The sequence below is a fragment of the Apus apus genome, chromosome 15 (assembly GCF_020740795.1).
Source record: "Apus apus isolate bApuApu2 chromosome 15, bApuApu2.pri.cur, whole genome shotgun sequence".
NCBI classification, from domain to species: domain Eukaryota; kingdom Metazoa; phylum Chordata; class Aves; order Apodiformes; family Apodidae; genus Apus; species Apus apus.
In genome coordinates, this window is record NC_067296.1 from 583,612 (window position 1) to 711,619 (window position 128,008).

Sequence of the window (128,008 nt, forward strand, 5' to 3'; positions counted from 1 at the left end):
GGGGTCTACATGAGGGTGCAGAGAAGAGGCAGTAGTGCCTGCAGGCTCTGCAAAGCTCCCTGCTAGCTGCAGACCTGCCAGAACATCCCTTTGACTTCCAGCAAAAAGCAGCCAGTCCCTGGCCTAAACTCATGAAGAAAGGAGCAAGTATGTTCTGGGATGAAACTGGCAATTTCTTGTGGTCCATCTTGGGCTTCCAGTGAATGCACATTATTTTGGTGTTAAAGGGAAAACCAGGGTGGGTGCAAAGCTGTGCTAACGGGTGTTGAGAGGTGGCTGGGTGATGGGTGTCCTGTGGCTGGGCAGCATCAGCTGTCAGACCCCAGGGACAGCTGAGTGTGCAGCATGATGGAGATTTGTTACCTGTGGCTTTGGTCCAGCAAGGGAATGTTGCTGATGTCACTTGTCTTTAACAGTCCTTGGGATGTCCTTAGAGTGAAAGGTGCCTGTTGGGGTTGGGAGCAGAGCACTGAAGAGCCTCTGTCCCATCCATGGAGGTGTCATCACCTCTGCACCTCCCCTGCTTGATGTCCAGGTTTGCAAAGGCTGTGCTCACTGTTGCTGGGATTCAGCTGCCCACAGGTGACAGAGCTGACTGGGTTTGGCTTGTCAGAAGCACAGGAGTAGTAGAGGCTGGCTTGGTTTGGGGCAAGCAGGGCCTCAAAAACCCAAGAAGGGCATTAGTAGAGCTTTATCTTCAAGCACTGTTAAGTCACAGGTATATCTGACAACTGGGGATAGTGTTTGCTGAGACCTTTTGGGACAGCAGCGTCCCTGCCCACGCTCCCTAGGGTGTTTCATTTCAACTATTTCTGTTAACGCTCTGCCAGGCAAATGGCTGGAGGAGGATGCAGTATGCACAAAGCTCCTGGCCTTGGAGGAGGTGCTTTGGTGGGGAGGGGACCACCTCCAGCTGCCGGGGATGAGCAGACTGGAGAGATGTCTGACAACGGGGCAGGCTGGGACTGGCTTGCAAAAGCCACACTATCCTCCCACGGGTGTTTAGGTAAATAACTGGCTGTGCCCATCATGTGCTCAGGCTGCTGGAGAGCACCAGTCACTGCCACGGCAAAGGGGGTTTCACATCTCCCTGCGCTGAGGAGCTTGTGGAGTGAGCTCTGGGAACGGCAGGGGCATGAGCCGGCTCGCTGCAGGGTCGGAAGGCAGGACACGTACCTCTCAGCTGATTTCCCCAGAGCCAAACAGCCCAGCACCCCTCATGCTCTGTCTCCCGAAACACCAGATGTGCAGCCAGATCAGGGCAGGGGGTGGATTTTCAGACCTGGCAGCCGCCCGGGCCGGCCGGGGCGGGTGTCCCAGGGGAGCCCCGGGGAGCCCCGCACGGGGCCGGGCTGGCTGCGGGCACAGCTCGGGGCAGGGCACGGGATCCTGCCGCTGGTGATGGGCCAAGTGGTGGCAGAACCCCCGGGGGGGCTGGCGTGAGCAGGAGATGACACAGAGCACGTGTCCCTTGAGAAACTCCTGCAGCCTCTGGAGACAGGGCCAGGGAACCGCCGCTGCAGCCGCCGGGGCTCGGCAGCCTCTGAGGGGCCCGGGCCGACCCGCCCCGGGGCAGGGCCGGGGGCAGCTCAGCCCCGCAGCTCCCGCCGGGGCTCAGGGCTCCGCTTCCAGCGCCGGGGGCGAAGGGTGCGGGGCCGGGGCCGCCCAACGCCGCGGCTGCCCCGCCCGGCCCGGCCCGGCCCCGCCGCGGGGAGGAGCCGCCGGCCCGGCCCGGCCCGGCCCTTCCGGCGGCGATGGCGGTGCCGGTGCCGGTGCCGGTGCCGGCCGGGCCCGGGGCAGGGGCAGGGACAGGCCGGCCGCGGGCCCTGGCCGCCCGCTCGCCCGTGGACTACATGAGCATCACCAGCTTCCCGCGGCTGCCCGAGGAGGAGGCGGGCGGCCCCCGCGCCCGGAAGGAGGAGGACGCGTTCCTGGGCGAGCAGGACACGGGTGAGGGGCGGTAGCCGAGCCCCCCGCGGCCCCGCATGCCCCCTCGGGCTCCCCGGTGCCCCCCGGGGGCTCCTCAGCGGCTCCTCCCCGGTTCCTCCCGCCCGCTCGGCCGAGCCCGGAGCCGGCAGGACCCGGCGGCCCCTCCCGCGGGTGCGGCGGGAATAAAGTCAGGGGGTCCCTGGATCCGTGGGAAAACCCTTTGCCTGCTGTTCATCGCTTCCTTCGCCAGGGCCGAGGCCAACGCCTTTTCTCGGCCGGGTCGTGCCTCTCCAGGCAGCCCTGCCCTCGGCGCTGCCCCCGGGGCCCGCGTCCCGCCGGGCCCGGCCCCTCGCCCTTCTCGCCCTTCTCGCCCTTCTCGCCCTTCTCGCCCTTCTCGCCCTTCTCGCCCTTCTCGCCCTTCTCGCCCCGCACCCTCCTGTGCTTGAGGGCGAAGCTGCCGCGGGCGGGTCCGGGGGAGGCAGGAGCGGGTGCGGGGCGCCCGGGGCTGCGGTCTCGGCCCCCGGGGGCCGCAGGTTGGGGCTGCAGGGGCTGCTGCTCTCGGGCCGCCGGGAAACGGGCTCGTCTGACGCTGCTTGGGTGTTGCAAAAGGCATCTGTGCTTCTCAGTGCCGTGTGACCTGCCAGGGTGGCAGAGAGGGAGCCCAGACCGTAGGTTTCTACCGCCCAGAGGATGTCGTTAAACGGAGGAAGCCCCTTTGTGGGGTCAGCGCTGGGGACAGACCCCCAGGGGACTGGAGGGTCCCACATCGCAGCAGCTGCCAGAGCCCGCGAGCATCTCCAGTCCCTGCTGTCCCCTCCAGAGCTGAGGTGGCCCTGGCTCCCCAAAGCGCTGGTTCCCTTGGGAAGCAAGGTCTCCTTCACAGCCCCCAGAAGGGTTTGGTGGCTTCTCTTTCCAGCATGGATGTTGGTGATGGGACAGGCAGCTGTGTGTTGGCCTCGCAGGCTGCTCGTCGTGCTCGGTGCTCCTGACTGACCCCGTTCCCAAACCACAGCCCTGCTGTCCCCACACAGCACAGGGGTGACAGAGACTAAGTGACTTTTCCAGGGCTGTGTGGGACATTGTTACCGAGAACGAAGGGACTCCTGCGTGGTGGGAGAGGCCACCCTGGAAGTCTGTGGCCTGTCCTCTGCTGTGGTTGCTCCCTGGATGTTCATGTTCCCTTGTGCTGGGCTGGCCTGTCACCAGTGCTGCAGGAGCAGCACGGAGGGACAGTGTCCTGGAGGGCTCAGGCAGAGGGTCCCAGCTCACTCCTTGCTGTTTCTCCACTGCTGGGGCTGGTGCCCTGCTGTGGGGTGCCCAGGGCTGTTTCCCTCCCCCGTGGCATCCCCTGCCTGCCCTACAGCCCCCAGCCAGTCCTCTGCCCACACGCTGCAGGCCCAGCTCACTGCCGTGGGGGGCTCAGAGGTGCAGGCTGGGGAACCAGAGCCTGTCCCAGTCGTGCTCCTAAATCACGGAGGGGATGAAGCTCACCCTAAGGGGATTCCCTGCTTGGAGGGGGGTTTAGTCCTGGTTGCAGCATTGCTGAAATCACCATATGAGGAAGGGCTGAGAGAGCTGGGCTGGTCAGCCCAGAGAAAAAGAGACTTGGGGGGGGTTCTCATCAATGCTTGTAAATATCACAAGGGTGGGTGTCAGGAGGATGGGACCAGACTCTTTTCAGCAGTGTCCAGTGACAGGACAAGGGGCAGTGGGCACAAACTGGAACACAAACTTCTTCCCTGTGAGGGTAACGGAGCCCTGGGACAGGCTGCCCAGACAGGCTGTGGAGTCCCCATCTCCAGAGACACTGGAAGCCCACCTGGACATGATCCTGTGGGATCTGCTGTAGGTGATCCTGCCCAAGAGGGGGGTTGGACTAGATGATCTGCAGAGGTCTCTTCCAAAGCCAAACACTCTGTGATTCTGTGTGATTCTGTACATTAGAACTCCCCATCTGACCCCAGGAGAGCTGAAGCTGCAGCCAGGAGGGCATTAAGTCACATCAGGGATAGGGCTGGCAGTCCCCAGGGAGGTGCTGCCTGCCAGGGCAGAAGGAGAGGCCCAGCCCCGCAGACGTGGGGTTTCCTTCTCCTTTGTCCCTTACCCCAAACCTGGGAAACATCCCCTGAGTGGAGGGAAAAGCTTCTCATCTTTTTCACTCAGTGCTCCTCTTCTTCCCATCGTAGATGCATGGGGCACTGCAGCCCCCCCCCCGAATTAATCCAGGAAACCTGGCTGATGCCCTGAGCCTCTTGGTCCTGTTCAGTGGTCTGCAGGGACAAGCATGTCCCCATGGCTGCCCCAGCAGCTCTGGATGCCCAGCAGTGTCACCTCAGGGCACGCTCTGCCACACAGGCAGCAACTGGTGCAGGCAGAGATCCGAGGCATCTTTCAGAGCAAGAAAAACTTCTTCATCCTGCTGAGCATTGTTTGCTGTCTGGTGGATGCCTGGCAAAGCCCTGCTCCGTTGTCTTGCCATCTCAGAGCTGGGTGTCTGGTGAGCAGCTCGAGTTCACAGGGCCCTTCATCAGCTGGAGGAAGCAAGAAAGGAAAGCTGAGCAGGTGGATGCCCAGAGGCCCAGTTTTCAGGTTTGCTCCTCTCTGCCCCTGCTTTGCCATGCTTCTGTAGAGGAATTTCCTGTGCCCAGGCCACACATTTTGCTTTGCTTCTATCTTGCTGAGGTGCTGTAGTGCAAGCATAGCTCCAAAGAAAGCTGCTGGATTGAAAAAAAATAATATTTTTATTTTAATATCTATTTAATATAATTTTATCTTAATATCTATTGTGTCCGGTTCTGGGCTCCCAGTTCAAGAAGGACAGGGATCTACTTGAGAGAGTCCAAGGGAGGCTGCAAGGATGATGAAGGGACTGGAACACCTGCCTGATGAGGAAAGGCTGAGAGACCTGGGGCTGTTCAGTCTAGAGAGGAGAAGACTGAGGGGGGATCTAATGAATGTCTATCAATACATGAGGGCATCAAGAAGGCAGGGACAAGCTCTTGTCACTTGTGCCCTGTGAAAGGACGAGGGGCAGTGGATTCAAACTGGAGCCCAGGAAGTTCCACCTCAACATGAGGAAGAACTTCTGTACTGTGAGGGTGACAGAGCCCTGGGACAGGCTGCCCAGAGAGGCTGTGGAGTCTCCTTCTCTGGAGACTTTCCAGACCTGTCTGGATGCCTTTCTGAGTGACCTGCCCTAGTTTTGGTCCTGCTCTGGCAGGGGGGTTGGACTCGATGATCTTCACAGGTCCCTTCCAACACCCAACATTCTGTGATTCTGTGATCTTCACATCCTCTTCTTCAGTCCTGCTGCATCTCAGAGACCTGTTTGCTAGTCAGTGCTGAGTTAAGGACCCATCCAAACAGAGCAGTAGTGGGGCCTGTCACTGAAGACTGATTAATGTACTGAAATGGAGAAAAATCCAAGGGGTTTCAGCCCCTCTTAATCTCCAGGGAAGTCAGTCTGGAAAAACTAAAGCTAAAGGAAGGGATCAGTAAAATGACCTAAAACAGCATCAGAGCTAGAAAGTCCCTTGAGAGCTGGGATCAATGGGGAAGGGAAGGGTCAGGGTATAATGTTCATGCTGGGTAAACACTGCAACAAGAGCCCCATGTTGCTCAATAACTAACACCTGTTTTCTCCCTGCTGCCCACAAAGACCCAGACTCCTTCCTGAAGTCTGCGCGTCTCCAGCGCCTGCCCTCGTCCTCCTCAGAGATGGGCAGCCAGGACGTGTCCCCTCTCCGGGAGACCAGCAAGGACCCTTTCTCTGGGGACTGCAGCTGCTGGCAGGATGGGCTGACTGTCATCATCACTGCCTGCCTCACCTTCGCCATGGGTGTCACGGTGGCCTTGATCATGCAGATCTATTTTGGGGACCCTCAGGTAAGACAAAAGTGACTTTGCAGTTGGGTTTTGGCTCTGGAAATGGGAGGCACTCCTTAACTTTCCTCTTGGCTAGCAGTTTAGTGGGGTACGTGCTGGTGTCAGCAAGACCCTGGGTGCTGAGTCTGGATGAGATTCCACCCCAGATTGCACCAAAAGCATCTTCCTGAGGCTGGGGGCTGTGCTCTCAGCGCCAGCCCCACAGCCAGGGCATGGGGGGCTGTGCCCAGCAGCTTTGGGGGTGCTGCCAGGGGTCCTTGGGCAGCCCTGCTGCTATGCCTCCAGCTGTGATTTGAGCCAGATGTGAATGTTTTCAGAAAGCAATCCTTAGTTAAGCAGTAGGTGTCTTTCATATATCTCCGCTTGGAGAGACTTTTATGCCCAGGCTCATCTCTGGAAGGATCAAGGTCCTCCAGGACCAAGCAGGGGAATAGCTGAAAACAGAGCTGAACCTCCTGCTCACCTGTCCCATGGACCAGTGCCAGATTGCAGAGCAAAAGCAGCATGGCCATGGGCTCAGACCTTCCTGCAGAACATCTGCCAGGGACTGCAGCCCAAGAAGGGCTGAGGGCAGCCAGCAGTCCCCATCGTCTTCTCCACGTGCCTCCTGGTTTGAGCCAGCTTGAAAACAATGTTATTGATTTTTTTTTTTCCCTTCAGTAAGCTTTGCCCAGAAGGGTGGTGGTACCTTCGAGTGGATGTGGAACAGATTTGCTTTTCATGCAATGAGTTGCTGCCTCACTGGCACGTAAAAGCACCAGGCGGAGTGGTGTGTCCCCAGGCTGCAGGGGGCGGTGCTGCAGGGGTGCGGTGCTGCAGGGGGCTGTGCTGCAGGGGGGCTGTGCTGCAGGGGGGCGGTGCTGCAGGGTGCGGTGCTGCAGGGGGCTGTGCTGCAGGGGGGCGGTGCTGCAGGGGGCGGTGCTGCAGGGTGCGGTGCTGCAGGGGTGCGGTGCTGCAGGGGGGCGGTGCTGCAGGGTGCGGTGCTGCAGGGGGCTGTGCTGCAGGATGCGGTGCTGCAGAGGGCGGTGCTGCAGGATGCGGTGCTGCAGGGGGCGGTGCTGCAGGGGGCGGTGCCGCAGGGGTGCGGTGCTGCAGGGTGCGGTGCTGCAGGGTGCGGTGCTGCAGGGGGCTGTGCTGCAGGGGGGCTGTTCTGCAGGGTGCGGTGCTGCAGGACGCGGTGCTGCAGGGGGGCTGTGCTGCAGGGGGGCTGTGCTGCAGGGGGGCTGTGCTGCAGGGGGGCTGTGCTGCAGGGTGCGGTGCTGCAGGGGGCGGTGCTGCAGGGGGGCTGTGCTGCAGGGGTGCGGTGCTGCAGGGGGCTGTGCTGCAGGGGGGCGGTGCTGCAGGATGCGGTGCTGCAGGGGGCGGTGCTGCAGGGTGCGGTGCTGCAGGGGGCGGTGCTGCAGGGGGGCTGTGCTGCAGGGGGGCTGTGCTGCAGGGGTGCGGTGCTGCAGGGGGGCGGTGCTGCAGGGTGCGGTGTTGCAGGGGGGCGGTGCTGCAGGGTGCGGTGCTGCAGGGGGCTGTGCTGCAGGATGCGGTGCTGCAGGGATGCGGTGCTGCAGGGGGCGGTGCTGCAGGGGGCGGTGCTGCAGGGGGCTGTGCTGCAGAGGGGCGGTGCTGCAGGGGGCGGTGCTGCAGGGTGCGGTGCTGCAGGGGGCTGTGCTGCAGGATGCGGTGCTGCAGGGGGGCTGTGCTGCAGGGGGCGGTGCCGCAGGGGTGCGGTGCTGCAGGGTGCGGTGCTGCAGGGGGGCGGTGCTGCAGGGTGCGGTGCTGCAGGGGGGCTGTTCTGCAGGGTGCGGTGCTGCAGGGTGCGGTGCTGCAGGGGGGCGGTGCTGCAGGGTGCGGTGCTGCAGAGTGCGGTGCCGCAGGGGGGCTGTGCCACGCAGCCCCCTTGGTGGCCCTGCTGGACGGGCCAGTCCTGCGCACCAGCCTGACATGGCCCTTTGCGCTTCCCCAGGCCACTCCGGCTCATGCTGCGGTGCTGCAGTTTGTACCACAGGCTCAAACCGAACCTCCTAAAGCCCCCTGTGACTGCAGGAGCACGGGAGGGGCCCGAGCCGCGGTGCTGCGGGGAAGCTGCGTTCCTGGCAGCGCTTCCCAGCGCCCGCGGTGCCAGCGTGTGTCACCCCCTGCTCTTCAGGATGAGTCCCACCCTGCTCGGGGGGTGTGGACGACAGGGCGAGACGTGGCTCGCCGAGCCCGGCGTGTGCCGCGGGAAGCCGGCCGAGCTGCTGGGCAGGGCTGCGGGGCGGCCGCGGGGAGCGGGGCGGGCTCGGGGACGTTCTCCTCGCAGCCCAAGATGCCGCTCAGGCTCGGGCAGGGTGCTGGCCTCAGGCTGCGGGGGCCTCAGGGCTGGGGAGGCTGTGCCGGGGCCGGTTCCACAGGTCCGAGCGCTGTCCCCGCAGGTCTCGCCGCGGGGCGCGGTGGTGACGGAGGCTCCGCGCTGCGCCGCGCTGGGCCGGGCCGTGCTGGGCGCGCCGGGCTCCTCGGTGGACGCGGCCATCGCCTCGGCCCTCTGCGCGGGAGTCGTCAACCCCCACAGCTCGGGGATCGGCGGGTGAGTGCTGCCCGCTCGCCCGGGGCTGGCATCGGCCCCCGGCCCCCTGCGGGGCTGCCCCTGGCCCGACCCCCGCTGGGCCGCGACTGCCCGGGGACGGGGACCCCTCCCCGGGGACCCGCAGGGAGAAGCTGGGCCTGCCGTCGTGGCTGCTGCGGAAGGAGTGTTCTGCAGAGAGGGATGAGGTGCCCACAGGCTGCCTAGCCCCTCTGCCAGGGGCTTGCAGCGCCCCAGCCCCAAGTGCTTTCAGAGACCGAGAGCCTCCCTCCCTCCCTCCCCTCGCTGTGCTCCTGTGTGCCTGCTGAGCCCGGCCTGGCTCTGGGCCGGGCGCCGAGGTGCTGGGGGGTGCCCTCCTCCCAGCCCTCCTCCCCACATCCAGCGAGCCTGGTGCTCTTGGCTCGGCAGGAGGTCTCAGGAGCGTTGCATAAAATGCTGCCACCTGATAGCTTCTCCAGGCTGCCCCACCGGTTCCCGCTGTAAGCAAAACCCTTCTTTGGTTGCAAAACTGCTTGGATTAAAAATAAAATCCCAGACAGTCCCAGCACAGCAGTGGAACAGAGCCAGCGGCCCCTGGCCAGGCTGGCAGGAACAGCCCAGCCTTGCCTCAGGCTCAGCACATCGAGCTGCTCCCTGGGGAAGGGCAGCAGCGTTCCCTGTCACTGCTGGGGACCCTGGCACAGCGGGACTGGCCCCAGCCCCAGTGGCATCTGAACTCCTCGTTTTGGCTTGAAGGCAGCATCTGCTGCAGGGCCAGCCTGTGTGTGCCCTGACCCCCGTCTCGCTGCAGGGGTGGGGTGATGCTGGTCCACGACATCCGCAAGAACAGGAGCTGGGTGATCGACTTCCGTGAGGTGGCTCCCCTGGGCATCCCCCTGGAGGTGGATCTGCAGAACGACAGCAGGGTGAGGACCAGTGTCGCGCGGCTGACCCTTCCAGGGCTGCAGCTGGCTGATGTCTCCAGCTCTCCTCTCCCTGCCGCTCTTGGGCCAAGGGGGAGGTGGCAGGGGAAGCAACAGGAGGCCTGTCCCACCATGGGAGATCCCTGGCCCTACAGACATGGAGAGTCCAGGGAAAAGGCTTCTTTGGCAATGCCAAAATGCCTGGAAACTGCAGGTCTTGGGGAGTAAGGAGGCATGGCCCTCTGGCAGTGGGGAGCCAGGAGAACAAGAGTGCTAGGAAGGAGCACAAACCTGTGTCCTTCTGCTGAGTTATTTCTCCTGACAAAACTGGTTTGAGACCAGGATTTAATTTGCCTCTTTACTTCCAAAAACTTTTACTCCCAAAAACTTTTACTCCCTGAGTGTGTCACTACAGACCCTCTTCCCCTCCCCTAAAGATAGGCAGACACTTTCCATGTCAACATGAGTTGTATCTCCTTGATTCACTGTCAGGGACCATGTCCTCATGGGAAGGAGACTATTGTTCCATTTCACCCTTCCTATTCTACAGCCAGGTCTGCTCGTGGGGGTGCCAGGCATGATTCAAGGAATGCACCAGGCACACCAGCTGTACGGCAGGTAAGACATGAGGCTGGCACGGGCTGGCTGGTCTTGTCCTGCACAGACTGTGCCCTGTGACCCTGCATCCTCAGACCTTCTTCTCAGCCACCAGTCAGAACCATTAGCTAAGGGTGCTGGGAGGCTTGTGTTGGAAAGTCATTGGTGCTTCATTGAGCAAAATGAATAATTCAGCTCAGTCAAGTTTTCTGCAAAGCAAAATTTTGGCCAATGAGACAGACAATAACTGTTCCCTTAGCAATAGGCACATAACTTTTCATGCAGGTCTGTGCACTTTCATCCTGTCCTTAGCTGGACCCTGAGAAGTGTGGCTGTCCTTGATGCCCTGTTGGGACAGCAAGGGAGGGATCTGAATGACTGGTTTAGGACTGGGGCCTGTCTTGAGATTTTGCTCCAGAGATGGCCCTTTCCCTGTCCTTGCACTGGCTTCCCTCTCTGGTGCACATCGTGGAGCTCTGAGATGATCCTGCTAAAAAGAAACAACCCACTGGAAGCTCTGTGCTCCTTTTGGCCACCTCTGGCCCTGGCTTGGTCTTTTGGGAGCCCCCTGCCCGCGGAGGCGAGCCCAGTGCTTGCTCCCCAGCTCCCTGCCCTGCTGAGCTCCTCAGGCACGTTTCTGCTTGTCCTTTCTCCTTTGACAGGCTCCCCTGGTCCAAGCTGCTGGGCCTTGCAGCTGGTGTTGCCCAGGAGGGGTTTAATGTCACACATGATTTGGGTGAGTGCTCGTTGGGAAGCCAGGGGTGGCTGCTCCGCTCAGAGGAGCACGCGGGCCATGGTGCTGGGTGCAAGGCAGCTGGGGATGGAGATGGTTATTCCTGGGAAGTTAGGGCTCTTTGGGCCTGGAGATGGATGGTGTTGGGAGCTGAGTAAGGTGTGAGCTGCCACAAGGGGACAGTGTGATGGCAGCAAAACTAGAGCCCTTTCCCAGGGCAAGGTCAGAGCAGCCCAAGCTGGGCAGCTGCCAGGGCCAGACAGGGCTGGACGTTGGGCTTCCTTTGGGTGTCCTCCCAGCTCTAATGGGTGCAGGATCCAGCCTCCTGCTAGTTTTCAAGTAGGGCAAGAGGCCACAGCAGGTCTCCAGCACCCCCACCAGGTGTTCAGTGGCTCCAGGCCCCCTCTGTGTTCCAGCACATGGAATCACAGAATGCGTTGGGTTGGAAGGGGCCTCCTTTAAAGGTCATCTAGTCCAATCTCCCTCCAGTGAGCAGGGACCTCTTTAACTACCAAGTTGCTCAAATCCCCATCAAGCCTGACCTTGAATTTTACCTGGGATGGGGCCTCCATCCCCTCTCTTGGCAACTTGGGCCAGTGTTTCACCACCCTCGTAGTACTGAACTTCTTCCTAATGTCTAATCTAAATCTACCCTGCTCTAGTTTAAGACCATTTGCCCTCATCCTATCACTGCAGACCCTTGTAAACAGTCCAGTCCCTCCCCAGCTTTCCTGGAGCCCCTTCAGGCACTGGAAGGTGCTCTAAGGTCTCCCTGGAGCCTTCTCTTCTCGAGGCTGAACACCCCAACTCTCCCAGCCTGTCTCCAGAGCAGAGCTGCTCCAGCCCTTGGATCATCTTCATGGTCTCCTCTGGACCCTGTCCAACAGCTCCATGTCCTTCTTGTGTTGAGGGCTCCAGAGCTGGACACAGTGCTCCAGGTGGGGTCTCATGAGAGCAGAGCAGAGGTCTGCATGTCCTTCCCCTTCTCTTCCACAGCCAAAGCCATAAGTGAACTGAAGGACCTGAAGTACTCGGACAGATTTCAGGAGATCTTCCTGCCAGGTGGCCAGCCCCTGCTGCCTGGCATGTTCATCAGGCGCCCGGACCTCGCGGCCCTCCTGGAGCTGGTGGGGGCAGAAGGGACATCAGCTTTCTACAGTGGCAACTTGACCCAGGAGATGATCTCTGAGGTGAGACACCCCATGTCTTCCGCAGCACAACCTGGGCTGGGGCTGCCACCTGCCATGTCACCTGTTTCAGGAGACAGCCTGGAGATAAGCCACAGCCAGGTGTCAGCACAATGATGGGGACAACTGCATGGAGCCTCCTTTCCTATCCCTGTCCCTGCCACTGCAGTGGCTTGAGTGACACAAGGTCACTTCCACAGCCTGCAGAAGTGTAACCTCCATTTCCTCTATAACCAGGACAGGCTGGTTTTTCAAAGGCAAAAGTGTCTCAATTTCAAGCCCCCGTTGGGTGGCAGCCCCTTTTTCCCCATGAAGAAAAGTGCCCCACTGCCATGGAGCAAGTGTTGTTAAATGGGACTGTAAGATACAGACTCCAAGGTGGTTTAAAAATAAAACTCTGAGCTTTGTGAGCAGATGATCAGCCAGGGTTGGTCCCACTGAGGGTTACCCCAGTTTAGGTCCTGTTGTTAGAGGTGCTCTGGAAAAATTTGGTGGCACCATTTTTCCCTACCAGCGTGGTTCAAGTGATGCACCTCCAGCATGTCAGCAGTGATCTGGAACGGGCTGATTCAGCTCAAGCCTTAGACAATTGTGAACTCTGTGTTTGGAAACCTTCTCCTATGGTTCACCTGGACCACAGCAGAGGTGGAGAACGAGGAGCAGGACAAGCCCCAAGCTTGTGGTGCATCTGCACAGCTAAACCCTGCTGCATCACCCTGTTCCCCTGACTTGAGGGCTGCTGCAAGGAAGCACAAGCTCTCTGTGGAGGTCCAGGGTTGCAAAACCAAAGACCCTGGCAAGTTTTGGGGTCAAATGTGCAATTCCAGCTGTGGTTGCAGAGCAGAGCAAAGTGCTGACTTCCCACACTGCTTCTTTTTCCAGCAAAGAGAAGGCACTGATGTGGTGAAACCAAGTAAAGCTCCAAAACATCCAGCCCCTTTGTTTCCATCCCACAGCAGGAAGGCACAGGAGCAAGAACAAAGTGCTCTCTGGGGAATCTGAGGGTGTTAGCAGCATGGGGCTGACCAGGCCTTCTCCCCTTCCTGTGCTGTTGAGCTCTTCCTGCCCCACTTCCCACTGCTTCTCCCAGGCTTTCTGCTGAGCCAGGGAGCCAGCTCTGGGCATGGGCACCTGCCTGCTCATCCCAGCTCCTGGGTTCAACCTGACTTGGTCCTGGGGGCTGCTCTGGGAAGGGAGCAGGGATCCCAAGCAGGGGCTCCATCTTCATTTGCAGCTTTGGGCTGGTTAGACATGCTGCCCTCCACAACATGTCCTGCATTTTAGCTTTCCTTCTCCAGTGATTCATCCATTTCAGCCAGAGAAGGAGTTTTCTTGCCAAGTTGGCTGGCTGGTTTAGAAACCAGAGCAGTTACTTGTTCTTGCCCGTTTTTGGATGGAAATCCAGAGGACTCATAGCAGCAACACACCCAAGGAGGACCTCTCACCAGGTTGTTGTGTAGCTTCTCCTGGGTGGAAACAAGGAGTTGGCCCATGAGCACAGGAGCACCCGTGTGCTGACTGACACTACCTACTTCAGGGGATTTTAAGGCCAGCAGAATGCAGTCATGATGGTCCTACCTGATCTCCATCATGACTCAATCACAGAAGACCTGCAGTAGAGGGAATTATCTTTACTGTGTCAGTGAAAATCACCAAGCCCAGTAAATTGTACCCCTGGGAGAGCATTAAAGAAAAGAGAATGACCAAGGGTTCAGCAGACCCACTATCACCTAAAATAATTTAAAATAGGGTGGGAATAGGTCTGGTGGAGATCCCTAGTGATGGTGACCTGCTACACCCAGGTTCCTTCTGTTCTGGTTCCAGATATGTCTTTTATCCTGGCAGCATTCAAAGGCTTCATACCCTTCAACATACTCATCCTTGGCAGGCAGGGCAGAGGAGGCTGTGAGGCAGTGCCAGTCCTCACGGGGAGGCAGAACGTCCTCAGAGAACCCATGGGGTGGGTGAGCTTTGGGAGGTGAGCTGCAGAGCCTTCCAGGGGTGCTGAGTGGTGAGCCAGGCCACCGAGGCCACGAAAGCACAGATCTTCAGGGCTTGGTGAGGAACCTGGCAGTCGTTTGGGAATCTCAATGGCATTTGTTTGACACTGTGGCTTGTGTGTGTTCATCTGGGCCAGTGTGAGGCACACAGGCAGCCTTGGCCCAGCCCCCTCAGCCCGTGCTGCTTTGCTGTCCTCTGTAGGTCCACAGCTATGGGGGAGTCTTGGTGGAGGAAGACTTCAGCAATTACAGTGCCACGGTGGAGGATCCTGTCCACACAGTCTATCAAGGTGAGACCTGACCATTCAACTCCAGTTAAAAGGTTGCTTCACCTGCCAAGAGGTGGCCACAGGATTCAACAAGTGTTGAAGTCAAAGCTGCACTGAAGCACCTGCAGAAAAGCCCCCCAGGGAGTTTCCTGCTCTTGCCTCCTGGGACTGATGTGTTGTAGGCAGCTCAGGAAGCTCTCAGCAATCAGGGCCTGGATTTTCCCTGAGGCTGACTGAGGTGTTTGGATACAAGTGTGCAAGTGTAAAGGTGCAACATGATCACGTGCTGATGCCATCTCTAGGCAGAAGCTGGTCCATAGGCTAGTGCCTACGTCTGAAGACAGTTCCCCAAGTTGATCTACAAGGGTGAAAAACTTCCTTGGATGCAAAAAGTTGCTAAAATCTCATTCTTTTCCAGAAATCCCTGTGCTTACTCTCCTTCTAGCTGTAATGTTGCAAGTCCATTTTGTCTCTTTTCTTCTGTCCTGCATTCCAGAAACCAACCAGCCAACCAAAAACAACTGAATTTCAGATGTAAAAAACCATCTCACTGTGGGTGTCCTGCACCCCTCAGAAAGAAACAGAAAGACACAACATGAATGTTTTGGGAAATCCTTTTCAAATCATGTTGCTTTCCATTATGTCCCCTCAAAGCTGGAAAGGCTGTCCTGTCCTCAAGGACAAGCTTATGGAAAAGCATTGTAACTGGGCAGTATCTGGCAAAAAGCAGCTTCATTTCTCTCTTCTTCCCTCCACAGGTCATCTTGTGTTCAGTCCCCCACCTCCACATGCAGGTCCTGCTCTGATCACAGCCCTGAACATCCTCGAGGGCTTTAACATCTCAAGTCAAGTGTCCAGGGGGAATGTCTTGCACTGGATGGCAGAGGTAAGAGGAGGTTCAACATTTGGCTGAATTTCTGGTGCTGCCAGCAAATATTTTATTGATTCCTTGGTTGGATGAAGGTGTTTGTGGGTAATTCCTGGAGGAGAATGAGCAAATAGACTGCTAAGGTGTAAATGAGAGCTGTGCTGCTGCCTCAGGTAGGTGCAGATGCTGGAGCCTCCTGCTCAGCTGAGCTCTTTCTTGCTTAGGCAGAGCTTTTGCAGAAGAACAGACTGTGGCTTTTGTCCATTTCTTGTGTGCAGTCATCTCTGCAGAATGACCCACAGCAGCTGAGGGTGGTTCTATCTATTTTCTCCACCTCTTGTGCTCAAGAGGCCCTGGGGTGGTTCCAGAGCACTGGAGGGTCAGCCCTGGGATGCTGCAGACAGAAACCTACATGTGGCAACGACAAGGGAAACAGACCCAGGACATTATATATGTTTTTAAAACCTAAAGCCAACCTCATGATCCCAGTGGTCCAGATCATGGTTTGTTCAGTGTTTAGGGCTGTCAGCCCTACAAAACATTGCAGCTTCCTAGGAAGCCAACCAAGCCAGGGCTCAGTTCCCTGCCCTCTAAGTAGAGCTGTCCTCTTAGATGTTTGACAGACCCACAGCTGGGTTTTACCAGCTGGGAATTTTAAGCAGGTATGTAACCACCTCTTGTACCAGACAGGACAGTGGGTACTTGGCAGTTGCAAAAATGCACCAGCTGGAAGTGCTACACTCTGCAGATGGCTGAGCACGTGGCTGAGCTTCAGTGGAAGGGCAGCACCTGATGGTCCAGCCCTGGGACAGCCCTGGCCAGGATGCCTGAACCTGTGCCTGCAGGGTGGGCACTCCTTGTTTCAGTGGAGCTCTTCCCTGGCCACCAAGCCTCTTGCACATCCTCTCTATGCCATGGTGGTCAGGTGAGTGTTTCATGGATTAACTTCTCCAGAAGTTAATAATGTTCTATGCTGTACATCAGAAGAAATGATGCACTTCAAGAGGAGTTGTTGATTGATGGAACATACCAGAACAGAAGTCACATCCAGCTGTCTGCCTGCAGGGTAATGTACTGTCTTCAACTTTGAATGAACATGGCAAGACCTACAAGCTGGAAGTCCAGTGGGTTTCTGCTAGGCATGAGTTGGCTTGATGGAAGAGCACATTTTCCCCCTTGTGATTATCCTCTGGCTGAGCACTGTAAAACCAGGGCTGGATAAACCAGATCTTTTGAAATTGCATCTTATTTTCCCATTTTTTCACGGGCTGGCTCAGGCAGGGTTTTGCACGTAGGAGAAACCAGATCCCTTCCTCTTTTTAAACCATAATTCCCTCAAGTGAGCTGGAACTAACACTTTCTGTTCAGACACTTTAGATGACTTAGAGTGGGAGCGTGGGGAGCAGCTGATGAGTATCATAGACTCAGACTCGTAGGGGTTGGAAGGGACCTCTGATGATCATCAAGTCCAACCCTCCTGCTGCAGCAGGAACACCCAGGGCAGGTCACACAGGAATGTGTCCAGATGGGTCTTGAAAGTCTCCAGAGAAGGAGCCTCCACCACCTCTCTGGGCAGCCTGTCCCAGGGCTCTGTCACCCTCACAGGAAAAGTTTCTCCTCGTGTTGAGGTGAAACTCCCTGTGTTGTCACTTGGTGCCATTTTCCCTTGTCCTATCACAGGCATCTCTGAGCAGAGACTGGACTGTTCTTGACACCCACCCATCTGATACTTGTAGACATTAATCAGGTCCCCCCTCAGTCTTCTCAAGACTGAACAGCCCCAGGTCTCTCAGCCTTTTCTCATCAGGCAGGTGTTCCAGTCCCTTCACCGTCCTTGTAGCCTCCCTTGGACTCTCTCCAGTAGATCCCTGGCCCTCTTGAACTGGGGAGCCCAGAACTGGACACAACACTCCAAGTGAGGTCTCACCAGGGCCGAGTAGAGGGGCAGGAGAACCTCCCTTGACCTGCTGGACACACTGTTCTTAATACATCCCAAGATACTATTGGCTCTCTTGGCCACAAGGGCACATTGCTGTCCCATGGATCACTTGTCCATCAAGACCCCAAGATCCTTCTCCATGGGGCTTTTTTTCTAGCAGGTCAACCTCTAATCTATACTGGTGGGTGGTGCATTTTCTCCCCAGGTGCAGGAGGACTCTGCACTTGCTCTTGTTGAACCTCATGAGGTTCATCTTTGCCCAGCTCTCCAGCCTGTCCAGATCTCACTGAATGGCTGCTCAGCCTTCAGGTGCATCAGCCAGTCCTCCCAGCTTGGTGTCATCAGCAAACTTGCTGAGGACACACTCCATCCTCTAATCCAGGTCATTGATGAAGATGTTGAATAAGACTGGGCCTAGTACTGCCCCCTGGGGAACACCACTAGTCACAGGTCTCCAACTGGACTCTGAGTAGTTCAGCTCCTCTCTCCTCTGCTGTGTCCATGGAGCTGCCATCCAGAGACAACCGCAAGCCCAGGACCCACTGTCCCCCTGGGCTTCAGTGTGAGCTCTGTTGTTGTGGTGACCCCTCAGGGGTGGAAATAGAAAGTTAGAGGCATCCTGGTGACCCTATCTGCCCACTGGCAGTGCAGCTGAAGCACTGAGCTGGGTTGAGCAGCTGGTCCAGGCACCTTCCACCTCCTACCAACACTGCTGGATATGCTCAGCTCTCCCAGCACAGTTTGCCAGGTCAAACTGGTGTCCTTTGGTGCCCATACCCACGTGTACCAGCCCTTTGCACTGAGGTATTCCCAGGACCAGGCTTTTAGACATTTTTCTTCATGGGCTTGAGCCCAGGAGACCAGATACCTCTTGCTGTTTGGAGGATCAGAAGTTGTGTTTCCAAAGCCACATAAATGTATTTCTCTCTTTCTTCCTTTCTCTCTCTGTGTTCAATTTAGACATTAAGAATAGCCCTGACTCTAGCTAGCCACCTGGGAGACCCATCTGATGATGTGTCCATCACTCATGCTGCAGAAGACATGGTGAGGTAGGTCTGAGCCGGACAGGGACGGTGGCAGTTGCAAGGTGTGTGGTTTGGGCATCATTCCTGGATTTGCTCTTTTCAGTGCACAGGGGCACCTGAGGTTTTTCTGCTCTGTCTCACTGAGTCTGTGCTTGAGTGTCCTCCTAGGGCTCACTTTTCCACAAGGATCACAGCTGATACCACGAGGCTCTGGGGCTGGGATGTGGAATGTGCTCACACAGAGTTTTTCCTGGAGCCAGCTTGATCTTGAGGGTTCCTCCCACTTTCTCACCCCTCTAAATATTTCTTCTCAGCAGGATTTCTTCTCAGGCCATCCACGTGGTCATGACCACACATGCAAGTTTCTGGCTCTCCCTTCCCCATCATGGGGCTCAGTGCCTTTGCAGGACGACCAGACATGGGAGAGGACAGGCCTGGGGCTTCAGCCCAGCCTCCCACCTCAGGGCCAGCTTTAGCCACAGTTGGTGGCCAGAGCTGGACCTGACTTGCCCTCCTCCTGGAGGACGTGGCATTCAGCTGTGTGGTGCCACTCCTTGTCCATCAGGGTGAACTTACCTGACAGCCTGGGAGGGCCATGGCACTGGCTCTCTGTGCAGGCTGGGCCATTGGTCTCCTTCCATGGGGTGGAGCAGAGGAGCTGCCCATCCTCAGTGCCAGTCCCTCAGGGAGACACCGCCAGTAGCCATGGAGATGTATCCCAAGGAGAGACCAAGAGGTGTGTGGCTTCCTGGGCTTATGGCTTTCTGTCCTCTTTCTCCCCCTCATGGCTGCAGTAAAGCAGAAGCTAATGTCCTGCGCCAGCTGATTAATGACTCCCAGTCCTTCTCCGACCTCCACATGCCTCACTTCTCTCTTGAGAGTGAACCTGCTGCCAGCCAGGTCCTTGTCATGGGACCTGATGACTTCATTGTTGCCGTTGTGAGGTAAAGGATTTACTTCTTCCCTCCACAATGTACTCAGAGGGTGGGAGCAGGGAGAAGAAACCAGGTTCAGGAGGACAGGCTGGGACCAGACCTGGAGCAGCCCCACTGCCCTGTCCCAGTTAGTCCTACGACCAGAGGAATGGGGAAGACAGGGTGGAGATGTGTGAGCTGGTGCTGCTCTGCCCTGTGCAGCCCTGCAGCCCTCAGAGTGACACGTGCCTGGATTGGCCTGAATCTGCTCCCTGGAGAAGAGGTGGTGGCCAAATCTAAGGACTGGTGAGGGCATGGAGACAGATCCACCACCTAGAGGGGAATCGTTAGACACAGGGAGGGACTGAGCTGCTGTCACCCACATGGTTCCTGCCCCTAAGGACATGGAGGCTTTCACTTCTCACATCCAGCCAGCCCTAAAGAACTACCAAAAAGTCTCTGTCCAGCCAAGATGGGACAGGAAATTGGAGCCCTGAAGCCTCCAGGCACACAACCAGTCTCTGGGAGGAATTTTATGCTACTTCTTTTTGTTTCTTTTCAGTTCTCTGAATCGTCCCTTTGGCAGTGGAATAATAACACCCTCTGGAGTCCTCCTGAACAGCCAGATGTTGGACTTCTCCTGGCAAAATAAAACAATGAACAACTCCATTCCCAGGCTGGTAATTTGAGCTGTACCATTTTTTTCAATTTTATTCTCCTCTCCATAGCAGGGAGGCTATTTAATATCTTCTTAATAACTGAGAGACAACAGGCTGTAGGAAGCTCCTGTCTTTTCACTATGAGCTGCAGAAACAGTAAAAAGAGGCTTCACATGGGTCAGTTATCATTATAATACAGTTCTATCAAATCATAGAATCATTAAGGTTGGAAAAGACTTTTAAGATCATCAAGTCCAACCGTCTGCCCTACAACCCCCAACCACTAAACCATCTCCTGAAACACCATCTCTGCCTGTTTTTTTAGTACCTCCAGGGCTGGACATCTACCCTACCTATTCTTTCTGCAGTCCAGATGCACATTAAAGCAACTGTCATTTGCTGTGGACCTGAATTAAGGATGGTCTTTCTGAATTGCTGCTCTGCAGGTTTAAAAGTAACAGATAGTGGAAGAAAAATCTTCAGGCCTTGGAAAGAAATGATTACAGACCAGTACTGATGGGTTCCAGTGCTGCCTTGTTGTTTCTTCTTCTTGTAAAACCATCCCACTTCACTGCGTTGGTGCTTTAGGAGTGGGTGAATGACTCCATGTACCTTTTGGGAAAGAGAACCAGGGTGTGAGATGGGATGGATCCTGTTAATGGCAGAGACCATTAGCACAGCAGGGAGGATGTCAGCCTTGCAAAACTGCACCAGTGCCATTGCTGGCTGAAGCATAAAGAGAAAGAAATTCATAGAATCATGGAATCTCAGACTGGTTTGGATTGGAAGGGACCTTAAAACTCATTTTGGGTTTGCCCTGTCATGGGCAGGGACACCTCCCACCAGCCCAGGCTGCTCCAAGCCCCATCCAACCTGCCCTTCAACACTGCCAGGGATGGGGCAGCCACAGCGTTTCTGCCCAACCTGGGCCAGGGTCTCACCACCCTCACAGTGAAGAATTCCCTCCTAATGTCTCACCTAAATCTCCCCTCTTCCTGTTTTAAGCCATTCCCCCTTGTCCCCTCACTACATGCCCCTGTGAAAAGTTCCTCCCCAGCTTTCTCTCTGTTCACCTGCATAGTCTGAGCAGCAGCAAAGCTTCAGTTGCCTTGTTGAAATTCTTTGGCCTGTCTTTTCTTCAACTGCAGCAAAATCTCCTTCGGCCTCAGAAGCGGCCACTGTCGTTCCTGCTGCCCACCATCGTGCGCCCTTCCCAGGGCATGTGTGGGACATACCTGTGTCTGGGAGCCAACAATGGGGACAGAGCCCTGAGCAGCCTCGTGCAGGTCAGTCTGTCCCCCACAGGGCAGCCCTTGGGCTCAGTGCTGAGCAGTGTCCCCTCCTGCACCTCAGGCTTTCCAGTCCAAACATCCCAGGCTGCATTGAAACTGGTGGCCACTAGTTCCACACATTTGGTTTTTCACATCTCCAGGAGCTGCCAGTTTACTTCTCTTGCACCTTTCCTGGTGGCACCACTTATGATTGTAGAGGAAAAGCATCTTGGCAAAATCTGTAATGGTTTTGTGTCACCCTAATACCTGTTCAAAGCTTAAGGATCATTAGGGGGGGAAAAAAGGACCATTTTGTATTCAGAGAATTGAAGGAGACTGGCAGCCCTGTGGCCCTCTTTCCTAGGAAAAGCTCTATTCCCAACTGAATTCTCCCTGCTCACCACTGACTATAAATTGGGCAGCTCCTCCTAATTTATGATTTGTAATGAGAGGAATTACTTGCTTACAGCTTGATTGCCTGCACAACAGCAGCTACAAAGAAAGGCACAACTCAAGTCTGCTCCCATTTTCCTTACCTTTTGGAAGGCAAATACAGAGCAAAACTAAAGGCAGCCATTGCTTCCTAAATGCTTTGTTTGGAGAAGTCATGTGCTGAGCTTTTGGCTGTGGCAAACAGGTGTTTAGAGATTACCTCATATTCTGGACACACAACTCTCCTAATTTAGCAGGAACTACATGAAAAAAAGCCCATGCAGTCCTGAAAAGGTGCTGCTCACCATTAGTAAACAGGCTGTATTTCAAGGGTCTCTTTGGATTGCAAAACCCTGCCTTAGTTCATGCAGTTTGGTAAATGGTTCAAAATCTGCTTTGGCTGCTGCTTCTGTAGATGTTAGAGGATGTTGGATCCATGTTGGATCCATGACCAGGATGTTAGGGAAGTTGGCTTCTCTTGTTCTCATTCCTTTTTTTGTTATCAGGGCTCTTTTCTTCTCTTGCAGGTTTTGGTAAATGTTTTAACATTCAACAAGAACCTGAGTGAAAGTTTGTCCCTTGGTCGACTTCACCCACAGCTTCAGTCCCACACCTTGCAGGTTGACAGTGAGTATGGACACTGGGCTGGTGCTGCCCACAGTGTAGCCTGGTGAGAAAAGGAGCAGGATCTTTTTGGCAGGCTGCTGTCAAAGTCCAACAGCCCAGTGCAGTCTCACCGTGTTCTAGGGTGGCCAGTGGGTGCAGAGGGTTTTGGGGAAGACAAAAAGTGGCAACTTTGCTTCTTCAAAGCTTGGAGCCCTTGCTGAGCCTTGGCCTCTCCCCCTTGCCTTGAAAATGCTCCCTGACCCCTCCAACACCACTGTCCAGACTCTTTCAGGTGCTTCTCCCCAACCCTCTCTCTACCCAACTCACCTCCTGGCAGCAGCCTTGTCCTGTCCTTAAAACCTTTTGGCAATCTGAGGATTCCCAAAACCTGGGTATCCTCAGAACCTTTGAGGTTACTCATATAAACATGTTTGCAACCACAGCTTCACCAAGACAAAAGCTGGCAGAACTTCCTACACTTTTCTTATCTCTGCCATAAAATATGTTACTTCATTTTCCAGTCTGTGTCCCTTAACTCCACCAGCTGTGGAGAAGACAAGGCTCATGGCACAGCTTGTAGCTTGACAGAGCTGGAAATGCAGCATCAGTGCTGATGCTCTGGTCTGCAGACTGCACTGCCAGCTCTTCTTGTTGCAAGTCTTGGTCTGTTTGGTATTTCTCACAAAGCCTCATACCTTCACTAAGTGACCAAAAGTGAAATTGGGTTCTCATTTCACACTAAAGAGCCACATTTTCCAGGTCTTCTCATTTCAGAGTAAAACCTAAAAGTGTGTGGCAGGTGTGATCCACAGGCATGAACTAGAGTGTTATAAAAACAAATGCAAAACTTCAGAAGGTCCTAATTGTGTATTTGGACATTTGGCATCAACAAGATCTATGCAACAGATCTGCAATGTGTGTATCTCAGACACTGGGGGGTTCTGTGTGCCTGCTTGGTTCATCCAGCTGCATCCCCAGCTTCATGTCCTCAGGCACTTCTATTCATACAGAAATTACAAAGCCCCTCATCAACAAAATAAAAGCAGAAGAGCAAGTAACCTAAGGCAGATGGCTGGAAGATGGAGACATATGTGAAGGGGACATTGGAAGCTTTATCACAGAGCTTGTCATCTGGCAGCTTGTTTTACTGTCAGTTTTGACCTGCCTTGCATCTTGTTTTGACTAATAACTCTTAATGCTATTAATTGTAACTGAGCTCTTCAGAGTAGGGACTGCCTGGTGTTCTGTAAGCAGAATAACCACAAAAGCTGCCAACAACGGGGTTTTCCCTTGTCCTACATCTCTAAAAGGTCTCCAAAGCCCCTCATTTGCTTGGCTGCTGGGAGCTGGAAGTGGGCTGCTCGGAGCAGGGAGTGCTGCTCCTCAACCCTTGGCTCACCCGGGCTGGGACACCTTTGGAAGGGGCTACAGGCCATTCCCTTCTCACTGGAGATCCCAACAGGGTTAGGGCAGAGCTTTCTATCAAGGGCAACTGGTTTCAGTTACAAACTCCTCTTTTAAAACCCCTACAGGTGAGTTCCCTGAAGAAGATGTTGAATTTCTTGTAGCCAGGGGCCATCGAGTGGATAGAGTCAAGGTGGTCTCCTTAGTGCACGGGGCCAGGAGAACCAATAGCTTCATCATTGGCCTGAAGGACCCCAGGAGCACAGATGCTGCAGGAGCCACGATACTGTAGCACCTCCCAGCTGTCATGGTCACTGAAGAAGACTTCGGGCAAGTGGACCCCAGTGATGTGCATGTTCTGAACGTCCCTCCCCCATCCCCAGGGCTGGAGCCCTGCTGAGCAGACTTGCTGCATTCCCCACCCTGGACCACACCAGAGGGCTCAGCAGCACCAACATGCAGCTCTTTAGTTATTTTTCTTTTCTTTTAAAATGATTTTAATTACGAGCAGCCCCGTCCTCATGACAGGACTGCAAGGAGCAAACTTCCCTTTTCTTTTTGCAGAGTCCTGCTGATAATTTCAGTCTTTTCAAAAAGCCAAATTCTAGCCAGCATTTCATTTTAGTGAAAAGGAAGAAACAGGTGATGATGATACTGTCATCTTCTCTCCATGTCTTCCCCAAGTTCAGTCAATGCATCTGGTGTAGGCCAGTAATTCATACTAGGTGCCTGTAGCTGGAATATCAGGGAGTCCTTTCATGCCCCAGAGCCTCCTGTTCCTTTTCTCACATTGCTGCATACCTTGAATTTTGGGAGTAAATCTTTGGAATCAAATGGCTGTGCAGTCTCACGGACAGTCTGGTTTTGTAACCAGAGCAGCGGTCTTCAACTTCTAACAGCTTGTGGACCCTCAAGTCATTTTCTTACCCAGGTTCAGCCTCCTCTATGGTGAATTTAAACTTCGTGGTAATGAGCTTCATTTTCTTAGATACTTTTTTGGAGATGATACAGTGATACTCCACAGACTTGTAAAAATCTACAGCCCGTGGACTGAAAACCACCTGTGGAGCATTTAGGTAGGTTCAGGGCATTCCTTTCACTGCCTTATCCCAGTCTGCTCTGAAAGCCTGAACCAGCTAATCCCACACAAAGGCTTGGGATTTTCTGCTTACTAAATTCATGCCTAATATTCATACTAAATTCAGCTCCACATTTTGGTACTGGTGGATCTATTGGAAAAGCTGAAAAGAATGAGAGGAGAAGGGACGAAGAACCTCCCCAGTCTACTGAGATAATTCTCTGTCCACAGCACATAGTGCAAAATATGAGAATACTTCTGCATTTCTTAGCTGAAATAGAGTGAAGAAATAACCCCACATCTGAGAGCTGCCCCTCTTTGTTCAACCCACATTTGAACATTTCCTTCTCTTTTCACTAGCCCGTCAGACAACTGGCTCTTAAAAATTCTGGAATTTGGTAATATTCTGCTGTCTAAAACTTGGTTGTTTCTTTCAGGGTGCCAATTATGGTCACCGTACATATTATATATGTCTGCCTGCTTATAGCTGTCTTGGTCTTTCATTTGCTGATGACACTGGTCACCCCCAACCTCCCACCTGAGGGACCCATGACACCCACTGGTGGTAACGCACCCATTGCTGCCTGACACGGAGACCCTGCGGGTTGTCTGGGGTGGTCAGGGCACTATGGCAGCTAATTGGACTAATTGTTCTGCCACCTGCCAGCTGAGGACCCCGAAGCATCTTACATGAAGCCTTGCATGTGGTGCTGAGGAACGACAGAGATAGTTTTGTGCTCCACCAGAGTGCAGGCAGCCATGAGAAGAGCACAGCAGCTCCCAGGAACATCAACAGTATTTTCTGTTGCAAATGCATCAGGGGCCTCAGCTAAGAGACAGGGGAAGGACAACACTGTCTTTGAGAAGTTGTCTTCTGTGCCACCACCCTGCCCATAGGGCAAGAAGAGACTTTCTTCACTGTAGGGATGTCAGATCTATTTATTTCTTTTTCTGTCATCAGCACTTGAGTTGGTCACTGCCCAAAGCTGGAGGGTTCATAAAACTTCAGGTGTGGTGGAGCAGGTTTTGTGGGGAGGGAAGGAGGCAGTTTTGTGTGTTGAATCTCACTGTAAGAAGCTTGGGGGGTTCTGGTAGGGTGCAGCAGGGGTCAGTTCCTCAGGCACGGAGCTTTGTGGAGCAGCACAGCTGCAGTCAGTGGTCACGGCACCATCCAGTCAGTGCTTTGCATGGAATATCACAAAACACTTGAAAGACAAAATTCCTCCTTATTGACTGAATTCACCAACTCACTTTTGATGCTGGAAACTGTGTATTCATGTGGGAGTTAAAGACTCTGGTCTTGATTCAGAGGGGAACTGAAATGCCCCAAGGAGCAGTATCACAGCACTTGCTCAGAATCTTGATCTAAAGCACGTTCCAGTTGCTCTGCTGGACCACAGCCTGTGCTGGGAAAAAGAGAAAACTTAAAATGGAAGATGGGATTTAGGCCCCTCAGACATGGCCAAGAGAAGGAAAGATATTTTCAGTTATTTCCCATTTTCTGTGTTTTAAATGGCATCAGTGTAGCACAGATGCATTTGAAATGGAAACTAATCTTCTGATTGGCCCAGTGTCTCTGATCCTTTGAGTCCATCTGTTGTGATGAGATCTGATTAATGTAATGTGAGGTACCAAGAAACACCTAATGTTACCTTCTGTGCAAGGTGAGACAGACATTGTGAAATAAAGGGCCATAATCTGGAGATGTGTGTGTGCAGAGAAACTGCATCGGTTTCAGCTCAGCTACTGCTAATGTCTCACAGCTCTGATGCAGAATTTGTCTTGAAACCTTGATATGAACGAGTCGGTGAGAAGCTCAGAACACAAGGTACAAAGTGGCTGAGAAAAGCAATGAAGAAATTTCTTAAAGGAGTGAAATAAAACCAAACAAAAGAAAGGAAACAAAGAGTTACTATTGTCATCTGGAACGGGATCAGCCTGTCTCTGCCCGTGTTTATGTTGCTTCCTGTCAATGTCTCCTGGCTTTTCCATCGGGAGGAGCCGCAGCCAGGCTGTGCCTCTGAGCGTGAGCTGAGTTTGTCAGTGCTTTGCACAAAGCCTGGAGGCTGTTGCTGAGCAGAGCTCACCAGCAGAGCTTCTCCAGCACCTGCTGTGCCCGCGGTGCCCCCAGCCCTGGGTGCAGGCTGAGGCAGCTGCAGGCCCTGGGGGACACGGCTGCTCCAGCCCCTTGGCTGCACCGTCCTGTTCCCATCAGTCCGGACACCAGGAGGGGCCAGATGTGGGGCTTTTGGGTGGTTAAGCCCCAGGTGCAGGATGGGCTGGGGGTTCCCCCTGCCCTCTGCCACAGAGCAGCCCTGGGCCCCCCAGGGGCTGTCCCCCAGCCAGCAGCTCCAGCAGCTCCAGCAGCTCCAGCAGCTCCAGCATGTCCTGCTCCCTGCCTGGGGCAGCTGAGGCAGAGCAGCCACCCCAGGGCAGCAGGTGCAGGTTCCCAGTCCCCAGGGATGCTGGCCTGTGTCCCCAGGGGTGTGCTCTGAGGGGTCCCTCAGCTGGGGCAGCCAGTCCCAAAGCACCCATTCAACACCAGCAAGTCAGCTCCTGCTGGGGGGCATGGACCCACCGAGGGGCTGCTGGGTCCCTCCTGGCCAGACCATCTCACAGCCTCCTTCCACTGCTGCCCACACTCAGGCTTCCACGGACTGATCCTGGACACTGGCTCGTTGGAGAGAAAGGGAATTGGGCCTTCATTTGGTTTCATCTCCCTGAGATGAAATCTGCATCTCTATCATGAACACATAAAAAGCACTGAGGGTTTGTAAGGTTTTGCAAAGAATCAGGAGGAGCCCCATGCATCACCCAGCTATTTTCATCACAGCAGTTTTGGAAAGATCTTCCATATTTCAGTGATGGATGTCTGCATGCCATCCCTGGCAGTGCTCAAGGGCAGGTTGGATGGGGCTTGGAGCAGCCTGGGCTGGTGGGAGGTGTCCCTGCCCATGCAGGGGGGCTGGATCTAGAAGATCTTTGAGGTCCCTTCCAACCCAAACCTTCCTATGGTTCTATTCTATGATACTGGAGATCAGGCTGGAGGAGGAGGAAGTTAAATGCAGCTGGGATGAGAAGGGTTTCCTGAGGACAGAGGAAAGCATGAGGACAAGTGAGGAAGGTACTCCTTGGGTGCCAGAGTCTCTCAGCTCCCTCCTGATTCCAGCCTGCCTCAGAAGAGGAGAGCAGAGAGGCAAGGCAGGGGAATGTCCACCCTGATGCAAAGAGGAACTCGGGCCGAGACAGTGGGATGTAACAAACCTTCTTCATTCCCACCCCTGTGGGGGTGGGTGTGACAGACACCCCAGCCCCTCTTCTGACACCTCCAGGGGTCTCTGGGGCTTAGGAAGGGCTTTTCACTTCACCACAGCACACCAGAGAGGTGCTGGGCATCGTCCCCTGTCCCAGACACTGGGGAAAAAGGCCTGGGGAGAACAGCCCCTCAGCAAAGGGTTTGCTGCCACTTCTCTGCCTGCCAGGAGCAGAGCTGCAAACAAAGGAACCAACCTGCCCTGCTGGCAGCTTCCCACAGCCCAGCAGCATTTCCCTGACGCTCAGCAGTCTGGTTTGCTTGGTTTTGTGAAGTGCACGTACACGATCATTTTTTAACAAGAGGGGGTTTTTTGTGTGTGTGTTGCCAGCCGCAGGGACAGATGGGATGTGGGAGTATTGTATTTAAAAGGTTTTGCAAAAAAACCCCCAAGTTTTCCTCTTTTTATGCCATTTGTCCTGCAGGAATGGGCAGAGAGGCCGTGCTGGGGCTGGGGGGGCTGCCTCCTGCTGTGCAGCCCCAGCAGAACCTGCTCCCCTTCCCATCACTCACCCCCCTGACTCCTGCAGGCCCAAAACCTTCATTTCACCCACAAAGGGCTTTTGATTATTCTACCAGCCTGACACAGGAACTGCCACGTGTTTCTTTTCTTCCCCAGGGCCAGGTTACAACTTTCTGCTCACAGCAATGACTGGCAGACAGACAGTTCTGCAGGGCCTTTTTAATACGGTTTTCTCATAAATAAGGTTTGTAGGATAAGATTTAATATTCTTATAATAAAGGAGGGGCAAACAGGAGGGCTCTGTCCCACTCTGCTGTAACCCCCACTGTTGAGGGGTCTTTTCACAAAGCAAGTGTCACCCATGGGGCCACTGCGTCTCTTCATTAACCAAATAAACAGACTTTTAATTAAAAGTTGGCATTAACTGAACCCATGTCAGGTCATGCTCTGGCTTCTTTCCCATCTCCCCAGTGGAAAGATGGAAGGAAATTCACTGCGATGAAAAGTTCCTCGGAATTAAAAGCCTCCAAAGTAAAATTCCTCTGAATTAAAAACTTTATTTGGACAGGCTGGAGAGCTGGGCAAAGAGGAGCCTCGTGAGGTTCGACAAGAGCTAATGCAGAGTCCTGCACCTGGGAGGAACAACAAAATGCACCAGGACAGGCCAGGAGGTGATCTGCTAGAGAGCAGCTCCATGGAGAAGGACCTTGGAGTCCTGGTAGGCAACAAGTTCTCCATGGGACAACAATGTGCCCTTGTGGCCAAGAAGGCCAATGGTATCTTGGGGTGCATTAGGAGGAGTGTCTCCAGCAGGTCAAGGGAGGTTCTCCTGCCCCTCTACTCGGCCCTGGTGAGACCTCACCTGGAGTGTTGTGTCCTGTTCTGGGCTCTCCAGTTCAAGAGGCACAGGGATCTACTGGAGAGAGTCCAAGGGAGGCTACAAGAATGGTGAAGGGACTGGAACACCTGCCTGATGAGGAAAGGCTGAGAGACCTGGGGCTGTTCAGTCTAGAGAGGAGAAGGCTGAGGGGGGATCTTAATGTCTATAAATACATGAGGTCATCAAGAAGGCAGGACAAGCTCTTGTCACTTGTGCCCTGTGATAAGATGAGGAGCAGTGGATTCAAACTGGAGCCCAGGAGAGTCAAACTGAACATGAGGAAGAACTTCTTTGCTGTGAGGGTGACAGAGCCCTGGGACAGGCTGCCCAGAGAGGCTGTGGAGTCTCCTTCTCTGGAGACTTTCCAGACCTGTCTGGATGCCTTTCTGAGGGATCTGCCCTGGGTGGGTTTTTTTGTGGTTTTGGTTTTTTTGGTTTGGTTTTGGTTTTGTCTCTTCCAACCCCTACTATACAGTGATTCTGTGATTCTGTTTCCCAGTAACTTCCTATAAAGTCCTTCATTATTCTTTTATTCCTAACCTTGACAGAGGACAGACTTTTATGTGCCCAGGTGGCCAAGAAGGCCACCACCACCCTGGCCTGCAGCAGGAACGGTGTGACCAGCAGCACCAGGGAGGTGATCCTGCCCCTCTCTTTGCTCAGCCTTGGTGAGGCTACACCTCGAGCACTGGGGGCAGGTTTGGGCACCACAGGATAGGAAGGACATGGAGGTGTTGGAGAAGGGGCAGAGAAAGGCAACCAGGCTGATGAGGGGTCTGGAAAACAGGCCTGATGAGGAGAGGCTGAGGGAGCTGGGGCTGTTCAGCCTGGAGAAGAGGAGGCTGAGGGGAGACCTCATTGCTCTGTACAACTACTTGAGAGGAGGTTGTGGTGAGGTGGGTGTTGGGCTCTTCTCCCTGGTCACCAGCAACAGGACAAGAGGAGATGGGGTCAAGCTGCACCAGGGGAGGTCCAGGCTGGAGTGTTGAGGCCTTGGAACAGGCTGCCCAGGGAGGTGGGGGAGGCACCATCCCTGGAGGTGTTCAGAGCAGGGGTGGATGTGGCGTTTTGGGAGATGGTTTAGCTGTGGGGGTTGCAGGGTGGATGGTTGGACCTGATGATCTCCAGGGTCTCTCCCGCCCCGCAGGACCCGCGATGCGGGGACTCCCGCAGGGGCCCCGCCCCCGCGTCACGTGCGCGGCGGGAGGGGCGGAGTCGCGCGCAGGCTCCGCCCCTCGGCCCCGGCGGCCCCGCCCCCCTGCGCGCTCTGGCGGCGCGGGCGCGGCGGCGTCACGGGGGCGTCACGGCGGCGTCACGGCGGCGTCACGGCGGGCACCAGCGGCGGCAGCGCCAGGTGAGGGCGGGGCGGGCCCGCCGCGGGGCCTCTCCGGGGCCGCGGGGACCCGGCAGCGGGGCGGAAGCGGCGGCCCGGCGGTGTCAGGGCCGGCGGCGGCCCGGGCCCGGAGCCAGGCCGGGCCCTCGGCGCGGTGCGGCGGGCGCGGGCCGCGGGCGGACGGCGCGGCGGGAAGGGGCAGCGGGGCCTGGCGGGGCGCGGGCGGGCCTGGGCCGGGCTGCCCGGGGTGCCGGGGGCTGCCGGGCCCCCCGGGACTCCGCGGCAGGAGCCTGTCAGCGTCCTGCGGGGCCCGCGGCCTGGAGCCCCCGCGGCCTGCAGCCTGCCGGGCCGGGCCGGGCCGGGCCGGGCCAGCCGGGCGGGACTGGCCGCTCGAGCGGCCCCATTTGTCCCGGCAGCCGTTCGCCACCACCCGCTGAACCCGGAGCTCGGCCCGGTGCTGCCGCCCGGGGCTGAGGGGTGGTCGCCGGGTTGCGCAGCGCCCAGGGCAGCGTTTTATGTCCCGGGGGAGGAAAGCGTTCGTGGCCCGGCGTGGGGAGCAGCCCGATGCTGTTAGTCCCCGAAACCTCTGTTCGCCTTGGGACCTTGTTGCTGATTTTTGTTTCTCAGCCCTGACCTCATGCGGGCGTTGACGTCTTTGTAAGATGTCAGCCGGGATGCGTTGACGTTTCTGTGAACCCAAGCTTTTGTTTGAACCCCTGGGTAACTCTCGGAAATAGTCAGAGAAAGGCTGCTCAACTTATTCCTTCTGATTTCTGCGTTTCTCTAAAAATCCTTTGCATTCAGAACGGCTCCGAAATCCCGGGGTTTTCCTTCAGAGTCCTTTGGGGAATGGGAAGCAGAGAGCTGTTCTGTCACTCGCCTCAGTGTTGGTTCTGAAGGCGGGTCCCAGATTGTGGCTTTAGGAGCTTTGTCTCTTCATAAACCTTCAGCTTCAGGACACGCATGTTTGTGCTCAGGGCTGTAACTGGAAACTGCAGTAAAACCTTTCTCATTTGAATTTCATTAGAGGAAAGATGGTGGCTCTTGTTGGCATTTGTCGTTAGTGTGCATTGTAGTCTTTTCTGGCTGGTTCTTTAGCTCGAGCATCTTTCAGTATTTCCCATATGAGAAACCAACCACAGAGAACAAATTTGACATTTTTAGAAAAGGTCGTCAAGTGTAATAACCACAACTTTGGGGTTTAGCAGCTCTTTTCCAGCTCTAGCAAGCATTCCCAGCTTTTCTATGCTGCTTGTGGAGAGAGAAACAAAGGTCTCAGGCACATGTCCAAAATGTCCAGGTCCACCAGCCCCTGGACTAAACACACTACCTACAGCAAGGGATCAAGGTGTTTGCTGGAAATCCACATGCTCTACAAATACTCACTGAGCCATGTGGCTTCCTTGAAAAGTTAGCTGGCTTCACCAGGAAATCTTTCCCAGCAATGCTCTATCCTGACACTCCTGTGAGATAAAATCAGAATGGGGGAAGCTGCACGTGGACCTGATCTTCCACTGAGAAAAGACATTTCTTTGTATTTGAAAGCTACAGCAGGGTTATCTGTTAGGCTTTGGATCTTGGCTGGCACATCTCCCAGCAGTGCTCTCCAGCCCAGAAGCCTGTTCTTCTGTAGGACTTTCAAGGAGGAGTTGCTTATTACAGACTTCCAACTGATGCAGTAATTGTACACTGTTCTAGTAAAAAAAGAGCTGCTTCCTTAAAATAAAAAACAACGGTATGTGTAGAAAGCTGAGAAATCCATGTGCCCTCTCCCCCCCCCCAGTGCATCTATGAACTCAGTGTTTTAATTTTTCAATGGTTAAATATTTGCAAATATGGGGTATGGAGGTAAATTCTGCTGAACAGTCTTTGTTCTGTTTAGGTAGAATACTGTCAAAGACTGTGCTTTTGGAGTAGATGTTTAGTGTTTCAAACTGATAACTAAAATGTTAAATAGATTTGATTTTCTAATACCCTATTTATTGCTTTTGGTTGGCAGCTGGAGTCACAGTCGAGTTAAACAGACACTCTAAATGTAATAATCTGCAGTGGTAACGGGTTTGCTGCTGAAGATAGCAAAGGGTTAATGTGGCTGTAAGTCTGATTTGCAGTAGTGACATAAATCACTAGTGTGCCTGTGAAGGGCAGAAGGTGTGCTGGTGTTACCTGTTTCAAAAGCAAGTGGTTTCTGTTGAGAAATACAAATCCTGTGGCATAGAGAGGATGGGAGTGAGCAGAGCAAAGGTCGTGTGTAGACCACTCAACAGCAAGACTTGGCCATGACAAAGTGTCTTGTATTGCAGAAACTGTCTTCAAGCATAAACTTGTTCCATGATGCTGGGCTAGAGCAGAAGTAGTGGGAGAATATGTAGGGTTGGAGAAGTTAAAGGGCAGAAGTGGAAGGAGAAATCATCTGAGATGACACAGACTTGAGGCAGGGAGGACGCATCATCAAGCTCCAGATGAGATACTTCCTATCTAAGAGACAGTTGACCAGTTCATCCCTGGCTCTCCTGAGGCCACAGTGATTTTGTGGTTTGTCTTGACATGGTTATGAACCCAGCTGTCCCCTCCAGAGCAGATCACTGATGTCCCATGGCAGACAGCTCAGTGTTTCAGCCACGTAGTCAATGTGCTCCTTAGTTTGGATGCGTTGGCAGCTGGAGGTTTGGCTCAAGGTGATGTATGAAATTCAGCTTGTCTGTCCTTCTAACTGATTAGAAGGAAGGAAAAAAGTCTTTTCAGTGATGCTGCTGGCATTGAAAATTCATCTGGACTTTGGATTACATAGGAGGAATAGCCTGGGATTTTTCTCCATTTGGCACTGGGGGTAATTTTCCACCCAGTGTGTTGTCTGCCATGAGTTGATGCTATTAACAGCATCCTGCCTGCTCTCTGAATAGCCCATCAAAAATGGCTATTGCTGTCATTAAAAGTAGAAACAAGAAGTGAATTCTGTCATGTATATGTTGCAGTCTGGGGGCTGTGTCACAGGAAATAACCCTTCCCTGCATATTCAGGGAAAAAGAGAGGCGAGCAACGTGTGTGGCAGCATGGCTGGTTTGGGAGCTGGGCATGGCACTGCACAGCTTGTGGGAACTATCATCTCTTTGGAACTTCCTTCCCCAGCTTGAATGAGTAGTCTTGAATCAGTGCCCTGCACAAGGCTTTGAATGGGATTTGTGTCAGGTGGGAGAAGTACAGGAGATGAATGATGCCTTGTCCAAATTTATTTGTCATCATGAAAGCTGATCATCCGGGATGGGAAGTTGCTTGGACTGTGTTATGTACGTGGGAGCCTGAGCATTTGGTTTTCAGTGTGTGAAAGGAAGTGATCTAGTTCTTCCCACCAAAAAATGCATATTATTAAATTTTCCAAATCCTGTGTATATAATTCTAATGTTAGAATTTTTACTCTTTTAAAACCCAAATGACCTGCCAAGGCTGTGAAGCTGGGACGAGGCTGCGCGTGTCACCGTGGTTTCTGGGCTGTGCTCAAAGAAACTGAGTGAGCTGCTGTGCTCTGCTCTGCACACACCTGCACAGGCACATTCTCACGAGCCTCCCTCCTTGCTGGATGACAGAAGGGAAACATGAGGCATTATTTCTGCCTTGCTTCCTGATAAATATGAAGTTTTGGCGTCTTTTTTTGCCAGCAGCGAGTGGAGAGACAAGAGAGATGAGATCCAGGGCTGAGAGTGGCAGTGTTGATGGGTCTCTTTCACAGAGAAGTTGAGGAGTTGGCTTCTTCAGTCTTGGGACTGGGACTGTAGGAGCTAGACCTCCCAAGGCAAAAACATTACCAGTTGGTTTTGTATTATTATTATTATTATTATTATTATTATTATTATTATTATTATTATTATTATTATTATTATTATTATTATTATTATTATTGCACACATAAGAATAATACTGAGTAAGAAATAGAGCCTTATCTTTTGGTTGCCATGTGAGAAGCTGTTCCTTCTAAGTGCTTTTTTGAGTGCTCTTCCCATCCCTGCAAGGAGGCATTGCTGTCTAGTTCTGTTGCATTCTGATCTTACCAGAAGGTACAAAGTTGACCAGTGATTATGTGGTTCTTAAGAGAAATAGTGACAGTAAATGACATCTTTGAAGCTGATTCTTCCAAAAGTCCAGAGCAGCACAAAATAAGCTGCAGGTTTTTATACAATCAGGAAACTCTCAGAACAGTCTTGATTTTAACAAAACCTATACCTACTTGTGTCATATTCACATCTATTGATATTTTTTGGTCAAGGAAGAGTGTCTCATTATTGAGTGCCTCATACTGAAGGAATTGCTTCTAAGCTGTTTGTTTTAAAATAAATATTTTCTTCATACTTGATAACATTTCAGAATTTAACAAGCTCTAGTGACATTTCCTAGAGCTTTATTACATGTAAGAAGGAAGAATGTTGTAATAAACAAGAGGTGCAGTTCTCAGTCAAACCTTAGTTCAGGACTGGTAATCGCAACAGCACCTTGACTGGTTATTTATGTATGAAGCTCAGTGAGAATTTGATGATAAAGGAGTACCTGTGGGGCATGTCAGCCCAGAAAGGTTCGGTAGCAGTTAAGTTAAAATTTAAATAAAAAGCATGCCACAATACAAACTATTAAGAGATTCCTACTTGGAAAGGAGTTTCTTCATAGCCTTTGGAAGGCGAGATAAAATACAGTTTCTCATCAAGTTACATCTGTTTTTTAACAGCATCTCATTTGACTTGTTTGCTGATTGCATTGATGGATCTTTGGGGAGAGTTGCATAGGGCAGAGCTCTGTCATGGCATTAATGTGTCACTAGCTATGGTGTATTTCTTCCAATTGGAGATGTCCTTAACATGTGAAATTAATAATTCAGCTACATTCAAGAAAATTGTGGATTCTGAGTTAATTGTGGCTTAGGGAGAAGGCTGGAAACCTCCTTGTGTAGGTATCTCAGCTATGAAAAGTGGGAATTTCTATATGGCTACCCTAGCTGCCGTTAAAACTCATTCTGGAGTGATCATCTTGCTTTTTAAAGCAACCCTGATGATCTTGACAGTCAAGTTTTGTTGAAATAAACATTAATGGCTCAGTTGAGACGTGTCTGTTGCAGCTTGGTGTGAGTTGTGAGGTTTCAATAAACTTGATGAAACTTTACCAAACCAGTGTTCCACTAACCCTGCTATCAGCATGCATCAGGATAAGGCCACAGGTGTTATAACAAGCTGTAATTTTCTCCTGTCAGAAACCCTTGGTCTGGGAGTGCAGCAGAACAGTGGGAGCAGTGGGAGTGGATGAGGTCCTGCTTCCCATTGGCTGACTTGTTTTCTTGACATTTGGGGAAGCACAAGCTCTGAACAACCCATTTGCTGTAGCTGGAATGCTTCACAGGGCTGTTCTTACTGATTCCTTGCCTCCAGTCTCTAGGTATTTCCGAAGTATCTGTCAGGTAAAGCTGGAGTTAATGAGGCAATGTCGATGAGTTATTTTCCTTACCCAAATTTGGTACCAAGGGAATGGTGACAGCAGCAGTGAATTGTTCCTCCTTCTATAGCCCAGACTGACCATCCTCAGTTTCTTACAGGGGCTTGCTAGGGCAGCCCAACTTTCTCAGTCCTCTCTTCCCTTCAGCAGCTGAGTGTGTGCAGACCATCTCATACCTTGCCCTCTGGTGAGGGAAGGTCACCCTTCCCCTCAGAAGGGAGAACTGGAGGAACAAAAAGCCCCTTGGTTCCTTGCACCCAGGAGTTCAGATGGTTTTCCCTCCAGTTCAGCACCTTCAGTCCTGTTGTGCTAAGGCAGGGGCAGTCTGCATGGGGCTGACTTCTGTCGGCTTTGAGGCCTTCATGAAAGCAGCTTTTCCTGGGAAAGTCGGGACTGTCCTTTCACATGAACTCTTAGCAGGACTTTGGAGATAACCACTTGGTTTGCTGTGTGACTCAATTTTAGGCTGCCTAAAATAATCCATGGAACAACCTTTATAAAAAGGGTGAAAAAATAGAACTGCTGCAGGATCTGCTGTAGAACGTGGAAGGCTTTTTTAGTTTTGGCTTACACTTAATAAATTATATTAAGGTTTGGAATTGCAGATTTTGGTTTTGCTTGTTGGCTTAATGTCCAGTTATGTGATTTAGGCAGATTTGCATCTAGCTGGATAGAGCAAAGTTACTGCTTATGTTTTAGCCACTCAGGTCTTCTACTTCATACTATACTGCTTCTTGAATACTAATTTAGAAATGCAGGAAGATACCAGAGGTTGAAAAGTGTTAGGTGACTGCTGAAACTGCTACAAAGGCTTTAATGAGAATGGCTGCATTTAATGTAATACTCTTTCCTTACCTTGGAGCTGCTGGGCTGGCAGGAGTGCAAAGGCTGTGACCAAGCACTCAGGCTTGAAAACTGATTTTACTTCCTCATCTGGATAGAAGACAGCAAATTTCTGCTCTGTTTTTCCGAGTCTTCTTCCCTCTTCTGCTTCCCCAGTTTGTTTGTGGGTAGTCCCCTTCACCACTGGTGAGCAGGCTGGCATGTAAGCAGAAAATTTGCTTGAAAACTAGCACTGGGCTGGTAATATACATATTCTTGATTTGACGGGCAGTGTTTTGTTTTCACTGAAGCCATTAGCTTTGCTGCAGCATTTTCATTACCCTAAGAGGTTTGAGTGCAACTTGATGAGACCATGAACAGGAGCAGGTTCTGGGAACGAATTCACCTGGCTTTGTTGGCCACCTGCAATAAAAACATCCATCTGAGGTGGTTTTGTGGGTTTGTGATGTGTTCCTGGAATGTACTTAACCTGAGCCAGTTTAGGTGCCCCGTTAGGAGGAGCTGAAGTGCATCCTACTTGTGCCAATTTCATTTTCTGAAGAATAATTTAATATAGAAGAGTTTATCTTAAGACTTAAATAAAGAGATTTTTCTAGATAAAACTTGCCCTGTTCAGAAGAGTAAAATGTTAGTTCCAGCCAAAGGGATTCAGACCCAAACAAATTCAGATTTTTTGTCTAATTAAATGTTGATTTCTCTAGATCCTCATTTTTTGCTGTTAATATTTTAGTAAGACATGTTTTTTACATGACTATGGAGGGAGTTGGATTTGGTACAAAACTGAGAATTAAAAATCAAGGTATTTGCTTTGTTATAGTGAGTATTTTGATTATTTTGCATCATTGACTGATGAAACATGATGGTTTTCTTTCAGGATTACACTTTTGGAAGTTGCTGTTTAACCATGTTTGCCAGTCGGGAATTACCTGAAGATCTGCTGCATGCCACAAAATACTGAAGTTGTGGAATTCGTTTTGGTAGGTAAAATAAGTATATGATTCATCTGAATACATATTCTTACCCTAACTTTTCAATTGATAGCTCCTTGCCTCTGATGTTTGTGTGTTTGAAAGTCTGAGGTGTCTCCAGAGCTGAATTTTCAGTGTGCCATAGATGGTTGTGGCATTTGCCATCAGGTTTGTAGCTGTTCTCAGACCTTCCCTCCCAAAGAGGACAGTTGACATGTTTTTTGGTGTTACCCCTCTTTATTGCCAAAGTTTAGAGTTCCAAATTACTGGAGCTACCCCAGGCAAAGTTGTTCCAGAGGAAATTTTACTGCATGTTTTAGTTTACTTTTAGGAATTCTTCTGTATTATAACAGTGATTCTTAGCCGTATTTAATCTCTTTGTGTCAGGAAGACACTAGTCTAGAACCTATTTTAAGGTGTGTTTTGTATATTTTTGCCAAAACCAGTTATGTCATTTTAATCTTTGGGTCGTAGAACAGCTGTGTGTATATAGATTTATTCATTGGTCCAATTTAACAAGCTCCAAGATTACTCTGCTAGGCAACAAAGAGCCTGAAACAGTTGTAGGAGCATAATACACTGTTAACATATTTGCAATAAAAAAAATGTTGTGATCAAAGTGGTTCTGGGTTTTCCAGGTGGTATATTTTAGAAGTATACCTGAGTGGGTGCATGTATGTATCTGTTATGTATTAAAAGCAAAGTGTCTTGTCAACAGTATTCTGGCAATGCTGAACCTCCTCCATCCTCATCCTGAAAAACTTTACACACTTTGTCACTGGCACATAAAGGAAAAAAGGAAAGATTCAAGTCTATTATTCGAGACATGCTTTAAAAAATATTTTTCTTTTTTTTTCCTATCAAGTTACTTGAAAACCATTTTTCAATGAGGGCAGAAGCAAGGACGGTTCTGTAGGCTTTGGAAATTATGTTGCTACTGCTCTCAAAGACTTTTTCTCCTCACTCTCAGCTCTGGATTACCCAAGGGACTTGATTGTAGTCTCAGTTCTGGACTGATTTTTCTTTCTCTTCCCTGTTGAAGCTTTAAGTAATGGTCAGTGTGAAGAGGACCCTGCTCAGTGCTAACTTCTGCCATCTGCTAATGAAGGACATCAGTCCATCCTTCTGCCCTCACCCTTTCCAATCCTTTTTGTAATTCGGAAGAGTACTTTCTCAGGCATAGAGCAGGATTTTAGTACTTTTTATTTAGTTGTGCTCCCTGCATATTTGTTTTGAGAGGGTGCATGCTGTGGTGTGACATCAGTAGTGGAAGTGTTTATTTTGAGCAGCCTGTATTGTGTAACCAGCTGGTGAATGAATAGACTGTGTGGCAGGAAACCTCAGAGGAGTTACTGGATAAAGCCTTGGTCTGGTTTACTGGCTTTGTGTAGGGCAATGGTTAGAAAAAAGCAACATGAGATTTCAAGTTCTGTTTAAGAAACAAATTTTCATAACCTTAAGTTTGGATCAGTTGAGTGGATCTTAGGATGAGGATACCAAGAGGCCAGGTTTTTCCTTTCCATTCTTTGTTGGTTGTTTTATGCCCAGAGATCAGCACATCCATCTGGAGGTGCTAGCACCCTGAGCTTGCTGCTTCCCAGGGCTCAGCTGCTTCCCAGCTGATGACAGCTGGCTATTTCAGGTTTTGCTTTAAACCCATTTCTCACTGGGAATGGACAGGATTTTCCACTTATTGCCCAGTCACACAGGGTTTGTTGTGCAGGTTCCTTGTGCCATCAGGTGGTCAGTGAGGGACAGGACATGGCATGACAACCTGTCTTTTGATTCCCTTGGTGTGTGGTGGGATCCAGCTGTCCACCAGCCCCTGTCTAGGCTGAGACATTGCTGCATCCTATGTGAATTCTTCCTCCAGGTGGTCTCCATCTTGCACATTCTAATTGCTCAATTGTTTTCACAGAATTACAGAATCACAGAATTGCTGGAGCTGGAAGGGACCTCTAGAGATCATCTAGTCCAAGTCTCCCACTGAAGTAGGATAACCTAGAGCATTTTACACAGGACTGTATCCAGGCAGGTGTTGAATGTCTCCAGTGATGGAGACTCCACAGCCTCCCTGGGCAGCCTGTTCCAGTGCTCCCTGTGGCTACAGAAGTTTATAAAAATTGCCAGGGTTCTCAGTGTAGGTCTTATTTTGCCTATACTTTCCCAGCTGCCTTTCTTCTGAAATAGCTGTTGTTCTAGCTCTATATATATATATTTAAAGAAAGCCTCAGCCATTAGATTGTAGTTTGCCAGCCTGGAAAAAGAATGTCCATGAACTGTCAATTCTTTATACTGAGTAATTGATTAATTGGCACAATGTTAATCTCTAAATCAGCAGCAATAAATTATATATTTTTAAATCTTGACCTGAAAGTATTAAAACACTTTTAATTGCCCCTGTTGCTGCTGTAAAATGCCTGATTAAACTGCATTCATATCATAATCTTTGTTGCTCCTAAAATGTCCAATTGACAGTCACATCAGTGACTCAGTGCCAAGACAGGAAAGGCATCTTGCTTTTTGCTTTCTCTCAGGATTGCCTGGCATGGGAAAACCTGATGTTTTACCCTGGCAGTACTGGACAGTGGCTTTGAATTTTAATAGCTGTTGCAATGCTATTTATTGTCTGTGTTGAGTCCCAATGTGCTCGCTGTGATACAAACCCAAGACAGAACAATTCTAAGCCCAAAAATTGAAGAAGAACAAGGATAGGTAGGAGAGCACAAACCAATGATGAAACATCACAACAGACACCAGTTCCAGAGCATCAGAACTACTGGCAAGTTTTCATCAGGAGTCAAAGTGAATAGGAGTTGCAAGGAGTGGAGATGTTTAATTTTATTTTATACTTTATCTAACTATTTTCTAGCAATTCAACATTGCAAAGACCCTGGAAGTCAGCTTTACCTTGAACCTTGCACACTTTCCTAGGGAAAGGGATATAGCCCAAATCCCACCATTAAGGTGAAACATAAATCCTGGAGGCCATGGGCAGCTGGGATTAATGAAGAACAGCCTAGTGGTCCCAGGATTAGGATGGCCATGTCCAGGTTTCCTTTGTCTTCTTTTCTCCAGGCTGAACACAGCTCAGGCTGACTGGTGAACCCAATGGTCTTTTACTATCATCATATACAAAGAGGATTTGTAAAATTATACTTTAACTTTGTGAAAAACAGTTTCCTGACAAAGAAGCACAGCAGACCATCAGCCCTGTCTTCTTTGAAGTCAGGGGAACTGGGGATGTTTTCTGCAGACAAAATACAGCTCACCTTTCTTGCTGAGAAATTTGAGTGGCAGCTTCATGTTGTAAAAAACTTTAAAAAATGAAGTAAAAATAATAGAAAACCCAAATCCTGCTGGATTAAGCTGAGGCCCAACTTCGAAGCTTCTGCGAACTAAGTCAGGATAAAAACTCAGCTAACAAAGTCACAATGCTTTCCATCCCAGACCCTTGGATTCTGTTCTGTTTTTCTCCATATGCTGAGTGTACCTGGCAGCTACAGCCTTCAGCAGCCTGGGGCAGACTGTGTGTCCTTCAGTTTGGACACTCCAGTCTTCATGGGCTGTTCCCTGCTACCCCCTTCCCCCATACAATCCTTCAGGTGCCTTTTCATTATTAGTTTATCTGCATACTTATCCCTGCCTATCTTCCTTCAGTTACATAATTTCAATAACTGGACTACACTCAATAAGGCCAACTTCATAAACAGGCATATCGCTTTCCATGCTGCTGTGGCCAGTCCCAGACAGGTTCTTGGGGAGGTGGTGGCCATGTGGTAGCACTGGACTTGCTCTGAGTTTCCAAAAACAGTTGTGTAATTGGATATGTTAAATTGGAAACTCAGGACCAAGAGAGTGTGGGGCAGGAAGGAGGCTGTGTGTGCGTTTTGAAGGGAGGATGATATTCAGAGACCGTTTTGTGCTGCCAGGAGAGCATGAATGCTCAAGTCCATGAAACGTGCAGTGGTTATGCAGATCATGCTCCTCAGGGATGCTCTGTAGCCTGCTAGGAGTTCACCTCCTTTACAGGAGTTGTTGAACTTCCAGAGTTTTTTACCTGGCTGTGTTTAGGCCAAAGGCTTTTCCTGCTCATGTGCAGGAGTGTGGAGTGAATGTACATGGTGATTATGACCATGTCCTGGCTCATGATTTATGGGAGCCAACCCCGTAACCAGGAGATCAGAGTTTGTGAGTCTGATGGATGCAGCTGGGATTCATTTGGTTTGAGATGGCCAGAGTGCTGTGCTCTGTCTGAAGAGGAAGATTTTGCAAATAATTGCTTGCTTCTGTCATCCTTGAGATAAATTATCCCTGAATATAGGAATGAACTAAATTGTGTAGTTTTGAGAGGGAGAGAGGGAAGATGCATGTAGCAGGGATCCTTGAGGGCCATAATGTGAAAAAAACCTCAAACATTCAACGGGAGCTGCAGCTACATATTCTTATCCAGAAAGTAAAATTTAAAGCTCAGTTTGGGGTTGTTTGTTTGTTTGTTTTCCTTAATTCAAGCTTTCCCTACAATCCCGTGATTTTCTGAGTCAAATGAAAAAAAGGCCTGTGTTCCTTCAGGATTAAACAAACTATATTTCATAACATAATTTCAACAAATCCAGTCAGATTTTGGCACATTGAGGCCAGGCTGGTGGCATCTGGTTCTGAACTGTAGCACTTTAGTGAAATCTTTAGAAGAATGGTTTAAGCAGTCTGGGGGTCTTCTGCACTTTCACAGAGAAGATGAATGCTTCAGACACTTAATTCCAAAAAAGATTTGAAATGTTCTTACAGAAGACAATTTATTTCTTTGTTGTCAGGGACTGTCAGAAATATTCTTGTTTCTTGCTGCAGGTGGAACACCCCATCCCCCCCAAGTCCTTGTGCTTTTTCTACACGCAAGAGCCTGTATATTGAACTGAGATCTCTCTCCTTGAAAAACTTACTCAAGATTTTCAGATAAATTATTTTCTCTGTAATTTTCTTCAAAATATATTTCTTCTCTTTCACAGGATGCTTGCCTCATTCAGTGCACACAATGACTGTGCTTGGTTGTTAAAAAGATTATTTGTATGGGACTCCCAGCTCCTTTCTCCCTGAAGTCAGTGTGTAGGTAATGAATGATGTAGGAATGCAGAGGGAGAATGAATTCTCTCCTAGTTGGTGTAAAGCCAGCTTTGGTAAGGAAGTTCCCTGTCCAAGAAATTGTGTGCAAATCAATTAAAACAGCTTTTTCACATATGGATATTAATTGACATTCTCATTTTCTGAGCAGCTGACATGAAACTGAGTAGTTGGACTTCATGGAGGTGCCAAACACTCAGACCTGTAATTTAGATGCAGAGCTGAGCAGCAAAGAGCCTGGGTAAAAAAAAAAAAAAAAAAAAAAGGGAAGTTTGAATTCTCTCTGTGTTCACCTGGTAATGAATTTTAACATTTTGATCTCTATTCCCCATCTTTAAAATGTTCATGGTAATAATATGTAACTTGTGAAAGCACTGTGGAAATAGATTGGTGGCTGTGAAAAATTTTTTCTCACTGTCTGTTGCAAGACTGCAGAAGAGGTTATGAGACAAAATTAACTGAGTTGATTTTGAGAATGAATGTCTGGTGCTGCAGTGTGAAGAGAGGAACTTGGTGGGAAATCGATGATTATTAGTTAATGCCACTTACCCAGCCTGGTGTGATGTAGGGTTGCAGGGGATTTCGGAAAATCACAGTAAGTGATAGACTAGACATAGAGACTGTGGGTGTTTTGTGACTTCTGAGTCCTTGTGTATTTGTGTGTGATATTGTCACTTCAGTGACATAATGTGAGTGTGTGAATAACATAAAGTTCAAGCCAAGTTTGTCTAACACAATTATCTTCTCTATTTAAAAAGGCTGTTTTCTGGCCAGAATCTGCAGCTCCCCTTTGATCTCAGAGTTGTGGTTTTAATTTGTGTTTGAGAACTTGAACCTCTGCCAAAAACCCAATCTGTGTCCTATTTGAGGGGATGTCACCCGAACTAAACGTTTTTGGTGGGTTGTGCTGAGCACCATCAGCTTTGGAGTTATGGGGTCTTGGTAGTCCTGGCTGTCAAATTGATTTGGTTTTGACAGGGGTACTCAGGAGCAGGTCCCTCTCTTGATTTTGGCATCACCTTTGGCTGTTGGTAGAGATGGTTTTAATCTTTTAGCAACACTTGCAAAGTGTTGAGCATGAGAACAGAGGTCTGGAGGAGTTACTGCCATAGGCTTTGTGATGACTTCTGTCAGAGTGGAAAAATGTGTCTCCCAATTAAATAAACATTGGAATTATTCACCAGAGATGTATGGATAACTGTTGTCAGAGGTTGTGCTACTGTAGAGATAACAGCTCAGATTGCTGTCATAATGCCAAGTCAAATGTATTACAAAGACTAGACATTTTATAATGTAAAAGGCATCAGGTGTGTGACTTGATTTACTGAATTCATTCTTCTCCAACCTCCAGGCATGGGGTCAGTTGTGGGTTAGCACAGGGGGGAGCAAATTTCAGGTGGTAATGTGAATGAGCAGCTGAAAACATGTAAATCTTTACAAACTTTTAGAAAGAAGGCACAGTGCACCTGAGATTTCCCTGGATGTTAGTAAAATACTTGTCATATGTTAAGTTTCTCCTGGTAAAAGCATTCTATGCTTTCCTGCAGCTTTGCTGGCAAAGGAGTGCCCAAAATTTCATCTGTAGTTAGTGGGGTTCTGCTGTTGTTCTGTGATTGCTGCTGTGAGTCTTACAATGTCTGGGCGGTCGGGCACTGCAGAATTAGTGCTGGGTGCTCACTGCTCCTGTCTACCTTATGGAGATGAATGTAATTGACTTGTTTTATTTCCCCCCTCTGCCTTCCTTTCTACCCAACTGTTGTTTAGGTCAACTGGAATACTGCTCAAGTCATGTGCAGCAGGATTCTGTCAGGAAACCACTTCTGTTTGTTCTAGTGGACGAGCAGCCTGGATACTGCAATGGCCACAGGGTTCAGAGCTGCACAGTTTGTCTCACAGACCCTAGCACTGGGTCACCTGGTAGGTTTGTCTGTCAATGATCTTGTTTGTCCCTAAAAGCAGTTGCTAATATCTTTACACACTTATTATTACACTTACTATAATTCTTTTTTTTCCTTTCCAAGCATCATCATAATGTCTGACAGGTTCCCATTGTTGGAAACAATGGTTTTGGATGATCTACCTAACGTCAAAGATACATATGCCTCCTTGTACTCCTCAGCTATGGAAGACTTAGCGGTGGATTTTGATTCAGGACTGGAGGAAGATGAACTGAAACAGGAGGCTGCTCCTGAGGATTCCACGATCTTTGTGGCTTTTAAAGGAAATATAGGTGACAGAGACCTTGAGCAGAAACTGGAGATCATACTGGAGAATGTGCCTGGCCTTTTACACATGGGTAACGTACTCGCTTGTCGTTTTTTTTACCTGTCCTTTTTATTTTCGTGGTCAGTGTGCTTGTACAAGTAAGTCGATTGGTTTTGAGTTACTTTGTAATAAGATTTGTTGGGGTTATTTGTAGTGAATTGGGAGCTGTTCCCAGAGACACAGAGTACAGATTTCAGCACTAGTTTTACAGTTTTTCATTAGTGAGTTCATTTATTCCTATTCAGTTCCCATGTTTTACTTGCTTTTTTTCTGTCATTTTTCTCCATTCCACACACATTGCTCTGTCACATGGAAGTGAAATGAGGCTTGTCCACACGGGAGGTTTTTTTCTCTGCCAAAACCATCCAATTTAACCACTGCAGTTCACCTGAGAATAGGTTCACTCTTAAGTAACTGTGTCAGTTCAAGACATTTCTGCCCCTTTGCTGCTACACTGACCTCCCCTACCTGATTCTTATTTTTCTGATGGGGGATGTGGTGTGCTCTGACCTCATATGCCCAGTGAGCTGTGGGGACAGCTATGTAGTTAGTGACAACAGGCTTTTGGGACAGTGACGTCTTTTGGGGACAAAAGCATCTTTTACCAGTGCATCTAGATCTGGAAAAAGACATCTGTCTGCCATCTGAGCATCTTTTCAGAGGGTCTCACCATGATGGCTCACAGCTGCCCAGTTACATTGTCTTGCTTGTTCAAGAATAACCTTTCTTAAGGAAGAGCCCTCCCTTTGGAAGGGTGCAGTGTGGTGGTGGCTTGGGTCAGTGCTGGGATCAGTGATGTGTTCCCTCCCTGCTCCCAGTTTCCCCAGCAGGGCCCCTCATCCCACATAACTGACACCTGATATTGGGGTTATATCATCCTCTTAATTTCTTGCTGTTAGTAGTTTGCTACTGAAGCAGGTGAATCCAGGTGGGTTGCCTGAGGTGTGGTGGCAGGAGCACATAGCCAGGGGAGCCTTGGACATTCTGCCCACAGCAGCCCAGTTCTGACTGGGCATGATGTCATGTAACTGCAGGCTAACACCCACCTCCTTGCCCATTCACTTTCCCTCTTTCTCCTGGTAGTGAACCAAGCTTTTCCTTGTAACTGTAGGTTCCCATCTCAGCATGCTGCTCTGCTTGTGCATGGTCTTTGGAAGTTACACTGGACCATGAGGAATCCCCCTTCCTAGATTAGATTTAAAAATGTTAATTGCATTGCTTTTTCAGTAACGTAAAATACTTCTTCAGAAAAATAACCTGTGACTTCTGAATAACCAGACTGGATTTCTTGGTCACATTTTCTTTCTTTCCATTTTGTTCAGTTGTAGTCAGTTGGGCCTGATGTCAGTTCTTGCAGTACTTGCTGGGGAGATAAAAAAGCTGGGATAAAAGAAAAATACTGTGAAGAAATACCACCGTTTTGAGCTGTATCTTATAAACAATTGGAAGCAGAATCATAAAATCTTCATCAAGGTTGAAAGAGACCTTCGAGATCATCAAGTCCAACCATCCACCCTGCAACCCCCCACAGCTAAACCATCTCATGAAACGCCACGTCCACCCCTGCTCTGAACACCTCCAGGGATGGTGCCTCCACCACCTCCCTGGGCAGCCTGTTCCAAGGCCTCAACACTCCAGCCTGGACCTCCCCTGGTGCAGCTTGACCCCATCTCCTCTTGTCCTGTTGCTGGTGACCAGGGAGAAGAGCCCAACACCCACCTCACCACAACCTCCTCTCAAGTAGTTGTACAGAGCAATGAGGTCTCCCCTCAGCCTCCTCTTCTCCAGGCTGAACAGCCCCAGCTCCCTCAGCCTCTCCTCATCAGAGCTGTTCTCCAGACCCCTCATCAGCCTGGTTGCCTTTCTCTGCCCCTTCTCCAACACCTCCATGTCCTTCCTATCCTGTGGTGCCCAAACCTGCCCCCAGTGCTCGAGGTGCAGCCTCACCAAGGCTGAGCAAAGAGAGGGGCAGGATCACCTCCCTGGTGCTGCTGGTCACACCGTTCCTGCTGCAGGCCAGGGTGGTGGTGGCCTTCTTGGTCACCTGGGCACATTACTGGCTCATGTTCAGCTGCTGTCAGTCAGCACCCCCAGGTCCATCTCTGCTGGGCAGCTCTCCAGCCACTCCTCCTCAAGACTGTAGTTTTGCCTGGGGTTGTTTTGGCCGAAGTGCAGGACCCAACATTTGGCCTTAGGGAAACTCCTGAAGCAAACAGACAGTGACTGGTGCAAAAGGAGATGTGTTCAACTCATGGATTGATTGGGTGGTTTTGGAATGGAAGCATATTCAGTGCAGACTGAACAGTGTATGGAGTTGCCTTGATTATACAGAGGCGTCTGCATGCTGGATTTGTTATCGATGTTCACGGCAGGGTTAATAATTGTGGTTCAGATATCAGCTGAGAAAGCAGAAAGCAAAGTTTTACAATCAGGATCAAATTAATTTGAAAATTATCCATGTGACAAATTACTGAAACTGATTTAGAATCTTGGGTTTAGACTTGGCAGATGGAATGTTTGAAAACCAAGAGATGTGAGTTCTTGTCTAGAAATACTGAAACTGATAATTCAGTTTTAATGTGTATAATACTGGAACGTTAATAACAGCAGATACAGGACTGTTCAGACCTCCACAAATGGAAGTTTTGAAACTGCTTCTGTCATGTTTCTGGCCAAAAATGTGTTTGTAGGTAGAAAGAGGATGAATGTATTAGTACTGTTACTGTAGCAGCAGAGAGGACTTGGTGAATTAGTTAGGGACAAGAGATTCCTAAATAGGAATAAGTTATTAAGTTTTTAAATGGCATGTTCTTCAGAATCAAAAAGTTAACAAATTTTTAGTAAATCTGATAACTGGCTGATAAAAATTTGGGCCAACATTGCCTGTTTTCAAAGAGACTTCCCAAAGACTCTTCCCAAAGCTAGAAACTGGACACTTATAAACCTGTATTAGAAAGATATTTTAAAAAATTATCCTTAAATGCATTTTGTAGTAATAACTTGCTTTGGTATCACTTCAGAGAAATGCATCCAATGTGGCAGCCTGACATTTTTCTAGTTCCTGCTTGTTACTTTTCAAACACTTGATCAATGTGGATACACTCACCTGTAGAACAGGTTTTCAGAAAGCCTGTGACTAAATATTCGGCACGACTTTTAAGATGTGGTTTTTACAGTGGACTGAACACAACTGTTCAGAAAATAATAAATAATACGTTAGAAATGAATGAACTACTGTTAGGACTCTGTTGGCACTGACAAGTGTTTGTCAAGCGTTTTAAGAATTAGGAGTTTTATTTTTTTGTGTATCTGGTTTGCTACCAGATTCACTATATCTGTTTTATCTTTCCAAAGTAGCTTATCCACAGAATATTTCAGTTTTGTGAATAATGCTATGAAGTGGTTGTGTTGCCTGTTATGTTGGTTCTCAAGTGGATAGTTTTTATATAGTTAATTTTTGGAATGTACCCAAGGTGTTTTGGTGGTGTCGGGCACCGTGTGCCTGGGCCGGAGAAGTCTCCTCTACCTGACACCAACCGCTCAAGATTTTCAAAGCCGAATAATTGTTTTGGTTTGGTGTTTTTTTTTTTCTTTTTTTCAGCTGTGCTTTTTTTACCAAGTTATTTCATCGTATTTGTTTGAAAACTGCCTTGGCACTGACTCTATTTTCCTTTCAAGAATCCAGCAAGTTAAAGCTGCAGAAGATCGAGCCTTGGAACAGTGTCCGCGTTACCTTCAACATCCCCCGCGAAGCTGCGGAGCGGCTGCGAGTTCTGGCTCAGAACAATAACCAGCAGCTTCGGGACCTGGGGATTCTCTCTGTTCAAATTGAAGGTATTTTGCACTCAATCTGCTTCCAAAGTTATTAAGCTTCTAATTTAATGATACTCAGTAAGTGATTTTGTGTCCTTTGTTAACGATGCAAAACTTCTAATTTAGTAATTTGGAGAGTGACTTCAGTGAAAAGGTAGCTCAAGACTTGTAGTCTGTCAAGAGTAGGTTTAATGGTAACAATGAGAGCTGAAAATCCTCTGAGCATCAGGAAACCTCCTGAAAAATGTTTTTTGAGTGTTAGCAAAATGTGCCCTATAGGAGTTTTTGCACGGGCAGGTGGCGAGAGGACAAGGGGCAATGGTTGAAAACTTGAAGAGGGGAGATTTAGATTAGATATTAGGAGGAAATTCTTTATTATGAGGGTGGTGAGACACTGGAACAGGTTGCCCAGGGAAGCTGTGGAAGCCCCATCCCTGGCAGTGCTGAAGGGCAGGTTGGATGGGGCTCTAAGCAACCTGGTTTGGGGGGAGGTGTCTCTGCCCATGCAGGGGCTTGGATCTAGATTATCTTTAAGGTCACTTCCAACCCAAACCTATCTATGATTTTTCCCCCCCTAATTGTTTCATATGAGGCTTTCTTCAAAACAAATTATCAGTGGATTTCACAATTAAAATACCCATTCTGGACACTTGTCCAAGAGCACACTCAGGATGAAACCAAGGGCATTTAATGCTTGTCATGATGTTAGTTTTTCTTAAAATTGAAATCCGGAGGAGCAGGGTAGTATGACCCGTAACTGTCCATCTATAGGTAAAGTTTGTCCTTCCTTCCTTGACATCTTTTAGATATCCTGTTGAAAATGGCTATTTTCTGCTTTTCTTTGTATCATTCAGTTCACCCAAACTGCCTTATTTTTAGGGGAAGGTGCTATCAATTTAGCTTTAGCTCAGAACAGAAGCCAGGATGTCCGGATCAATGGGCCCCTGGGAGCAAGCAATGCCCTTCGAATGGAAACTGGCTTCCCCATGCAAGGGGGACAAGGTAAAATCCTCTTGGTTTTATTTGTTTAGCTTGATACACTTTGAAATTTGTTACTAAGCTAGTAATTAATTTTTACTATTGTGTGCAGAATTATAATTGCCATTTTAATTAGTGTGTTCTTGTTTCTGCACTGTCAAACCACATCCCACCTTATGTAAACTAAACACTTGGCTGCATTTTGTCCAACTAACATTGGAATGAATTGGGTAGAGGAGCAGATTGGTTTGGTTTGGGGTTTTTTTTGAGGGTTTGGCAGTTTGGGGGTTGGTTTTGGTGTTTTGGATTGTTGTTTAGTGAAATCACTTTGAAATGTGCACGAATGATCACAGGTTTCTGCTTCGCTGCCTTTCTGAAAATGAGCATAAGACTTCACTCAGTGTGCAGTAATAAACTGGTTTAGATTAAATCCATGATAACTTTGGGGAGGACAGGACACTGTCACCTTGTTAGTCATTTTATTTCCTGATAAACTTTTGAGATCTGATCATAGAAAATTAATTTTTGTGGAGAGGTGTATTTTTATTCAGCTCTACGTTTTAGAGCACTTGTATATGCATAAGTCATTTAATTACAAAAGTTAGATTTTATGAAGTCTTAAAAGAAAACTACTCTGTAATTTATTCTAAGACCTGAATATTAAGGCAAAATAATTAGTATCTTAGTAAATAGAATTAAAGCAATTAAAAAATAAACTGGGAACATTTTTTGTCAGAGGTGATGTAAGATGCATGTGTGACTGTTGCTGGGAAGGAATTGAAAGAACATTTCACCTCTGTAGAAACCTGATTAAACAGTAGTTAACTACTTGTGCCTAACAAGGAGTGTAAAACATGTGAATAAAGGTCTAATTTGAAAGCAGCTGCTCTGATCTTCCCTGTGATCATCAGGAGCTTAATTTCCTGTCTGCAGGTCAACAGGATAAATGTAAATGGTATAAATATAACAACAATATAACCAACAGGTCAACAATATTTTATAAAATAAGAGCCTGTGGAAGTGAAACATTGACATTTTTCTTTCTTACAAACACCTGTTATTTTCTACTACCAGATTTTGCAAAAACTCTGGCAGGTGTATAACTTGGATACAATCTTGTCACCTGGTGAGTTGTGGCAAGGCAGGCTCAAATAATCCCTGAGTTCAGTGGTTCCTTCTAGAGCCTTTTTTAAAAGTTTGGTTTCAACATCACCTTAACTTGTTTGATTTATCTAAGCTTTTAGACAGAGGTACATGTCCTCAGATTGTTTCAGACAAATAATTCTTTACATTTCAATAAATGTTTTGTTGAAAAATTATTTTATGGAAAAAAACCTCAATATTTTTCTCTATGTAAAAACTGCAAGACTCGATAATTTTTATTTCTATTTTTTAAGGTTTAATAAGAATGAGCAATGCTGCAGCTGTCATGATGTCCCAGAGTGGAAATGTGCCCTCCTCTATGGTAGCAGGTGGTGCTAGTGCTGAGCTGCAGCCAAGAACACCTCGGCCTTCCTCACAGCCAGGTGGTAAAAACAGTCACAGTATTGATCTGAAAATGTTCCTCACTTGTTATTCTTCAGCACACAGGCTTGAGCATGCACTCATAAGCGTACACCAGGATTGTCCAGGGCTCCCCCTGCCCTTTCTGGGAGTTACTTTTTCTGTGGAAGAGTCCCCCATTCATCTGGACAAACTTTTCAAGTAATTGGGTTGCCTGATAAGTCACCAGCTTGCTGGCTGTTTTGGTCAAATGCATTCAGCAGCAGCAGTGGTATGTTTGCACGGAGTTGTTGTGACTGAGCTCAGTGTTTAGATAAAGGCTAAGATGAAGGTTGGTTGGATGAGGTAGACATCTCTGGTAGGAATCATGTGTACCAGACGGAGCACAAGTGCTTTTCAGGAGGGGTAAGTGGGCTGGAAGTTTAAGGATTGAGGATCTGGGGGTGTTTGAATGTTTAGGGTTTACTCTTCACAATTCTACCAGTACAAGTTACTTGCATTTTGGAACCACAGAAGAAGATTCCTCAATAAGATGGTGGCAGCACTTCCAACTTCTGTAGATCTCTGCAGTGGTTGCTCTTATTAAAAGCTCTTTTCATAGATGTTTTACATTGTTTGGAATGTTACCTTAATATACTGCCTTAATTGCTCCATTTGCCACTTTTTAAACTGGTTGGGTTAATAGCCCCAACAGGTGGGTTATTTTGTAGTGAGGTGGGTGTTGGCCTCTTCTTCCTGGTGACCAGTGATAGGACAAGAGGAAATGGGATCAAGTTGCACCAGGGGAGGTTCAGATTGGATATTAGGAAAATACTAGGCAGGGTGACCAGGTGCCAGGCCTAGCAGCCAAAAGAGCTGTGTCCTGGGTGCATCAGGCCCAGCATTGCCAGCTGGCCGAGGCAGGGGACTGTCCCACTGTGCTGGGGTGGTCCCACCTCCAGCACTGTGGGCAGGGCTGGACCCTCAACAGAAGGAGGACATCAGACTAACAAGTCCAGAGGAGGGTGACCAAGGTGGTGAAAGGTCTCGAGGGCAAGACTTACGAGGAGCAGCTGGGGTCACTTGGCTTGTTCAGCTTGGAGAAGAGAAGGCTGAGGGGGGACCTCATCGCAGTCTACAAGTTCCTCAAGGGGGGCAGCAGAGGGGTAGGTGCTGATCTCCTCTCTCTGGTGACCAGTGATAGGACATGAGGAGATGGAATGAAGCTGTGTCAGGGGAAGTTCAGGTTGGACATTAGGATAAGGTTCTTCACTGGAGGGTGGTCGGTCCCTGGAACACGCTCCCCAGGGCCCCAAGCCTGTCAGAGTTCAAGGAGCGTCTGGGTAATGTTCTTGGTTGTATGGTTTAGTTTTAGGTGGTACTGTGAGGAGCAAGGTGTTGGACTCAATGGTCCTTATGGGGTGCCTTCCAACTCAAGATGTTCTGTGATTCTACAGTTCTGAGGTTGTACAAGGCATACACAGCCTGTAGCAACAAGTACTGGGGAGCTATCATGCGTGATTCTAGGAGTTATCAACTGATGATACCTGATTTGTCAGGGTTCCTAAATGTTTTGAAAACTTCCAAAGCACTGTCTTCTGCTTTGGTGAAATGGGAACACTGGAGCATGAGTTTGTGTGCAGAGTGAGCAAATGCAACTTACCCTTTTGGTTTGAGGTGGGTTTTGTCTACAGTAGGTTATTTTTTTTTTTTTACTTTTCTTTGCTATTTTAATAGATGCAATGGACCCACTCTTATCTGGGCTAAATATCCAGCAGCAAAATCATCCATCGGGATCTTTAGCTCCCCAGCTCCATTCAATGCAGTCAATTCCTGTAAACAGGCAGATGAACCCAGCCAACTTTCAGCAGCTCCAGCAGCAGACGCAGTTGCAGACACGTCCTTCCCAGCCACATCAGCAGCCACAGCAGGGCATTCGACCTTCATTTACTTCACCAGCACAGGTTCCAGTTCCCCCTGGCTGGAACCAGCTTCCTGCTGGAGCACTTCAGCCTCCTCCAACCCAGGGAGCACTGGGTACATTGACAGTAAACCAGGGTTGGAAAAAGGCCCCGTTACCTGGACAAATGCAGCAGCAACTTCAAGCAAGACCATCTCTAGCAACAGTACAAACTCCAACTCATCCTCCACCTCCATATCCTTTTGGAAGCCAGCAAGCTTCCCAGGCTCACTCAAACTTTCCCCAAATCAGCAATCCTGGCCAGTTTACTGCTCCTCAAATGAAAAGCCTTCAGGGAGGGCCCTCACGGGTTCCTACACCACTACAACAACCCCACCTGACCAACAAGTCTCCTGCTTCCTCTCCCTCCTCCTTCCAGCAGGGATCTCCTGCATCATCTCCAACAGTTAACCAGACGCAGCAGCAGATGGGACCAAGGCCTCCCCAGAGTAGCACAATTCCCCAGGGATTCCAGCAGCCTGTCAGTTCTCCTAGTCGTAATCCCATGGTGCAGCAGGGGAATGTACCCCCCAACTTCATGGTGATGCAGCAGCAAAACCAAGGTCCACAAAGTTTACACCCTGGCTTAGGAGGTAAGAAGTACTGAGACCTTCTTTTATTTTAAAAAGAAAAGAAACATAAAATGGCTAGAACTGATGTTGCTGTTAGATTTGAAAAGATGCTGTAAAAAGCAGAATAAAGGTCTGAGTATGTAGTGGGAGACTGAGTATATAGTGTGGACTGGTGAATTAGCATCAGCATCACTTCATCTCTACTGCCTGTCTCTGTCCTGCAGTGTCACAGGGGCAGCCTAAGGTAGGCTCTGGGCCACTGCAGAAAGAACTGGTCCATGTAGCTGCTGGTTATGCCTGGAGTTGTCCTCTACAGTTCTTCTGTTACCTTTAGGCAAGTTCAGGATATTCAGCGATGCTGTGGGCTTTCTCTTTTGGTTTGGTGGTGGTCTTTTGTTGAGAGTTGGAGGGAGGGGATATTTTTGAGTGTAATAAGAACAAATGAACATTCTCTTTCTCTATTCAGCTTTGTTTATAACCATTTACATTTTCTGCTACAGAAGTGAGGTGTTATTTTGCATCTTCCTTTCTAAGTTGTGGATGTCTCTTCTTGACCCTGTCTTTATTTGTCATCAGTTTCTTCCCTTATAAAAGAGGAAGAAGCTATTATTGCCATGCTGTGTACTCCCTATTCTAAAATTAGGAGATCAAGGGAGATTTAAACTTCCCTTTTGGCTGTGTTGTCTTTAGTTTTCTCCTTGCACTTCTGCGCTCACATCCTTTACTTACTACTCCTAGAATTCTTTTTTCAAACAGGGCAGGAATTTCATTGTCCAATCCCAAGATCTCTTTTGTGTCCTTGGTGTTGTTTTTTTCCCCTTGAGCCTTTTGTAGTTCTCTGCCAGATTTGTACCACTTCTCTCTGCTCTGTCATTTGTTCATCTTTCTCTTGAGTGGCTGCTCTCTGATACCCACACACAAGCTCTTGCTTAAGCCTTTAAAGTATTTTCTTTCTGTGCTTATAAAATATGACCATGTTCTTTGTCCACCCACACACACATGCACATATACATATATATGTTTTAATTCCTTGAATTGTCACTCTGTACATCCAAATGTGTCCAAAAAGCTGTAAGGAATACCCATTTCTTGGTCTGCTGATCTGGACAAGCTTCTTGTTTTCACTGTTCATACCATGGGTCTCATTTGAATTTGAATGAATATGGTTCAGATTAATTGCCTCAGTTTCAAATTTATCCTCTTCCAAACTGTTTTTAGGATCTGCCAGTTTCCTGTGCTTGGTATGTCTTAACTTCTTCTAGATGGAGACAAGATATTGATTATTTTTATAGTCACATTTCCCTACAGTTTTGCCTCACCAGCCATAAGTCCCCTTCAGGAATTGTTTCCTCTAGGTAGCATAGCCATGACCTCTAGATAGAAAAGAAGGATACAGAGGTTAGTATACAGAGGTTATGCTAAGTAAAGCTGTTACAAACCAAACCACTTTTTTTTAGTTAAAAAAGACACCCAAACAAACTATCCTAATGCATTATTTGTACTCACTGTAGACTTTACTGTTAAAATCAATAATCCTGCTGTGAGCTGTATCCTTAGCTAATTTAAAAAGCCAGGACTCTATTGGCTTCAGCAAAGTTGTGTTGCTTCCGCTTGCTGAGATCTTTGCTTGGCTCCTGTGCATGCATGTTCCTTGCTGCAATTAATGTTAATAAATTTGCAGTTACAGACTTTTCAGTTTTTAAGCCATTTTGCATTTAAAGATTTGATGTAAATGAATACATTTGAATGCTTCCCATTTCAACTAGCTAGTTTAGCAAATCAGAATTAGATTTGGAATAGGCCAAATTAACACTTTTTTTCTCAGTTCAAACTTTCCTACATGCAAAACTTTCCTAAAAGTTGACTAGAATTAAAAATACAGTGCAAGGGTGGGATGTTTCAAGACGTATGTGTCCATATCTGCAGATGTGTCCTGTTGTTTGACCTGTAAACTTGATTATCTTGAAATCTTAATTACAAGCCTAAGACCAACGTAATTAACACAAGCAGTACAATCAGGTGTGCAAGGAAGCTGTAAGTGGAGAAGGAACCCAAGTCAAATTCTGACTACAGGCAGTGGGTCAGAACAGGGAGGACAGGGATGCTTGGTGGTCTGTGACACCATCTGTTTGACAGTGAGTTCAAAAGAAGAGGGTTCTGTTCAGCCCTGGGGTGCTGCTGCTCAGGGTGCTGGGGAGAGGGGAGGTTTTGCTCTGTCCCAGGGCAGTGGTGGGGGTGTGCTCTGCTGAAGGGTGGGTAATGCAAGGCAGGGGCTGGTTGTGTGACTTGCGGTCACAGTAGGAGTAGCAAAGGGGCTTCAATGAGGGCAATGATGTCTCAAGAGGCTACTCAGCCCCCTCTAGGTCAAGAAGTTACTCTGAGGCTGCTTACACCCAGGAGCAGTGCAACGGGGGGCTAAGGACTGTGCACCCAGAGGGTTATGGTGAGGTTGTTGAGAGGAGCACACCACTGCAACAAAGACACAAGTAAGTACTGTTTGCATACCTGGAGCAAGCATAGGGCCTGATTAGGGTTGGAGATGCAGCAGAGAGGAAAACTGCCACCTGTTGCTTTAATTTGTAGTTTCTAAAGTCAACCATGGACTTTTCACCTTCTCTGTGGGTTAAGTTTTGTACTTAAATTACAGTTTGAACTGGGTCATAGTAGCTGGTTAGGCAGTGTTCTTGAACAGATAAGAACTTTAAATGTCTTCAGTGGGTCGTGTATATTGGCAGAAATCACTTCTGCTTAGGTCTGGAGCCTGCCACTCAAAGGTATTCTTCCTCTTGGACATTTTTCTCTTTCTTTTTTCCTTCCTGTTTTCCATACTTACTAACGAGACAATTCTTGTGTTCAGGAATGGCCAAGCGCCTCCCGCCAGGGTTCCCCTCGGGCCAGACAAGCCAGAACTTCCTGCAGGCTCAGGTGCCTTCCACAGCTCCGGGAGCTGCGGGGAGCAGCGGGGCACCGCAGCTGCAGACTGCCCAGAACGTGCAGCACACAGGTCTGCCTGGGATGGGGGGGTCCTCAGGTTCTTCTTTCTTTATTTTTTTGGTAGAAAATGACTCCTTGACTTGTGTAACACAGATACCAAAGCATTAAACCCTTGGCAGCACTAGGGAGTTAGCTGGCTGGGGCTGTGGGGGGCACCCTGTGTCTAGTGCTAAATGAGGGGAATAAAAGCAGAAGGCTGCTCGTGGTTTTCAAACAAATTTCTATTGACTAGGGCCGTGGTATTTGAATCAGAGTATTTCTTAAGAAAGTAGCATTGCAATTTGGAAGACAGGGGTAATAAAGATATAACGCAAAAGGAACATCTTGTCCAGAAAAAAACCAAACACCTGTGTTATTATCTTAGAAGCAAAATAACAAAATAATCTTTTTCTGCCTTGAAAAGGTTATTTATTCATTCCTTTGGAAGTCTGTTTGTAGCCAGTTCTGTAAAAAATAAATCTTTAGTTCACAAATGTCTCCATTAACAATTTGATTATTAGCCTATTGTCTGGTTTATGGATACCCTGGTAACATCACTTCATCAGTATTCCATAGGTATTTATATTTTAACCCATTGTAAAATAACCTCAAGGTTTGAAGCTTATTTGGAATTATTCTGCTGGGTTAGGTGATAACTATGGAAGGTTTTCAAACTGATGTACAGATAACAACTGCAGTTAAATTTCTGTTATGTCTTCTGCAGTGGTGGGAAGGGGAGTCCTGGTCTTAAATGTTTCTTTTGAGAAGTGTGATGTTTTATTTTGACAACTAACACATATCTGTAGCCTCAAATACTGCATCATAGGACTGCAAATGTGTCAGATATTCCAGTTCATTGGAAAAGGGAGGAGAGCCATTTTTGAGTACTTCCTCCACATAAAAAGTTGTGAAAACTCTTATGCTACTCCAATCAGATTCTTACTGGCAATTTTTTTTTAAGGTGGCCAAGGATCTGGACCTCCTCAAAATCAGATGCAAGCACCACATGGCCCACCAAATATGATGCAGCCCAATCTAATGGGACTTCATGGAAATGTGAACAATCAGCAGGCTGGTTCTAGTGGGGTGCCACAAGTTAACATGGGCAACATCCAGGGACAGCCTCAGCAAGGACCACAGTCTCAACTTATGGGGATGCATCAGCAAATTGTATCTTCTCAAGGCCAGATGGTAAACATCCAGGGTCAGGGGTCACTGAACCCTCAAAACCAGATGATAATGTCTCGAACTCAGCTCATGCCACAAGGCCAAATGATGGTGACACCACAAAACCAAAACCTTGGTCCTTCTCCCCAGAGGATGACCCCACCCAAACAGATGATTCCTCAGCAGGGACAGCAGATGATGTCTACACACAATCAGATGATGGGACCTCAGGGCCAGGTCTTGTTACAGCAAAACTCCATGATGGAACAGATGATGGCCACTCAGATGCAAGGAAATAAACAGCCTTTTAGTTCTCAAAACCAGTCCAATGTGATGACGGGGCCAGCTCAAATGATGAGAGGACCAACCCCAAACATGCAAGGAAACATGGTGCAGTTCACTGGGCAGATGATGGCTCAGCAGGGCCCTGTGAATGGTAATCCTTCTCAGGTTATGGGAATTCAAGGGCAAGTTTTAAGACCCACTGGACCTGGTCCTCACGTATCTCAGCAACTTGGGGATACTACTACTACAACAAATAATGATGTGAACTTGACGCAGATGTTACCTGATGTTCCTGTGCAGCAGCCAAACATGGTGCCTTCCCATATGCAAGCAATGCAAGGAAACAACAACACTTCAGGGAGTCATTTCTCGGGCCATGGGCTGCCTTTCAACACGGGCTTTAGTGGAACACCAAATGGGAATCAGATTTCCTGTGGGCAGAATCCTGTTTTTCCTGTCAATAAAGATGTTACGCTCACAAGTCCGCTCTTGGTTAACCTTCTACAAAGTGATATATCAGCAGGACACTTTGGTGTGAACAACAAACAAAACAATCAGAATGCCAGCAAGCCAAAGAAGAAGAAACCTCCAAGGAAGAAGAAAAATAATCAACAACTAGAACAAACAACGTAGGTTGAATATTATGTAGTTTTTATATGGGGCGTGGGGAAGCTCCCCAGGCAACTTGTCAGTGTTTTTTTCAGCAAGTATGGGGTGAGAAAGGACCTGTATTGTTTTACATTCTAGCAGTTTCTCTCAAGGGTTAAATGATAACCCACTGGCAAGTCTTCAAGATTTTAAAAAAATCTCAAAAAAAACATGAAAGTGTTCCAGCTTGGTTATAAACCCCATTATCAGAGAACCACTGGTGACAATGTGCCAAGCTTTCTAGCTTTAATCCTTTTTGGCTATGTGGAAGGGGAAGTATATGGGGGCATGGAGATGTCTTTGCCATTCCAGAGATTTGAAGTACAAGTAATTTGGCAGGAATGGCTTGTAACAGTATATTGCACCAGCTGTAAAGAACAGTAGTAGCATTATGGTAGAATGTGCAGCCTCAGACTTTGAGACATTAGATCCTGCAGAGAGTCTTAAATAGCAAGCAGGTATTTTCCTGCCTTGTTCACCTGACATTCAAAGCTATGCAGGTGTCTTCAAACAGTAACAATGTCTTTTCTTTCTATCAAAAACGTTCCAGTTGGGTAGCAGCTACCGGGCAGCCATTCATATCCCACCAGTAGGCACTGCTGATCAGTTGCAGTAAAGCATGCAAACCTTGTGTCACTATCAGTCATCTGCATCTTTCACAGAAATTTGGGGTTGGTTTGGGTTGATTTTTTCCCCCCCAAATCAAAGATAAAAATAACTTTGTATTTCTAGGTAGGAAAGATCTGGTGCTATGTAAAAAAAATCACAAATAAAATGCTTCCACTATATAGATTCCAATAAAAGAATAGTAACCACCACTGTAGTGAGCTGTCTTGCCACGGAAACGACAAAGGATTCAGAGGGAGCAGACGAGTCAGCACTCTCTGCTGAACAGAAAAGCTGTTACTCGTTAAAGAAAAGCCCCATTAGTTTTTTGTTTTCATTAGTTTTACTGATGATCAGGCAGCTTCAGCCTAGGAATATCAATAAAGGGATATCTCAAGCTCTTCTCTGAGCTTACAAAGCCTCACAAGACTATTTGCTTGTTAAAAATACCTCACAATAAATTAAGCCTAAATTGCAACTTTTCTATGGAGCTATGACAACTCAAAGGAATTCCTAGCTCATCGATGAGGCATTTAATCAAATTTCAGTGTACTTAACAAAAGAAACACCACTTTGTACTTACTCTGACACTTATTTTCAGTGACCTTTCACTTGCCAATGCTACCTGCAGAATGCTGTTTTGGCACCCAAGATGGATTAGCATTCTGGTTATTAGTGGGTTTTATATATATATATATATATATATATATATAAATCAATTTGTCCTTGCAGGAGCACTAAGAAGGGAACTATCTTGATAAAACTTGAAATTCTTCTTCAGGAAAAGGAGGATGACTGCAGTGAAAACTGGCTGTAAAGCTCTTGGCTTCCCTAGCAAGCTCAGCATTTTCCTTTCTTGGAATTGCTCATTCTTTTAATTCTGATGTGGATCACTTTCTTTGGTGTCAGAAGCAGAAAGGATGCTTTTCATCCCAGCTTTTTCTCTGTCACTTTTCCTCAGAAATTTTAGAATTTAGAGCAGCAAATTTTGTTTGGAAATTCAGCCAATTTGATAAATACACTAAAAACAATTTTGTTGGGTTTTTTTCTTAGAAATCATGTCTGAGAGATAATAATATACCAACAAAAGTACCATTAATAATATGGTTTCTAGACTGAGCCATACTGGAATGTAAATAGGATAAGAGAGCTATTGAAAGAGTTTATTCAGTGGAGTCTAAAATAGTTTAAGGGTTTGCTAAATTGAGCAACTCAGCACTGGAATGAAAACCAAGACATTTTGGAAAAGTAGGTTGTTCAAAAGTGATTGCATCTGTTTTCTGAACCTTAATAGTGTAGGTAATGGAATGTAAACTGAAGGAAAAAAGATGAAATGTGATTGTAGATAAAACCTGTTAGATAATACGATTAAATAGATGCCTGCACAGTTGTTGGATGTTCCCCTGTGCACAGGCTCTGAACATCCCTGGTGGAACAGAAGTAGTGCCCTTGTGTCACTGTTGACTATTGGCTTCATCCTGGCTCAAATCAGGACACCTTGGTGACACCAGAGTAAGGAAGGTCCTTCTGGGTGGGACCAGGGTGAGGTGTCATGTACAGAGGGGAGCAGCATCAAGATGCTTTTCTCAACCAGATTCCAAGAGCTTTTAACCACAGGTCTGGAGGTGCCAGCCCTCCTGGACTTGTGGGAGGTGAAACTCATTTAGCACCAGAGGACAAGTGCCTTTCAAGAAAAGCAGAAGTTGTTGCAGAGCATTGAACCCTGTCAGCAGGGCTGGTTCTGCTTCACCTGTACTGAATTTTATTTTTGCATACATTCCTTCAGCATCTGCACCCCTTTTAAGGTTTGGGGTTTGGGGTGTGCTGTTGCTTTTGGAGTTTTTTTGACTTGTGGAGTTCCCTATCTGCTGAGGGATTTTGTATCTGAAGGTCATGCTTGAGAATGCAGCAGCAGTAGGAAGGGGTTCACTTACAACAATACACACTGTACCTCATGTGCCGTTGGGCTTTGCTTTTCTTTTACATCCAGAGCAAAAGGAGAGAAGAAGAAATATGGAATATTTGTGTCTCACACACAAACTTCTCATCTTGCTTGTTATGTTCAGAATTTGGGTGCCCAGTGAATTTCAGCTACATTCAAAATTCAAGTTATGTTTACATTTTCCAGCAGTCTTGCCTGCAGAAGCTGCTTCTCTTTGCTAGCACCAAAACTCCTGTGTGTTTTGCAGGGTTTGCACAGCTTGCCTGCTCAGCTGCCAGGAGCTGGTTTTGAAGAATTGGTTTTGCTCCACGATTGTTTTCTAGGTGAAACCTGTTTGTGCAGTGATGCTGTGCATCTGCTTTTTAGCTAATCTGTATTTCTAGCATTTTTTTAATCTCCCACCACTATAAAGAAATGATAAATGGCACAATAAGAAATGTAAGATGATATTCGTCATTGTAGGCAGTTATTCCCAGTCACGTTTCTGGCATCTACATCAAAGGCTGAAGCTCCTCTGGTTGCTTTTGTTGCCAACATTTTTGTTCATTTGTGGCTGTTAATATCATGCTTTTGGGGCACCTGTATGCATTTTGCCAAATTTCATATTTCTGGGTGGAGGCATGCAAACCTGTGACAACTGCATGACAAAAACTGGTGGTCTGCTGGATTAGACCAAAGGTTTAACTCCAGCTGCTTTCCTTGGCAATCCTTGCCTGCTGAGCAGCAGTGCTTGGAAGGGTTCTGTGTTTGTCCCATTTCTTACCTTGCTTCACTCTTGCTTTATCTTCTTTCCAGTTCTGACCAGCTGCAAGTTCAGAGACTTGGAATTCACACACTGTTCTGAATGTTGGTTAGGGAGTTAATAGGACATTAGAACAGGCCAGGCTCTCTCCATGGCAGCTCTAGAGATGCCAGAAAGTGTTACTCTCAAGTAAAATGAAGAAAGACAGATCTCTCTGCCTTTATTTGCTTCAAATTCTTCTTTTGCTGAACATGCCTTTTGTCCTTGAGATTTCTGCATTATTCTGCCTCTCTGTGTTGGCAGTGGGCTTATTTTGTCTGTAGTTGTAACTCAAGAGCTCTTTATTACATAGGTTTCCCTGCAGCCTACATGTTCCTGAATCTGAGGAGCAGTGAAGGGCTTTTATTCTCCATCTCTCTTTGTCTTGCATCCTCTGACCATATATATTGATTGCTATCCAAACGTGCTCCTTTCTAAGTCTGCAAAGGTTGTCTTGATGGAAGACACCCCGATCTCTAGTGGGATGTGTCCCTGCCCATGCAGGGAGGTTGAAACTAGATGATCTTTAAGGTCCCTTCTAACCCAAATCAGTCTATGATTTTATTAATTATTTGGCACTGATTCTGAACAGTTTTTAATTGCCCCAGAGAGTTCCCTGAAGCATCAAGTACCCCCTGAAGAACAGCTTGGGGGTATTGGTGGATGAAAAACTGGACATGAGCTGGCAATGTGCAACCCAGAAACCAGCCATGTCCTGGGCTGTCCCCAGCAGTGTGACCAGCAGAGCTCTGGTGAAACCCCCCCTGTAGGGCTGGGTCCTGGTCTGGGGCCTGCAGTGCGAGACAGACATGGAGCTGTTGGAGTGAGTCCAGAGGAGGCCATGGAGATGATCCTTGGACTGGAGCAGCTCTGCTCTGGAGACAGGCTGGGAGAGTTGGGGTGTTCAGCCTGGAGAAGAGAAGGCTCCAGGGAGACCTTAGAGCACCTTCCAGTGCCTGAAAAGGGGGGAGGAAGAGAGAGAGAGAAAAGAAAGAAAGCTCAAGAAGGAAGGAAAAGGAGAAGGAAAAGCTGGAGAGAGACTACTTACAAGGGCATGGAGTGATAGGATGAGGGGGAATGACTTCAAACTGGAAGCGGGGAGATTGAGTTGAGATCTTAGGAAGAAATTCTTGAGTGTAAGGGTGGTGAGACCTTGGCCCAGGTTGCCCAGGAAGCTGTGGCTGCCCCATCCCTGGAAGTGTTGAAGGGCAGGTTGGATGGGGCTTGGAGCAACCTGGGCTGGTGGGAGGTGTCCCTGCCCATGGCAGGGGGGTTGGAACTGGATGATCTTTAAGGTCCCTTCCAACCCAAACCTTTCTATGTTCTATGATAATTACAGAGCCCCAATATCCCACAAAGGTCTGTGCTTTGGTGCATGACTTAAAATGCTTGATACAAACTTAGCAATTTATGTGCCTCTACCCATGATACTTACTTATCTGTACCTCGGTTAAGCAGCTCTTCTAGCACCATCAAGCTCTCCCCACATGAGGTGGGAATCTGGAAACGGAAAGAAGATACCTGTGAGTTAAAATGGAAACATTTAATAAAATAACATACTTTTATAAAGGACACAACGTTATACTCGACCCATGCCATGGTCATGAGTGTTGCGTTCCCAGCAGTGGATGCCAAGTGTGGAACCCTGCCAGCACCATAGCCCCAGCCAGATGGTCACAGCAAGCAGGAGAGTGGGTCTGGGGAGTAGAGGGACAGGTGAGACCCTCCGGGGATGGTGGCCATTGAGAGAGAGAGAGCAGTCCCCAGGAACTTCCCAGTTCATACCAAGCATGATGTTCTGGCCTGATCACTTCTCTTGGCCAGCCTGGGCCAGCTGCCTGGCTCCTGCTGCTCCTCGTCCTAGCACCAGCTGGCTGGAGATTGCTGGAGACCTTGATCACTATGGAAACCTGCATACCCAGGCTGGCCACAAGCTAAAACAAAGTGTCTTATCAACTTTGTTCTCACCAAATTGGGAGCTGCATTCTTCTCAAAAATGCAGCTTTTCTGAACTGAAAATCACTTCTGTGGTTCTACCCCAGCAAAACCAGGACAAAGTGTGGCAGCAGAGAGAAGCCTATTTAGTTTAAATGTATGTATCTTTTTGGAATATCCACTGGCATCCTGTTAGAAAACTGGAATTCAGTGTAGAAACCGAGGAGGGACATGTTTCAGATCAACAGAGCACCAGGCAACTTGTTTCCCTTTCGGTAGCGTTTGAGGTGCAGGAGTGACTGTCAGCACAGCTGGGCTCTGCTCATGTTTTCATGTTTCACCTGAGGCAGTGGTGAACTTCAGTGAGGTCAGGGAGAAGTGCTAGCAATTAATTACTTAGTTATAGAAGCAGAAGCTAAACACTGATCTTAATTGCAATGATTTTTCTTTCAGTTCTTCAGAACCACGTCCAGCTGGCCTGGAGGAGAGTGATCAGTCGTCGATGTCTGGAGAACAAGGAATGAATTTAGATAATTCAGGCCCTAAACTTACAGATTTTGCAAGTAGGCCACCAGGTAGCAAGATTTTTCTGTGATTATCTGAATTTAACAACTATAGGAGAGCTTTTCCTGATCTTTGTGACAGTTCTGTTTCATTTGTTTTATCACACTTCCTGGTCCAAAACTAATTGATTCCTTTGTTTAAATGTTTTCTTTGAATTAACTCAAAATGAAGAGGTAGCAACATTCTTATATATTGCTCTGCAGCTATCACGTTGAATTATTCAGCAGTAACATAATTGTTAAAGAAATGTGTATTTCTAGCTGTAGCACAGACTGATGCCTTGAAAATTTAGCATTAACTAGTAGGTGACTTTCCAGCATTAAGAAACAGGAGTTGCAGTTGGAAATACCCTTTGCACATAGGTTTAAGTACAGAGTCCACAGAAGACTTTATAAATAGTCACACAGATGATTCTTGGCACCATTTTTGGCAAACTAATACAGGGCAGATTCTGCTTTGTAGACTGGAAGGTGGAAGATATGTAACAGGTACAGGTATGCCAGCCCATGCCCCACAGGGCCTGTCAAGCTCCTATGTTTGTTTTAAGGAGTATTAATTAGTCCACCTCTGCATTTGTAATTGAAAGCAAGCCCAGGGACAGCTGCAGAGACTTTTTGGGTGGCATGAATGTAGAGTAATAGCTAATAGCTGATCTGCTACTCTACAGAGATCTCCAACTCCATGTCATAATTCATACATGAAGTAAAAATCTCATTAAGAATGAAGTAAAATCTTTGTCTTTACCTCTAAAGTGTCGTGTAAGATCAACAGGCTCCTGGCTGTACTTTGTTCATTGCAGAAATTTTGTTTTCTCTGCTCTTTGGTTTTAACTAATGTATCGTCTTGTTATCTTAGGTTATCCATCTCAGCCAGTGGAACAAAGGCCACTTCAGCAGATGCCACCTCAGCTCATGCCACATGCGCAGCAGCCGCAGCAGCCACCACAGCCACCACCACAGCAAGCCCAGGCACCCCCGCAAACCCCACAGCAGCAGCAGCAGATGATGATGATGCTCATGATGCAGCAGGATCCCAAATCAGTCCGGCTCCCTGTGCCACAAGGGGTTCACCCACCTAGAGGGCCTCTCAACCCGGAGGCCCAGCGAATGCCGATGCAGCAGAGTGGTAACATGCCAGTAATGGTTAACCTCCAAGGTCCTGGATCGGTGCCTCCGTCTCCTGATAAACAAAGAATGTCCTTGCCAGGCAATCCTCCTCTGGGAAACAATGCAAGAAAAATGGTTTATCAAGATACTGTACAGAATCCTTCCAGCTCACCCCTCGGAGAGGTTTCATCAGTGTCCTCCCTTCCAGAAGGAGGTGGAGCTGAAGGCCCCCCGGCATCAGGAGGTCAGAATAATTTGACGTCTCATTTAGTAGTTTCACAGAACCAATTAATGATGACGGGACCCAAACCTGGACCATCCACACTTTCAACTGCCCAAGGTGCAAGTCCCCAGCAGCAGTCTAATTCTCTGCCTACTGGTCTTACACACCATTTTCCAAATGTTGCCACCCCATCACAAACTTCAAGGCCTAAAACTCCTAACAGAGCAAGCCCAAGGCCATACTATCCTCAGACTCCTAATAACCGTCCACCTAGCACAGAACCATCAGAAATTAGCTTGTCTCCAGAGAGACTCAATGCTTCTATAGCTGGCCTGTTCCCTCCCCAGATTAATATTCCTTTACCTCCCAGGCCTAATCTCAATAGAGGATTTGATCAGCAGGGTCTTAATCCCACTACTTTGAAGGCCATTGGACAAGCCCCGTCAAATCTCACGATTAACAATCAGTCTAGTTTTGCTGCTTCTCAGTCACACAAATTGGAAAACGTGGCCATGAATTCAGGAAAGCAAACCAACACTGGAGGAACGAAGAGAGCAAGTCCAAGCAATAGTCGAAGGTCCAGTCCTGGATCCAGCAGGAAAACTACATCAAGCCCTGGCAGACAGAATTCCAAAACAGCTAAATTATCCTTGACAACTCAGCAGAATCCATCTCTCCTGCAGAACATGGAATTACAAAGAAATATGATGGCTGGTCCCTCTTCTTTACCAACACCTGTGACTACAAGTTTTCAAAATAATAACCTGGTAAGTAATCAGAATCCTGCAATTTCTGTACCTGCTGCAACTGGCATTCTTGAAGACAATAAAGAGACCCTTAGTGTGCCTCAAGATAATGAGTGTCCAAGTGTCCAAGGTGTCCAAGGTAACAAGGACCAGCCCAGTATTGAACTAAAAGGTATCCCTACTCCAGAAGTGAAAGTGTTGGTTCCAGAAGAACAGTTCAAAAAAGACAGTCAGGCTTCAGACACCAGTAAGCTTCCAGTCTCTGAGGAAAGTAAAACCATGGTATCTCCAGCTATGAGGGAAGCACCAACTTCTTTAAGTCAACTTCTGGATAATTCTGGAGCTCCTAATGTAACCATTAAGCCTTCTGGGGTGACTGGACTCGAAATGGCACCCATAGTCACCACTGGTGAGGAGCTAAAGAAGATAGCTGTCATTCCTCCACTGCAGGATTCATCCTCAAGCAAAGAGCCATCTAGTTCCCTGAGCTTGCCTCAAACCAGTGAGCCCTGTTCAAATCCAGGGCACCAGGAACCGGGAGAAGTAAACTCAACCATTGCGCAGAGTGTTCCTCCAGTAATCCAGAGACCTGTCAGCTCTTCCTCCATTTCAGGTCCTTTACCCCCCAGCCAGATAACAGTTTTTGTAACGTCAAACCCTATTACATCTTCTGCTAATACATCAGCACCATTGCCATCTCACTTGCAACCTGCATTAGTGTCAACTGTTGTCACAATGCCCAACGTAGGGAACAAAGTGATGGTTTCTGAGGGACAGTCAACAGCTCAGTCTGGCGCCCGGCCACAGTTTATTACACCCGTCTTCATCAACTCGTCCTCCATCATTCAGGTTATGAAGGGCTCTCAGTCCAGCGCGATCCCAGCAGCCCCCATGACTTCTAACTCTAGTCTGATGCCTCAGTCAGTTGCAGTTGTTGGTCCTTTGCATATACCACAGAGTATCAAGTTCCCTGGGCCCACACCCCCCAGCACATCATCCAGCAGCCCTGTTCCTAGTGTTCCCACCAGCAGGCCGCTCGTCCTCAATCCCTTGGCACCTCCTGCTCAGCTGCCTTCTCCCGCTACAACTTCTTCCAGCGTTCCTGCGCATCTTCCTGCTCAGCAAGGCAAAGACTTCAGCCTGGAGGAGGCCTCTCAAGGCAGCGGGCCGGGCGAGCAGGGCTCTGTCACAGCGGCGCAGCCGGGCCCTGTGGTGTCACCTCTCCTCACCAGCAGTCCAGGCTCTGGGAACAGACGCAGTCCCGTTTCATCCAGTAAGGGGAAGGGAAAGGTAGACAAGATTGGCCAACTCCTGCTGACTAAAGCCTGCAAGAAAGTCACTGGCTCCCTTGAGAAAGGGGAAGAGCAATACGCTTTGGACGGAGAGGCCGAAGGGCAGGGACTGGAAACGTCGCTTCCCAATAGTCTGGGAGCGGAGCAGCCACCGGCAGAACCAGACCCCAAACCAGCGGCCCCCGCAGCCCCCAGCGCGGTCAAGCCGGGCGCTCCTGGGCCCGGCGGGTCCGGCACCGCGGCGGCTGCTCCCCCGGTGCCCGGCGGCTCCCCCGGCCCCGCAGCCCCCGCCGCCCCGGAGCCCGGCCCCGCCGCCCCCAGCACGAACGGCAGCGGCAGCGGGCAGAGCGCCGTGCCCGCCGAGCAGCTCGGGGCGGCTGCGGCCGAGGAGAAGGCAGGAGCGGAGCAGGAGCTGCTGCCCAGCGCAGGTAAGTGCGGGGCGGGCGGCCCTGCCCCTTCTGCCGGCACCTGCTGCTTGGCTTCTGGTATCCGAGTGAGGCACGGGCTTGTGTTTCACTGAGATTCACATCTCAGATGTTTAAGTTGCTGTTTGCTGCTTAAATGGGGTATTTGTCACGATGCGACACGAGGGGAGTGACTCCCTGTACCGGAGGGAACGGATGGGTCACTAGTGACAAAAGTCTGCAGGGTGTCTTTTCTACTGGTCAGTGCACTGGGGCTCTGCTGCAGGCCTGCCAGGGAGTTTTTATTTTTGTAACTTCACTTTATTGACTTCAATTATGATCCATTGAGTTAACCCTAATAATGCCAGTTCCCTCTTTGAGTAACCCAGCCCTGCAGGGAAATAGCTGGATAACTTCTAGAAGAAAAACAGCCACACTCATGTCTAGGGAAAAATTAAAATGCTCATTTCAGAGAAGTAGCTGAAAAAGTGATTACAAGGGAATTGCACCCAAATCAGAAACGTAAAACACCTTCACATCTTAGCTGCCTCCTTTACTATTTTAATTTGAGCATCTGACTGACTTTATTTATGACATTGTTCCTGTTTCTTGATGCCATTTTTAATCTGTTGAAAATGGTGTGGAAATAAACCATTACTCTTTGAGATAAGTTGTCTGAATATCTGGTGTGCTTCACGTTGTGAATTTAGACACAGAAGATAAAATCATGGAAGATAAAATCCACAGAAGTCAGTGGAGCTGAGAATTTCAGCTTGAATGTGACTTTCCCTGTGGCTAAAAAGGGGGAGACAAATGGAAGTGGATATTCTTTATTTAAACAGGAACATTTAACTTTTTTTCTTCATGTTCTCCCTAAGTTCATTATCACATATAAGAGAAGAATAGAAAGCATTAGCCCAACAGGAATTGTTTTTCCATCTTATTTTTTAACTTGGCAGCCTAAGATATCATCTTGTTGCCAAAGGACCTCAAGGGAGCCTCTGGAGCATATTTTGCACTCTTGCAATTAAATTGAGAGAGTGAGGACACTGATTCATTAACAAAAATACCATTTACCCTCAGAGCTTCTGTTGAAATGAGCATTAAATTGAGAGAGACTAAACTCTAGGACTTGCTTAAATTTTTCAGTCTGGTGAAAAATGGTTGCATTTAAAAATGAGACTTGATTTCATCACTTATTCTAGCTCAAGAAAACTTGCTTGGGATAGTTTTGCCAAAGTTCTTTTTTTAAAGTGGGGAGGTGGGAGGTAGGATGGGGTTGAAGTAGAGGGTGGGTTAAAAAAAAATTGCATCTGTGAATTAAAAACTGCAGTGAGCTGGGAGGTACAGCATTTGGTAAAAGCACCCCAATCACACAACAGAAAATTCTTGTAACTCCCTTTGAAAATAATACTTTTTCCCTCCACTTTTGTTCTAGCATCCTCTCAACACTTAACACAGAAAAAAAGTTCAGTTGCACCATCAGAAAGTACTGTTCAAAGAACAGGTAAATCTTGCTTTGGAAAAGCAGAATATAGGTGAACTAAAGTCTTTATAATGCGTATTTAATTGTCACTAATGTGCTTGGTTTTTTTAATTATTTATGCTTCTGGGGATTATTTTCTTTGTAGGCTGTGTTGTTCTTTAGAAGTCTCCAAAAGCTCATTAGAGATTCAGGATGGGATCAAATAAAACAAATTAAAAAGTCACCAAGGTAGTTGTAAGCAGGAGGGACTGGATTTGTAATTATGTGTTTGAGTTTTGAAGTTTTGTTAAGAGCAAAGAGGAGTTTTTCTTTTATATGGGACACTTCTGGAAAGATTTTCAAAAGCCATGCTGGGAATGTAAGTTGTAGAGTTGTAATCCCTCTTTTTTTTATGTTCAGCTTTTAATGAACCCTCAGCAGTATTCCCAGATGAGTAGGGAAAATAGATATTTTAGAGATGGGAAGTGCCACTCTGCATCCATTTGCCATCTCTGGTATGAGCAGAAGTAGATCTTTCAGAAAGTAAAATGTGCTGAATTGCTTTCTTCAAATTTCCACTTAAGCAAAAATCTTCATGCACCATCTCGAGGTACATCTGACTGCCCCAGTGCTGATGTGGCTGTGTTAGGAGTTCCTGCCGATGTTATAGATGTTTACTCTTGGATATTCTCCCTGCTCAAATGTTGCGTAGGAAGAAAAATAACTCTCCTTGTGTTGCTTAGTCTGTTTTTTTGTTACCAAGACACCCAGAATGTGCTGTATGCATTTACGCTGAAGAGTCAGATGTTCCAAAAAGACAAATTGTGAGGGGAATAAGGAAACAAGTATTAGCTGTTTTCTTACTTTTTTTACACCTTTATTCCTTGTGGTCACTCTAACAAACTTTACTAAATTGACCTTAAAGGCAAAGCCACAGTTCTGTGCAGCACTGGGTTGTAGGGGGGTTAAGGGTGAGATGGAGAACACCAAGGGCAATGGGACACACCATGGGTGTGAGTTAAGACATTAGAATGGTGGTCCCTGAAGAAGTGGCAGTTCCTTACGAGAGGGGCTGTGTTTAGGTAGAGATGCCCCCTCTCAACAAAGGATCTTAAAACTGGAAGAGGGAAGTTTTAGACTAGACATTAGAAGGAAGTTCTTTGCTGTGAGGGTGGTGAGCGACTGGCTCAGGTTTCCTAGAGAAGCTGTGGCTTCCATCCCTGGAAGTGTTCAAGACCAGGCTGGATGGGGCTTGGAGCAACCTGGGCTGGTGGGAGGTGTCCCTGCCCATGCAGGGGGTTGGAACTGGATGAGCTGTAAGGTCCCCTCAATCCAAACCAGTCTGCATTTCTCTGACATGGTAGATATGGGGAGAATTAAAAGAGGGACAGTAAAAAGCTTAGAAATCTTAGATGATGAAAAGGAAACCTGATCTGTATGTATAAAATGACTATGAGAGAGAGAAAGGAAGACTTCCTTTACATCACCTCCTGACAGATTTTTGTTTCCCAATTCAGCAGAAGTACAATTCAGCTTCAGACAATTGTCTTCCTTTACCTGAGGAGATACTGCTGGGAGAGTTGGTTGGGTTAAGGCAAAAATTTACATGCAGAATAGAAACAGTTTAGTATTTTATTAGTTGAAAACAAATAAAAATCTAGAAGTTTTAGAAGAAATAAATGGAAGCTAAAAAAGGGAGGAGACTGTTGCCAATGTCAGGAAGTTTCTCTGCAGTTTTGTCCTGTGAGGTTCCTCTCAGTTTTGCTGTGTCTCAGCTGATCCAGGCTGTAACCAGCCCCAGCACCCAGTGATGGGGGGCTCTGGTACTTCAGCTTGCTCTGCTGTGAGAGGAACCAGTGAGGAGAGAAGCTTATTCTTCTGAGCTAATATGTGATGAGAGAGATGTGAGCTAGTCATGCCTAGTCCGTGGGTATGTACTGCTACAGCAGACTTAAAAATTATCTTTTTCTTTTGTAGAACTTGAAACAAATGCTCCAGTAGTTGCTGGTCAAAGGTAAGGAGATAGTTTGTGTAGACTCAGAATAGATACAGCTTTCATGGGAGGAAGCCCCTTTCTCTTTGCTTCCATCACACTTCTGCTGCTGCTTTTCACTTTCTTGTCCATACCCTTTCTGTCTTGCTAAGAAATGGAGCTAGCTGAATGTTTCAAAATGGTGCTGAAATGCAGATTGGAAGGGAACTTTGTCTCAAGTCTGTCTTCATGCTCTGGGCGGCGTTTCCTCTGACCCTGTCAGACCTAAGTGTTTCCCGTCATGGAGGGGCCCTGATGGTTCCACTGTTCAGTATTTTCTAAAAAGAATTCAAAAATAAAACTTCCAAAGCCTGCATCTTAGCTCTCATGTGAATTTTTTATTTTCTTGAAAGCAGGCCTTTCCAGAGTATGTTCTTCTTGTACCTTTATGACTGTTTTGCCCAGATTTCCTCTGTGTTTGCTTGTTGACACTGCCAAAACCTGATAGGAAGGTCAGGTAGAAGCTTCATCTTGTCCCGATTAAGGCATTCAGTAATTAAAAGATCAAATTTCAAATGGTTGTGTTCTGTCAGAAGAAAATGTGGTTTTCAAGACCTAATTCTGTTAAGATTCTAAACCCACCAGGCTCTAAAAGTCAGTCTAAGCAGCTGTAATTACAAGCCTTGGGAAGGCTTTTGGTTACTAATGGCAGGACAGGCTGGGTTTTGATGCTGCCCTCAGCGGGGGTTAGTCAAAATTGAATATTTAACTCTATTTACCTTCACATGGATTGGGGTCTTTCTGGTTGTATTAAAGACAAACTGAAGTTTCAGAAGTTGTTTTTTTTTAGGGTAGGATTTTTCTGAAAATCTTCATGTGTGACACTGGGCAGATGAGCAGATTCTCCAAGTGAGGGGTCCTTGTGTGACTGTTCTCCAGAGTCATTCACCACATCCAATTACCCTGAGTGCATTTCTGTTTGGATTTTTCTGGTTTTAGAGTTTTCTGAACAAGACCAGAAAAGAAGAAAAGTTTTCAGGCCAGCTGTGGATCTGGTGCTGGCTGGTATTCACAGCAGCCAGCTTTGAGCTCCTGGAGTTAAACACAAGATGGTTCCAGCCTTCAAGGAACCTTGCATCCTGCAAGGCACTACACATATTTTTACTTGAGCCAACTTGATTTCCTCCTATAAAAAGAGAGGAGTGATGTGTTGGTTCCTGCAAGACAATCCAAACCATGGATTAGTCATGAGAACCTGTAAAAATTACCTGTAATAACTGGACTTCAGCTGATGCTGCCTGTTGGCCCAGCTCCAGGTGTCCTCTGCAGCAGGCAGCTGTTGTTCAGCTGCCCAGGTTATTTGGCAGAAGACCAGTTTGTGATTCAGTTTTTAGGTTACCCAGAATAGCAACTTTGTGACCTTCTTAGGGGATTCAGTTTTTAGGTTACTCATAGTAACAACTTACAGGGAAGTAGATTTCAACATTTATTTTGTATCTGAGACAATCCAGGTGCTTCCATATTCTCCTCTGCTGTGTTTCCTTGTTTGAGAATGTTTGTCTCTCCTCTCATTGACAAACTGTTTTATTTCAGGTATCTGTTAGTTAAAACTACAAGTGTTTGTAGTAGTTTGTCCTCTCCAAGCAGGACTTTCTCTGAAACACTGACACTGTAGTGGAACCTGGAATGCCCAGGTGTGCTCTGTTTCTTTAGTCAGTTATTTAAGGAAACCTTTCTTAAAATCTTGCAAGTATCACCCAGAGGGCATGAAACAAGTTTTCTTTCTCCATTTCCACTATCAGTACAATATTTTATTGATTACTTACCTTTGAATTCACAGGAGAAAAGTTTAGCTTCATCCTCAGTAACCATTTAGTCATTGGAAATTGTCTGGCATTAATGCATCAAGGAGGAAACACCCAAACCTCGGAATGAGTTTAGTGATAAAATAAAAGAGGAGTTTCATTACAAATTGTAGTGCTCCATTATTTTATTAGTGACAAGAAACAGAGATTTCCACACTACCTAAAATTATTTTTTGAGCAGAAAAAGCCTTCTGTTATGAGAAAACTATTTCACTTCAAGCTTTAAAGCCTGAAGGAAGTTTTAAATAAACCTGAAGCTGTTTAATATGTGAGGAAATCAGTTGGATTGATGGGGTGAGTCTTTTCAGTAAAAGCCAGAGCTGGCACATTCACTGAAGGGTTCATAATTCCTCCTTATGTTCATCTGCAATTTCAACCCTGTATTCCCATATCATAGCAGTCTCTAATGTAACTTGTTTGCTTTTCCTAGACTTCAGTAATGGTGGCACCTGTGGAAAGCACAGCAGACAATTTATAATGCATCTAATTTCTTGGTTTTCTCATTCTCTTTGAAGACTTCTCAATTTTGTATCCTCTGATAATTTTTAATAGAAATGGACTATACTCTGGCTTACTCAGGTCATTCTTCATCTGATAAAACTTCTGGTATCTCTAGCATTTCATACCTTCAGTGCTAATAGTCCAGAACTGATCCCTGTGTCGGTCCATTCTCCAGCTTGTCTGAGTTGCATAGAAAAACCTAATTCTTCTTACACTTCATCAGAAATATTTTGTCCCACTTTATTAGTAATGAGACAAAAGAGAATTCTGAAAAGTCTAAAACTCCAAATAGAAGAAATTCAAGAGCAGAGGATTCTGCAGCTTCACAGGAATCTGTGGAGAACGGCCAGCGCAAGAGGTCCTCCAGACCAGCCTCTGCATCCAGCACTGCAAAAGGTAAAATGCACAGCCACCATTTCCCTGGAGAGGGCAGGAGGCACCTGCTTCCCAAATAATAACCCTTTCAATAACTGGCTCATAATGATGGTTTACAGCTTGTGAGTGTTGTGTGCTTATAACTCGAGTTTCAATGATTTAGACCCAGGTTGGTGGTGACTTGTCTCCTGACTCTGCACTGGCGGTAAATCTGGGGTGAACTCCCCATGGGTACTTTTGTGGACCTTACTTTCTGCAGTGCTCCTCAACATAGTGCTCAGCAAGCTGGCCTAGCTGGAGTTGAATTCTCGTGGCAGAAACATCTTGCCATTAAAAGGACTGTCCTCAAGTAAAAAAGTGACGACTTTTTTTTTTTTTTCCCCTGAAGCCTGAAAGCCACAAGATAAATGCTTAAAGTCTTCCCAAGTGCATGGTCAGCTCTGGTGAAGCCAAAGGCTGAGGTTCAGGCCTGCTCAGGACACTGCTGGGTGGGAGCCCGCAGGATCGAGGGCTGCTGTGTGCTGCTGCACGGAGCCTCAGCTGCTCCTCCCCAGGACCTGGGAAGTCCTAAATGGGCAGAGATTAACCTGTGCCATTAGCAGTTGCTGCTCCTTCCCACCCAGGTCACTCTAACAAAGTTTGCAGCATTGGTGTGATGCACGTGGTCAGTGCCAGAGGGCTCTGTGTGGTGGAGGGTGAGAAATGTTCTGTGGGCCAAAAGTTGTGGGAGAGGGAGACTGTCAAGAGGCAGCATTTGACCAATATTTTAAAGAGAACCTACAGAACAAAGAGGTATTAATAGAAAATTATTCTAAAAGTCAAGTTGAATTCAGCAACCATTTTCTCTACTGGAGATACTGAAGTTTGCTGGTAAGAATGTTGGCATTTTAAAGAGTTTCAGAGGCTTCCAGCCCTACCTAACTGCAGTGACTCTCAGGGTTTACCTATATGTTCTGCACTTTTGTGGCTGCTGAATTTAATTAAATTTACTTCTTATGGCAGGTGTGTGCAGAAGAATTTAAGTCTGTATTGTAAAAATAAGTTCTCTTTCATGATTGTGAAGACAAGTTTGCAAAATGTGAAGCCATTGTAAAGTTGATTTGGTGATACCTTCCTGAATCTGAGGGGATCTGAACCGTGTGGCCTGCCCCACATACTGTAATGAATACACCTAAAGATGACAACCAGTGGTACCTCAAATTCTCAAAATGTGGGAACACGAGAGTACATCACATTTAAACAACACCAGAACTCACCTGGGGATTTGGTACTGATTGTGTTACTCCTTTACCTCTGTAAGTAAAAGAATTGTTTTTAAAACGTCTGAAACTACCCCAGCATCAAAGGTTTTTGCTTAAGGACACAGGTCGAGCTTGCCAGGTAGTACCTGGGCTCTGGTTCCCTTGTCTTCATGCAGACAGCTGCCTGCTTCCAAGGTGTGGAGAAAAGGAGCAAAACGGGACTCTCTTGAGGAAGAGGATTAGTGAGGTGGCTGCAGAAGTGTAACTAGGTTTGCCACTTGTGCCTGCTCTGTTCTGTGGTGGTGTCAAGGAATCCGAGCTGAAGACAGCACTTCTGTTTGCTCCTGACTTCCTCCTGGAAACCTACAGCTACATTGTCTGGGTCCTGAGGAACCTGCTGACCTGTGGGAAAGGGAATGTGGGGCTGGGAGGAGACACCTTGGAAATAGTGGCTGATTAAGGGAGACAGAAGGAGACTTTGGTCAGTTGGTGTAGGAATCCCCTTGCTAAGCACCGGGAAAGAAGAGGCAGGAAGGGAAGGGCCAGAGGCCAGGCTGGAGGTCAGCCCTGCTGTAGGGCCACAGGGCTCCTGGCTGGGCAGGATGGGCTGGGTGCAGGTGAGGGGGATGTGCTGCTGCTCCCAAGGGACAGGGACCCACAGCTGCTGCCCACTGATCCCTTGGCTCTCCCAGCACAGGCCAGGGCAGCAGGGGGGTGGCTGCAGCCTCTGCTGCTCAGGAGGGGCTTTGCTGCTTGGCAGGAGCTCCACTGACCACGTTGTGCCTGCTGAGATGTTTCACTTCTGTGAACTGGTGCTGTACTGGTTTTTGTTGGTTTGGGGTTTTTTTTTGCTTTTTAGAGTACCTTTCCAGCAAGGGCTGTTTCAGTGTTTACTGTAGCTTCAGGTTTATTAAACTTTGAAATACTGGGGTTTTTTAACACAACATTGAACATCCATGGAGACGTACTGATGCTTTTCTAGTGTTAGATGTCCTGGATTTTTTTTTCCCTTTTCATTCTTTACATGCACACAGCTCTACTAGCTTTTGGAAAATATTGTAAAGAGCCAAAGATCCATTGCCAACATTTAAAAGTCACATTTTTAAAAATTCTAAAGACACAAATACCCTTGGTCCTTACTCTCTTTGTTCTGAAACAACTTAGTGCCTTGGTAAGTGCACTGGAAATGTCATCTGCTTTCACTGAAGCTTCTGCAGGTGCTTCTGCCTCTCCTGCAGTGCTAGAGAATATTTTTTCTGCTTTTCTGTGAAACAGAATGTACACTGAAGAGACTTGTTTGCTAATGACCTGATTTTCCAAGGACTCAACTGGATTCTTTCCCTGTGTGGCAGGCTCCAAAGCATGTTCCTCAGTTTTTTTTATAGCACCATCTCTGTGATGCCTGGGTCTAATTGCTGCAGTTGGTGCCAACACTGCACCTCATGGGGGTGTCCCTCTGTGGTGCTGCCCAGCACCTTGTGGCACCTGGGGGACTGAAGTGAAAGAAGAGTTAAAAATGCACAACTCTTCTTTTTAAGGCTGTTCTGTTAGGACTTGCTAAATGTTTCACTCACTCCAGTGGGAAGTTGTGTCCTAACAGAATCTGGGGGAGTGTTGTGTCCTGTCAGTGGTGTGACCTCTTGTGAAGAGCCAGTCCCCTCCTGTGGAAACCCTGCTCTTCAGAGCTTTCCACCCTGGTGTAGTTTTGGAGAAAGAAAAGGGCCATCTGTGCCCCTCTGCTGAATGGCTTACGACTCCCTATCCATGCTTTTTTTCTTCTCTTGATTTCAGAAACGAGTGCCAGTGCAATGCAGTCAAAAAGAAGAAAATCCAAGTAAATTACTGCATGGAAACATGAACCTTGTAAATGAGTGTGAATTTACCAATAGCAATTTTGAGCTGTGATTTTTCTTTTTTAAAATAAAAATTCTGTACAGTAAGTCATTTTAATATTATACTGTTCCCAATGAATGATTTTTTTTTTTTTTCTAAAAGACAGATAAATAGATATAAAAACTGGGTTCTTCTAAAACCCCCTGGATTTACTGAGTGAAGTCCAGGGTTAGCACATTAGGTTAATGTGTTTGTATGAAATGGAAGGGGAGGGGAAGACAACTGTAAATTTATTTGTTTCCACTTTTCATAAACAAATTAGAATACAGGGTTGTCATTTTTAGGTATTAAAATAATGTATTGTGCTGTTGTTTAAGTACTGTATGTGAATAGCAGTAAGAGGGTTTATAAACAAACCCGGTCTTGTTTGGAAATGTAAATAATTTTATTATATAGTAGACCTGATGTATTTGTTGTAGAAATGGACCAGTGAAACAGAAAAAAAAATTTAAAGGGTTTGTATAATGTGGAATCCCTCATGCTCTAAATAAATGTTATTGTCCTATAGTTTGGGTTGTATTATTGTTGTTAGCAACAACAGCATCATTCCAAAGAGGAAGATGGAAGGGATTATTTAGAGCTCTAGGCCTGCAAGCTCCTTATATGGAGCTTTAGAAGGGAATTTGTTTAACCACAAATGAATTAACTAATCAGCTGTTCTTGCGAAGCAAGAAGAAAACACCCAGGCCCCCCTGCCAGCTCTTGGGCTCCATGCAGTGAGTTCCTGGTGAGCAGACCCAGGGACAGCTCTCCCCAAAACCAGGCTGCTCCCCAGGAAAGCGTGGCAGAGGAAAATGCCACCTGAAATGGTTTGAAGACTCTGCCGTGGCCGCCTGGAGTTACTGCTCTGGATCAGTGCACAGCAGGGCACCAGCATGGGCCTGTGTGTGCACCTCCTTGTTCCTGGGATCTCAGGGTGAGAAACCATCAGGCTGCACGTTGCTTTGGGCACACGTGGGTACTTATACCCTCCTTTTCTTACAGAATTAAAAAACCTGTATATCAAATGGCTATTTAAATACAGGTTGTCATTAACTATCAATTCTGTGGGCTGGCAGCCCAGAAGCCAACCATGTCCTGGGCTGCATCCCTGGCAGCAAGACCAGCAGGGCAAGGGAGGAGATCCTCCCCCTCTTCTTCACTCTGCTGAGACCCCCCTGCAGGGCTGGGTCCAGCTCTGGGGTCCCCAACATGGAGCTGCTGGAGAGAGTCCAGAGGAGATGATGGGAGGGCTGGAGCATCTCTGCTCTGGAGACAGGCTGGGAGAGTTGGGAAGTTCTGGGAAATGAGGAGCTGGATAAAGTCCACAAAGCTGGAAGGTCACCTTCACAGGTAAGGTCCAGGTACCAACAAACCAGGGGAAGAAAGGGGAGGTACTGGGGCTTGTGGAAAATGTTGCATTGAGGAGGGAGCGGATGAGCTTGAGGACAGGGTCACTGTGTACAGGGATGTGGACAAAGGCAAGAAAAGGAAAGGACAAAGGCAAGGTCCTTCCCCTACAGCTGGGAAGGAGCCTTGGAAGGAGCCAAGGACCCTTGTACTGGTGCTGGGCTGGGGTCAAAGCCCTCGGGAGAGCAAAGCTGAGCCTGGCTTCACACAGAGAGGAGAGCTCCTCTGGGCTGTGCCAGCAGAAGGGCAGCCAGTGGCAGAGGGAAGTCATTGTTCCCCTTTCCTTGGCACTTGGTAGACCACATCCGGAATATTATCACCTGGTTTCCACACCCCACCCCCTCCAGACACACAAGAAAGGTGTTGATAACGTAGAGGAGACACTATAGGGGACCACCAAGATGGTCAGGGGCTGGAAACAGCTGACGGAAGAGGAAATGGAGGGAGATGGGCTTCCTTACCCTTCAGGCACTGCAGAAGATGGAGCCAGGATCTGAAGCAGGTGGGTGCTGGGAGGAGGGGACACAAATAAATGGAAAGGGGAGGTTCTGGCTGGACAGAACAAAAATACCTCCCTGGAGACAGCTGGGCACTGGACCAGGGCTCAGAGATGTGGCGGAATCTCTTTTTTTTTCAACAATCACCTGGGCAAAGCCCTGTGAAGCGTGGTCTGAATTTGTTATTTACCCTCCTGTGAGCAGGAGATTGGATTGAAGGCCTCCTGAGGTCCAGGCCATGACCCTGGGCTTTGTTGCCCACTTGCAGCTTTGGTTTTTCCATGTGAAGGTTTTTCCGAGCTCACTCTTTCCTATTTTTTCATTCCTGAAATCTAACCTGACAATTCCTTGAAGTGCTGCTCCCACTGGCAGGGGGAGGGAAGGGTAACACCTGGAGCCCCCGGGGCTTTGCTCTGCTGGAGGAGCAGCCCCATCCCACCCCTGGCCAAGGCAGGTTACTCATGGCCTTGTGTACTCTCATTTTGGGTATCTCCAAGGATGGAGACTCTAATCTCACTGGGCAACATGCTCCTGTGGTCAACCACCCTCCCAGTAAAAAAGTTTTTTATGTTTAAGTGGAATTTCTCTTCTTTTTTTCTTTCAACTGGTGCTTCCCATCCTGTCTCTGGGCTGAGGAGACACCAGCTTTGTCTCTCTGCACCCACAGAGTGGATCCCCTTGAGCCTTTTCTCCTCCAGGCTGAGCAGTCCCAGCTCTCAGCCTCTCCTCACCTGTGGGATCTCCAGGCCCTCAGGCATCCCACAGGCAACTCTGCCTCTGGGTGATCAGGTGGGTGGGCAGAACCTGTTGGGCTGTTGTGTGGCTGCAGTTCGTGGTGCTGGGGACCCAGGGTGATCAGCCTCCACCTCAGCTCCAGCAGCTGCTGACTTCTGGGGTTTGGGGATGGGGAGAGGAGGGAAAAAAAAACACAACCCTCCAATGACTCCACCTGCCCTGGGCCAACCCCTCCCCTGGGCACACTCTGGCAGTGACAGCATTGATTTCAAAAGCTTATTTAAAAAACTAAAGGTTTTTGCAAACAGGTTCACCTGAAGGCTTGAGAGGAATGCACATAAAACAGAGTTTAAATAGATCTTATTTTTATTTCTTTTGTGTGTTTTTTTGTGGTTTGTTTTTTTTGTGTGTTTTTTTTTTCTTTACATTAGTGTGGTGTGGTTTTTTTCAGTCAAAAGACAGCATTACAACCCAACAACCAAACACACACACACACCACATAACATATCCCAGGCAGTCGTGTCCTTCAGTCTGTTGCCACAGCAGATGTTCGAGCCACGTCCCAGGAGAAGCAGCCGCCCTGCCCTGCTCCCCCTGCTCACACCCCCTGAGCACGTAACACACAGAAAGGACAGATGTTGTTAGCTTGGAGGTTCAGATGAGGTTTCAGTCCTAGAGAAAAGGTGATGTAGAAAAATGTGGGGCTTGTTTCCCCCCCCCTTCTCAAGATCTCGGTGGTGCAGTTTCCCCATTGTCACCTGGAGCTGCTGTGTGGGCACCTCTGCACCCAGCTGGGCACACCAGGGGCTGCTGGGACAAGAAGCTGCTCCAGGACATTTTAGGGAAGGCTTAAGGCAACTTTTCCAATCCAGTAGCTCTTCCTTTTCCTTGAAGGGAACACTGGCTATGGATCTGCTGCCCATCCTGGCAAAGCTCTGCTGCTGCTGCTCAGTCCCTTCGCACAAACCAGTGAGGAACTGGGGGGCTAGGCTGAGCTTTTCAAAGAAGTTCAGCATCTAAAATGCTAAATAATTTTTAGCTAAAATAATTTAAAAAAAAAAAAAAAGCTAAATGCTTTTCAGTTGTCTACTTTGAAAACAACACAGAAACACAGGAACACCAAAAAGTGACTCCCCAGTCATCTCTTGCATAGGACTTTTAGACATAGATCACTGATTGATTCAAGTTCTGCAGTTGTGTTGAAAGAAAAGGTGACAAACCATGACAAAGGGTGAAAGGCACATGTAGGGTCAGTCCAGCGTGGAGGTGGATGATGCACCTGGTGTCTGGCCAGCACAACACCTGGGATGATACAACTAGAGTATTGCAGTGCTCAGTGCCTCCCTACAGACACAATTATTACACAAGAGAAAACATCACTATTTTACTGCAGCCCCTCTGCTCTTCCCTTAGCCCCAGATTGCCCCAAACGTGTCGATCCAAAGCTGAGGGCAGGATCTCAGTGAGACTTGGGCTTCCAGCTGCCCTGGATACACAAGATGAATGTGAAGCAGAGGAGAAACTCAGGGCTCCCCTGGGCAGCTCCTTTTCAAGGAACATTTCAATTTACTGTGCTGATGTCCCCTCTCTATTTGTGGGTGTGTTGATGCTCTGGAGCAGGTGGCATCATCCCTCTAGCAGAGCTTTGCTCTTGCTCAGGGTGTGGGGCTGGGAAATCAACCCCCCCACAGCCAGGGTCAGCTCCTGGTGAGTGCCAGGGGAGACACCTGGGTCACCTCTCTGTACAAAAAAAAAAAAAAAAAAAAAAGGTCTTTTTTGAAATTCAAAAAAGGACCACAAGTAAGACCATCTTTGTTATTACATGGAGATGCTCATCTTGGTCATCCTCAACCTTCTAAGTGAAGAGACACGGGTTTGGTGAACCATAGAATGGTTTGGGTTGGAAGGGACCTTAAAGATCATCTAGTTCCAACCCCCTGCATGGGCAGGGACACCTCCCACCAGCCCAGGTTGCTCAAGGCTACATCCAACCTGGCTTTGAAGACCTCCAGGGAGGGGTTTATGACATGAATCTCTGTGAAGCAGCAAAAGGAAAGGCTGATGAATGGCATGAAAGGGGAGGCTGTGGAGAGACCCTCTGCACAAGCTGTGCCTGGCACCCTGGAGTCAAGAAGGAGTCTCCTGAAGGTCTGAGGACACCTCTCACCAAAAGAGGGACTTGCCACCCATGTGTAGCCTCTCCCACCACTTCATGTTAATGGAGTGAGGACTGAGCCCTTGAGGATGCAGGGAAATCATTAATTGCTTTGATATTATATTGGGCACATCTGAGAGAAATGGGTAGAGATGGAAAGCTCTACCTTGAAGAAGACAAGCCCCAAGATTATCAACCCCATGCAAGGCTCTTTAATGTCCCTGGCTGGTCTGATGGTGATTGAGAGGATGGATGGTCCTCTCTGGGGCGGAGAGGCCATGAGTGTGGTGGGTGTCTGTCCTCAGGCTCTGGTCCCTGCGAGCAGCTGTGCTGAGAAGGTCACCAGCCACAGTCCTGTGCTGGAGAAGGACATGGAGGAATCTCTGAGGCCTGGGGGGACATGCTGGGCTGCCGGGGTGTCCCTCCTGCTGCCAGCAGCTCTTTCTGAGTGTGGACAGCAAAGGAGGTGCAGCAAACTGGAGGCACCACTGGGCCTCCTGTGGACAGGGTGGCTGTTGATAGTCCCCTGTGGCTGGAGAGTCACCCTGGCACCAGCTGGACACAAGTGGCCTCTTGTTTTAAACCCAGACACTGGGGGAAGACTCGGGGGCTGCCACCACCCCAGCCCCAGCACAAGGGGACAGGGCTCAGTGCTGCCTTCTGCCAAGCACCAACAGGCAGATGTTGAGAACCATTTTTCTTGAGGTGTCCCTTCGCTTTTTACTGCCCATTTTCTAATTCTGACATGATTTAATCCCTGGGGACTCGCTTCTTTTTCAAGAAATTCACCTGAAATTTAATTTCCACTTTATGAAGGGCACTGGAACTGATATTTATCCTTCCTAGAAGCAACTGCAAAGCTGTGCCATTCAAGTCTAGAACCTCTCTGGAGTATTTTTCATATTTTTTGTTTGGTTGGTTGGTCTTTTGTTTTTTTTCTAACTGGTATGACAAGACATCTACAAGGTTGGGGTTTTTTTAACTCCCCAGTGGGACTGGATGAAGAGGAAGAGGTGTCAGTAAGAAGTATATGTAAAAAGATCTAGTGCTGAGAATCATGCCTAAAGGAGGAGTGAGGCTTGCGTGGCCTTGGTCTTTGGAATGACCATGTGTTCACGTTATCCATCATGAGAAAGAAAAGCTGACTCCCACGGAAAGAATCGTTTTCCTTCCAGATGGAGTCTCTACAGCCGAGATTTTTTGAAAGCACATTTGTGGGTGCAGGTTTCTGAGCCTCAGGTGACAAGGGCTTTAGCCCTGGCAGCAGTGCAGCTGTGCCTCCAGCCCTGCAGTGCAGCCAGAGCCAAACTGAGGTGAAAAGACGTTGCTGTGGCTGCTGGGGAGGTGTCCCTGCGTGTGCTGTGGCCGTGCCATGGCCACCAGATGGCCCTGACATGGGGCAGCAAGCAGGGCCAGGTGGGGAGCTGCTCCTGGAGGTGGGTTGCACAGCTCATCCATGGTATGGAGCCAGGCTGCCCCGTACCCAAAGAAGGTAACTGAGATGCAAAGCTCTCGTGCCTTGCTTAGAGATCCCCTACACCATGGAGACTTTGAGCAGTGGGAAGGGTCTTTCCTGCCTTGTCCATCCAGCATCTGCAGCCCCCAGCCTGCCCATTCCTGCCTGCTCCTCGCTGTGATCCCAGCACGGGGCTGAGGAGCTGCTGTGGGACCAGAGCCCCCGGCAGCCAGGGCTGTGGCCCTGCCACCCTGCCCAGCCCAGCTGGCTTTTGCTGAACAAAGACCTGCCCATTTCTCTCCCCTGGGGAAGTCTTACTCTCTTTTTTGGTTTTTTTCAGGCTTTCATTGCAAGAAATACAAACATTTCCTCCCACAAATCTGTCACCTGCTCCACCCCATCACTCCAGCAGCTTCCCCACCCCAGCTACCTTCTGACCCCAGGGATGTGGTGGGAGCCAGGCTGGCCATGGCTGGCACAGGAAGCTCTGCTTCCCTTCCCCAACCTGCAGGGCCTCATTGCTTCAAATCTCTACCTGGTTGCTCACAAACCAGGCCAAAGAGGGACCAGCCACATCCCACCAGCTGTAAGGTGAACCTTGGGGGTACGGGCAGACAAGCAGGGGCTGCTGCTCAGGGATGGTCTCACTCCAAGTGGCCACAGCTCCTTTTCCAGGCAGGTGTTGTGGTGGAGCATGGAGACCTGCAGCTCTCCCAAGGTCCCACAGCCTGCACAGCCCCTCACCACGTCCCTGCAGTATCTTCCAGCACTGTGCTGCCCACAGCCTCACAGACAGGAACAAAACCCACAGATGAGCAGAGAAGCCCAGAAAAAAGCCCCACATTTTTAAAGACCCCAACATATTTTTTTGTCCCTGGGTCCAGGCTGTAGTTCCCCCCTACACAAGGAAGGAAAAGCAAGCAACCCAGCCACCCAAGCAGGACACAGCCCTAGGGCCTCCTGCCAGCAGCATGTTGGCTTCACCTTCCTGCTGGGAACATCACACAGCTTGTCACACACTGGAACTACTCGGTGCAAAAAAAAAAAACAAAACCCAACAAGCCCCTAAAAAACTAAAACCCCACACCCTAAACAACCTACCAAGCACCCACGCTGTGTTGTGAAATATCTACACATGCACAGGTGTGCATACATGGAAAAAGTTCTCAGTTTTTAAGCACCTTTCTTTTTTAAGATTCAATGAGGATGGAAACCTCCGTGTGAAGGTTTTCTTGCTCTGGCAACACTGGGCAGGAGATTTGGTATCAGGCCAGGTCTTGTGCTCCCTGTTGGGCAGGAGAGGAGCATTGCAGGGCTTCTGCAAAGGACAGTTTGCACAGCACGAAAAGGGTTGGTCACACTGGTGGGTCAACAGTCACTTTGCATGGGGGTTAACAGGTGATTATTAGATGTTAATACACAAGCAAGTGTGCAACCAACAGAAGGGGGGGGTGGTCACAAGAGCCCATATATGCTGTGGCAAGTATACTCTGTTGACCTGCAGGATGGTAGGACTCTGGATTAACCTCTTCATGAAAAAGTTATTAATAATTTATTAATCCTTTATAAACATACTCTTGATATAAAGTGTGATAATAGTTCTGCTTCATGTCCTGTGCTGGCTGGGCACAGCGTGATGCAAGGTGTCTCAGACTGGCACAGAAAGGAGAAAACAGGTTGCATTTGCTTCCAAAAAATGGGATGGAATCAGCCATTTGAAATGGGTGCTGGGTGCCTGCCATGGACACTGAGCCCCCTGGGAGCACAGCCAAGGGCTTCTGGCTCCTGAGGGATGAGCAGGACACAGAGGAGGATTTTGGAGAGGGTTTGCTCCTCCTGGGGTATGGTTTGTGAGCAGGCAGGTGGGCACAGGAAGGCTGGCAGGCAAGACGTGGCAGGATGCAGCCCAGGGACGCTGCTCCCAGCCCATCTTGCCCAGGGGCTGTGCAGGGGGCGACTGCCACACCAACCTCTGCGTTAGCAGCTCTCCAGAGGGCCTGGCAGCAGCTCGGATGCGCAGCAGGAGAATTTGCAGTGGAGAGTGGGCTGGGAGGCAGGACACTGCTCAGCTTGTCCACGTCTTGATACGTTATTTGGGCTAGGCAGGAAATGCTTTTCCAACACTGTTGCCCGGTGGCTGCAGAGACCAACATCTCCAACCCGGGAGGAGCAGCCCGGGAGGGCAGCAGCTCAGCAGCCACCGGGCACCCGGGAGCTCCGGCCTGGCCCTGCCTGAGCCAGCCCCCCTAGGACTGCACCTCGAAGGGAAAAGGCATTTCACGTGGAGCCAAGGGATGTAAACGTTCCCCTCGAGTCACGGAGTCATCAGTCTCTTTGCTGAGAAGACACCAGGAGTGAAACAAGACAAGCTCCAACCTGGTCTTCGGTTGGACAGCGGGACCCGGTGTCTTGCTGGGCTCCCCAGGCTGCTGAAAAACCACCTGGCGTGACACGTCAGCTCCTGTGCCACCAGAAAGGCTGCAAAAGGCAGCAGGACAAAGCAGCGTGGCAGGGCAGGACACGAGCCGCCAGAGGGGCAGGAGCCGTCACCTCACTGGTGTGTTGAGGGCACCAGGTCTCGGGAGGACTCAAAACAAGAAGCTGTCCTGGAAGAACCGAAAGGGAAAGGCTGAAAAGAGGTATCTGGAATTGGTTTCTCGTTCTCTCTGTGCTTTTGGGAACGCTGTGTCAGTGGAGTGAAGGGTAAATGCTGCAGCCCGGGCTCCGAGCAGAGCTGGGGCTGGTGCTGGTCGGAGGGTTCCTTTTGTTTTTAATCAATCAATCAATACCAGCTGCAGTTGGGTTTGCCACCATTCCTTCAAGCTAGGTCCCGAGCTGATACTAAGGGATGTAACATGATGAATGGAAGAAACTCTTGTGAAATGAGCAGGTTTCTTGGGGGGTGTGAGGATATCCCGTCTCAACCCAGGCGGTGGGCTGGCCACCAGCAGGAGGATGGCCAGACCATCTCTGGGGCACAGGAGCTGGGGGCAGGGATCAGCACGTTTCTGCTGGATTTTGAGCTACTTCGGCTGGTGCTGGAGTCAGTGAAAAGTCTGGAGTGTGTCCTTCGGGAGGCAGAACGATTCCACCATGGGGAGGGGAGGGATTGGCATGAAAAAGAGCTTTGCTCATGATGGAATTTGGCCCTGCAGGGGAAAGGATGCAGGTTCTAACGGGGGAAGAAGGCATTCCTGTTACAGCTCCACTGCAGCAACCCTGGGCCTGCCCCATCCTGTCCCTTCACCGCTGCTCCCAGGTCCATCTTGGCATTTTCTTCAGCCTCTTCCCTCTGGCCTCCTCTTCAACCATCTCTTCACCACCAGGTTCGACATGCTGTTGCCACCTCGGGGAAGCTGCACAGGTCCCTGCTCTGCTCCCCTCCCAGGGCTGACACCAGGCAGCTGATGCTCTGTGGCTTCAGCGGTGCCTCTTCCCAGCACAAGGGCACACAGAGACACAGACACTCCCGTGTACAGGCAGGTGGGGCTTGGGCAGACGCGTGGCTCCAGGAGGAGGGGGCTGGCTCAGTGGTGGTGATGCTACCGCTGGCTGCAGGCCGGACATCCCCCAGGGCTCTGGCCAGGCTGGGATGGTGCTTTGTTTCCTGAGATTTGCTTTTAAGGTTGTCTTTAAAAAAAGTGCCACGAGGCACCACAAGCCACGGGGCTGACCGAGGGTTCCACCAGCTCCTCCCCACAACAAGCCCTTCTGGGACCGCCAGTGGGGGTTTTTTGTCTTATTGTGGTAAAAATGTAGTTAAGAAATCAAGGATGGAGGGGAGGTATTTGCTGGTTTGGGGGGAGGAAGCATTAATTAGTGTCACGGATGAGATTTTTCTTAAAACTCCCCAAGCTTCCTGCTGTGTTGCTCTTTCTGCTTCCCCTTGGTGTCTCTGTGAGGTCCCAGTCTGGCTGCACGTGGAGTCATGAGGGTGTGAAGAAAGGCACTGATGTCACAGGCTCGGCAGGACAAACAGGCTCGTCCATGGGTTTTGGAAACGGGGGATTTCCGCAGGAATACCGAGTTCCCGCGTCAAGGCTGCCGGGGCGGGGAGCGGCCCCCCCGGGCTGGCAGGGGCTGCTGGCGCGGCCGGCGCCGGGGGCGAAGGGAGCGAGGAGGATGGGGAGGAAGGGGGAGACGGAGCAGGGGGCTGGGCGGGCGGCTGCGGGGTGACCCCGCGGGCCGGTGTGCGTGGGGCGGCCCGGCGGGGTCAGTAGTTGCCGCGGCGCTGGCAGGGCTGGTGCAGGACGGTGCCGGCGCGGCCCGGCGGGCGCTGCAGGGCCCGGTTCTGCCGCTGCAGGGCCCGGTTCTGCCGCTGCAGCGCCTTCTGGCTGAGCCGCGGCCGCTCCGCCCGCTGCCGCGCCCGCTGCGCCCGCCGCGCCTGCCCCGCCTGCTCCAGGACGGCGGCCTTGAGCGCCAGGGCGCGGCCGTGGTGCGGGACGCGCCGCTCCGGCCGCGGCTCCGGCACCTCCCTGCGGAGAGACGGGCTGTCAGTGACCAGCAGGGGCCCGCGGGCTCCATCCCCGCTCCCCGCCCGTGCTGTGCCCCCCGCACAGTCCCACCCCCTCCCGCCCCCGCAGCGGGGAGGCTGCAGCACGAAGGGCCAGCTGGCTGCGGGACAGCCTGCCACCAGCACGTCTCTGCACCAGCACGTCTCTGCCACCAGCACGTCTCTGCACCAGACACCTCGACACTGGGACAAGTCTGCGCGGGGACAGCCCTCCATGGGGACAACTCTCTGTGGATCAACAGATGCACAGCTCTGGGTTATCTGCTAATCTGTGGAGAGCTGTCCGCATGGAGGGCTGTCCTCATGGAGGGCTGTCCTGGTGTAGAGATGATGTCCCAGTGTAGAGATGTCCTGGTGTAGAGATGTCCCGGTGTAGAGATGTCCCAGTGTAGGGTGTCCCAGCAGCAAGCTGTCCATGGTGAAATGTCCCATGGTGACTTGTCCTAGACCCGCCCTGGCACCGGTGGCTTTAAGACACCCAGGATGAATCCAGGCACCACCAGGAAAGGGGCCATCCCCACAGCCCCCCACAGTGGAGGGAAGCCAGGCCCTGCCCCATTTCCACCTCACTTGGGATCCATTTGATTTCCCAGCCCATTTCTAGCTCCCTTGGCCTCCAGTATTGAGGTTCTTCTGAATTACTTGAGATCAAACTGTGGCCCTCAAGGAGACTTTGCAAAGAGAGAAGTCCTGGAGGAACTGTGTCCCCTAGCCCAGGGTGGGGGTTCACCCAAAGTTCTTGTATAAATAGCCACATTGTGGCAGGGGGGAGGCAATTCCTCCTGTCCTGCCCCAGTGAGGGGATCTATGGGGAGATGCCAGATGGCTGGGACAGGGGTAGGTGGGGACCCGTGGCCCGGTGGGACCCAGGGCTTGGCCAGCAGCTGCAGGGCTGAGCAGGCACAAGGTCAGGGCTTTCTTGGTGCTGTGGGGCAGTGGAGGGCCCCAGAGGAGTGTGGCTTCAGCCCACAGGTCCTGGGGGAAGAGAGGGCAGTGGGGTCATTTGGGGGATTTCTGTTCAACATCCACCCCACCTGCTAAGCTGGACCTGGGGGCGGGGAGGTCTGCATCCATGGCTGGTGGCATCCCATTCCCTCATGGCACTGGGAAACCCCTGTGCAGGGCCAGTATGCAGCCAGGACAGGAGGTTCAGGGGGCTGCAGCATCCTCCTGCCTGGGGGATCCTGGGGGGGACCACCTTGGCCAAAGGCCACCTTGTCCTGCTGGGTTTGCTTTGCTGGGGCCGTACCAGTGCAAAACCCCGTCTGGAAGCACAGCCTGGCAAACCCCTCTGGATGGGCAGGGGGTGACAGGTGGCATCAGCACGGGTGGCCACACCAGAGCCAGGGGAGGGGGATGCAGCCCAGCTCAGGGTCCTACTCCCACAGTCACCACACCACGGTACAGAGATGTCCTTAGCAGAGCATGTTGGGACAGAGGCTGCCACCCTTGCATGGCACCCGCTGGGACACATTGCCAGGTGCACAGAGTGCTCCCTGAGGTGGGATGTGTGGGACGTGGGGACACTGAGGTTCCCCCCACAGCCCCACTTCATCCGTGGGCAGTGTGGGCAAAACACTCCCAGGCGTAGGTGGTGAGTTGCCCCCAGCCAGCACCCCAAGCCAGACTCACCCGGCAGCATCATCCTCGGGACCCTCCCCGTCCACCTCGAGGGAGCTGGTGATGTAGACAGACATGCTGGGGTGCTCGATCAGCAGGTCCTCCATGGGGCTGCTGCCCATGCCGCCGGGGCCCGGCTCCTCTGCAGTAAAACAGGGGGGAGGGGTGACAAACCAACTCTCGTCCATCAAGCAGGGACCAGCCAGGGAAGGGGAGGGCAGTGCTGGGGGGCCGGGGGGGGGCCGGGCGGGATCGCACCGAGCGCCCGGTCCCACCGGCAGCCGCTCGCCGGGCTGGGCTGGGGCGGGCTCGGCTGCCTGGGGGTGCGGGGGGTGCGGAGCCATGCGGGGCGCAGCGGGGACACACACATACCATGTACAGTGGGGAGGGGAGGGGGGAGAGAAAGGGGCATCGTTAGTGCGAGAGACACCCCAGAACCATCACCGGAGACGGGCACGGCCCCGACGGGACCCGGCGGGCAGCAGCCCCCCCAGCCCCCCCCAGCCCCGGCCTTGCTAAGCCGGCAAGTGTTGGAAATGGCTCTGGTGAAGCAGATGAACCAAAAACCAGCAGGGTTTACTGCAGCAATTTTTGGTTTTGCTGTCTCAAAACAAGGAAGAAAACCGGGCAGCAAGAAACGGTGCTTTGGGCTGTTCTCCCAGCACTGGAGCCGAGCTGGGCTGCTCCAGGGGAACACCAGAACCTCCAAACACCACCCGGCACTTTGCAAACATTAAACCAAGTGCACACACACTGGGAAAAAGAACAGTTCACACCTTTTTTTTTTTCTTTTCTTTTCTTTTCTGGAAGAAACCAGGGGAATCAATTCTTCAGCAAAGGTTCTGGCTGTGCCTTCAGTTTCTCTCCCCTAGAGGCCGAGCTTTGGATGGCGGGTCCAGGAGCTGCCCCCCGATTCCCCCCCAACAAACTGGCCTTTCTCACCCTCCCCTGGGCTGGTGCTTTTCTGGCAATTACTGGTTGTGTTATAGGAAAGAAGCCTGAGCCTATTGTTGGGCTCATCAAGATACCAGGATCTGCTCCCAAGTGGGGGGTGCAGCGCAGCATCTTAAGGACACAAATGAGAGCCTGGCCCAGGCTGCCCAGGGAAGCTGTGGCTGCCCCATCCCTGGCAGTGTTGAAGGGCAGGTTGGATGGGGCTTGGAGCAGCCTGGGCTGGTGGGAGGTGTCCCTGCCCATGCAGGATGATCTTGAAGGTTCCTTCCAACTCAACCCATTATATGATTCTATGATCATTCTATGATTGTCTGTGACCCTGCAGCTGGGTGAGGCTGCAGGAGAAAACAGAAGTGGAGAAAAGCAGTGCATGAAGCACAGGGCCAGCATTCACTCCCCAGCATGTCCCCTGCTCCTCCTGCAGATGATGCCCCAGCCCAGAGCTTAGGGCAGGCCACAATTAGCCTTGCAAACAGGAGACCATCTTTCTTCAGGTCAGTAGATACCAAGCTATTAATAGCTGTTGACATGCCAGGCTGGAGATCATTTGTCAGCCTGAAGACAGCCATTGAGCCTGGCTGGAGCATTCCCAGTCCAGCAGCACTCCTGCAACAGAGGACCCAGAAGGGCTGAACCCTGCCCCCTGCACCCATGGTTACCTGTCTCTGTCGTTTGCCAAGGTAGTTTTTAATGTCACAAGGAACACTTTGGAGTCCCCAAAGCCCCAGGTGACTTGCAGCCATATCACTAAGCTTGCTCCCTTCCCAGGTGCTGAGCAAAGGGGCAAGAAGGAGCATCTGAAACACTCCTGGGAGATGTGGTTTAATTCGATGCATTTTGCAACACCTGGGTCACAGACCTGGCTGAGAGGAAACAAACTGGGTGGCTCATTAGGCTGCCCCATTGCTGGGAAGTGAGATGCTTGCCAGCCACTGCGGCTCGAAGGTGCAGGGTGGGGGCTGGAGCCAGAAGATTTAAAGTGCTTTGCATAACTCCAGCCCCAGAAATAGGGCTGAAATTAATCAGTCTCTCCCTGGCTGGGGAATGGAAGGGGGCAGGCAGCAGTGGGGCCAGTGGGGATTAGCAGAGGGGTGGCAGGTCCCAGGCAGACATGCTGCTGGAAGCCAGATCTGCACCCACAGCCTGTCTGCTTGACTGGATAAAACAAATGGGAGTGTTTTGTGCCGAAGTCACGGCTGGGTCCCCGTGGAGCAGCTGCAGTCTGAGACCCAGGGGATCAGGGCACTGCCCAGAGTTCCTCTGTCTGGGGAAACTCCTGGCATGCTTTGGGCCGCGCTGCAGCCACTGCCAGCTGGCTCCAACATGTGGCAGCTGTGTGTCCTTTGCTCCAGGGACCATCTTGCAACCAGCCCCCTCCCACGTCACTGTTGTCACCCCCCGTCAGCCACCAGAGAGCCCAGAGAACGGGGAATCCTCCACAGCTGCCCATGCCCGTGACACCCATCTGCCTCCACAGTGCTCCCACTATGTCCCTGTCCCCCATCCCAGGTTTGTCCATGCTCCTGTCCCCTCTCTAGCTCACTGCATGGAGGAAAAATCCTAATCAATGACTCGCATCGCAAAACTGAGCTCTGCTCAGTGCAGGGAGGACAAGCAGGAAGCATCTGCTTGGAGAACAGAAGCCTGCAAGAGGGAGAATGAAATCCTCCTCCTAAACCTGCAGGATAAGTTTGTGGTCCCCTGGGCTGGGGCACCATGGCTAACCAGAGGCTGCAAAAGCAAATCACGGGCACCAAGGAGCTCCTGCACAGGCAGGCTTGTTTGTCTAAGTCTGCTGCTCTGTTTGCAAGCAAAAGGTCATAAAATTACCATTGCAATTGGTTGAGTCATCAGCCCTACAACAGCAACGGCCAAGATCTTAATGGAGCTGGAGAAGCTCTTGGCACACAAGGAATTTGACCCTCCTTGGTTGGTGTTAAACAGGGCTCCGGGTGGTTGTCACCATCCCTGGAGATGGGGAACCCCTGAGGGCTCTCTGGGTATGGGGCCCTTGCACCAAACATCCTTTGTCTGAGTGCTGCTGGCATGGGCACTGGGAGTGGTTTGGAAAGGTCAGTTCCCTGGAGCTGCGATTTGCTCCCTTGATGGACTTGAATGACCCAAATATGGCCAGATTGCTGGTGGCACGTCCCCAGCTGGGACAGGCAGACAGGCACCATCACTGCCTGCCCTCACCTGAGGAGAACCCTGGGGACTGGGGTTTCCCCAGGGGAACAGGCTCCTGGTTCCCTTTTGGCAGGGCCACTGCAGGGAGCAGCTGAGCCCATCTCCTTGGGGCAAAGTGCTGCTCCCAGGGCCATGGCACTGCTGGTGGGCTGGTGCTACCCACAGAGCCCCCAGCAGGCAGGATGGTTCTGAAACCCCAGCTGGGTGACCTCCTGAGCTGATGCCAGGGTTCCATTCCAGCATAGAGGCACCTGGAGCCTCCTGGGCAGCAGCAGCCCTGGCCAGGGACATAGCTGCTGCTCCCATGCTGGTGGGAAGTTGAGAACCACCACTGGGACAGGAAAGGGAAAAGGGAGGAGCAGGGTAGGGCTGCTGCAGTGACCAGAGGGCTGGGCACTGCAGGCAGAGCAGAGGGATGGAGGGCAGAGCTGATGACATACAGTGGAAGCTTATCTGCTGTCATCTCAAGGGGTCTCCCTGCTCCAGAGAGACAAAGTGCAGCAGAGGCTGGTGGGAAACCCTTCTGCTTTTCTCACCTGCAAGATCAATTACAAGCCAGCCATCCTCCTCCTCCTCCTCCTCAACAAAGGGTTTGGGCTCCTCTAAGCCCTCCTGAGTGTTACTGTCACTGAAGAAGAGGCTGGTGAGACGCTGAAACATGGTGGGGAGCAGTCCAGTGGGATGGACGGTGACTTGGATCAACTGCTGAGCACCGGCTTCCAGGAGCAGAGACGGGAGCGACGGGCAGGGAGGGGAAACAACACTGGAGGTCTTGGCAGGGCAGAGATGCTTCTGCTAGTGAAATCGTAGCTGAGTTCAATGGTGTGTAGTGCAATTCTGAGGTTCTTGGCTTCAGTGCAAAGGCCTGTAAAAGGGAAAGGAAAAGGAATGAAGTGCTGGGACTGGCTGGCAGGGGGGCCCTCCTGCATCCCTGCTGCTCAGACAGGCTGGAGGGGGTGGTGGAGAGGTGGCTGCAGCTCTGATCTGTGCCACGGGTTGTTGCAGCTGCTGGCATCTCCAAGGGCATCATGCATCATGTCTGAAAGTAGCAGTGAAGGGCTGGGTGCCCACAGCCTGCAGCCCCCACATGCACCAAGCCCTGGGTCACGTCCCCTTCCTCACAAGAAGTGTGCCCTGGGGGAACCATTCATCAGAGCTGGCAGGGAACAGAATCATTAGAATCCCAGACTGGTTTGGGTTGGAAGGGACCTTAAAGATCATGCAGTACCACCCCCCTGCATGGGCAGGGACATGTCCCACCAGCCCAGGTTACTCCAAGCCCCATCCAACCTGCCCTTCAACACTGCCAGGGATGGGGCAGCCACAGCTTCCCTGGGCAGCCTGGGCCAGGGTCTCACCACCCTCACACTCAATAATTTCTTCCTAATGTCTCATCTCAATCTCCTCTCTTTCAGCTTAAAACCATCCTCCCCAGCTTTCTTGTAGACCCCCTTCAGGTACAGAGTCAAACACTGTACAAAAATCAGTTTGGGACCTGCATCCCTGGTGCTGAACAGGCCTCGAGCACAGCTGGTGGCACTAAGCTTTGCTGGAAGGGCAAAGGGTGCGATGATGGCATGAGCCATCCCCAAAGCCCACCACCAACCCACTGATGGCCACGCCAGCGTGGCAACCCTCCCCTCCTCCAACTGGCTTCCAAGAAGCTCTCCTTAGTGTTCTGCTCAAGCCCTGCCTGCTGGAGGTTGGTTTAACTATGAAAGTCATGACTGTGATCGTTGCCGTGCGTGTGCCTGCAGGGGTGCTCTGCTGATGCAGCTTCACTTCATTGCTACCCCCCCCAGCTCCTGAAGATGACACTGTCAGTTGTGTCACCATTACAAGGAACTTACAAGGAGCCATGGGACAAAACACTTGGCTCTGGGCTGTTTCTCAGCCCTGCGTGCAGAGGTGTCAGTGTGCAGGGAGCAGCAAGTGAGCTGCCACCCCCCCTGGCAGTGGGACTGGGCAAGGACAGTGTTATCCCAGCCCTAGGAGACTCTCTGCTCTATCTTTAAAGAAGTGATTGTCCCTGTGCTGGGCACTGGTGAGGCCACACCTTGACTCCTGGGATCAGTTCTGGGCCCTTCAAAACAAGAAGGACATTGAGGGACTGAGGTGTGTCCAGAGTTGGGCAATGGAGCTGGGGAAGGGGCTGGAGAACAAGTTTGCCAAGGAGTGGCTGAGGCAGCTGAGGGTGTTCAGCCTGGAGAAAAAGGAGGCTGAGGGGAGATCTTCTTGCTCTCTACAGCTCCCTGAAAGGAGGTTGGAGCAAGGAGGGGGTGGTTCTTAGGAACAATTTATTTGCTGACAGGGTGGACAGGCATTGAAACAGGCTCCCCAGGGCAGTGGTGGAATCACCATCCCTGGAGGTGTTAAAAAAAATGCGTAGACATAGCACTTCAGGACATGGTTTAGTTGGCATGGTGGTGTTGGGTTGATGGTTTGACTTGAGAATCTTACATGTCTTTTCCAACCTTAATGAGTCAATGATTCTGCAGCTTGGGGGTGGGGGTTGGACTCACTGATTTTATTAACAACTGCAAAGTTCCCAGAGAGGTGCAGACAGGCACAGCCACGAGGTGCAAAGTGACATTTGTGCCTAGAAAATGCTTTTTGTCCCAGAGACACTGAAGAGCATTAAAAAGCCATCAAGAGCTAATGCAGGAAGAGGGAACAGCCGTGGGTGCGTGGAGAGGGCAAAGCCCCAGTTCACAGCTCTGCCAACCAAGCTGGCACAGAGTGGACCTGGACCCGGACCCTGGTGAAGCCCCATCTGCTCTGGGCAACGTGGAAAGGGAGGGGTGCAGGGAGGCACGATGTGTCTGAGCCTTGATCCAGACACCTGCTTGTTCTCCAGCAGTGCCTGATAGCTCAGCACCCCCCATGAAGGGGTCTCTCCAGCCCTGCTCTTGCAGAGCTGGCTGGGGCGCTCACTGCAGTTCTGGGCTCAGGCACCCTGCTGTTCATCCCTGGTGGACTTGCTGTGCTGTTTGCCTTCTCTTGGGTGCCTCAGGAGGTACAATAGCTGCTCCGCAGGCAGAAAATTCAAGGGGAGCCTTTCCAAGTGGTGGGGATCCCCTGGGCTTTGGGGGTCATCCTGTATCTCTGCTGCCCTGGGATGCAGGAGGGAGTGCTGGGGCATGGAGCAGCCCCCAGCATGCAGCTCTCCCTCCCTGGCACAGCCAGCATAGCAGCAGGACACTGCCTGTCCCCTTCAGCAGCTCTGAAGCCCCGGAGATGACTTTAGCTGCCCCAGAGGTGCAGGGCAGATGGCTGGTCCCCCCGCTGTGACTCACCCTTCCCCCTCGCACCCAGAGCCACCCCCTGAATGAGCTGGGTCACAGCTGGGACAGACTTGGCTGAGACTCAAGGAGCCCCTCGCCATGAATTGGAGATTGGTGAGAATTGCCCACTCTGTGCCCTAGGAGGGCTCCTGGCTTCCCTGGAAGCACCCAGCAGAGGGTTTGGGGGTGCTAAGACCTGACAGAGTTGTTTCTTCCAAGTACAGTGAGAGCTGCTGGATCAGCTGGGGCAGCTCCCACTGCCTGTAGCCTCTGTTACCCTCCAGACCACTCAGAATTAAATTATCCAGACACTCCCTTTTCCTGGAGCACTAAAACATAATCATCTAAGTCAGGGAAACAACATGAAGTGGGGCTGATAACCGGGCTGGGCAGTGCATGGAAACTGGCCCCTAAAGGCTCTCTGGAGTGCTCCATGCTGAGCAGAGAGGGCTCCCAGGCCAGCCCTGAGGGCTGCAGCACACAGCCCTGCCTGGCATCTGAAATCTCACAGCTGCCTGGAGCACTTGCCCATCTATTAAATACCTTTCAATGTTATTATGTCTTGAAGAAATGTATTAACAATTCCGTAGCAGCAGAAACTCTGTTGCTCCCAGGCACCTGCTGGTGATGTCTGAGGGCTTCCCACTGTTTCTGATTCCCAGGCAGGAGGGAGGGGGGCAGGAAGCAGCCTGTGGTAGGCAGGGGGGGCTTCAGACCCCTGAGGCCACCATAACCCTGGCCCCGTGCAAGGCCAGGAGCAGGTTCATGTTCTTTCTGAGCAGAGCCAGCTCTGCCTGCAGCATTCCCAGGCTGAGAGAAGTGCTGAGCCAAGGCTGACACCACCGTCCCCCTGCAGCTTCCCAGGGTGACACGTGAGGGCTGAAGGGGGCTGGGAAAAGCACCTTGCTGTGCCCTGAGCCCACCTCACCAGGGAGGACCCAGGGAATGCTCTTGGCCTGCCATGGCCACTGGTCTACCTTCAAATGTCAGTCTGCTTTTGCCCTTTAGACGTGTGGCCCACAAGAGCAGATAACTTTATCCAATAACCTTCCCTTCCTGAAGACACAAGACCTAGCAGATGGATGGTTAGTTTCATTTGTCCCCTCTCTCACATTTAGCTTCATTTTCCTCATCTCTGTAACGAACCACACTCCCACCATGCAGAGCCAAGGCTGTGACAAGGGGCTGTCAGGGACTGTCCTGCTCCAGGGCAAATCCAGGGTGCAGCAGGAGGGCAGGGGCAAGGGGGGGGGTTGGCTGGTGGGGCAGCTGCCATAGCTCCAGGAGCAGCAGGAAATCTCCCCCAAGAGCACAGGCTGAGATGGATCATATTAATGGATTGTTCCCCAAGGAATTTAAATAAGAGCTGTCCTGCTCTCCATGCCAGGGGAGCATGGGGTGGCCCACGCCATACTGGGCTGTGCTACATGGGCAGAATCAGCCCCTTGGGGAACAAGCTCCCCCTGTGGGGGGCACCACAACCCCAAACAGGACCCCAGGAACATTGGTTTTGCTGCAACACCTGCAGGGACATGGGCAGTGCTGGGCCTGGGCCACCCTGGCCACCTGTCCAGAGCAGAGGGACAGAGGGACAGATGGCACAGTCAGACAGGCCTCCTGCAAAGAGGACAAAAGCTTCCCAAGAGGGGGATCAGCCTGGCCATGCTTGGGGAGCTTCTGGGCAGATCCCACACAAAGCCTTCAGGATCAAACCTGCAGGTGGAGGCAGGAGCCAGACCCTGGCAGGCAAGGACCAGAACGAGCTTTAATCCTCAGCCTCACTTTATCCAGTCTGCTCCAAAATCCTCAGCAACAGTGGTTTAAAGAGGCAGGATCAAGCTCTTTATCTCTGAGCTGCACCCTCAGCAGGTCTGTGAAGGACACCAGAGGGATGGGATGCCACCACAGGGACCCTGGCAGGCTGGAGGACTGCACCCATGTGAACCTCATAAAGTTCAACCAGGCCAAGTACAAGGTCCTGCCCCTGGGTCAGAGTAATCCCAGCACCAGCACAGACTGGGGGCACAGCTGCCCAGAGCAGCTGTGGCTGCCCCATCCCTGGAAGTGTTCAAGGGCAGGTTGGATGGGGCTTGGAGCAGCCTGGCAGGAGGTGTCCCTGCCTGTGGAAGGGGTGGCACTGGATGATCTTTAAGGTCCCTTCCAACCCAAACCAGTCTGTGAGTCCAGGGAATCTATCATCTCCCATCCATCTGAGAAGGGAGCAGCTCCTGGCCAATGTAATCAGTGTATCATCCTTGAGCCCCTCCAGGCCCTCCCTTGCCAGCCACCAAGAACATCAGCTCCTCAGTGTTCCCATCATGGAGGGTTGGGTGACTCTCTTGGTCCTTCATGAGGCAAAAAGTTCCTTGGCCAGCTGTTACCAACAGCACCCAGAGGGTGAGATGGCCACAGGCCACCTCAGTCCCTGCCGTTTCCTCCAAGCCCTTCTCTGGCTGGACAGCCCACAGCCATCTGCAGACCAAGCTCCAAAGTTTCTCCAGGTTTTTGGAAAGCCTCCACTTTCCCTGCAGCAAACACTTGTCCCATTTACACCAGCAGGGGAACCGGGGCCAGCAGCCTCACTAGAACTGTGGCGCCAGAGGGACCTGAGCGTGTCCCTGCCAGGGGATTTAAATCACTGCTGTCCAAGCAGCACCTTGTCACCGGGCAAGGACAGTGCCTACTGAAGAAGTCTGGACCAGAAGGTGGCTTCTCTGCCCCTCCAGTGGCCAGAGCTTCGTCCAGCCCACACATCCCACGTCCATGGAGGAGGTTTGGCCAGCACTGGGGCATGAGGGGGCTGCCCATGCCTTGGGGCTGAGCTGCTCTGGGATTCACACACCCACCTACCCTGCGGAGACTGTCCCCTGTCCCCTGCCAGAGCTGAGGTCACCACCACAGAACAGCTGGCACCCTTCCCAGGCTTCCACAAATGCCCTTACTGGGCACGTCAACCCCATCCCAAGCCACTGCCAGCACCAGGGGACAGCCCACAGGTGACACTCACTTGGGGACAGATGAGTGACGTTTGCCTGAATCCTTCCAAAAAGCCCAACAGCCGGAAGATATTAAATAATAAAACTTAAAGTAGGAGTAAGGAAACCATAACATGACGAGTTATTTATTCAGAAATCTTGAAGCAATAATTAGTTTTCTGAGTCACCATCACTGCAAATAACCCGGGGAGCTAAGAATAGGCAACTAGATCAGCACCAAAGCTGGATGTGCCAGGAGCTTCGAGCTGCAGCTTGGCTGGGCTGGCAGCTCCCAAAAGTCACAGGCTGCAAGAACAACAGCAGCTCTGCTTGGAAATGGCAACGGGCTCCCTGAAACTTTCCATAAATACTGGGGTGTGGGAGGGCTGCTGCTGACAGGAGGCAGAAGTGGTCCTTCCATGGCAGAGCTAAGAATACCCAGCGCAGTCATCTCAGCAGGTGTTAGAGGTACAAATCAGGTGCCTTCCTCCAACCCACTTGGGAAATGTTATTGTCACCTCATTTTACCTAAATTGGACAAGCATTTCACAGGCTGCTCTCACCATGCTCTGCGTACCAAAATCCTAAACCCAGTGCCAGAACATGATTTGGAGAGGAGGATCCATCAGCTGGGCAGCTCAGGGGGACCCTGCTACCCCCAAATCATAGAATCATAGGCTGGAAGGGACCTTAAAGATCATCAGGTTCCAACCTCCCTGCCATGAGCAGGGACACCTCCCACCAGACCAGGCTGCACAAGCCTCATCCAAACTGACCTTGAACACCTCCAGGGATGGGGCTTCCACAACCTCCATGGGCAACCTGTTCCAGCACCTTATTTACCCTCATGGTGAATAATTTCTTCCAGATGTCCAACCTAAATCTCCCCTCTTTCAGTTTAAAACCATCACCCCTTGTCCTATCACTGCCCTCTCTGGTGAAAAGCCCCTCCTCAGCTTTCCTGGAGCCCCTTCAGGTACTGGAAGGGGCTCTAAGGTCTCCCTGGAGCCTTCTCTTCTCCAGGCTGAACACCCCAACGCTCCCAGCCTGTCTCCAGAGCAGAGCTGCTCCAACTCAAAAATGTACAGTGAAGCATCCCTGTGCTATCCTCTATCCCTCCCCATCGAGGAAGGGAGCAGAGCTGGCAGGGACAGTTTGGCAGGGCTGGATTGATGCATTTGGTCACTCACCAACCGCACAACAGCTCCTGCTCACCCCTTTGCCCCACGAGCAGCTTCGTGTATGGGGTCCCCTGGGGGAGCACTGGCCACACAGGCAGAGCTGGACTCTGGGGCTGCTGCTGGCCTGGACAGACTGACTCCAGCAAACCAGAGGCTGAATCACAGCGAGAGCCTCTTCCGCTGCTGCACAGGGAAGGGCAGGGGGAGAAGGCAGGAAGTAGTTAGAAAAATCCCAAAAAACCCTCTTTACGATGAGACTCGTAATGAGAGACCGAGCCAGCCCTAGGAGCCCTTTCCTTGGCCAGCCCAGGAGCTCAGTGTGAACTGGAGTCCTCACGTGCTCCTCCATGTCCCAGCTGAGGGAAAGGACTTGGGGCTGCAGAAGGGGGAGGGAACAGGGTATTTTTGCTGGAGGTGGTGTCCCCATCTGCACCCGCTCGCTGTGTAACTGCTGCAGGAAAGTCATTGCCCCAAGGACAAACCCGACCTTCTGCTAATTGATGTCATTGCACAGAGCCCTGGAAAGGCTGTCAGCAGCTGGCAGGACCTGAGCCAGCAGGAAAGCTTTAGCTTGGCCATGAGCTGTCCTAGGAAACTGTTTCAAGTTTCCTCTTTGGGATGCACCAGGTTGAAACATCCCCAGGAGTGTGTGCGGGGAGAGCAGCCCCACCGTGGCACCCTCTGTCAGTCCCAGGAGGCTCAACGTTAACACCATGTTGAACCTTGGTCCTGCAGGGGCCCTGAGCTCCAAACCTGCTCCAACCCCCCCGACCTCCCCATCAGCTCCAACCCCAGCCTGCCCGGGGCCACGTGTGGGAGACTTGCCTGCACAGGGTTGCTGTGCAATTAGTACTAAAAAGCTCTTATCTAAGAGTTCACTTCTCAGGTTTTTCCAGTCTGGCGACAAGCAGGTGACATCAGTTCATTCTCCAGGGGGAAAAAACCTCCCATAATGTTTTTCCTTTTGTGTTCAGCCAGATAAGCACCAATTTGATGCAGCGGGTTCCTAATGGTGACAGTGAGCTCCAGCAGAAAGCTTTTGTTGGGGGGTTTTGTTGTTGTTGTTTTGTTTGGGTTTTTTTTTTGGGGGAAGGAAAATATAAAAGGAGATGAAAGATTTGTTTTATAAAAAAAAGTAAAAGCCAACAGCATTTGTTCTTGGCACTCTGCAGCCTGAGCCCAGTGGGAAGGAAGGTACAGCACAGTCCTGTACCAGAGCCCAACACCTGTTTCTGGGATGGTTTCCTACCTCAGCAGAGTTTTGACCAAATTGGAGACAGCTCTTGGCAGCCACCCAGCTCTGCCCTGGCAGTGCTGCTGTCAGGGGGGTGTTGCTGGTCCCAAGAGAAGCACTTTAAGCCTTGGGACCCCAGGGTGCCAGTGCCTTCACTCAGGCTCCCTGAGCAGGGCTGTAGCTCCCCTGCACACCAGATACAGATACATGTATATATGAAAAAAATGTACAAAAGCAATAATGCCCTTTCTATCATGTTTGTCAGCTGATGAGCCCCTCAGATGGAAGCAGTTTTAGGGCCCTCCAGGGTCAGCCAGGCTGCTGAGGTCCTGAGGCAAGAGGCACAAAATCCACCAGGAAGTTGAGCTTCCAGCACATTTCTGAGGTGTCCCAAAGCAGGAGCACTCGGACCAGTAATAACAAAAGCAGCTGCCACACGTGGTACCCGACACCCTGGCGGGCTCAGCATCCCGGGACGCGGTGGTGCCACCCTGCCTGCCTCGCTCTGCCACTGCCCTTCACCCTCCCGGGCACCCCGGGGAACCTCCAGGGACACAGCTCAGCGCACACACGCCCAGATCTCGTTCCAGCCGCGGGGATCGGCGAAGCAGACCCAGAGCTGAAGACGGAGACACTCAAAGGCATCAAGGACTCTCTGGAAAACTCACTCGAGCAGAAAACACGGATGCAGCTACTTCCGTAGGACACACACTCTATAATCTAGATTCACGCTCCCTTTCCAAAAAGCCGCGGTTCTCACCCAAACGGCCTCTGACTAACACCGGGAGCCGCGTCCACCGAGGCAGCGCGTCTGGGGGCTCACGGCAGAGCCCCCCGCGGCGGGACGGGCCGAGCGGCCGCGGGACCCGGAGCGGCTCTGCCCCCCCCCCCCCCTCCGCCCCGACCCCCGTTACCGGAGCCCGGCGGCGGGCGGGGCCGCGGGGTCACGGGAGGACAGCGCGCGGCGGGGGGGGGAGCGGGGGGGCAACCGTGTGACGTAGCAATGTCATATGCAAATGAATGACGTCACCGCGGCGCAGCCAATGGGCGCGGAGACCGAGCCCGGCTCTTAATCCGGTGATGAAGAAACAAACAACGCGCGGGGGGGTCGCCGAGCGCCCCCCCCCCCCCCCCCAAACCCCGGGAGGGCACCGGGAGCCCCCGGCCCCGCCCCGGCCCCCCGGGCCCTCTCCAGACTCACCCTTCCCGGGGCGCGGGAGCGGCGGCGGGCGCTGAGGTAGTGGCGGAGCGGGCGGTGCGGGGCGGTGCGGGAGCGATCCGGAGCGGAGCGGAGCGGAGCGGGGCCGGGCGGTGCGGGGGCGGTGCGGGGCCGCTGCCGGGGCCGGTGCGGGGCCGGTGCGGGGCCGGTGCGGTGCGGGGTTGTGCCGCTGCCCCCGCCGCTCCCCCGCACAAATCGGGACCTTCCGACAGCTGATCGTGACGTCACAAAGCGGCCCGCCCGCCCGTCGCGCCGCGGCCAATGGGAGGCGGAGCTGGGAGGGCGGGGCCGGGGGAAGGGCCACGCCCCCCCGCGCGCGGGGGTCCCGCATGGGGGGGGGGGGGGGGGGGCAGGATCGGGACCCCGGGACCCCCGCCCTGCGCTGCCCCGGACGGGGCGACCCGGGCCCGGGGGGGTCCCGCTCCCAGGAGCCCGGCGCTGCGGGGACGCGGGTGTCGGTTCTGCCCCGAGCCCCGCGCGGACGGGGCGGGCGGCGGGGCCGGGGAGCCCCGGGTGTGCCGGGAGAGGCCGGGGCCGGAGCGCGGGGGCGGTGCGGGGCCCGGGGCCGTGTCGGGGCGGGCGGGACCGGAGGCCTCCGGGCAGTGTCCCGGTGTCCCCAGCGGACCCCCCCGTGCTTCTCTTCCGCTCTCAGAGAAACTCTGGCGGGACACGGGTGAGGGGTGGCGGTACGTGGGGGGGCTGAAAGCCCCGGCCGGGGCACCCCCGGGCTTGCCCTCGCCCCCTGAGCCCGCGGGGGGTTCGGGGGCACGGGCGGTTCCTCGGGCCCAAAACGGGGACACCCCGGTCGTGGCGCAGCCCCCGCCCCGTGCTGGGCAGCACCGGGCACGGGCTGGCCCTGGGACCCGGCCGTGGTTTGTCATCACGCCGAGCTTGTCACACTGCAGGAAATGGTCTGTATGAAGGTGGAACATGTTTTAAAACAGTCATGAATGGAGCAGTTGAAGTGTCTGAGTCACTCGTGGTGCAGTTGGGACTCATCTGGCACCACAGGTGAGAATTCCCCGTTGCAAATTCACATAGAGGCAGAATTTAATTGAGTTTTATTCAAACCACCGTCACAAATTAAATAACATTTACTCTTCTGTAATGGAAGGATCTTACCGAAGGGTGTGAGCCGTTTCTGGAGGAGGGCTGCCCCCTGGCAGGGCTCTTCCCCTCTGCTGGGAGGGGAGCAGCAGCCTGGGGAGCTCGAAACATTTCTAGGCAGAAAATCCACTGGTTTGGGATGCCTCTGGAGGGCATTTCCAGCTGGCAACACCAGTTTCAATTCATGCCACAAAGAGCTGCAGGTGCTCAGCCCCACTGGGCCTCAGTGGGGACAGCCAGAAATTAGCACATAACTCAAGCTGGGCCCCCTTTTCGTCCTTGCCTGAAGACAACAGCTCATGCTGCTGGTGGGGTTTCATTTTGCTGCTTTTATTAGCACTGGTTTGGCACAGAGTGATTACAGCAGGGCTCTCACTGGCTGCAGCAGGAGTGCAGAAATTAACCTTTAGTCCCTCTGCTGCACAGGGGTGGATATAAATAAATGTATGGGAACAAATCTTGCTAGAGTTACACGGATCCCGGGGTAAATTGTCCCATTTGCACTGGCATGTCTCCTAAAGGGCTGATTTAGTGGGGTGACCCTCTGTCCCCATTGGGATGGGGAATGTTTCTGTCCCTGCTGCACACTGCCCTGGGCTGCTACTGTAAGAGGAGAGGCAGTCCCAGCTGGGGCAGTTTTTAGTGATGTCTTGCTGGGGTTAAGCTGCTGCAAACATGACAAAGTGGAGGAGTGAAGCTTTGCACCAGCCCAGAGCAGCTGACAGAGGCTGCTGGGAGCTGCTGGGCCTGCTCTGGGTGCCAGTGGCTGTGGAGGGTGGGTTCCAGTGGTGGGTGACAGCTGGGCCTGTGTGGCAGCAGGAAAGGACTTTAATCTTGCCAGCACAGGCAGCAGTGCTCAGGAAGCTGTGGTGGCCCAGCCCTTGTGGCCTGCAAGCCTGCAGTGACCAAGCTGCCACCCCAAGCTGGGATCCACATCGTTCTGCCTCTGGTTGTGCTGCAGGGCTAGGGGGTGGTGGAGGAACCCTCGGTGGTCCCCAGGAACATCAGTGTCTGTTGGCACTGAGGAAGGGAGAGAAAGGCAGAGTGACTTCTCTGTGGCACCCTGGGCTGGGATGCAGGGACACCCACCCTGGCAAAGGGGCTGACCTGGCTTTGGCTCCTGGGCAGCCCTGGCCGTGGGGCTGCTGAGGAAGGTCACGCTGCAGTGAGTTGACCCACAAGGCCTGAGATGGTTGTGCCTGGAGAGGGCGAGGAGGCAGCTGACTGCACATCACCTGCCCAGGGGTGATGGAGCCTTACCTGTGGCCTCGGTGTGTCACTGCATGAGTCTGCACCTGCAGGAGCCTCGGGCTCTGCTGCCCAGCTGCACAACCAGCAGCACTCCCTGCATGTGGGTGACTGTGGAAAACGGGGTGGTGATCACCCTGGTTTCTGCTTCAGCCAGAAGGTTTTGGGAAGCAGAGCTGGCAGCTCCTGGCAAGCTGCAGAGCTGCTAAGTAAGGCACGTCTCCTTTCAGCCAACAAATGACGTGCAAATCAGTCAGGGCTCTCATTATTTACCTGTTCTTTATGAAAAAAAGAAAAATAAAAAGGATGCTGAGTGGTCCAGCTGCCCAAAACTGCTGAAAAAACAAGACATCATGAAATAACAGTATGACTTCTTACTTTCTTTTTTTTTTCTTCTTTTTTTTCTTCTTTTTTTTTTTTTGCAAAGCCCTCCAGGAACATGTCTCCAGCATTTGGACTGGACTGAGCAAGGATGTCCCAGGGCATCCCTCCAGCCCCAGCTGGCTGCTCTGGTTTCCCTGCAGGTCCTTAGGGTCACCTCACTCCATCCCAAGCATATGCTGGTCCTGACATGCCTGGCATGAGCAGTGTAGGAGCACATGCTGCCCCTGGTCATCTCTCCTGGTGATGCTAGGGCCACACAGGTATCTGCTGAGCACCACGAGAAGCATTTCACAGCTGTTACCTTGTATGTCCTGGGGTTATGGGTCAGGAGAAGGCTGAATGTGCAGCTCCCAGGTACCTGCAGGCCACCATCCATTGGAGCCACATAGCCTGCTGTTGTTTGGTGAGTTGTGTGCTCATCAGTTGGGCTGGGAAGAGCAGTTAATGAAGAAGCACATGTGCAGTGTTCACAGACTGTCCTTCAACAGGCACCCTGTGCAGAACAGAGAACAGGAAAACAAAACGAGCAGAAGCTGCTCTTTCTTCTTTCCCAGGACATCCTGTCCTGGCCACCCCCATTCCACTGCGAGCCCCAACTCCAGGACCTGGGAATGTGCCCAGAAACCTGGACAGCCATCCATCCCCAGGGAAGCAGACTGGAAGGTGCCACCTCTTTGGTGTCCATGTGAGACTTCATACTATGCTTTGGTCCCAGAGGAACTGCCCATCACCTGAGATGGGGATGGTCCATCACATGAAGAGCTGCAGCCCCAGGCCTGGGTTTTGCTGGAGGCTCTGAGCATGACTTTCCAGCAGTGAAGGAGCACGGAGGAGTTTACCTGGAGCACCCTGAGAATGACCACAGCCAGAAGATGACCTCACTTGAAAGAAATCTGGGTGTTATATTTACACTTCTCTGACAAAAGGACCCATTTCCCAAAGATGAGGGTGGTATGAACATTTTGCATTCATTACAAAAAAATTGTCTGACTTCTATATTTAGAATTTGGGTCACCAGCAGCTTTCTGCCAGGAGACACCAAAACATCTTTGGAAAACAGGGTTGCAAGCTGGCTTTCAGCCAGGCAGTGATGTCCTGCTGGGAAGGCTGCCCAGGGAGGCAAATACTTTGGGGGAGTCATCAGGGGAGAGGCTGGCTGCCTTCCCCAGCTGCACCCAGCCCGGGTGGGGTGTCCCTCCCAGCTGAGGACGCTGTGAGAGCCCATGGCCGTGACCCACCACATGTGACCTGGGAGCTCCCTGACTCACCCCACACTTTGACTGACACCTCCCTTGTTTTCTACAAGCTTCTGGCTTGGCTGTGGGACAGAAGGAAATAGCAGCTGAGGAGATGAGCCCAGTCATTTGACCCTGGGCGATTTTGGTGTGTGTGTCTCAGCGAGGAGTAACCTCACCAGCCCTGGTCACTGTCCCTGCAGTGCCCTGTCACCCCCTGCCACCGTCACTGCCCCAGCAGCCTCAGCCCCCTGAGCCCGGTGGTGGGGCCAGGCAGGGGTTTGGTCCCTCTCCCTGCCAGCCCCTGGGTCACCTCCTCCTTAGCAGTGTCTCAGGGACAGGTCACACCCAGCTCCCCCTTTCCCGAGGGCACTGTGACAAGAATCCTGCCCCCTGTGCCTGCACCCCTGCAGCATGTCCATGCTGCTCCAGGTGGGTCTGCGTCTGCATCCCTGGAGGCTCCACCTGAGGCTCATCCCTGCTTCCAGCAGCACTTGTCCCCCAGGTCCACCAAAGGACCATAGAGGTGGGGTGTGCTCCACTGGGGTGGGATGTGCTCCATAAGGGTGGGGTGTTCTGCCTGTTCTCCACAGGGATGGGGTGTTCTCCACAGGGTGGGGTGTACTCTGCTCCATAGGGGTGGGTTGAGCTCCTTAGGGATGGTGTGTTCTCCATAGAGTGAAAGGGCACTGGGGGATGTTGGCCCAGAGGGCACCTCGTGGTGCAGAAGTAGACAGATGTAGATAGATGTCATGAGGTAGCCAGTGCTCTGCCCAGACTCAAGGGTCTCCTGGTTGCCCTCAAGTCCTCAGGCTCAACCATGTGTCCCAAAAGGAAGATGAGCATTTGAATCAGCATTCAGGGTCTCTCTAAGCTGGGGTTCAATCCTCCCTCAGCTGACCCCAGGCCAGTGAAGTTCAAGCCCAGCCATGCCCCAGTCAGCAGATCTGCTGGGTGAGGGCAGGTCGTGCTGGGATGCTGCTGGGGTCCTTCCCTGTCCAGGCTGGGGGAATCAAGCAACCAGGAAGCTGTCAGCTCTCACATGAGGGGATTTGTGGCTCTTTTGACTTTTGTCACATATTTGTCTTGTGCAAGAAGAGGTGTTGGCTGCCAGTCCTGCTGGAGAACAGTGCTGAGCCCTGGGGATCCATCAGGGCAGGGGAGGCTCAGCCCTGCCATGGCAAGGGTGAAAAATGATTGAGAACCACAGGATGATTCAGGTTGGAAAGGACTTTTAAAGCTCATCCAGTCCAGATCCCTGCAGTGACCATGGACATCTCCAACTATCCAACCTGACCTGAAATTTTTCTAGGGATAGGGCATCCACCACCTCTCTGGGCAACCTGGGCCAGCATTTCACCACCCTCAGTGTAAAAAACATCTTCCTAATATCTAGTCTAAATCTCCCCTTTTTCAGTTTAAAACCATCACCCCTTGTCCTGTCACTAGAGGCCCAGCTGAAAAGTTTGTCCCCATCTTTCTTATGGGCCCCTTCAGGCACTGGAAGGTGCTCTAAGGTCTCCCTGGAGCCTTCTCTTCTCCAGGCTGAACACCCCAACTCTCCCAGCCTGGCTCCAGAGCAGAGCTGCTCCAGCCCTTGGATCATCTCCATGGCCTCCTCTGGACTCTCCCACAGCTCCACCTCCTTCCTGTGCTGAGGACTCCAGAGCTGGGCTGCAGGTGAATAAAGGGGCAAATGATGATGATGACATCAAAGATATTAACGACAGAAAAACCGATGGCAGCAGCTGCTCTTCTCTCCAACACCTGGCCAGGCTGCCCCGTGATGCTCCATGGATTTGCTCCAGCTGGAGCCCTGGCAGTGCCCACACTTCCAGGGAAGCCCAGCTGGGCCCATGGCAATGGTGACCACAGAGGAGGCAGCTCGGCAGCGGTGCCTGCGGGCAGCAGCAGCACGTTGCCCTCACCCTTCAGCAGCTTCACCTGCTGACCCACCCCTCACTGGTATCAGTTTGTCTTCAGTCACCCCCTCAGACAGCAGACAGGACCTTCCCACACGCAGCTTCAAGCCAGGATAATTATGAGCGAATAAAATTAAACCTTGGTCATTCCCTTGGGGAAGGGAAAGCTCTAGGGGAGAAAATCACCCTTCTGTGGAAGTCCAGCCTTGCTTGCTCAGCTGAGGCTTTTTGGAGAGGGGTCAGAGCAGTGTGTCACAGGCAGACAGGTCTCCTGTTCTTTTGCTGGTGCCATCCAGATACTGCACTTCCTTTTGGTCCCTGTACCTCATGATACAGGGTCACACCACACCTTCCCTAGCAGCTGGTGGCTGCAAGGGACACTGCTGTTGGCCACCACCATGGTGACATGGTGATGTGGTCTGGTTCTGGTGTGGAGACAAAGCTGCTCCCCTGGACTTTTCTCCAGATGCCCGTGCTCCCATCCAAACTGGGAGGTCAAAGCCTCATCACGGGCACCTTCATCCCAGAGAGCTCCAGCAAGGTGGGCAAAGGTGAAGCCTTGGCCCCCTCCAGGGATTTTTCTGTCCTGTTTGTCCTGCTTGGTTTTGTCCTGATGGGGACAGAAAGGGCTCTCCAAGAGCACCCCAGGGAGGGGCTGGGGACCTTGTTCCTTGGTGGGATCAGGGTTGGGATGGCCGCACTGCAGCCAACTGCCCTGCCCAGCACCAGCTCTGCTTTCCTCGTTAGGGAGTTTCCTGCAATCTAAGGAGCTGGTGCTGCAGTAGGACCCTTGGGACAAGGACAGGTTTATCCAGCACTCGGTGTGATCCTCAGCCTTCAATCCCGGTCTTGAAGGGTCTGTTCCAGCAGTGTCCCAGCTGTGTTGATGGCTGGCCTGGAGGTCAGTCACCTCAACTCTTTTTATGGTGTCTTCAGACATGATGTGCTGGCCAGGAGAAAGAGCAGCTCCCAGGGTCTCAGGCCACCAACTCCTGGTCCTGGGGGACTAGAGGCCAGCCAGGTGAGGACTTGCTCTCTGCAGCTGTCCCAGGGCAAGAAGGGACCTTGCTGCTGCTGCAGTCCCAAGCCCTGGCCTGGCTCCCCATGGGGGACAGGGTCTTCTTACAAGGGCATGGAGTGATAGGACAAGAGGTAACGGCTTGAAACTGGAAGAGGGGAGATTTAGATGAGATATTAGGATGAAATTCTTCTCTATGACGGTGGTGAGACACTGGACCAGAGAAGCCCAGGGAAGCTGTGGCTGCCCCATCCCTGGCAGTGTTGAAGGGCAGGTTGGATGGGGCTTGGAGCAGCCTGGGCTGGTGGGAGGTGTCCCTGCCCATGCAGGGGTTGGGACTGGGTGATCTTTAACCAAACCAGTGTGTGATTCTACGACATGGGTTGGCTGTGAGGAGCATGAGGTGGGTGCTGCCTCTCCCTGGCACCATGACCATCCCCCTCACTTTGCACAGTGGTGGCTCCAAACCAGAGGGACCCGGGGCTGTGCAGCATGGTCAGGAAGACTCTGCACCCTCCTCCAGCAGCACCAGAGCAGGCTCCCAGGTGTCACCCAGAGTGAAACCCAAGAGAGCTCCTGAGAAGCAAGGACAGCTATAAATGTCCTGTCCTGGGCAGGATTCGCTATATTGAGGGGAGGAAGGGAACACTAAAGTCTTCTCTTAATCCACAGCCTGGGTTTGTGCTGAGGCTGTGGGAACAGATCCCCTGGTATCACACCCAGGGGCCATCCCTGGGGTTTGAGGTCTGTGCAGATTCGGGGTGTGCACGTCCCACACACAGCACGTCCTGCCCCACCACCCACCCCAAGCACCTCAAAAACACAACACCACCAAGGTTAAAATTAGCTCCGGGCTATTTCCAGCCAGACCAGCAGCTCTGCTCTGTGGGAACACCAGGGGCTCAGCAGGATCAGGGAAGGAGCACAGCTTCCAAATGGGAACAGTGCAAAACTGAGGACTGTGCCTCAAGACAGCCAGGCACAGGATGGACCTCTGGAGAGGGGGGTTGCAAAAGGCTGTGCTCTCTTTTCTGTGCTCTCAGGGGTGGTCAGAGTTTCTGGTCAGCCCTTTGGGCTGAGATACAGCCACGTGTGTGGGAGCAGGGGAGGGAAAGTCTTATAGGGAGAGGCTGAGGGAGCTGGGGTTGTTTAGCCTGAAGAAGAGACTCAGGGGGGACCTCTCTACAACCACCTGAAGGGAGGTTGTGCTCAGGTGGGGTCAGGCTCTTTTTCCAGGCAACCAGTGACAGGATGAGAGGGCCTGGCCTGAAGCTGCTCCAGGGAGGTTTGGGTTGGATATCAGGAAGCACTTCCCATGGAAAGGGTGATCAGACATTGGGATGGACTGCCCAGGGAAGTGGTGGAGGCACCATCCCTGGAGGTGTTCCAGGAAAGGCTGGAGGTGGCACTTAGTGCCATGGTCTGGAGATGTGGTGGTGTTGGTCATAGGCTGGACTTGGTGATCTCAGAGGTCTTTTCCAGCCTTGGTGAAGCTGTGATTCTGTGATTCTGTGTTAGGCAGCACCCAGGCACAGCCACGGCAGGGCCATTGTGGGGAAAATTCCCAGCCCACTTCTCTGCATCTGGTGCCTGACAAAAGATGAGCCAGGAGGTGTTGGGCTCTGGTGCCTGTAGGTCCCAGATGAATTGGGACAATTGAAGGACATTCAAAGCCAGCGGAAGAGCTGAGTCCTGGTCTTGTCTTTGCTCTGGCCATGGCTCAGGTTCTCCTGCTGCACCTCTCCCACGGTCAGGCTGTGCCCAGGCATCAATCCACCTCCCCAGAGCTGTGCCCCTTGGCACAGGGCTGTGCTCCATGAGCAGCAGAGTCCAAAAGCCTGAGGACAGGCCACCTCCGCTCACCTGCAGTCATGGATGGGCAGCACTAGTGGCCACATCTGTGCTGGGTGCTGCCAAGAGTCTGGCCATGCTGGCAGAGCACCCTCTGGCAGCCCAGCATGGGGCTGGGAGAAGGGGTCCTAACCTAGGGCTGGGTGAGCTCTGCTGGTGCTCATTGGTCCTGCAGGATGGGACTGAGGTCACCCCCAAGCCAGTTGGGAGCCAGCAGCTCTGCCCTCCCAGGAGCCCTGGGCTGACCTGGGCTGGGTGGCTGGGGTAGTGGTAAACACTGCAGAGCTGGGTGACAGAGGGTGGAAAGCCTTCTAGGACTCCGTGGCATTTTGAAATCCCTCCTCCAGAGCTTTGCTGTGTGTACCTTGGCACCTCTCTGAAGAACCAGGTCACCCTCCCCGGAGCCAGGAGAGGAGGTAGAATGGCAGTGACATTGGAGATGGGCCTCCAAATCTGAGGAGAGGACAAGGGGAAAGTTTTTCCTTTGCTCTTTTGGCACCATCCCAAGACCTTTGACACATACAGGAGTTTAAAATACATACAGGCCCTGATCACCCCGTGCCTCTGGGTCACACAATCTGCGTTTCAGGTGAAGCCCAGAGCGTGGTGGGAGCCCTGACAGTGCTGGGCTTGGCAACATCTGCCTGTCCTGGCTCCAGCACGGTGGTGGGACTGGTCTGGTTTGACTTGCAGGAGCTCTGCCCTGGCTGTGCCCAACCCCACACCAAGTGTGATGGCTCCACTCCCCATGGTCTCAGGAGCTGTAGCTGCTTCTTGAAACCTTAGAGAGGTTTGACGTGACAGTAGATCACAGCCAGTTGTTGAGGGCAAGTCGAGGAGCAAGTTCCTCCCCCAGCACTCAGATCAACACGCTGCTCTGGCCCATCAGAGGAGCAGTCCAGGGGACCTGTCACACCAGCACGGGGCTCTGGGGGACACGTGTGCTTGTCACTTTGCTCCTCGGATGGAGGTCTGCCCGAGCATGGTGCTTTCCAAGGAGCTGACCTTAAAAAGAGCAAAACACAGGCTGCTTTGAAGGCTTCTGCTCTCAGGCATTTCCACTGGGTCTTGGCAGGAGCCCTGGTCCTGCTGGCCAAGCTCTCCCACTGGGAGGGTGGCTTTCACCAAGCCCAGCCACAGCAGCCTTATAAGGACCCATCACTGAAACTGCTGTCAGGCCCCTCTGGTCTCTCTGTGATGCACATGGAGATGAAACCTCCAAAACCCACCAAAGGCAGAAGATGCCCCCTGCATCTCCTCCCCTTCTCTCACATGTGAAGCCCAGGTTTGTCTTGCTCTGAAGGTCTCGTTGGAAGGAGGGAGAGGTGGCAAAGGCTTTTCACAGTTTACAGGATTAACTGCTCCACCAAAATGCTTAAAAACATAATTTTCTCACCTTTTTTCAGAGTATTAATAAAGAAGCCAAGAAGTCCATTTCCCTGCCTTCTTCTCAACCCCTTCCAAACACCAGGGTATCTGAGGAACCAGAAAACAGAAAAGCTTTGAACCTGTGATCCAGCTGAGCACAAGAGAAAAAAGGAGCCCTAAGTCAGCAAGTGGCCCAAAAATAGAATGAGGGGGTTATCTGAAAATTGTGCTAAATATAGATAAAAAGGTTTCATCCCCACAGCTGCAGCGCTGGCCAGCCCAGCCCAGCATGAAGGATCATCACAGACAGACCTTTTAAAGGTCCAGGTTTGTCCCAGCTGATGTGCCCAGAGTGGGTTCATAGAATCACAGGATGGTTTGGGTTGAAAGGGACCTTAAACCTCATCCAGTCCCAACCCTCTGCATGGGCAGGGACACTTCCCACCAGACCAGGTTGCTCCAAGCCCCATTCAACCTGGCCTGGAACACCTCCAGGGATGGGGCAGCCACAGCTCCTCTGGTTCAGTGTCTCACCACCCTCAGAGACACAAATTTCTTCCTAATATCTCATCTAAATCTTCCCTCTTCCAATTTCAAGCCATTACCTCTTTCCCTATCACTCCATGCCCTTGTAAGAAGTCCCTGTCCCTCCCCAGCTTTCCTGGAGCCCCTTCAGGCACTGGAAGGTGCTCTAAGGTCTCTCTGGAGCCTTAGCTTCCAGGCTGAACACCCCCAACATTCTCAGCCTGAAGCAAGTCATGCTTTTGTTGAGCACAGCCCCATGTTGCTCTGCCATGGCTCTCGGGGGACTCCAAAATTGTGTGACCAAGATCTTCATCCCTGCAGATGCTCCCATGTCAAGTGTCCTGCCTGTGGGCGAGAGGCAGCAAGCCCAGGCTCTGCAGCCCCAGTCACAGGGGAACATGTCCCGTGTGTGAGTGATTTCTACACTGCACTGGCTTTTTGAAGGCACAGGGGCTTGGTGATTTTTGTGGTTTGGTTTGGTGTGTTTTTTGGTAGTGGGGGGAAGGGCCTCAGGGTGGTTCTGGTGCTCCTCTGCCATTAACATGGGAAGAACTGAGAGAAGAGCTGAGCAGAGAAGCACTGAAAGGAGCAGAGCTGAGCTGGAGAGGCAGGGGGTGCTGGTGGTTGGTGAGGAAGGGGCAGAAGGTGCCCAAGCAGAAGTTTCCCTGCAACCCATGGCGAGATGGCAGCTGTGCCCCTGCATCCATGGAGGAATGTGGTGGAACATTCCCTGAAGGCACCAGGAGGGGTGAACTTGGCCAGTGGACTCAGATTTTGAGGCCAGTGGGCTGGGATGGTGCAGCTGTGGAAGCCCCCGGGCCAGGGGAGGTGCCTGTTCCCGAAGCCCCCGGGACCCTGCGGGCAGCGCTGGAGCAGCTCCGGGGCTGGTGGGAAGGGCTGATGGAGGAGAGGTTGGTGGAGGACTCTGCCATGGGAGGGACCCGTGGGGAAGCAGGGCAGGACTGTGAGGAATCCTTCTCCCTGAGGAGGAGGGAGCAGCAGGAACCACCAGCCTGTGAAGTGACTCTAAACCCCATCCCCCTGTGCCTGGGGGGAAGGAGGGAGAGAAACCGGGAACAAAGGGATTTGGGCCCGGGAAGAAGGGAGGGGTGGGGTGAGGTGTGTGAGCCCTGCTCTGGGGGTGTCTGTGTCCTGTGGGCATTGATTGCTGTGACATTAAATTATTGTTGTTCCCAGAGTTGAGTCCGTTTTGCCCGTGACCTTAATCAGTGAAGAACCCTCCTTGTCCTTTGTCTTGACCCATGAGCTTCTAGTTGGGTTTGTCCTTCTCATCCCACAAGTGTGTGAGGGGGGATGAGTGAGTGGCCATGGGGCTGGTTCTTTGTTGTTGTGTTGGGCCCAAACCAGGACAGTGATCCTGTTGGGAGGGACATCAGCCAGGCTCCAGTGCAGGTGACAGCAGTTTGCACATCTCCCCTGGCCGCTTGATTGCCCAAATCACCCTGAGCTTCATAACCAGCTTTACTGCTGGTTTAACCCAGAGGGAACGGTGCAGGCAAGGGCTCCTTTCATCTCAGACAGGTCATTCCACTCTGTTTACAGCACAGAGTGGGAATCCTTCCAGTTTTCCAGCACGTTCCAGCCCGGTAACAGCCCAGCCCTGCTGGTGACCTGCTGCCAAAGCTGCCCAGGCAGCCCTGAGCCCACCAGCTCCCAGCAGGTGCTGCTGCCTTTGGCACTTCGCAGGTGGGTTGTTCCCAAGAGGTCTCTACTTGCCCAGGTTGGGGCTTCAAAGCCATGTCCAGGGTGGGCTTTTTTTCTCCTGCAGCCTGAGACCCCTGCCAGCATCTTGGCCTGATAAAGACACAGCTTCCCCATCTCCTGGCCTCCTGAGTTGCCACTTCCACCCACTGAGGTGCAGGCATGATGGAGCCATCCAGGCACATAAATTGCAAGAACAAACAGGGCCGTGGCAGCAGAGGTGAACACCAGTGGGCAGAAGGAGGGGACCAAGAGAATTTTGCCCACACAGGTGGCCCCTGGACAGTGGCCTCCCAGATCTCCAGAGTTCTGGGCAGACACCAAAACCAATCCAGCAGCTCCACATTATTCTGAGATTCAGTGATTTTTTGACCACCATCTCCTGGGATTAAAAAACCCTCCTCTAAGCATGAGCACTGAGGAAAAGGCAGAAGGAAGCTCATAAAATGTATCTGATTGGACCAAGCCTTGCTGTCTTTTTTTGAGATGAAATAGGAAAGTCTTCTTGGAAAAAGGTGCAAGATCCTTTGAAGTCCTCACGGCTCATTAACTGCAGCCTGAGTGAGCCCTGGCAACACCTTCCTCCACTGGTACCAGCAGCAGATCCAAGCTGCCAAGAAACAGCCTCACCTGCAGGAGGTGGGTCTCTGTTGGGAATGAAGTCAGGCCTGGAGCACAAGGCTGGCTCCACCAGCTGATGCAGATGCACTTGATGAATGGACTTTCAGGTGCCAGGCACACCTGATGCAGCCAGCCCAGGGCTTGGGAAGAGGCTCCGCTGCCCTCGGCGCAGCCCTGGCAGCTCCGGGGCTTCCCCAGCACTTCTGCCCCAGCAGCTGCAGCAGCTCAGTTTTGGCCACCAAGGAAGCTGGCTCTGCAAGATCAGAAACACAAACACGCCTCCAGGCTCTGGGACCAGACCCTCCCCAGGGCCCCGGGGCTTCTTAATAATTTATTTCACAACAACTGTGTCATGATAGGGCAGAGATAAGCTCCACAATCCGGGTCAGGCGTTCCCATCCTCACCTGGCCCTCACGGGACTGTGACACCCTTTTTACTTCCTGCTCTTCTGCAACCCAAGGTGGCAGGTGAGGTGATGCAAGACCTGGCTGAGATTGCACCAGGCAGGCCCAAGGGACAGAGCCAGCTCTGCTCTCCTGCCCCCAAACACGGGCTCTTGTGCAAGGGGGATTTACCAAACTGGTGTGAAGGTAAAGCTGGAGATGGAGCCAACTGCCAGGCCTGGCCCCCTCTGGTGAGGGGAGGACACAGAAAAGCCACTGGGAGGACAGAAACGCTGCTTTTGGTTGCAATAAAGTATTTTAGATGTGCTCTGTGCAGCATCCCAAATGCTGCAGCTGGGATAGAGCCAGAATATTGTAGTTCCACTGCCGGGGTTGGCACCAGCAGGGCTGGTTCCAGAGGCTGCTGCCACTCACCAACGTGCTCCTCTTTAGGAGAGTGTTTCCCAAGCCCCCAAGACTCCACTTGTCCATCAGCCACCCTGTAACCAGGAAGCTAAAGGTAGTTTTTCTATTGCTACCTCTTCGTGAGCTGAAGAGATAAAGCTGGAGTGGAACAAAAATTAATTCAGTAGACCAACCTGGAGGAAGGTGGTGCAGGCCTGCCCGGCTTCCCTGTGGTCTGTTGGAGCTGGGGCGAGCAAGTCAGGGTCCCCTCCACGCCCACCCATGGCAGGTGGCACCGGCACAGCAGGGTGGAATGTGGACTGTGACCAGCAGACCTTCCCGTGAGGGGCAGGCAGCTGAGCCAGGGCAGGCAGTGACCAAACAACCCTGGGGACAGAAACTGGGAAGAGCTGGGCTGAGCCATCCAGCCGGGCAGGTGGAGCTGAGGGTGTTGAGGACCTGGAAAGACAGGTTTGGGAGAGGGACAGCAGCTCCTCAGAGCTTCCTCCAGACACCCTCCGAACACCATCCCTCTGCAGCCACGTGGCTGGATGTGTGTCCCTGCCACGGCCACCAAACCCCCTGGTGCCCCACGGCTGCCCGGGAGGACAGCAGAGGGAGGGGTGCAGGGTAGGACCCCCGGGGTCTGTCCATTTGTCCCCCCTAACATGTCACCCAGTGTAGTCCCCTGCTGCCATTTGCAATGGGTGGGGAGAATCCATTGGGAGGACCCAGAAGTGTGGGGCTGGGGGGCAGTGCCTTGGCCCCTCCCTTGACCCCCTCAAACCACTGTGGTTGTTTGGGGGACACCCTGGCCATCCCTGGAGCAGGGCACAACCTGCCTGGCAGGTGGGCAGCAGGGGGCTGGGCTGGCACCAGCACAGCCCAGAACACCAAACCCCCAGGAGGGATGTGAGCCCTGGTCCTGTGGGGCTGATGCTCCACTCGCCCCAGGGTCCCTCCCCATGAGGGCAGGATCAGCCACCCTGGGGAGAGGGGGGGCAGTGGGTGCACCCCGATGGGACACGGTGCATCCCAGAGGGACACGGTGCACCAGGGCAGGACAAGGTGCTCATCAATGGGATGGGTCCATCCCAAGGGACACAGTGAACCCCAATGGGACAGGGTGAACCCCAATGGGACAAGGTGCACCCCAACAGGACAGGGTGCACTCTGATACTCTCATCCTTCGCCAGGCAGGACAAAGGGGGGGAGGAGGGTTGTCCAGGGCAGGGTGGGGGTGCAGAAACTCTGGGTGCAGGGTTGCTCAGTATGGCAGTGATGGGAAGAACACTTTCCAGGTGTTGGCCATAAAGGCCTCATTGCTTCCCCAGAGCTTCTAGCTCAGAAGTGGGGAGCCCCTGATGTGGTCAGAGACACCCAACCCTCCCTTCACCCAGGGCACAATGGCAGATGCCCTTGGGGTCGTCAACCAACCTCCTCTTGAGAGGCAGCAGCAAAAGCTTCTGCCTTGCTGAGCACCCCAGGCCCTGCCCTGCTGCCCGGACACGGGGTGAGGAGACGTGGGGCTGTGGTTGGCAGCTCAGGCAGCACGTGGTGGCCACGAGGGAAGGGTCCCCAGGGTGGCTGGTGGCCCAGTCACGCCCCACAGGACAGGCTGGGTGAGGACTTCAAAGAGCCAGGTCTCACAGGACAAACCGCCCGTGGGTGACTCCTCTGGGAGAGCTGGTCCCCAGGCTGAGCACCCTGCTGAGCATCCAGGATGGTGACAGTCACAGCCGGGCTAGTTGTGCATCATGGGGGCTCCGTGCATGACCAGAAATGGCCCCAGGTTCAGGCCTGGGCAGGAGCACAGGTCACCAGCTGAGTCACTGCAGGGCTGAGCACCAGCTCCCCAGCATCAGCCACCAGCTCTCCTCCAGCCCTGCTCCCCAAACCATTGCCCTCCTTCTGGCAATCTCCCACCTTGACCAGACTTCTGCCCTCTCCCTCAGGAATCTGTCCCCCTCCTTTTCATCCTGAGCCCCCCAGTCTGTGCCAGGAGGCTCCATCCCTCCACACTGGTGCAATGAGAGGACCTCCAGGAGAGCTCAGAGTTGGGGTGACCAGGCAGAATCACCCCAGCCCTGCAAGGAGCCAACCTTCAGGGCCCCCCTGGCACCAGGAGGTGGACCTGGGAGGCTTCTGCTCAGAGGGATCCCTCACCCACCCTGGCCCCCCAGTCCAAGATCCCAGCAGCCACACCAGCCCCAGCAGGGCTGCCATGAGGCACCAACACCCAGGCTCAGCCACTGCCACCAAACAACCCCAGGAGTTTCCCTGAGCTGATTTGTTCATGGCCACCAGGCCTGGAGGAGGGCAGAGACCTTTTTCTTTTTAGCCCTAAGATCCTAGAGAAGGCTTTGGGGTGATGCAGGAATGTCCTGAGCTGCATCTGCTGCTGGAGAAGAAGACATGAGCATGTGGCTCAGGATGGATCTGGGCCACCCTGGAGGCTGCAGGGGCACCCACAGCAGCCTGGCCAATGCAGCCCATGCCAGGGAAGAGGGAGCAGAGCCCCTCACAGATAGTGGCCCCAGTGTCCCCAGGACCACCCATCTCCTGGGGGAGCTGGGCCACCAGGGGCTCTGACGTGGCAGAGTGGCCTGAGCTGAGGGAATGACCAACCCAGCCAACGCCTGCCCTGCAAACCTTCCTCATTCAATAATTCTGCATATTTCCAAGCCAGGGGCAGCCCCTTCCTCCAAGAAGGAGAAGGCAGTGTGGGCTCCTGGGAGGCAAGTCCAGTGAAGGATTATTTGTGTGGGAACATAGTTTTGGGGAGACCCCCAGAGAGGACAGAATTGGGGTGGAGAGTGAGGGCAGCTGCAGCTACAGGCAGCAGCATTTCCCTGCAGGTTCATGGCAGGATGGTTGACCCTGGGGGAGTCCCAAAGAGACAGAGCAGCTCAGGGATCCATGTGTCCATGCAGGCACCCTCTGACAGTCCTGGTGAGATGCTGGACACTCAACACACACCTGGGGTCACAGCAGAGGGTCAGGCTGCTGCACCCTTGCCATGGCAGTCCCTGCTCAGCTCCCTGCAAACTCAGCATCATCAATCAAACAAAGCTTCAGCATCAAGGGGAACAAATTAATTCTAAGGTGAAGCAGGAGTTCAGTTTGCAGCCTCACGGAGACAAAACTGCACCCACAAGAAGCTGTGACCATGGGGAGAGGAGCTGCAGTCCCTGGTGGGGGGACAAGCTTGTTCCCCTCCCCTTCTCAGCATCCGTGGCAGCACAGAGCACCCCCCATGGAAAGCACTGTTGTACTTCAGGTCACAAGAGAGCCAGAAGAAATCCCTATTTTACCCTCATTTTTGACCCCCAAAGCCCAGTGGTTGCAGAGAACATCTTGTCAAGATCCAGCCAGATTTGGGGGACCAGATCCCTCCCACCTGGCAGTGTGACCTGCAGCTTTGCTCAGTAACAGGTACCTGAAAGGAGGCTGGAGTGGTGAGGGGGCAGCCTCTTCTCCCTGGTGACCTGTGGTGTGACCAGAGGGAATGGATGCAAGCTGTGCCACGGGAGGGTTGGGTTGGATATTAGGAAGCAAGTCTTCACTGAAGGGGTTGTCAGGCATTGAGCAGATTGCCCAGGGTGGTGGTGGAGTCACCATCTCTGGAGGCATTTACACAGAATGTGGCCCTGGTGCTTAGGGACATGGTTAGTGGTGAGCTTGTGGTGTTAGGGCTAAGACTGGACTGGGTGATCTTGGAGGTCTCTTCCAGCCAGGGACATTCTGTATGCAAATAACTCTATTAGTGGCTCAAGAAGTGCAACCTCAAATGTTTGCTGGTAGGACACAGGTGCACTTGGGCTTCAGAACAACTATCTAGAATATAGAGAATGAATAAGTTAAATGTATGGGAGAGATGGACAGTCCAACTAAGCCTGTAAAATAAGATGTAGTAAGTGTTGTGGCAGGCAGCTCACCTGTGGGAATTTCAGCAACTCCATATGGAAGCAGGAGGGGTGGGGTTTGTAGAGACAGTTAATACCTTGACTGAAGTGGAAAAAACCAGGCTTTGGCCTCTCTGAGTCTTCCTCAAGTCGGAAAAAAAAAATAAATAGACCCATAAATCAGAAGGTTTAATGTTGAAAACAAGCAGTTTGATGGTCAGACATGTCTATGCAGCCCTTTATGAGATACATCTGACATCTGTTGATCTGGGCCATCCCACCCCAGCTCAGAGATGACCAGTCCCACACACCTCCAGCTGTCCCCTCTGCCACAGCCCCTCCAACACTTCGACCCAGTGTGGACGTGGAAACACAACTGCAGGGCAAGCCAGGCTTTCAGTTTCCTTTAATCTGTTTTTACACGTTGCCCTCTTTTCTGTTCATGCTGGAAGTGCAGGTGGGTATGTGACAATTTCCAGCAACCAGCCCTTAACTTGACTTTCTGTAGGAAACTCCCAGGAATGAACAGTGTCTCCTCAATATGAATGAACATTCACAGGATCAGTGGAGAAGGAGCACTTCTGGACATCATCCAGAGTTAGCAAACAACAAGGGAACAAGCCTGCCCTTCCTGGGGTTGGTGTTGTGTTTGCTGGGTTGCCACTAGATCATGCCCTGAAGTGCCACGTCTACATGTAATTTGAATATCTCCAAGGATGGTGACTCCACCACCTCCCTGGGCAGCTGTTCCACTGTCCAACTGCTATTTCAGTGAAGAAATTTTTCCCAATATTCAATCTAACCCTCCTCTGGCACAACTTGAGGCCATTTCCTCTGGTCCTGTCATTACTCACTTGGAGAAGAGCCCAACACCCACCTCCCTACAACCTCCTTTCAGGCAGCTGTAGAGAGCCATGAGGTCTCCCCTCAGCTTCCTTTTCTTCAGACTAAACATCCCCAGTTCCCTCAGCTGCTCCTTGTCTGACTTGTTCTCCAGACCTTTCACCACCTTGGTAGCTCCTCTGGACACGCTCCAGCCCCTCAAAGTCCTTCCTGCAGTGAGGGGCCCAGAACTGCCCCCAGTGCTCGAGGTGCAGCCTCACCAGTGCCCAGCACAGGGCACCATCACCTCCCTGCTCCTGCTGGCCACGCTGCTCCTGCTGCAGGCCAGGATGCTGGTGGCCTTCGTGGCCACCTGGGCACACGCTGGCTCATGTTCTTCTGGCTGTCAACCAGCACCCCCAGGTCCTTTTCTGCTGGGCAGCTCTCCAGCCACTCTGCCCCAGCCTGTCGTGTTGCCTGGGGTTGTTGTGACCAACATGAGAACCCAGCACTTGGCCTTGTTGAACCTCATCCCACTGGCCTTGGCCCATCGATCCAGCCTGTCCAGGTCCCTCTGCAGAGCCTTCCTGCCCTCAGGCAGATCAACACTCCCACCCAATCTGGGGTTGTCTGCAAACTGACTGAGGGTGCCCTCGATCCCCTCATCCAGATTATGGATAAAGACCCTGGACAAGACTGGCCCCAGCACTGAGCCCTGAGGACACCACTGGTGACCAGCCCCCAGCTGGATTTGACCCCGTTTGCCACAACTCTCTGGGCCTGCCACCCAGCCAGTTTTGTACCCAGTGAAGAGAACACTTGTCTGTGCCATGATTCACCAGCTTCTCCAGGAGATGCTGTGGCAGATGGTGTCCAAGGCCTTACCCAAGTCCAGGTAGACAAGGTCCACAGCCTTCCCCTCACCAACAGGTGGGTCACATGGTGATAGAAAGAGATCAGGTTGGCCGAGCAAGACCTCCCTTTCATGAACCCCTGCAGGCTGGCCCTGATCCCCTGGCTGTGCTGCGCTTGCTGTGTGAGCTCCCTCAAGATGAGCCTCTCCATGATCTTTCCTGGTGCTGAGGCCAGGCTGACAGGCCTGTCGTTCCCCAGATCCTCCTTCCAGCCCTTCTCGTAGATGGGGTCACACTAACCAGCCTCCAGTCCTCTGGGACCTCCCCTGGTGACCAGGACTGTGGATAAAAGATGGAGAGAGGCTTGGTGAGCTCCCCCACCAGCTCCCTCAGCACTCTGAGGTGGATCCCATCCTGCCCTGGAGACTTGTGAGTGTCCAGGTGCAGAAGCAGATCGTGAACCACTTCCTCCTGGGTTATGGGGGGTTGTTCTGCTCTCCATCCTCATCTTTCAGCTCAGGAGGCTGAACACCCTGGGGGAGCTGGTCTGACTATTAAAGATGGAGGCAAAGAAGGCATCAAGTATCTCAGCCTTTTCCTCATCCTTGGTTGCCATGTTCCCCCCCACACCCAGTGAGGGATGGAGATTCTCCCTGGCTTGTTTTATTGGTGAGGTATTTGTAAAACTTTTGGTGTTGTCCCTCACTGCAGTGGCCAAGCTGAGCTCCAGCTGGAATTTTGCTTTCTAATTTTCTCTCTGTGTGACCTAACGAGATCTCTGCACTCCTCTTGAGTTGCCTGTCCCTTCTTCCAAAGGTGGTAACCCCTCCTTTTTCTCCCAAGTCCCAACAAAACCAGGCTGGGCATCTTCCCCAAGGTTCAGTGAGGAAAACTCAGAATCCCCATTGCTATTTTAGGAGCCTGTTCTGCCCCTCTTACCTTCCTCTGAGCTCAAGGCTGAGTTTAAATGAAGGATTTGAGAGGTGCTGTGTAAAGCAGGTCCCTGCACAGCAAGATTTTTGCTGCCTAGGGAGACGAGAGAGGTTTGTGGGCTCAGCACTTTTACACCAGTTGTTTAAAAGGAAATCTTGAATTCCTGAGATTTCTCTGCAAATGCAATGGTTTGGATGGCTCTGCTTGACAGTGACACAATCTGTGTCACATGGACTATCCAGAGCAGTCACCTAATGCCCAAGGCCTTGGATGGCTCTGCCCAAAGCAGAGGGGGTGACACTGCTCCCAGCACCCAGGCTGGGAGCACAGAGCCAGCTGCTTGAGCCTCACTCCAAGCTCACGTGTTGTCCCCAGCCTCTGGGCCAGGAGACTGCTGAAGTACCCAGTTCTTGGGCAGCTTTCCATGAAGACACCTCTCTGGGAAGGCAGAGCTGCAGTGACCCAGGCAAGAGCTGCCAGCCTCACTGGCTGAGCTGCAGATGACACACGGCAGCCAACAGCCAAATTTCAGATACTTGGATTCCCTTGCCCAGCACTTAATGGTTTCCTTCTGTCTGGACTGTTCCCAAAGCTGAAAAGAGACAGAACAACTCCACATAGTTCACCCAAACCTTGCTGACACCATCAACACCCTGCCTATGACTCCCCATTGCAGTGGAGACACCTGTGCTCTGCCACGTTACTGCAGCTGGAAAAGGTGAACCAAGTACCATGACCCAGGTCTGGAAGGGAAGAAGACACTGCTCCTGTGACCAGCAACACACCCTGAAAACGATCAAGTGAGAAGAGACATGAAAAACAGAGGGGGGTGGAGGGCAGTGACCTGGGTGGGGGCTGGTTTGCAAATGACAATGCCCAGATCCATCCCTTTTCACTTCCTGCCCATCTGATGGCACAGCAGATGCCAGATCATGGAGTCATAGACTCATATTTGTTGGAAGGGACCTCTGAAGATCATCAAGTCCAACCCCCCTGCTGCAGCGGGAACATCCAGGGCAGCTCACACAGGAACATGTCCAGATGGGCCTTGAAAGTCTCCAGAGAAGGAGCCTCCACCACCTCCCTGGGCAGCCTGTCCCAGGGCTCCATCACTGTCACGATCCACTGTTCAGATAGGTGGTGATTTTTTATGATCTTGCCAGGAGGAAACAAAGACAACACGATATTGGGTGCACAAACAGGTCCTGGGGCTGGTGTGGGGTCTTACGAGAGATCAGGCACAACCTCTTGCTTTCCAACCCTCCTCACCCAAGTGGGAGGCTGGTGTGGCTGGACTCTGCCTTCCCTCCCTGCTGTGAGCCCCACGGCAGCTGCTCCCTGTGTCGTCCGGCAGGACCTGTGAAAAGTTTTAAAGGTGATCCCAGATGGTGAAATTAAGACACCAACAAGGTCAGATGTCACGTGCACAACAAACCTTACTGGAGTAACACAACAAAGGCCCTAGAGTGGACAGGACAGGGAGGCAAACAGAGACAGGAAAGAAAGGAGAAAGCAGAGAGAAGGAGGACAGCAAGTGAGAGAACAGTTACCATCAAGGTCCAGCCACGTTGTCGGTGGGGAAGTGCTCCCCTGCACTCACAGGGTCCCAGATTTTTACACAGGAAAAAGCACACCTAGTTTTAACTAGTGGCAAAGTAAAGCACTGCTGAATGACTGGGGTGGAAGTACTCTGAGACGTCACCCAAAGACCCAGGAACTCGTAACAGCTGGAGTGCTCCTCATCTTATTAAAAAAGACCTACATCACTGGGCTGCAAGACCATATTTACCCTCTGGTCTTTCCTCCAACTTGCCAACAAAAAAGGTTCTGTCAGGCAGCTACCAGGATGTGAAGTGAAACCAACAGCCAAATCCATGAACCTCCACACGTCTGATATGAACAATCCTCACTGCAACAAGATGGGGTTTGCATGGCAAAGCTTCCCTAGTGGAGAGGCTACAGGGGTGGCTTCTGTATGAAGCTGCTCGAGTTCCCCCATGTCCAGCAGAGCCAAGGCCAGAGGGCTTCAAGAGGAACCTGTCACTGGCCGAGGCCGAGCCCATCAGCAACAGTGGCAGCACCTCTGTGATAACGTGTTTAAGAAGGGGAAAAAAACTGTTGGACAACAACAGCAACCAAGAAAGGAGTGAGAATAAGTGAGAGAAATTACTCTGCAGACACTGATCTCAGTGCAGAAGGAGGGAAGAAGGTGCTCCAGGCACTGGAGCAAGGATTCCCCTGCAGCCCATGGTGAAGACCATGGTGAGGCAGGCTGGCCCCTGCAGCCATGGAGGCCCAGGGTGGAGCAGATACCCACCTGCAGCCCAGATTCCAGACCAGAGCAAGGAATGCCTGAAGGAGGTTGTGACCTTGTGGGAAGCCCACGCTGGAGCAGGTTTGCTGGCAGGACTTGTGACCCCATGGGGGACCCATGCTGGAGCAGCTGGAGAAGTCTGTGAAGGACTCTCGTGTGGGAGGGACCCCATGCTGGAGCAGGGGCAGAGTGTGAGGAGTCCCCACCTCCTGAGGAGGAAGGAGCAGCAGAGACAAGGTGTGAGGAACCAACAACAACCCCCATTCCCTGGTCCCCCACACTGTTGGGGGGGGGAGGTGGAGAAGTTGGGAGTGAAGTTGAGCCTGGGAAGAAGGGAGAGGTGGAGGGAAGGTGTCTTAAGATTTGCTTTTCTTTCTCATTATCCTACTCTGATTTGACTAGTAATAAATGGAATTGAATCTGGTTTGCCCATGATGGTAACTGTAGACTGACCTCCCTGTCCTTCTCTCTACCCACGAGCTTTTCCTTGTATTTTCTCTTCCCCGGTCCAGCTGAAGAGTTGGAGGGATGGAGCAGCTTGGTGGACACCTGGCATCCAGCCAGGGCCAACCCACCGCAGCAGCCAGGAAGGGGCTGTAACCAGGGGCCCTCCCAGAAAGGTACCAGGTCCATCACCATGTTCTTGCTGGGAGCTGATCCCACGTCAAGTGGTGCAGCCCTGAGGAGCCTGAGTGGGAGGACAGCAAAGTCAACACCAGCTGATGAGACCAGCCCATTGCTGAAGATGCTGCTGTCAAGGTGAGTAGTTTGCAATGTTCTGCTTAGAGCCCAGAAGCTGGGCAGGGCTGTTTGACAGACACTCTAGACTCATCTTGCCCATCCCTGGCTGTCCAGAGTTTCGGTGTTCAGTCCATGTAACCAGCTTGGCCCTTCCCCACTTAGGAGAGATGTCTGAGCTAAGGTTTTAGCTCTGGACAAGTCTGTCTCTCCATTCTGTAGATGATAAGCTGCCACCAGATGACTCATTGCCCTGAGTTACCTGTCAGGAATTGCAGCTTTTCTCTTTTTAAACTCACTCTGGAAAGACGTTCAATGTGGCACCAGAAGTAAAATCCTTCTCTCCTGGTTTCAGCCACCAGGACACCTTCAGAAACTGACAAAAGCTGATTTCCTTTCTTACAAAGAGATCTTTCCAGTCTTTCCTGGAAAGGAAGGTTCTTGCATATGAAGCCACTCAGAAATCTAAAGTGCAATTTATTCCTTCTTCCCTCTGAAGCCAAAGAGGAGGATCACTCCCAGCCCCGTTTTGATGCAGACCACTGCTCACCTCCATGAAAGACCATCAAGCTCATGTTGTCTTCTGACAGTCAGCAGCAGGAAGACACCTGCAGGGCCACTATTCCAGCCTGCTGGGAAAATCTGTTGTTTTCCAAGCTAGTATATTTATAGATATAATATATATTTATATTTAGTATATATTCTATACATAGTATTTACTATATAGACTATACTAAGTATATATATATATTTAGTATAGTATACATATCCAAGCTAGTGTATCTCCAAGCTTATATTTATAAGGCAAACACCTTTCTCCCAGTGATGTATAAAACCAGCAACAGCTTTCAATTTAACAGCAGTTTTTATCTAAGAATCCTGAAGAAAAGTGATGGGAACTTCTGGAGCCCGTACAAATGCACATGAAGTGTGAGGTGGGTGTTTTTTCATTGACAAAACCAAAAGCTGGCAGGTGATCAAGCCAATGAATTCCCACAGGAGACAACTTGGAAGAAAAGAGGCAAAAACAACTGAAGTGTTTTATGAATAAAGGGTATGAAAGTTCCCTACACAAGAAGGCCATGGAGCTGTTGGAGAGAGTCCAGAGGAGGCCACAGAGGTGATGGGAGGGCTGGAGCAGCTCTGCTCTGGAGCCAGGCTGGGAGAGTTGGGGTGTTCAGCCTGGAGAAGAGAAGGCTCCAGGGAGACCTGAGAGCACCTTCCAGTGCCTGAAGGGGCTCCAGGAAAGCTGGGGAGGGGCTTGGGACAAGGGCAGGGAGGGATGGGATGAGTGGGATGGTTTTAAGCTGAAAGAGGGGAGATTTAAATGAGATATTAGGAAGAAATTCTTTGCTGTGAGAGCAGTGAGGCACGTCCCAACCCGGGTAGGGCAGCCCAGGGAGATTCAGATTGGACCCCCTTGCTTTCTAAACTTCTTCTCAGAGAGGCTTCCAGGTGTGACTGGATCCAATCTGAGTGTCAGACCTGGCCCTTCCAGGGAGAGTGATTAAAATGTCACAATCTGAGGAAATGCTTGACTGTCTGATACCCCTTGATTGG

General features: G+C 51.1%; 3 protein-coding genes and 1 long non-coding RNA gene across 14 annotated transcripts; 3 read left to right on the forward strand and 1 right to left on the reverse strand.

The window, feature by feature from the left end:
• The first annotated feature begins 1,775 nt into the window (after window positions 1–1,775).
• On the forward strand, window positions 1,776–25,952 carry GGT7 (gamma-glutamyltransferase 7). Of its 3 annotated transcripts, none has more exons than XM_051633496.1 (16): window positions 1,863–1,950; window positions 4,116–4,518; window positions 5,588–5,814; window positions 8,217–8,368; window positions 9,156–9,270; window positions 9,818–9,885; window positions 10,527–10,600; window positions 11,594–11,787; window positions 13,987–14,074; window positions 14,812–14,939; window positions 17,821–17,909; window positions 18,680–18,829; window positions 19,362–19,479; window positions 20,607–20,744; window positions 21,689–21,788; window positions 23,300–25,952. In XM_051633496.1, the coding sequence occupies exons 3-16, from the start codon at window positions 5,647–5,649 to the stop codon at window positions 23,461–23,463; spliced, it is 1,746 nt and encodes a 581-aa protein (XP_051489456.1). In that variant the 5' UTR covers window positions 1,863–1,950; window positions 4,116–4,518; window positions 5,588–5,646; the 3' UTR covers window positions 23,464–25,952. The 3 variants fall into 3 exon arrangements, with proteins under 3 accessions (XP_051489457.1, XP_051489456.1, XP_051489455.1); XM_051633495.1 differs by having other exon boundaries at window positions 1,883–1,950; window positions 2,556–4,518; XM_051633497.1 differs by lacking the exon at window positions 4,116–4,518 and having other exon boundaries at window positions 1,776–1,950.
• A 4,229-nt stretch (window positions 25,953–30,181) lies between these two features.
• Window positions 30,182–78,200, forward strand: NCOA6 (nuclear receptor coactivator 6). Of its 9 annotated transcripts, XM_051633453.1 has the most exons (16): window positions 36,735–36,755; window positions 37,428–37,530; window positions 44,404–44,556; window positions 44,661–44,935; window positions 48,583–48,738; window positions 49,597–49,719; window positions 51,093–51,221; window positions 52,915–53,730; window positions 56,567–56,713; window positions 57,644–58,763; window positions 64,500–64,621; window positions 65,466–68,405; window positions 69,820–69,888; window positions 71,824–71,860; window positions 74,432–74,580; window positions 77,592–78,200. In XM_051633453.1, the coding sequence occupies exons 4-16, from the start codon at window positions 44,671–44,673 to the stop codon at window positions 77,636–77,638; spliced, it is 6,120 nt and encodes a 2,039-aa protein (XP_051489413.1). In that variant the 5' UTR covers window positions 36,735–36,755; window positions 37,428–37,530; window positions 44,404–44,556; window positions 44,661–44,670; the 3' UTR covers window positions 77,639–78,200. The 9 variants fall into 9 exon arrangements, with proteins under 9 accessions (XP_051489410.1, XP_051489411.1, XP_051489413.1 ...); XM_051633450.1 differs by lacking the exons at window positions 36,735–36,755; window positions 71,824–71,860 and adding an exon at window positions 30,182–30,259; XM_051633451.1 differs by lacking the exon at window positions 71,824–71,860 and having other exon boundaries at window positions 34,084–36,739.
• Window positions 78,201–80,662: 2,462 nt separating this feature from the next.
• Window positions 80,663–103,305, reverse strand: TP53INP2 (tumor protein p53 inducible nuclear protein 2). Its single transcript, XM_051632831.1, is given in 5 exon segments — window positions 80,663–88,400; window positions 90,071–90,292; window positions 90,294–90,375; window positions 93,736–94,064; window positions 103,075–103,305. Coding segments are annotated over 4 exon segments (690 nt in total). The 5' UTR covers window positions 93,860–94,064; window positions 103,075–103,305; the 3' UTR covers window positions 80,663–88,138.
• Window positions 103,306–103,980: 675 nt separating this feature from the next.
• LOC127390827 (uncharacterized) lies at window positions 103,981–106,836 on the forward strand. The gene is made up of 2 exons (XR_007890965.1): window positions 103,981–104,103; window positions 105,875–106,836. It is a non-coding gene; the product is annotated as an uncharacterized LOC127390827 (long non-coding RNA).
• Window positions 106,837–128,008: the final 21,172 nt, after the last annotated feature.

Excerpts from the sequence above, each read along its gene's own strand:
- GGT7 (XM_051633497.1), top strand. The coding sequence starts at position 1,854 with ATGAGCATCACCAGCTTCCCGCGGCTGCCCGAGGAGGAGGCGGGCGGC. Across the intron at positions 8,369-9,155 it reads CACAGCTCGGGGATCGGCGG|GGGTGGGGTGATGCTGGTCC; the intron begins GTGAGTGCTGCC and ends GTCTCGCTGCAG. Across the intron at positions 17,910-18,679 it reads GCTGCAGAAGACATGGTGAG|TAAAGCAGAAGCTAATGTCC; the intron begins GTAGGTCTGAGC and ends TCATGGCTGCAG.
- NCOA6 (XM_051633450.1), top strand. The coding sequence starts at position 44,671 with ATGTCTGACAGGTTCCCATTGTTGGAAACAATGGTTTTGGATGATCTA. Across the intron at positions 58,764-64,499 it reads CAACAACTAGAACAAACAAC|TTCTTCAGAACCACGTCCAG; the intron begins GTAGGTTGAATA and ends TTTTTCTTTCAG. Across the intron at positions 69,889-74,431 it reads AAGTACTGTTCAAAGAACAG|TAATGAGACAAAAGAGAATT; the intron begins GTAAATCTTGCT and ends CCACTTTATTAG.